The 144,179-nt window shown below is 28.5% G+C and overlaps 5 protein-coding genes across 9 annotated transcripts in view; 4 read left to right on the plus strand and 1 right to left on the minus strand.

Annotated features, from left to right (window-relative positions):
• The first annotated feature begins 15,902 nt into the window (after positions 1-15,902).
• LOC107439766 (protein max) lies at positions 15,903-27,256 on the plus strand. 2 transcript variants are annotated; one of them, XM_016052466.5, is made up of 4 exons: positions 15,903-16,117; positions 16,384-16,497; positions 21,964-22,087; positions 24,151-27,256. In XM_016052466.5, exons 1-4 carry the CDS (start codon positions 16,079-16,081, stop codon positions 24,330-24,332), a joined length of 459 nt encoding a protein of 152 aa, XP_015907952.3. In that variant the 5' UTR covers positions 15,903-16,078; the 3' UTR covers positions 24,333-27,256. The 2 variants fall into 2 exon arrangements, with proteins under 2 accessions (XP_015907952.3, XP_015907960.3); XM_016052474.5 differs by having other exon boundaries at positions 15,925-16,117; positions 16,384-16,491; positions 24,151-24,660.
• Positions 27,257-30,850: 3,594 nt separating this feature from the next.
• metro (membrane palmitoylated protein 7-like protein metro) lies at positions 30,851-56,539 on the minus strand. 3 transcript variants are annotated; one of them, XM_087163947.1, is made up of 15 exons: positions 56,409-56,539; positions 56,075-56,166; positions 54,614-54,732; positions 49,190-49,267; positions 47,161-47,238; positions 44,788-44,919; positions 44,145-44,226; positions 43,021-43,106; positions 41,514-41,782; positions 39,968-40,101; positions 37,851-37,937; positions 36,982-37,062; positions 35,675-35,877; positions 34,150-34,290; positions 30,851-31,228 (listed from the first exon to the last, which is right to left on the minus strand). In XM_087163947.1, exons 2-15 carry the CDS (start codon positions 56,115-56,117, stop codon positions 31,046-31,048), a joined length of 1,716 nt encoding a protein of 571 aa, XP_087020073.1. In that variant the 5' UTR covers positions 56,118-56,166; positions 56,409-56,539; the 3' UTR covers positions 30,851-31,045. The 3 variants fall into 3 exon arrangements, with proteins under 3 accessions (XP_087020073.1, XP_087020071.1, XP_087020072.1); XM_087163945.1 differs by having other exon boundaries at positions 49,181-49,267; XM_087163946.1 differs by lacking the exon at positions 56,409-56,539 and adding an exon at positions 56,268-56,291 and having other exon boundaries at positions 49,181-49,267.
• A 165-nt stretch (positions 56,540-56,704) lies between these two features.
• On the plus strand, positions 56,705-78,642 carry Frmd5 (FERM domain containing). The gene is made up of 14 exons (XM_043050806.3): positions 56,705-56,960; positions 59,993-60,097; positions 60,318-60,360; positions 60,753-60,831; positions 60,962-61,059; positions 64,619-64,742; positions 64,960-65,047; positions 68,051-68,139; positions 69,515-69,578; positions 71,081-71,095; positions 71,205-71,293; positions 73,800-73,877; positions 75,316-75,476; positions 77,870-78,642. Exons 1-14 carry the CDS (start codon positions 56,865-56,867, stop codon positions 78,496-78,498), a joined length of 1,758 nt encoding a protein of 585 aa, XP_042906740.1. The 5' UTR covers positions 56,705-56,864; the 3' UTR covers positions 78,499-78,642.
• A 34,985-nt stretch (positions 78,643-113,627) lies between these two features.
• LOC107445823 (protein brain tumor) lies at positions 113,628-127,571 on the plus strand. Its single transcript, XM_016060311.5, has 2 exons — positions 113,628-113,867; positions 124,713-127,571. Exon 2 carries the CDS (start codon positions 124,729-124,731, stop codon positions 127,033-127,035), a length of 2,307 nt encoding a protein of 768 aa, XP_015915797.3. The 5' UTR covers positions 113,628-113,867; positions 124,713-124,728; the 3' UTR covers positions 127,036-127,571.
• Positions 127,572-138,479: 10,908 nt separating this feature from the next.
• The window catches only part of LOC107445821 (alpha-ketoglutarate dehydrogenase component 4), a 7,765-nt gene continuing 2,065 nt past the window's right edge, over positions 138,480-144,179 (plus strand). The window contains exons 1-3 of one of the 2 annotated variants that reach the window (XM_016060309.5): positions 138,480-138,620; positions 141,862-141,904; positions 142,184-142,326. In XM_016060309.5, coding sequence (XP_015915795.2) covers positions 138,594-138,620; positions 141,862-141,904; positions 142,184-142,326 — 213 coding nt within the window. In that variant the 5' untranslated portion in view covers positions 138,480-138,593. Of the gene's footprint in view, positions 138,621-141,861; positions 141,923-142,183; positions 142,327-144,179 lie in introns of both variants that reach the window. The other variant, XM_016060308.5, reaches the window with a different exon arrangement.

Genomic DNA, 144,179 nt, shown 5'->3' on the forward strand with positions numbered 1-144,179 from the left:
GTATTTCTCAGAATACTGAAAAAACATTAACTATAATAGGGTTGTACTTTTGAAACCAAATTCACGTGATACTGTTACGGACTGGTTCCTTTCTGTCCTGCCAGTATAGTTTTCGAGACTAGCTGTCATTCGCGAGGTCTTTACGCGATGATTCTGGAATCCTGAACGTTCTGTCGTCTTGAGACAATTCGAGAATTTTGGAGATGCGGTGAAAAATTATATAATAGGGGGAACGGAGTACAGTAGAGTTAGTTAGTCAGACTAATAGTTATCTCTGCCGCTTGTCGCTAAATCTGTTTTGTTTTGTCTTAACAAAAAGTTCATTCAATCGCCGTACCCGTCGTCGCCACTATTTCGACTAGTGAAAAAATCAGTAACAATACCATTGGAGATATTCTCGTTGAAGTTATTCATTCCAGCTCGAAACTTTGAGATCCTAGCTTAGCGGATATTTCTGTGCCAATATATATATATATATATATATATATATATATATATATATATATATATATATATATATATATATATATATATATATATATATATATTTGCTGTTCTTGGATCTTTAGGATGTCAAAACGAAAAAATTTAACAATTTTTAAATATTTTGAGAAAAAATCACGACCTGAAATTAGTGAGGTGACAGCATCTAGTACCAATGTAAGTTTTTCTGTTGTACAGAAATGTGATACTTCCGTTGAAGAAAACGTTTCTAGCATAACAAAATCTAATGAATGTGAAAAGTGGTCCTCAAAGTGTTACTTCCCACCCATTTGACATTGGACTTTTTTCAGAAGATAGTACATTATGTTCTTAAACTTAAAAAATCAAATCAAAATTTAACTAAACAATGTTGTCTAAATAAAAAGTCAAAATTGTCTAGCTGTCTAAATTAGGGAAATAATAGTGCTTTATTACAGACTCGAATTTCTTTTAGTAGTTTCAGAAAATTATGAACACCCCCCTTGAAAAAATTCTGCTTACGCCACTGGCCCCAAGCTACAACTTATTTAGCTTATACGGAAATCCGGCCTTGAAAGAGAAGGTGAGAAAACTAGCATAAGTGCGAGATACAGTTAGAGGTGTTTTTTATTATGTCAATTTCATCTTGTATGCCAAATTTTATCACTTCATTTATGTATAGTTAAATGAATGTCTGTCCTTTTTAGATTCCTAAACCATCCGATCGAGAGCGATGAAATTTGGCTTACTGATAGTTCGAAGTACGGAGAAGATCTTCCGAAACGCGTTTTTATTAAAATTACTCATTTAAAATCAACCGTAGGGGAAATGAAAAAAAAAAATTAGTTATGAATTGAAAGGCTAAATTAATGGGAAAGTGGTACTATACTAATTCGTGTAAAGAAACGTAAAAATCGCCGTACTATTATTGACTGAAGTCAAACACACGCTTGATTAATTAGCATATTAAAAAAAAAGCTGTGTACTAAAAATCGAAAATAATGAAGTGAATGTACTTGTTCATATGGAGGAACGGTAAAAAATCGCCATACTACCAATTATGCTTAATTAATGGTGGCAATATGTATTAAATATAAAAGAATGAATGAATAAAAATAACCTATGTACTGAAAAGCAAAGTTAATGGAGAAAAAATACTTATTCCTTTTGGGGAACCGTAGAAAATCGCCATACGCTTAATTAATTTTGGTAATATGTACAGTGAGCAAAAAAAGAAAAAAATATCACCCTGAATAACTTTTGTTCTAATGATCTCATTTTCTCTTGCTAAGTGTCAATCTCAACTGTTTCTAAGGGTGACCTTAAATATGCTAATTATGTAGTTCTAACTATTAATTAAGTTACGAAATCGGACACAAAAACGTACTTTCTCTGAATAAACATATATATTACATATTTGGATTCTTAACCTTCAAAATAGTGCGTTTTGTTCATTCATTCAAAGTGCGTTTTTGTGTCTGATGTCGCAACTTAAATGATAGTTAGCATTAATTAATTAACATATTTAAAGTCACCCCCTGAAACCATTAAAATTGACACTTAGTACGTGAAAATCCGATCATTAGGAACGAAAGTTATTCCGGATCATATCTTTATTTATTTATTTTTTGCTCACGGTATAGTGCGCAAAAAAAAAAAGATATCACCCTGAATAACTTTCGTTCTAATGATTAGATTTTCACGTACTATGTGCCAATAGTAATTGTTTCTAGGGTGACCCTAAATATGCTAATTATTTATTGCTACTTATTAATTAAGTTACAAAATCAGACCTATTCATCATATCAGACCTAATAATACTAAATCTAGAAGCTTCAAACTACACCAAGGAGTCCCTCAGGGGTCAGTGTTAAGTCCTACCCTGTTCTCACTCTTTTTGAAAGGAATCGAGAGCATCATACCTAAAGACTGCGACATTGGCATTTTTGCAGACGATATTGTCCTCTGGAATTCAGGCCCTGACCTACAACAAATTGAGGACACTATTAACAGAGTACTCACTAACATCAGTGCTTTTGCCACCAGTCACAAAATGTGCTTTAACCCTTCAAAGTCCACATTGGGGTTTTTCACTACCAACAGGAAACTCTATAATTATCAACCTCGTGTCATGTTGGACCATCAACCACTTGCAGTTGAAAAACACCCGAAATATCTAGGATTTGTATTAGATCCAGAGATCCTAAGTAATAAACACATCGACCATCTTGTACTAAAGGCAAGGAAACGTCTTAATATACTTAAGTATATATCAGGAAGAGACTGGGGTGCTGATGCCTCGACCCTTAGGAGCACCTACATCACTCTTTTACGGCCTATTCTAGAATATGGATTCTCTATCTACAGTTGTGCTTCCCATACAAATTTGCTAAAACTAGAGAGAATCCAACTCAGCGCTGCGCGGATCATCACTGGCCTCTGAAATTCCTGTCCTGGTGATATTGTACTGTTTGAGGCAGACCTGCAACCTTTGAGCCTCCGAAGAAGGGCATGCATGGTAAAATATTACAGCAAACTCTATAGTTTTGGATCTCAAAACAGGACTTCGGATTTACTAACGAAGTGGCAACATAGTCAAAGGCTCAAGCGAAACAGCCCTTTCAGCCAAGTATTTTCGTCCAACATAACTTTTGGAAACGTGGAACAGCACTTCCTCAAGCTGAGCATAGACCCTGCGGAAGGTCTTTCGGAGGTGTCTTCCCTTATGAAAATTTAAGGTATATTTAAGGTTGATTTGAGGTATTTTTGAGGTATTAAGGTTGTTTTGAGGTATATTTAAAGTTGCAGAGAAAACAGCAATAAAAATTATACCTCGTAAAGGTTGTAATTAAGGTGTACGAGATTGATTTATATATACTTCAGCTTGTTTTGAGGTTGTTTAAAATTCACTTCAAATCAACCAGACTGATAAGGAGATTTTTAAGGTATACCAGGTTTATTTTCTTACACTAGTAACAAAAGAGGTATTTTTGAGGTATAAAAGTTTTTACCTTATTTCAACTAACGATAAAAAGGTATTTATTCAGGTATATGAAGTCATTTTATTTATACCTAAGCTTATTTTGAGGTTGTTTTAAATTCACTTCAAATCATCCAGACTGATAAGATGATTTTTAAGGTATACGAGGTTGTTTCTCTTACACTTGTAACAAAAGAGGTATATATGAGGTATAAAAAAATCAACCTTTTTTCTACTAACGATATTGAGGTATTTATGAGGTATAAAAAAATATACCTTATTTCAACTAAAGAGAGTGAGGTATTTATTGAGGTGTTGAAGTCATTTTATTTATACCTAAGCTTGTTTTAAGGTTGCTTAAAGTACACTTCATATTAACTAACTCACTTCCCAGAGTTCCATGCGAGCCGGCAAATGGCGTGTGTGTTGACAATCGAAAGTCTATTCGAAATTCGGTAAGTGTGCTTGACATTTATTAATTTAATTTTATCACTTTTAATCAAATATGCTTCAATTTTGAAACTTAAATTTTATAATTTTTGTTTTAACCACGCGTCTTGATCTTAAATAATTTAAGTTGGAGGATATTCTTAGAGGCTATCTTTGTAGGCTTAGCAATAAGAGAGAATAACTGAAATATTTTTCGTCGCTGTTTAGGGTAACGTTACTGGTGAATCGTTACAGCAGGTTATGCACAGTATATTTTATTGTTTGTAATTTATTCAAATAGAATTATTCTTTTTATTTTGCTTAAATGTATATGTTTTAACGTAGCAGTATGCACGCTGATTAATTGAGAAAAATGTTCATAATTTCTCTTATAAATAAGTCATTGAAAAGTGAAAGATTTTTAAAATAGCAATTTTGCTCTGAAATTCTACTATAGCTGTATGCTTATCGTTTGGATATTTGTTGCAAAGTTTATATCTATATATATGTATATATATATATATATATATATATATATATGTATATATATATATATATATATATATATATATATATATATATATATATATATATATATATATATATATATATATATATATATATATATATATATATATATATATATATATATATATATATATATATATATATATATATATATATATATATATATATATATATATATATATATATATATATATATATATATATATATATATTTACAGAGCTTATCCACAGTTCCCTGATATTACTGAGATGGCCTAGGCTGAGCACATGTGCGGCGGCGCAGAAGAAGAGACAAGCAAGCTACTGCTCAGCCTTCCCCTAGGATATAGTTCTGAATTTATACCTAAAAGAAAAAGTAATCTCTCCTAATAAACTACAGAATTTATGTAATTGTTGATAACAATAGTTTGCTTGATATTTGATAATTAAAAACTAGTAACTGTACTAGCTCACTTCTTCATGTTAGATCACAAAAATGCTATTTTCACTACATGTTATTTTCTCGCATTTTACCCACGTTAATTATTTACTAAGCAGATTGTTATTGCTTATTAGAATATTGAGCAGAATTAAATTAAATCTGATTTCAAGTTTATATGACAATTTGTTTAAAGGTTATGAGCATTTTCATGCAGCTGTTTATGGTTCACTACTTCAAAAATGTGCGAATTTCGGAAAGCTTAAATTTTTTAGAAATAAGTCAGTACAGTATGCAATTTTGATCCTGAATTGAACAAAATCAATTGCAAATAAAAACATTTATGGTTGAAAGTAATATGCATTGTTTTGAATTTCATCCTATGGGATGTGTATTTATATTTAAACAAGTGTTTGTAACAACTAACTATTAGTTTTATTCTGCTCGGTATTATAAGTTATATAGGAGATATTATACTCAACTTATTTTAAAAGTATTATTTCAAATCATTCTCTCTTAGACATTTTCCTCACATAAAATTACTCACAACTTTAAAATAAATGCTCCTTATCAGCTTGTAATTTGTTCTATTCGATTGAGTGTAAAAAAAGAATAAAAATTGGTACATAGCTTTAAAATTTTAATTTATTAAACGATAGTAGATTCTTGATTACATTGATTAAAAATTATTAAAATAACTATTTTTTAAGGAACTCTGATGTGATTGACAATAACATAAGTCCTTTTCAGAATCAGCGTCAAAAACTAAAAAAAAAAAGCTGCTAGTTTCATGAAGTCTGACAAAAAGTTGAAAAATATAGACCAGGTTTATTGAGTTTAAAGATTTTTAAAAAAGAAAGGGAAGGAAATCTAATTATTAAACTTACAAGTACCATAATGTTGCAGATGTATAGAAAAATAAAAAGTGTTAAAATTGCATAATAAGATTGGAATTATACAGGGTGTTTATAAAGTCCCGGACCCATTTTGATGTTTAATAACTCATAAAATAATAAAGATAGATTAAAATTAATAACATTAATGGTTAGATAGACTCAAAAAGTTTCATGACCCTTGTCAATGAACTTCCACGTGTGCCCCCTTCGTCGCACGGAGAATATCAAGTCGATAGTCAATTTCACGAGAGGTAGCTTTCTTTTTTACAGAAAAGACAATCTCATCAGTCGTATATTTAGACATGTTGGAAAACTTCGTATTTCCACAACTAGAAGAGCTTCAGCCACATGTCTTTTTGCAACAAGATGGTGCACCACCTCATTGGGGTATCATCGTTCGTAGTTCTTTGAATGACCATTTTACAGGAAGATGGATTGGGCGAGGAGGTCCAATTCCTTGGCCACCCAGATCACCTGATATAACGCCGCTGGACTTTTTTCTTTGGGGATTTATAAAGGGCAATGTTTACAGGAGGATCATGTCGAACATTGATGGCCTAAAAGCCAGAATTACAACCGCAATACCCTCTGTGGATGCCGACATGCTTGCCGCTACCTGGCGTGAAATTGACTATCGACTTGATATTCTCCGTGCGACGAAGGGGGCACACGTGGAAGTTCATTGACAAGGTTCATGAAAGTTTTTGAGTCTATCTAACCATTTATGTTATTAATTTTAATTATTTTATGAGTTATTAACCATCAAAATGGGTCCGAGACTTTATAAACACCCTGTATATTTGAATTTCTGTAAATGTTGTTAATGGTAATACTGCCTTCAGTGTATTTTATTTTGTGGCTGTGATACTTGTCATGCTTTTTAGCTACGAGGATTGAATAGAAATGGCAGAAGATATTTATCTGAAAAGGAAAATTAATTTCATCCAGTTAATTTAAATGATAAAAAAAATACTTTCTAATATTTTAAGACCTGCCACTATTATTGTAAATATGACTTTCTTACTAATTTATATTTTTTTTCCTTTTAGGTTCCAATAATTACAAGTTTCAACATGTAGACGGAAACAGTATTTAAAATAATTTTGTTGGTTTGTAAAAAAGTGAAATTTTAGTTTTAAATAAAAGTACTTTGAATTTCAGCTGACTAATTATTTAAATTTGTAGTTTTATAGCTTTAAAAATTCAAGCACCTTAGACAACTATCTTCTAAAAATACGAGTATGAGTTCCCATAAATAATTTTTACTGACTGTAGAATTTGGATAAGTGTTATTTTAAGATGATTTAAATCAATCTATTAAAATTATAGAAGAATTATGCATTTGAAACTTTCTTTTATAGCTTAACAAAAGAAGCAATTACTGCCGAAGGTTTAATATTAAAAAATTCAGATTGATAAATAATCTCTACTAGTGAAAAAAATGTAATGTACATTATTCTTCATATAATATATATAATATATTTATATATATATTATATTTTTTATATAGTGAGTTTAAAAATTAATAAACTAGGTGGTCCGTATAACACCTCACCTTCGTAAGTGCTAAAAAAAACATCTTTGGTTGATAAATTAATACTTCTAAAAATACAAAAATATATACTTAAGGTTACGAAATAATAACTTAAGGTAGAACATGGAACACATGGCGCTAATTAAAAATGACCTTTCCAATTGTTGAAAATACACTTCAGGTTGATTTATAACAACCAGAAATGTAAAATGGCCCACCTTAGGTTGAAAAATATATACCTCTACAAGCATAAAATTATATACCTGAGGTTGAAGAATAATTACCTGAGGTAGAAGAAAATACATTTGAGGTTGATTTATAACAACCAGAAGTGTAAAACGATACACCACAGGTTGATAAATATATACCTCTACAAGCATAAAATTATATACCTGAGGTTGAAAAACAATTACCTGATGTCGAACAAAATACACCTGAGGAAGATTTATAATAACCTGAAGTGTAAAATGACACACCTTAGGTTGCTGAATAAATACTTCCACAAGTGTAAAAAAATATACTTCAGGCTGAAACATATATACCTCTGGAGGTATATTTAAGGTATATTTGAGGTTGATTTTGAGGTATTCATTTGCACCCTTTTCAAGCTTTACGACGTATTTAAACAACAACTTCCTTTATACCTTTAAAATATACCTCGTTTATACCTCATTTATACCTCGATTTTTTCATAAGGGTTTCCACACCGATCTCCCGGTGGCTGTCAACAAGCAAAATGATCACCCTGCAGTTCTTAGACAAGCAGCACTTGAGAGAATCTACACTATCCCAACGGAGGTTGTTCAAATATATGCGGATGGAAGCAAGGACGAAGACAATCACACAGGGAGTGGGATCTTCATCAAAACTCAGATGAGCGAAATCAAGATCCAGAAAAGGAACCCCGACCACTGTTCCGTTTTAAGGAGCGAGCTTATCGCCTAACTCTACTACGTCATCATCGCCTATAGTAACCCGTTGTGGGGCTTGATTCCTCTCTAGGAGGTATTGGCTTATCGCCATCGATAATGGACTTGCCTCAATACTATCTCTTTCAATTCCGAAAGAGATTTGGATCCTTACCGACAGTACAAGCGCGGCTCAGCACTTGGCTAGCTGGCACAGAGTGAGGGACAATACTAGCACGAACATCCTTTGTAAATTTTTACACCTCTCCAAATATTGTCGAATTCATGTACAATGGATACCCTCACACGTAGATATATCAGGCAATGAAACGGCAGATAGTCTTGCCAAGGCAGGTGCAGCTGAGGCCATCACTGCGCCTCCAGTGTCTCTTACATCCTCAGTCTTCTCCATTGCTAAAGCCAAAAATCAATCAGCATGGCTCACTCCACCCAGTCACAATTGGTACCAGGGTACCAGACCGGGTAGCTGTTTGACAGCTGACAAAGACCGTCAGTCTCAAACCGCCATCACACGTCTCCTCTGTGGACACCTGAAATCACTGAGGTACTCTGGAGGAGAAAAGTGCTTTGCCCACTGTGCCAAGTGCTCTTCGGCCCAGGCATCCCCTGAACATCTACTGGACTGCCTCGGTCTTTTAAAACAAGACCTAATTGAAAGACCCTTACTTGTTTTAGACTTTTTGAAGGTGAACAATCTCATGGACCTTGTCTAGCTAGGCTAGAAATGGGGATTTGAAAGAAGAAAGAAGAAGACAAAATCAGACACAAAAGCGTACTTTCTTTGAATAAACATATTTTTTTTATATATATATTTGAATTCTTGATCTTCAAAATTAGCCGCAATCTGGAAATAGTGGCCCTTATAATTTTTTCAGGAGAGCGGATGAAAGTTTGAACTCCTTAATGTTAATTTCAGTTTTTGCATTTTTAGTCAGATTTTTAAAACTAATTAAGCAATTTAAAAATTTTAAAAAAAGTGCTCCTACTCATGAAACCCATTTACTCAAAGATAATTTCATGAAAACAATAATTATTTGTTATTATTTTATTTAATTTTGTGTGAAAAAATTTTAAATTACGGTGCATAAATTTTTTATACCATATAACTAAATTGTATTATAGCAAAATCTTAAGTTTAAACTGTTTTTATTTAGTAGAAGCTAAAAAAAATTTAAATTAATTATTTTTTAAAAATAATGTGGCGACAATATATAAATATTTAAATGTGGTTAACATCCAAGGAACTTGACTTAAGCTCGCGTAGCGTAAAATTTCATTCATATATGTTTCGCTGATAGCTGATTGTTAATCTTTATTTATTTATTTCTTATTTTTAAATACGATGTTACTTTTTAAGTCGTCCGAAAATTTATTCTTAATTTAGCATAGAAATTTGAATAAAACAAAACACTAAATTCAACGAACGTATTTCACAGGACTATTTAAGTATTTATTTTTTATTTTTCAAAATTTCGTTCTTTACGCTACCAAATAGATTATTTATTTTCAATAATATAATAATTTATTTTCTTAGTATTTTGATTTACGTTTTTCTTTAAATTAAACTCTCGTTATTAAACTATTGCCAAGTTTAAAAATAATAAAAGAATAAGAAAGTTAATAAAAGAAAGTTTAGAATTATTGATAATTAAACTTGTCAAGAAATTTAAAAAAATTTGCTTAGAATACTATGACTATTTGCTTAGAATACTGTTTTTTTTTCTTTCCCAAAAAATGAAGATAAGTTATTGATTGTTTTTTTTTATTGTTTCTTATTTATTGGTGTAGTGAGAAGAAAATGCATATACATACAATGCAAAGAATACAACTTGTTGCGTTGTTTTACAAATGGACTAAAAATGAAAATACCATTTTATTTTGACGTTCAGTAGTTATTCTTTCCCCCTCCGCTTTAAAAAATTTGCCCTTTTGAAAAAGATAGTGCTGAAGAAATCTGCTTAAAAAGTTGTAAATATTTCTCAACTTAAGTACAGTTCTCAAAAAATTGTTATATCAGAAAAATGCTCGATATGCCTTATTTTGTTAAAATAGCAAGCACTAAAAATAGAAAATTATGAAAAATCTTCCAAAATCGTGCTGTTTTTGGAATCATCCTTTTAAAAAACTGTCCTTTTTTCATAAATTTTGTAAAAATTAATTTTATTTTCTCTCATTTGTTGAATTCAATTTTAGTTCTTAAAAAAACATATTTTTATACATATGATTTGACTAATTAAGATTTAACAATAACTTACATGCCAAATGAGTCCATCTTGGTAAGCGAGATTGTATCGTAAATTGAATCATATAATATCGTGTAACAATTTTTAAGGGTTGGCGAGTGTCAAAGAGTTATTAATGGGTCGGAAGCAGAGCCGGATTACAGTGGTGGCCAAAAGTGTGGACACATTTTGAAAGTTTAATGTTTTTCAACTTTGTGTTCTTGTAGAATATATTAATTTTCACTTAAATACAAACGTTTATATATCAAATTGAAGGTAATTTAATGTAGAATTTAATAATAAATACCGTATTACAATATCTGTATTACAAAAATGGTTATGCAACAAATAGTCAGATCTATCTTAGAATTGCATTTTTTTAAAGTGATGCTTACACAATCAATACTTAGTAGGATAACCCTTATTTTTTAAGACAGCTTCACAGCGTCTTTTCATCGAGTGAACGAGTGTTTGGAGTTCATCTTTTGTAATCACATGGTGCCAAGAATCAATTATAGCTTCAATAAGTTGTCTTTTATTGGATGGACGTTTTTTTCGTACATGAATTTTCAAACATCGCCACAAATTTTCAATTGGATTGAGATCAGGGCTGTTTCCTGGCCATGGTAATATATCTATGCCCTTATTTTGAAAGCTTGCCTTGCATACTTTTGCTGTGTGGCATGGAGCTGAATCCTGCTGAAAAATAAATAGTGCGTTGTTGGAGAAGAGATCCCTGATGGAAGGTATCAATTTTGGTTTCAGGGCAGTTTCGATGTATTTTTTGGCATTCAGGATCCCATCAATCACTTGAATTCGGCCCACACCATCTGCAGACGTACATGCCAAAATCATGACATTTGTTGGATTTTTTGTATTTGCTTCAATGCAATCAAGATGAAGCGCTTGGCTTACTCTACGTCTCACGTATTTTCTACCATCACTTCCAAAGAGCGATATTTTACTCTCATCATTCCAGATTACTTGATTTCATTGATTTTCTGACCATTTAATGTGTTCTTTTTCCGACTTAACTCGTTTTTCGCGTTGCTTTTGATTTAAATATGGTTTTTTCCTGGGAATTCTAGCTTGTAGTCCAAATCCTGATAACCTTCTTCTTATTGTTTTTGAACTTACTGCAATACCAGCTGCATTCATTTCACATCTAATGGCATCTGATGACATTTTTCTATCTTGAAGGCATAGCCATTTAATTTTTCTATCGGTAGTAGCACTTGTGAATATTTTTCGGCCTGATTTGACATCCTGAATGCCAAAGAATACATCGAAACTGTCCTGAAACCAAAATTGATACCTTCCATCAGGGATCTCTTCCCCAACAACGCACCATTTATTTTTCAGCAGGATTCAGCTCCATGCCACACAGCAAAAGTATGCAAAGCATGCTTTCAAAATAAAGGCATAGATATATTACCATGGCCAGGAAACAGCCCTGATCTCAATCCAATTGAAAATTTGTGGCGACGTTTGAAAATTCTTGTACGAAAAAAACGTCCATCCAATAAAAGACAACTAAGTGAAGCTATAATTGATTCTTGGCACCATGTGATTACGAAAGATGAACTCCAAACACTCGTTCACTCGATGAAAAGACGCTGTGAAGCAGTCTTAAAAAATAAGGGTTATCCTACCAAGTATTGATGTGTAAGTATCACTTTAAAAAAATACAAATCTAAGATAGATCTTACTATTAATTGCATAACTTTTTTTGTAATACAGATATTGTAATACTGTATTTATTATCAAATTCTACATTAAATTACCTTCAATTTGATATATAAACGTTTATATTTAAGTGAAAATTAATATATTCTACAAGCACACAAAGTTGAAAAACATGAAACTTTCAAAAAGTGTCCACACTTTTGGCCACCACTGTATAGTACCTTTCGTAGGCCCTAAGCATAGCCGTTTTTGGGCCCTCCCCTTCTTCCCCCACTTCACCCCTCTTTTCAATGATATGCTAAAATTTTCTTGCATATTTTTTTTAAACATTTTTATTAATATGGATTTTAATTCACAAATTTGTTTATCGAACTTTATCTGCAATACCGACATACTGCCGATATTGCAGTTGATATCGATAATACCATTATCATTAGTTCGATCGATAACTATGTAAACACTTCACGTCAACAATACTACAACAAACCAGCAAAGAAAACAGTGAAATTGATAGTGAGATTAATTACAAGAAATATTTACGCCATTTTAGATGTATTAATTTCAGAAATGACTAAAAGGCGTAAAGCTTACAGTGATTTGTACGATAATTTCGGTTTTCTTGTTCACAAAAATTTGTCAGAATCTGAGATTAAAGTAAAAGCGCAAAATTTGGTAAAAATTTACTCATCCGATTTAGAGGAAAAATTTGTAAATGAATTTTTACTATTTTCAAATTTGTATGAACATAAATCTTTACAATAAATGTTGAAGGCTCAACTTAAAGATAAACTTGTGAATACTTTTCCTAACGTTCGCATTGCATTAAGAATATGTTTGTCGATTCTTGGATCAAATGCAGAAGGAGAAAGATCCTTCTCCAGATTAAAATTAATAAAAAATTATTTGCGTTCAACAATGAATCAAGATCGTTTGGCATCGCTCGCACTTATGTCTATTGAATACGACATTTTGCGTAGTTTGGAATTCGACAGCATAATACAAGATTTCGTTGAATCCAAGAATCGCAAAAAAGTAATATATTAGATCATAAGATTCTGCAAAATAATTTATTACCGAAAAATATTATATTTTTATTTGTATCTTCATAATTTTGTGCAAAATACACTTGTTGTTTTTAAAGTTAAATTATTTTTGTCAATAAATTTTTTTTCCCCCAAGTTTTTCGTAGGCCCCTGAATTTCGTAGGCACGTGCCTAGTGTGCCTATAGGTTAATCCGGCCCTGGTCGGAACCCATTAATAATCATGATTTAACTTAGAAAATGGAGCGTTCTCTTATGATATTATTAACAATTCGTTTGAAGAAATTTGATTGTGAAAAAAAAAAGGCTGGGTTGTTAATTTAAATATCCAACGTGTGTAATTGGAAACACTCGAAGAGCACTCCATTAAGCTACAGTGATACACTAAGAATATTAATTTGCGGAACTTTACCTTTTAGCTGGTCCGTTAAATTATACGGTAAATGGAAACTAAATTATTATTATTTTTTTTGATTGTGTAGTTGGGAAGATACTTACCAAGAGAAAAAAAAAGGCTTCGAATTATTTTGAAAATGTTTCATGTGTTGAATGAAATATTTAATATTAAGAATTATTTTCTTGGTGTATGTATGTGGTTAAAATTAATAAAATAAGATAAATAATGATTTTAAAAAAGAGCCTTTAAAAATTATGACAATAGTTATCAGAAAAACATAATTCTTTATTCTTGAATTTAGTTATTTTATTTAGAATTTAAAGGCTTGATGAAAAATACATATGAAATTTTTGTAAGTGCACATCCTTTTCATAATTTATTCAGCATATTGTTATTGAAATATATATATTAAATTCTACTACTTTTTTTTCATTCGTATTTAAACTAAAGAAGTTCATATAAATAACCTAAATATCAAATAAATTTTTGATTGGATATAAATATTGTTATTACTGGTTAAAAATATCACATCTCTCGGAACCTCTGTCCGTCTTTTGGGGAACACTGGCGGAACACCTTTTGGGAAGCGTTGATCTAGATATATGTGATATTGAATCCTCTGGGCCTTGTACCTGATTTTAAAAAGAAAGGAGGTAATTGCGAAAATATAAAACAAAGAATAATTAAAGCAAGAATAAGTTTTAATTGGCAACATAAATTTTGAAAGGGACCAAATGAAATAAATACAAAAATAGCAGTTTACAAAGCTATTATCTAAGCAGTGATACTATATAATGCTGAAACATGAAACCAGAGCGAAGTTTAAAAACAACAAAAATTAGAAATCTTTCAACACAAATGCTGAAGATTTTTTTTTGAACTTCCAGGACTTGAGTGGTAGTAGGGCTTTATTTGCGACGCATTAGAGTTGCACAAAGGGCTATTGGCGACGATCTAGGAAACACATCCGAGGACATGCCATCTCATTTCTGATCCTCCGTAGATCGGATTGTTACCTACAGTTTTACGAGGACCGATACTGCGCACCCTCGGTCTCTTCGCAGGCTGATCAAAGTGGTCACCCATCCGCTAACTGACCGTTGCCAGTGACGCTTAATTTTAAAGATCTATGGGGAACCGAGTCTTTACAGTGAAATGAAAATGTTTTGGAAAAGAAAAATGCTTAAATTAAAGCATTGAGGAAAAGGTATCAAAACTGAGATGAAGCTGACTTGATCGTGTTCACAGAACTTTCAAAGAAAAATTCGCATCTGGTTTGCTTACAGAGACAGGGCTCCAGATGAAAAAGAAGCAAGAGAGAACTTTAGATTTATCTTAAATATAATACTATTATAATTTATTGTGATGAGTTGTATAATTACAAATAAGTTTATGAATGATGTTTCTCTCTTAGTAATTTTCTTAACAGTCTCCTTTTTATCTATTTATTTTTTTTTAACATTAAAATTTACGAATATATACCCGGTTTTTCTCTAATTTGCATAATTATTTTCGAATATCTGAAAAATTTGTAAAATAGAATTTTAATTTGTTTATCTACATAAAAGTAACACAGTATTAAAAACTTTCGTAAAATGATTTTTTTTGTATATACTCCAAATTTAAACTAAAATTTAAAAAAATAATAATAATAATAATTACGTTTTACGCACAAATCAAATTATTCTGCGAAAAAAATTGCATATTGATTTGAGTAGCACTCTCTGTAATGAGAATATATGATTTGTAAAAATGGAATTTTAATTTGTTTATCTGCATATAAGTAATATAGTATTAAAAAAAAGTTTATTAAAATGATTTTCTTATATTTATACTCCAAATTTTAATTGCAATTAGAAAAAACATTCATACACTGAGCAAATCAAATTATGCTACAAAAAAAAAACAGCACATTTAGCAATTTAATTTGAGTAGTATGTTATTAGAATGGAAACTAAATAAAAATAACCTTAAATATTTTTTGAAAGAATAAGATGATTGAGAAAACGAAACTAGAAATCAAAGATGCCTTGAAACTGAATAAATTCGAGAAGTTGAAGCTAGTGGTCTGCCAGAAAAAATGTTTTCAGTTTTTAAAATATATGTTCAATTCTATATTATAAATCAACACTTTTTAAACGGGAAAAACTGAAGTTTCAGTTTTAATTTGTAAAATGCACTCTTGTGCATTTTCCCATATTTATCTCCTTTAAAAGTTCCCAATCTTTTCCTTATTTTCTTGTCAGGGGCGCCTTTTAATGAAATTTGTATTTTTCTAATGAAATTATAAATTATCAATTGAATTTGAGGTGATTTTCGTAAAATTAGTCTATTTACGTGACTTGGTTTGACGGAAGAAGAAGAAGAGTACGATGACAATATACCATGACGCATGACGCACGTGGGGACATACGTGACCGCGTGGCTCTTGTTGTGGTAGACGCCATTATTCACATCCTGTGTATTGGCTATATTGATATGGAATTGTTACTTTCAAAATTACAGTTTGTAAAAAATTTATAGACACTCAGATCGCATTTAAAATTAAATACAATCATGAGCGAAGATGAAAAAGCTGAGGATTACGAGTTTGATGTACGTGATTCATAAAATTAAGGCAGTTTTAAGATATAACGACAATCGTTCAATTTTTATAAATTTAAATATCTTCAGATTTAAAAATTTATTATTTTATTTTTATGTTGACTTAACAGCTTTTAGTTTATATTGTAGTTTGATTCTTTTTTACTTTAACCTAATTTTTTTTCCTTAAATGCACTAAAGAAAATGGTTTGTTTACATTTTGATAGATATAATATGATTTTATTGTTTTCATTCATTTTTTTTTTATTTATTGGTAGGTTGACAAAAGAGCTCATCACAATGCACTGGAAAGAAAACGCCGTGATCATATTAAAGATAGTTTCAGCAGTTTGAGAGAAGCTTTACCATCATTCCAAAACGACAAAGTGCGGGTAAAATAGTTTGGAATTATTAATTGTTTTTCTAGCTACGTTAAGTAAGATCGTAGATTTTTCGCGCAATCTAAATTTAAAATTTCAGTAGCTTAATAATAACTTCCAAGTAATTTGATTCTAAACCTTGACCTGATATTTCAATGTCGCAATGCTCTGGATTCTGCCCAGGTACGCGGGCATTCTAAAATAGGAATTTTTTTGAACATCTTTGTTAATAGTTTGCTGTTATAATATAATATATGTTATACACCGTGTTTGGCAAATCTCGTTACGGAAATATTCTCTCGTGTTTAAAATTAAACTGGTTTCTAAGTGTTGGGATAACACTAAAAAAATTCTAACTTCAATTTGGATATTTTTATAATTGAAATTATATACATATAATTTTGCGTTTTATTCTTAAGTAGTTGTATCTTAAAATTCAAAATCTATCTGATAAATTGAAATTTTTTAACTAGGAAAAAATAGTTTTTAAAATAGAAATATGGTTTATTTACATTAAAGAAGAAGAAAAAAATACCTAAACTTAATATTTTGAATTTGTTATTTTTTTGCTCATTATGATTAATTAAAAATCCAAATTTAAAATATATTGATGCAAATTAATTAGCTAACTTACTAGTACTCAACATTTTTTGGTTTTGTTTATCCAATCTTGATTAAAATCATGTTTTTTCTAGTTTACTTTTTTAATATTTTTTACGAAATGAAATTTTAAAAAATCACCATATTTTTTCTGTTAAGAAAACTCTTTCAAAAAAAAAAAAAAAAAATTCTGCCGCATGTCAAAATTGTAACAACTTTTTATTTATGCACTATTTATTTCTATCATTATAATTAATTTTAAGTAATATGAAAATATGTTAAATATATTAGTGTATGTTTTTTATTTCTAATGGCAGATTATGAACAGTTAACAGCAGAAAGCAATAAAAAGCAAGAACACAGAGTACAACAAAGAATGCTAAAACAGAGTTCATTAAAAAATATGTGTATAAAAATTTATATTTTATGTATAATATGTATGGAAAAAAAACAATTAAAAAATATTTTTATGCATATAAAATATTATATGTATAAAAATATATATAAATTTTTTTTTCAGACGACATGAACTATTAACAATCCAAATTTATTATAAATTAATTCAAAGTCTTTATTTAATTATAATAAGTATTCATCACTTTTCTCAATTGTTTTTTTTTATTAAAAAAAATATTTGTTGAATTCGTATTAATTTAATCTGCTAATGTTATTTGGGTACTTTTTCTATTTTGTCGGCAAAGGTGATGAAGTCCTAAATGCAGAGTGCAACTATATTTACCCGTTTTTTTTATTTTTAAAGTAAATAAAATAGCCGAAATTGCTTGTACGGCGAAATGGAAAAGTACCGTTATTAGATAGGGCTGTTTTCAGATTATTTTAATTATTTAGCTGAAAACTACAATTTTAATTGAATTTTTTCTGAACTTGTAAGTCAGGTTTACTGGTTAATCATTATACAACTTTATTCATCATTAACCTTAAAAATTATCAAAAATGAAGAAAGGATTTTTAAATTAAAGGCAGGGATAAAAATTAAGAAAAGTTTAGTTACTGATCTTTGGACCACTGAATGAAGGATTACTGTTTGCACATGTGTCCAAACTGTGCATTTTCATTAGTTCACTTGTCTCTATTAGATTTTTGTGAGAAAAAAAAGGTTAATAAAATGAATTTAATTTATAAATTCATTTTAATATAAATTACATTACAGAGACTATTTAATATGTACAATTATAGTGAATTAGGTTATTTTGTGCCAATAGCCAAAAATAAGAAACTGGAAAATAAAAAACCAAAACTTCTCTTCCTGATATTCCTGCATTTTTATTTATTTATTTATATATATATATATTTCTTACAAAGCATTATGACTCCTATATAATATAATGAAGGCTCGATATAACTAGTATATGGAATACTAGTATTTGGAAATTAAGCTACACACTTCGAAATAATGCACCTTTTGTTACTGCCTATATCTCATCATGACAGCTCACTATTGAATTTAATATTGAGGTTAACAGCTATTGCACTTTAATTTTTTCTTTGCATCTTGTAAAAATTTATATTTTAGTTGCTAGATAGCTTGAATTTTAGTGAAGTTTAGTGTGTGGGAGAGAATATTGTACTTGGAGGGACCTTCACATTTTAGCACCAAATATGTGTATTTGCGTATACAAACCCTCTACAATGATAATATTATTTGTGAATATAATGGACTCTTATTGTAGTTTGTTATTGAACAAAATTATAATAAGTCAATTTATATTCAGATATTTTTGTCGGTTGTTTTTTATTTTTTTATTACCTAATTTTGTATTGTACTTGTAGCTATTATTTTAGCTCATAAAATAATGAAATCATGTTTAAATAAGTATGTTTTTTGACTAAATATATAAAATAATCGATGGTTGGATACATTATATTTTTTCCTATGATCAGTTTTTATTTCTTCTATCGATAGTTCTGATTTTCCTGATTAGAAAAAAAAATTTGTCCTGATTTTTACCTTATTGTCCTGTTATTCCTAATTTTGTGTGTGTTCAGAATGTCTCATTTTAATACCATTTATGTCTTTTTTTTAAAAAAAAAATTTTGAAAATTGAAAATTCAAAGCTTTAGATCCAAAATCTTTTTATATTAACTAAAAATGGTAGTAGAAATCACAAAATTCAATAGTTTCAATTTAGTAGGGACCATCAACTAATAATATGGATACTCCCCCCAGGTTACGTGCTTTTTTTTAGAGAATTCAATCGTTCTATTAAAAAGAATGATAAATTTTTTTATTATCAAATTTTTTATGGTAGTGAATTCAAGAGTTATTTGTTCCCTTTAGCATTTTTTAGCAAATGCGGTAATATATCTTGTAGTATGAAGTTTCATAGTTTCACGATTATAGAATCATTTGATTTTAAAAATAATAGATTTCAATTAACAATACTGTACTCAAGTCATAGAATTTTTATATAATAAATTAAGAGATTATTGACTAAAATTATTTCTGTACTAAAATATTAAATGGAATATAAAAATGATTTATTGCGTTTTCATTTCTATGGTAATGAACCCTTACTTTAAAACTGTTTAATTAAGGAACAGTTGAATTCGATTGCTAATTTTAATTTCACGAAGAAATATTAAATTATAAGGAAATATTAATGGCAATAGTATAAGGAAATATTAAATAATTGATACTAGATTGTTTTTAATATAACAAAGAAATATTAAATGATAAGCAAATATTAATGACAATAGTATTAGCAAATATTAAATAATTGATACTAGATTGCTTTTAATATTTATGTTCTGATGAATAAATTTACCCAATTTTTGGAATTTTGAAGAAAAATTTAATCAATTAAGTACACATGCAAGGTGAAATATATTTTTTTTCAAATTTAATTTTAATAATTGAATGGCAAAATAAAATTTATCAGTATTTTAAGTACTCTCAGTAGAGTTTTTAAAGTTCCAATTGCTCTTTTTTTTAAAAAATATATATAAAGTTAATTATTGTAATTATATTATAAAGTTAATTATTATACCTCCAAAAGTCTGCTTGCTTGAGCGTTCTGGTTATTCGGGATTTTTTTCGGCATTTGTGTGCAGTTGCAAGTTACAATTAGTGTTATGGTATACAATGATTTAATATAGTGTATTAGTTTATATAAATGATATTATTAATAAATGTATGTTTTGAAATATTGAAATCTAACACATTTATTAGTTCACTAAGATTTTATGATAAAAAAATATGCCTTATATTCTTTTAAAAAAAAAAAATTTACAATTAAAATTTTGGAGATAGCTAACATCGTATCACTTGTCCAGTGTTTAGTTACTTGTTCTTAGATGTGTGTATATATATTTATATATACTTTGTTCACATATTATCCGATAATTCCTATTATTAGCTATAATATAGAAATATTATGCATTCCACTCTACTCAGTTTATAAGTTTCAGTTTTTGTGTGATTATTCTTTTTTTGCTATCTTCTATAACTGTTATTTTATACAATAAAGTGAAGAATTTTCGCTTGCGATAATCGCTCATATTTTGATTATTCATTTACTAAAGTTCTTATTCAGACATCTACTCTTCCAATGTCTAGAACTTGAAGAAGAAAAAGTGAAATCTCTCAACAACTAGTCGCCGCATGTCCACATTATTTCTTTCTTGCAAGTGTTGGCAATTTTTATGAACTGCTTAAATTAAAATCTAACTGATGCATCAAGAAATACTGCCCATAGTGTATGTAAGAACAAGATTCCGCAGTCCACACATGAAAGATGCACCTTATCCATAATTACGGAATTAAACTGTTCAAAGATTTCTGTATGAATTCTTAAAAATTTTAATAGACAAAGACTCCTGTGATTCTTGCTGACCACCTTGGAAAATGCAGCTGAACTGTCAGATCTATGATTGATTATTGTATGAATGTTTTGAAATTGCTAACAACTATGATGTGATGATTTATGTACAAAAATAGTCTTAGTAATTATCAGTTAAAATTATTGTAGACAAGAGATACACATTGATAATGCAAAATTTATGTTAGCCTTTGTTCAAAAATATTTGTTTTGAAGTTTTCCTTTGTGCTAGTTCTATGGAAGACGTTTGGTATCATAAACATATGGTCATTATTCGGGGGTTGCCGTTGTTAAAGGCAGTCATTAACTGAGATTTTACTGTATAAATTTTGCGTCATACAGCTAGAAATTCTTGGTTGTCAATTCTTCAGATTCTCATTCTTTTGATGTAGATTTTATAAATTTGTTATGAAATAGTTTATATAAAAAGAATGCATCATTAAATAATATATTAATTTGTGTAGAAATTTATAAAAAGTACATGGTATCATTATTTTATAAATATTATTAAAGTAGCAAAACTGTTAAAAGTTTTTCATATTGAATGACAAACTTTAATAATTAATACATATAATTAGCTACAAAACAAATTTATAAATTTTTTGAATATTTCAAAACCAGGAAAATGTTTAGATTAAATTTAAAGGAGTTGGAAGTAGTTTTTAAATTTCTAATATATAAAATTCATTATAGCTTCAAATCTTTTAAGCAAACTGAATTCCAATTCTACTAAGTGGCTTGCACAGAGTTTTGCTGGAGGTCTTCCGCATAGGAAAAATGTAATTTAAGAGTAAAATATTAATGTAAAATATTACTTAGTTTTTGGAAATTTTGACAATCTTTACATGATCAGTAGCATCATTTTCGGATACTGAACGTAATTGTGTTTTGTATTAATTTTCTTTATATTTTACCCTTGTTTAAATTTCTTTACAAAATCCACTTTCCTTTATTCAACACAAGCCAAGTTTATAACATTCCAGAGTTTGTATTTTTATTAGATGCTTCTTTTACTCATTTGACCTATATTTTTTTTCAGGCTTCAAGAGCACAAATTTTAAAGAAAGCTGCTGATTATATACAAAATATGCGAAGAAAAAATATATCCCACCAAAATGATATTGATGATTTAAAAAGGCAAAATAAAAACCTGGAAGATCAAAGTAAATATTCATGATTATTAATAGTAAATTCCATTGCTGAGTTTTGTTGATATTGAGTAACATTGTTTGGGGTACACTCAAAAATTGTGACCCAAACAAAATTAAATATAAAAAGTGTAACTAAAAAAAAAAAAAAAAATATGAAATTATTTTTATTGTACCTTTTAATTTAATTTAAATGGTACAGTTTTCTTATTAAACAGTATCAATAAATTACCTTTCTACTGAAAAACACTGCATAACATTAATCTTAAAAAAAGTATCTTGTTTGACGTTTTGTATTGTAAATAAATGTTAGTAGAATGGCTAATATGATAACTAGATTTTAACTTTTGTTATTTATTTGTTGAATCCGGGCAAGGATTAGTTATGCTACAATATTTTTGAAAATCTATGCTTCTAATATCCATGCTATTTTCTTTCTTTTAATTTGTGTTAAATTTTAAATTAGAAGCAAGTTTCAAAAATTAGCATGCCGTAACAATATTGGGTACTTACATACTAACGCCACCGCAGCAGAAGTTGCGCTAATCCGCCAATTAAGAGCAATCCTGTTGTTCGTACGCAGTTATCTTTTGGGTTCCTTGTTGTTTGCTGATTTTTGACGCAATTTTTTAGTGCTATGAAAATGCGTCTTTGGGATTTGCCAAAAACAGAGCAAGATGCAATTTTATTTTTTCAGGAGCGAAATATTTTTCCACAAAAACGAAAAGGTACCAATTCCAATGACATGAAACTTTATTTTGGTAAACGTATGTTATGGAAATGTAATTTAAGACAGTGTGATCAGTCAGTGGGACTTAGAAAAGACAACTGGTTTGAGGGAAACAGAATTCTATTTTGTTCAGCTTTGAGATTCATATACTGCTGGTGCGAGGAGTTGACGTCGATTAAATTTTTTGAAAAGCAAATTGATTTATCGGATAAAACTGCTATAGATTGGGCCAATTGCACGCGAGAATTATGTGTCATGGAGAATAAACTGAACAAGAAGGTAGGTGGACCAGATTGCATTGGGGAAATTGATGAAAGTTTGTTTACTAAACGTAAAAATAAATGTGGTCGAGTATTGCACGAACAATTGGTGTTTGGTGGTATATGTAGAGAAACAAAAGATTCGTTTGTTGTCCTAATAGAACTGGCACTACCCTTCTTGATAAAATTATTGAAAACGTAGCAGATGGTAGCACAATTTATTCTGATAGTTGGAAAGGTTACCAAACAAAGAGAATAAAAGGATTCCTACAATACAATTTTATTGGTCCTGATACAGGAGTTCATACACAAACAGTTGAGAAAATTTGGGGCAAAGCTAAATGGAGGAACAAGAGACATAGGGGGACAGCGAGGCATCATTTGGAATCTTATTTATCAGAGTTCATATCGCGACAGCATCAGGTGAAAGAAAATCGAGACTGTTTTGAATCTAAGTTAAACTCTATATTGGCCCATTTTCCACCGAAATCCAATTGACTACTTTGATTTTAAATAAAGTGTTTTGATTTTAAATAAAATGTTTTATTTTATGATTTGTCGCAAAAGTTTTAGATGTAGATTGGCGACACTTAAAAACCGCCAAATATGTAGCTGCGGTGACGTTAATATATAAGTACCCAATATTGTGTCATGTTAAAGAATTGAAATTGAATTTTTTGAAAATTGTATTATTGTAAAAGCCCTTTTTGGGAGATTTGTATTTAACTGATGAAGGGTCTTTAATTTGACTTTCATGTCATTCTTGATTGATCCCTAATGACTAGGGTATTTTATTTAAATAATAAGCTAATAAATTTAATTAATCAAATATTTAACAATAACGAGAACAATAGAATCTAGAAAGAGAAGAAAAAAATTTCTATCTTTATCTGTAGCTTATTTTTTTCTTCAAAAGTGCATTTTGAAAATTTTGTTGCTTGTAGATTCATTTTATTATGCATCATTTAGCAATGTTTTCATTTTTCAACGTGTGTCATTTTTGATAATTTATTTCTACTAGTCCTGAAGTTTTTAATCTTAGAATTTATTACTGTAGTAATAATGTTTTTTTCTTTTGTATTTTAAAGTACGAATGTTGGAGAAGGCCAAAGCAACTGGTAATTATTCTAATGTCAATATCTTAGAAGTGCCCATTATTAATAGTACTAAAGCATCATTGTCCTCATATGAAGCAGACTCAGATTCCGAAGCAAGCTCAGATACCACAGAATCCACTGACGGTCACCGCAAAAGGCTCAAGACTGCTTGATGATGACTAAACTAATCTTTCCCAGTAAAAGAATTATGTGAAGGTATTTTCAAATTCTAAAGGAGAAAAAAAGAAGAGGAAAAAAAAACGTCCGTGTGTTTAGTCACTAAAGTGTGTTCTGTAATGAAATGTTCGGGTCTCTTTAAAGGATCTCATGTTATGTGATAGTAGTGTTCTTTTATTTTTTTCAATCCACAAAGATAAGTTTAATAGAAAGAAGACTTTTCAAGAAATGTATTAATGTATAGACTAGACTTTTAACTCAAGGTGCTCACACAGTTAACTTTAAAATTTTATTTCTTCTTCCATTAGCTTAGCAACAGTAAAAGTAAGAGTGCATTTGCATAAAGTTAAAAAAAAATAATTTTGATAAACGCAATTCTGCATCATATTTTCCGAAAACTTAAGCTCAAATCCAGGTATTAAACATCTTGTTTTACAATAATACTTTATTAATATCTTAGGAGTAAAACATAAGATAAACTGTCTTGGAAAATTTTTCCAATAGTGAAAAGATGGCGAATGTTAGCTGCAATAGCGCAGTAGTTATGACATTGATCTGTTATAGTGAAGAACTGTCTTTTGTCCCATTTGGCAGTTTGAAGTCAACCTAGCTTACCTGGAATGTAAAGCCCACGGTGCTGCCTTCATTGCCACCATCACACTGTTAGTCTCCAATTTGTCAGTCTTAACCTCCATAACCCCTTGACTCATAACTAGTAATGCAAGTTTTTTTTGTGGTATGAATATCCTTATTGTATATGCCCATTTTAACTGTTGCATTGTTATTAATGGAAGAGAATAATTTTTTTCTAATGATCCCATTTGTATACATACTTAAAGTAAAGCAATATTCTGTCGGTTGTTTGATAACTATGATTTCTAGTTATATTTTAAAAGTTTGTTGTGAAAGTTTTACTTGGTAAATGAAGTCATCCTTTCTATAAGAGCCATTTATAATGATTATTGAATACAATTGCTGCTGTATTGTCTACTCATATTAATGTTACACACAATTTGCTTTAGTACATATATATATACTATATATATATTTTTTATGTTGTATAACAAGACTCAAATGTCTAAAATGATTTTTAAGGATATTTCAGCAGTATTTATGGATTACATAAAATTAGAAAGATTGTTAGCAAACATCAAGTACTGATAATGGACAAGTTTGAAGCTAATATTTATCATTGTTAAAGTTTTTTTAAGACTGTATTTTGAAAAAGAACTATCTAATGTGCAATTTTATGGATCGTTCAACGTGTTAAAAGTCATAACTTATAGTACCTGAATTTCTGTTGAATTAAGCTTTACAGATTGTTTATTATAGATCAAATGCTCTGATTAATGTATATTCAATGGTATTAAAATCTAGTCAAATATTAAATTTTAACATTTAAGTAATGAATTGCATTTGTTTCTGCTAAAATTATCAGTTGTTTGTTTTAACTTTATCTTCTTAATTATATTAACATGCCAATTAATTTCTTGTGATTGCTTGTTATGAAACAAACTTGCTAAACATTTGTGCTTTCATTTTGTATTATTGCTAATGAACAAATTTATACCAAAATAGTTGAAGTTTTTTTTTTTTTTAATTTAATTTTTTTAACTGATTAAGTTAATAATAGACTACATATTTAAAATTAAAAAGTCTTGATGTTATGAATTTTTTAATTCGATGCTATGGCTTCTGTGGTAATACTGTAGCTTCAGCAAGCTTAAAAACTCTTATGAGCCAGGATAAGTATTTAGTATTTCAATGGTACTTTTAGTTTGTTATTTAAACGTCATGTTTTCTTGAACTAGTTGTTTTGAATTAAATACATTATGTAGTAAAAAAAAGCCAGTTGCCCCCCTTTTATGAATAAGGTGTTTCAACACGATCTGAACATTTTGATGTGATATTACTTATTTATTAAAAAGTGATACTTGAACTATAAATGTCTGACTTGTAACCTTCGAGGGCTGTTTTAAACGATGACAGTCTCCATAACAAATGGCAACTAAAGAATTTTTGAAATTAATGGACCTTTCCTATACAAATACAATGTCCAACTTTTATTATTTTTAGGCTTTTCGTATTTCCCAATTCATTTTTTGAACTTATTTCTCTTTATTTATTGCTTATAAAAATTGAATATTAAGCTAAAACAATGTAATTACTTAATTTATATGAGACCTGAAACAAGTGTATAATGTCAGAAGAAATATGTTTCTCCCTCTTTATCTATAATACTATGAGCTTGCTTTCAAATATATGTTGTGGAACTAAGATAACTTAGTCGTTAAACCCTGAATTATAGGTGCATTGATAATCTGCTTTTTCCATTGTGTTATTTATCTTGTATATCATAAACAGGAGTTTCTGGAGTGTTACAAATTTGAATATACTTTTTTCAGGTTTTGTTTCAATGGGACTAGTTTCAGATCTCATATAAATGGTGTGTAATGCTCTCAAAATAATTATATCAACTTTTATTCCTTTGAGATAGTTTCTACTGTGTAACAACTATACAACATGAAAGTTGTGTAAATTCTACTTATAATAGAATCACAAATTAGTTAAACTCTTTATTGCAAAATAAGTTATCTGCCAACCCTTATTCATGTTTGTGCATTAAATACCTGCTTCTTTTACTTCTAGGATTTTTCCTAGTCCTCTATATGTGAACGCACACATTAAATGTTCTGTGTATTCGTCTGAAATATATGTCACATAGCTTTTAGCGCTTTAAATGTCTTGTGTATTTAAATTCTAGTACATTTCTTGAACAAGTACTATGTAGCTTTTTAATGTTAAACATTAATGTATTTTAAATTCTGATTTTTTATTAATGATGCATTCCAACTGCAAAGTAGATGTTTTAACTATTTAAATTTTGAACTTAAGCTCTAAAAAGCTGTTTACAACTTATTAGGTTTGCTTTTTCAGTGTGGTCGCTCCTTTTGGCAAAAGAAAAAAAAAATGGAATTCACAGGTCATTTGAGAATAACATTTAAAATTTCTTGGAGAAGTTATTAAAATTTTACAAGCAATTAGCAGTATTGTACCAATTATATCATAGAAATTCACTGTGAATATGTTTAAATTTTTAGGCATTAAAACTGTTTTATTTTATAAGAGTAGAACTATCATTTTTCATATTGTTAATGCTATTTAATTAAATAAATTAGTTTGAATTAGAAAATAAATTTAATTAATATTAGTAATTTTGATTTTTTATCAAACAAATCTTTTTTATTAATTTCTGAAAGTAAAACTTAAAAATTTTATTTTTCAAAATCAATTCATATCTTTCTCGAGTTTGTAAAAAAATTAATCGTAAATTTGCTAAATAGAAGTTAAATACAATGTATATAAATTTTTTATGTACAGTATTCAAACTATGATTATATTTGTGTAAAGTCAAGTCACTAAAATTTGTAAAATTTTACTTTGTCTGGAGAGTGACCACCCAGTGTTGGGAATTACCTGTAACTCGCTTTGTAAATAGAATTTTGTGTGGAATATTGCTACAGGTTCCTGTTAGATCTGAACTATTGTAAACAGGTCTAAATTTGGATATAAAATTAATTATTGCAACTGGAATGACACTTTATAATGCCCTTTTAAAATGTGTTAACATTAACATATTACACTTGAAGATCTTATTGCGTTGCGCTTAATGCATTTTATATCTCAAAATTCTAAATCTGCATTTAAAAAGATAATGGTTAAAACTTTTAGAATTTGTGCTGTTTATGTTTATGGAACCTACTGTAATAAGCAAAAAAAATTTAAGGACCACAACTTTTTTTAAATTTATTTTCTTATTCTTCAATTTCTTATTTTCAACATATTTTATTTATTGATAATTATTTAGTTATTTTTTTTTTCTAAAGTAAAATCTATTACAAAATTAAAAGTGTGCATATTGACTCAGAAAATATGCTTCTCAATGTTAAGACCATAATTTTTTAAAAATAGTAGTATTGTTTAATAGAAACCCATTTTTTCAGTTGTGTTTATTAAAAGTCTTGCTCTTGCACTGAGAACTCTCTAGCTTTTTATAGTTGGAATGAATACAATTATTTTCCAAAAAAGTTTACGGTGGTCTTTTAAAGTATTCTAAAAACTTTTTTTAATGTAAACTATGAAAATATAATTTCAAGTATTTTATTACATATCCTATGTCCAGTATTTGTATCACACTCGCAATGAGTGAGTGGTATACATTCCAAGCTTTATTTTTTTTATAAAAATAGACTCAAAATATTTTTATGCAATCACATTTTGTTTGTTGTGTAAGTTGAATAATTTTATTTTAGGTTTTGAATAGAAAGGAAATATAACTTAGTGAGTGTGATATATTTATACTGGACAACCTATTTATAGTGTAATTTTCTTTCATGTTCTTAACCTTACACTGTCTGAATGAATTTCTTTTTACTACCTGAATCTTAAGTTATTTAGTTTATTATCTTTCAACAAAGTAATTTTAAGTCTTGTGCACAAGTAGAGAAATTATTCCAAATTGAAGATTTATTTTTTGCTGCAAAAATAAAATGAATACTGATGGCTATATGCATCACTATGCAGTTGAGGGTTAAAGCAAGTCATATGTATTGATGTCATATTCTAAGTAAAATTAATTTAACCTCAATTGAAATGTTGTCAAGATTGTAGGAAGTAGATGTGTATTATAATAGTATCTTTTTTTTTTTAATCAAATTTTGTTTAAATGATCAAAAGCTGACAATAAATATTTCCTTCCATCCAACTAATTCCCGGTGAAAATAAAATGTCCCTTTCCACCTCTGTGTCTAGAATATACCTTTTTACTTAATGGATATATGGAGCTTCTGTATAGATCGATTTTGGAGCCAATTACTCTTGTATGTCACTTGTGTCCCTGTGAAAATTATTTATTCCATGTTAGATGATAGTATGTGTTGTATGACTGTTATTTAATTTATAAATTTTGATGTGGATTAATCACCGATTGTAAATAATTTCATGTGAAATAAAAAAGGCCAAGTACAAATGTGTTAGCTATTTTAGTGTATTCTTATTTTATACTTTCCTTAATTACGAACTAGAATTTATCTATTGCAGTTTGTGGCTGTGGAACCCTAACCGATTGACATAATGATATACATTAGCAATTATGAACATTTTAAAAATGAAAGATCATTAATTATTTTTAAAATATGTAATGATTTAAATTTTATTCATTACTTTGAACTAAGAATGAAATTTATATTGTTTTATCAATGTTAATCTTAAAATTTGGTTTTATGTTGACAGTTGAATTCACAGTTCTGGAGCGGCATCTAGTCAAGTTCTTTTGATTTAATGTATCCATGCATAAACTGAAAAAATGAATGAGCTGAAATACGGTTTCTGTTAAAATAAAATGTAAATGAAAAAGGATGGAAATAAACATAAGAATGGTAAAATACTGAGAAATATATTTCTTAAATGAGAAATACTAATGCAATTTTCATAATTCCATATCCTTTTCATTATTTATTCATTATATCGTTATTAAAAAAACACTGTTTTGTATTTTCATGAAAATATTAAATCGTGGATTATTAATTGGATACAAATTTATTCACAGGTTCCGGAAATCATTAATAGTTAAATAGTCCCAATTCTTGGAACCCCTGTGACCCTTCCACAGAACCCTAGGGTTCCGTGAACACCATTTGATAATTGCTGATTCATTGGATATATTTGTGGAACTCTCCCCCCCCATTTTAAGCAAATAATTTTCTTGTATGATCCCTTTTCATTTGAATAAGTACATAAGCAGTAAATTTATTTTCCAAATAAATCTTTAATTTTTTTAAAAATATAATTAAGGAGTTTTCTTATCTTTTTACATTAAGGCGGCCTTTGACAGGGATAAAGGTTTTTTTTAATAGATCATCAATAAATTTATTTATTTCACATTTTATTTTATTGATAGCTCTGCAACAATGAAAAAAGCTTACTGAATGTTAGCCCCTTTGCATAAGAATAAACTTAGTTATAACACTAGAAAGACTAAAATACCTATATTGCCCAAAAGCAGTAAAAATGACTGCATTCTGAAAGAATAACTAATGTATAAAGAAATTTGTTTAAAATTAATTTTTGATATTTTCAGTTATATAACAAGTTATTAGTAAATATCAACAATAAAAATAATTATTCTAATAGAAATTAAAATGCAGTCAAAATGACTTCCTTGGGCAATCTAGTGTTAAAATCACAGCATTAGGTCTAGTTTTCAAACTTATCTAAATTATGGCACTGGTAAGAGAATCAGATTGTTAAAAATTGGTATATTCAAGATTGGTATCACTCAAGGCAAGATGTTTATGTTGTACAATGTCACACGATTCATTTATATATTAAAAAAGCGATGCAGTTGTGGATTATAGTGCGGCTTCAATACTCGTGAATCATGATGGTACTGAAATTTCCTTAAAAAACAGTATTTGTAAAATCCTGTTTCCGTTTAAATAAATAAGAAACAATATTTCAATAACTTAAGTAATAATTTATTCTATATATATGTACAATCTATGTATAAATATATTTATAAACGTTATAAGTATAAAAACTCTGATCACATAAAATTGCATCATTTTAATGATGCCACAATGGAAAATATGGACACTTTAAAAATAAAATTCTAGTTTCACTATTTTTTTTTCTGCACTGATTCTACTCTTTAGCTGGATGCAACCCAACTGGCAGGAACCCATTGAGGCACTCTTTCGACTATTTTCACTATATGTAATAATTCTTGAAATGCTCGTAATAGGTCATCATTTACAATCACAGCATCAAACATGTGTCCGTATAAAAATTCTAATTTGTGTCCGCCATATACTATTTCATGAAATTCACCATCCTGAAAAACAATGTTAGTACAATTATATATTTATCAGGGGTCTCTCCAGACATTTTATGAAAGGTCCGTTTTTGTAAAATTGTGAAAAAATTACTCGTAATTTGTGAATATAAAATAGACATTAAGTCACATTCTTTCAACCAGTGTCCGATTTTGTGAATTTGTGCAAATAGGGTCCGTTTTGCAAAAAAAAAAAAAAACTCAAGGAGTTTTTAAATTTTAAAGACATACAAAATTATGCTCAACACTGTAAAATTATAATTAAAAAAATTAAATTTTCAAAAATAAACAGCAATTTCAGCTACTAAATTAGCGATGCAACATACAAATATTTGGTATTTAGTCTATACTGCTGAAAGCAGAATATTCATTTCTGACGAATAAAGGAAGAAGCGTCTGCCGAAGACAAAATTTTGTTTGATTACATCTGTCTTTCTCCCCCCCCCCCTTCCTGGGAAGGGTTTTTTCGATTAACAAAATAATGAAGATAAACAAATTTGTGAAGGGTTCGATTAAAAGATAAATTATTTTGTGAAGGGTCCGTTTTTATGAAAAGATATTTCCGTTTTTATGAAAGATAAGGTCCGTTAACGGACCCAAATTTCTTCTAAACAGACCCCTGTTTATTTAGTGATACTGATTTATTAGGATTGAAGATTTTTTTTAAATATCTTGTGTAATTAAGTTTTCAAAAAAATCAATACCTGTGCAGATGAAATATTTTTCAGAATCTAAAAAAGCATTGAAATTTATACATGGAGATTCATACAATAGCATTTTCTATGTAAAAAGTATTGTTTGTTTTGAAATTTGTTTTTCATTACTTAAATAGAAACCAATAAAAATTCAAAGTAGATGATAACAATTTTAAAATTGATTGTGATTCAATGTGATTTCTGCACATATTTTTCACCTTTAGTAACAAGTAATCCATCAAGGTATTAAAAAATATCTGAAAATGAACAGGTAATCTAAAATTTGTTATTAATAAATTCACCTAGACACTCAAAACTAAGCACTGCATCTGTCAAGTAGGCTGAAGCTAAAACTTTGAAAAAGGATTCAAGAAATTGAAATGAGTTATATAAGAGGGTAATTTAAAAATTGTTGAAGATTAAATGCAGTTATTACAGAATATTGCATGTTTGATAAATTTTTATGGTGTTAAGTAATAGCCTTTTCAAAAGTCAAAGTGTTCTTTTTTATTCTTAGGGAGAATTTTAAAAATTAAATTTAGCTCTGGATTATAATAATTAATATGATTTTTTTTAAAGGCCTTTGGTCAAAATAGTTAAAACATATAGATCTTTTTTGCTATCAAGGGTGATTGTATAAAGGAGGGTGTATCTCCAGGTTTTTCCTATTATCCTTCCCGGTCTAAAAACTAGGAGTAAGGCTTAAGACAATCTGGTATCGTGATTTTTTTCCACATACTTCCGCAAATTAAAACTTCTAATCTGACAAAATTTCTGAAGAGTTCCACAACATAAAACTTTCGCTAAATCCCGTTAAAGAGACACTTTCATAAACGTAATTTCTTTAGGATTTTTGACATTTTTCCATTAGCACGTAAATCTTAGTTTAAAAATTTATATTAAACACGTATATTATATAAATTGATATAGAGTTCTTGCCATAAAATTTTCAGGGTTTCTCACTTAGTGTTACAATCACCCGTTATTTTCTTAGAAGCTTTTGTTAGTTTTCTAAAACATAGTAAACTGTTTTTATATTAATTCTTCAGATGAATGAATGATAGTTTTGGTCAACAAGAGATCAAACTAAGAAGAATTTTTGATTAACTTAATCAGTGTATTATGTGTGTACCAAGGAATTTCAAGTTTTTCGTATCATTCTTCTGGGTCTAAGAACTAGAAGCAGAGCATGTGATTTTTCCGCAAAAATCGCGAGTATTGCAACGTATCTCAAGACCAATGGTTAGCGACTTCTGCGAATCAACAACTTATAATCCGATAAAGTTTGAAACTTTTGCTATGTCCTGTTAGCAACATTTAGATACACATGATTCTTCCGCCCAATTAGATAAATTTCGTAAGGTGGATTTTCGCCATTTTGAATATTTGGAACTGCGTCAGAATCTGCTAATATAAATATCGAAATATTTTAATATCAAATATCGATTTTTGTATTTACCGGATTAAAAAGTTACGCGTTACTATTCGTATTCACTCTACTAAAAAGTCGTACATCGTGTTTATTATTCTCGCAAGTTTAAAATCCAATGTGGCGATTTGTATTCATGGGTTTTAGAAATCCAATATTACGATAATTTAATATCAAATATCGATTTTTGTATTTACCAGATTAAAAAGTTACACGTTACTATTCGTATTCACTCTACTAAAAAGTCGTACATCGCGTTTATTATTCACGCAAGTTTAAAATCCAATCTGGCGATTTGTATTTACGCGTTTTAGAAATCCAATATTACGATTCATATTCATGCAGTTGTAATATCAAACATTGATTTTCATATTTGCACGTGATTTAAAAACTAAGCATTACGATTCGTATTAAAGCGATCTTAAAATTATGCAGCGTCATTCGTATTTACGCGATTTAAAAATTAAATATCGGAATTTATATTCTCCTGTTTTTGAAGTCCAATATATCAATTCATATTCACGCGATTTTAAAATCCATTATTGCGATTCTTGTAAGAAGTAAGTTTTTTCTTGAATTAAAGCTTATTTTAATATCGATATTTTGCACATAAAAATTCCAGGGTTTCATTTTGTGTCACAATCACCTGTGATTAAGCTTTTTAAGCAATTATAGATTTGTTTTCTTTGAGCACAAAATTGGAATAAGAACAATTCAAGCTAATAATTTTGCAAAAAAAAATAGTATTTAAAATCATACAATTAAAACTTGATAATGAAATGAACAACCATACATACTGTAAAACCTCTAGAGCAATACTGATCAAAAGTTGATCTAGCATTAGCCCTAATTCTTGTTTCTTTTAATATTTCCAGAGGAGGTGGCTTGATGAAGATGAGGTAGGGTTTTATTTCAGGTGTTCTTAATACTTTCAATGCCTGCAGAGTGAAAAAAATGAAGCTGCTGTTAGTATTTTTCTTATAAATTATTAGGTAATTAAGAAAAGTTTTTCAATTTCAGACAACTAAGATATAACATAAACAAGGGGTGTCACACATATGTTTTGTAAACTTTGTTCAATTGATACATATCATTTTGCAATAGAAATGGCCTACATATGACATTTAACAGAAATATTTTTCTTTGACAAAACCTGCCACTGTTTCGGCATAAGTGTATAAATTGTCATGGGAGTAAGAGGGGCATAAATTTCTGTCCGGATTTTGAACTTGCTTAAAAAAGATCGTTTGGAATTTATATAACACTCAAAACTGTATTAACTGAAGCGCTTGAATTTTAAAATAAATACTAAATGATCCAATAGCGAGAAATACAGGGCTAAGTAAGAAAATATTGTATGATGCATAAATAAATAACCAGTAATAGTAACTGAGAAAACTTTCTAAATAAAGTTTGAAATTAAAATTTTTCATTTTTCGAAGCTTAAACATTGATGAATGCCCAGAAGAAATCTAAAAATGCTTTAAATGTTTTAAAAATGCTTTAGTTTTAAATATTTGAAAGAAAGGAAAACTGAAAATACAAATAAAAATAAGGTGGTAAAAAAAGAAAATAAACAATATGTACAAAAATTTTAAATGATCTGTAAAAATAATTTTTTCCATTCATGTATGAGTTATCTTTTATGAAATAGTTAATTACATTCTCATAAAAAACAAAATTAACTTCTAGCACTTAACAGTTATGTGGATTATTATCTTTAACTAACAATTTTATGACTGAATTATCATTTCAAATAATAACTCTGTTGATTTGAATACCATATCATCTATTACACTAGTTTTTAACATTAATTATGTCCTCAAAAAACTCACTTATCTGAGACTAAATTTGAAATCTATCCATTCTTTATAAGTTTCTGATTGTAAATTTTCATGTTATAATATTGTTTCAATAAATGTACATTGCAAAAACTTTTAGATATGTATTAAACAACTAGTTTTTTCCCTTAACACTAGATTGCCCAAGGAAGTCCTTTTGACTGCTTTTTAATTTAAATTAGAAAAACAATGATGTATATAATGACACAATTTCTTAGAACTTTGTGACCTTTTGTACAACGTATAATTTTTTTATTGTTAATATTTACTAATAACTTGCTATGTAACTGTAAATAATATTAAAAAAATACAAGTAGTATACCGGGCTTGAAAACAGAATCATGCATTTGAGTTATCCGGCAAATGAGCGGATCCGAAAACATTACTATTGCATACTATTATGAAATTTTTATTAATTTTATAAAAATATTATTAATACAAATTAAATTATTATTAAACCAATCTTAAAATCGATGCTTACCTGGGGATGAGGAGTCATGACACACACATATCCAGCATTAATAATTGACTTGACAGTTTCCAAACTGGTGCCATACAAATTACCTTTATACTGCCCATATTCAACAAACCAACCCATTTTAATTTCTTCTTGCATGCTTTCCCTAGAACTGAAGAAATATTCTTTGCCATCGATCTCCCATGGAAATTTTGGACGACTAGTATCTATAATAAGAAAATAATGTTTACAAATTTAGTACATTTTATGAAAACTGGCACTAAATTAACACAGAAATACTTTCTTAAAATATATTTTATGATATAGGAATGGTATGCAATAAGAAATTTAATAAATGATAAAATGTTAAATATGTTTACTGATAATTAAAATATTTTTAATTACAATAAGTGCCACATTTTAATTCTTACAGTTGTTGTATTTAAAATTATGCAACAAAAAAAACATGCTTTTATTAACAGAATTTTTTGCATATTTTTAAAAGTTTCGATTTTTGCAACTGTACTAAAAATCTGCTTTTAGACTCATTGCACATTCACCGCAAGGTCATTAAAAAGTTTGCAAGATCGCTAGGATGATTAATGATACAAAAAATTTATTTATGATCTAAACCAATTCAAAATAAAAAAACTTTTAAAGTCTCATAAAAATAATGAAATGCACTTGAAATGTTTAAAATATGTGAATGTACTTATTATTATAACAAATATATGATTGTCACATAAATTTAGTAACACATACAAAGATAAAACAAGAGATAATGTTCCCAGTAGATAAACAAATGATAAAAAATAAGAAAATTTTTAATAAGGATCGAATACTTTCCATGCACTGAGGCGATCCATGAATCCATGATCTTTCATATTTTTTTTTCTCCAAATTTTTCCATTCGATCCATTGGCAACATTTCTGTTTGTTTTATCTTATCAAATTTTATCATATTTGATCAGATTAATGGAGTATTTGGGATTATGCACGAATATTTTATATTTTTAACTATATTAAATATAATAAAATTGCAATGAGGTTAGATTCGCAGAAAAAAAGATTTATATCCATTGACTATCTTCATAGTGTATACAAAGTAGAAGCTCAAGTCACACAAAGAAGGTTAACTATAGAAACAATTTTGAATATAATAAATAAAATACTTTTTGAATAGAATAATTTGGTCAACTCATGTGTATTAAATATGTATTAAACAAGTTTCATATCATAAAAAGATAACTACAGTTTTGTAAGATACCTAAAGATTTTTTTTATTTTCAAAAATCATAATCTAAGTAAAATAGTAAGACAAGCTTTCTTACGCGGTATAGTTTGTCTAAAATGATCAGGATCAGACGCAATTAATCTTCTCTTGAGTTCATTTCTTCCTACTCCAGGTGGACCTTAAAAGTAAAAGGAATTCATTGAAATCTGCCAGATGCAATAACTTTCTAGAAGATATCAAGCATTTAAAATTCACATTGTCCAACATGCTCGGGCAAGTGAAAATTCCGATCATGCATAAACTTTTTACCCTTACATACATGAGTACCTACATATTCAACCAGAATGGTAAAATTCCCCTCCTCACACTTCTACAAACACTTTTTTTTACACTTTCTCATGTAGAAAAGCAGTATAGAAAGGAGAAAATTCTCAGAAATTTACCAAGACAAAAAAACACCAAAGGGTTAAGTATAGTGCGGCTTTCAGGAGAACTCCTCCAGACACCCGCTGATTGTCATGGCGGGTACTATGGTTACGAGGAAAAGTCACTTTGAATAGGGGGGGAATAGTTTTGTCTTAATCTTGGCATAGGTCGACGTGAGTAAACCAATCGACACATTCTTTCCTCCATTTCACCCTCATTAGAGATGTGCTCTCACTTGTTACCATAGTAGTAGACAGCCCCAGACTTTTAGTCTGGAGGAGTTCTCCTCAAAGTCGCACTATACCGGTCTTCTTCTAAGATGATTTTTCAGTGTATTTAATTAATCAACAAATATTTTAAGTATTTTATCTTCATCAAACAAAATTTTTTTGTTATTATTACTCTAAAATCATCGAAAGCATGTCTAAGAGTTAATGTTTACTGAGTCCTAATGAGCAGTTAAATATTATAAAATTTATAAAGATAATAAAAATTGGAAAAAGTTAAAAATTATCACTCATATTAAAAAATAATACAAACCTATTAAAATTATGGGACGGTGTAAACCTGGCCTAGGGTTTAATCGAGCCACTTCTTCATAAGTAGCAATTTCTTCTCTATCAAAATCTAAACAATAAACAATTTATATATATATATAGATAGATAGATAGATACTAATATTAATAATAATTGACATTGATAAATAAAATATAAATAACACAACTTTTATTGCTGTTGTTACTAGAATCATATTAAAGTCAGAGACGCCACTGTATAAAAAATATTGTTGTATGAAGCAATAATACGTTTATAATTGAGTCAATAAATAAACTTTATTAATAGAAAGTGTGCGATACGTATGTTGCTCTCTTTTGACTTGACGATGTCTGCATGTAGCAAGCATTCCTAAAATAAGGAAGTAAAATCTTGAAACACGGAGATCACAGAACGAACTACGATTTTTAAGTGACAACTGTTATGTAGTCTTAAAAATTTATTGTAGTCAACTAAATTAACAGAAAGTAAAAATATGTACACTTAAATGCACTCAAATAATGCAATGTACAAGGTCAAAAACAAGTAAGAGACAAATTTATTCCAGAATTACAGTGAACATCCCAATTCAAAGCAAAGATGATATTTAATGAAAAAAATACAATAAAATATGTGTGACTTACAAATAAAGAGCTTGGGACAATATAGTGATAAGTCATACTTTTCTCAAAGGCTATATTTTTATACCAAACCATTCTTTAGCACGGTTTTCAGATAGATATTTTGCAAATTTCGAGTATTCGTATTAGATGACTTCATAATACACAAAAAAAATTTTGTGCCTACATATAAATTGCCATAATTCCTTTCTTACTGAAAAAGTTTTCTTTTCGAATTTTAAGACATGGCTTCAAATTGAAACCTTTCAAAATTAGTCATCATTCAAACTGTAACTGTAAAAGCAAAAACTAAAAAAAAAGAAAGAAAGAAAGAATGAAAGGAAAGAAAGTCTATGCTTGGCAAAAATAGATCAAGATGAATTTGCTTTCTTCTTGCATTTCAAAACTTTAAGGCATGCCTTAAAAAACTTGTTCTACTAAGGTTCTATGTTAAAATTATATTGGCAAAAATGCAGACAATTTAATTATAAATGTATGCACAATCAACTTTTTCTCACACCTGAACACTGTTTAAACTTAAAACAGTTTTTTTTTAAACAACATAAATATAAAAAGATATTTAAATTTAAAGTAGATTTTGCCATTTTATTTAAAAAATTTTTTTTAAACAAGACTTGGAAATAAATGGAATTTTCAATTAAAGTTTACATTATTACATTAAAAGGATTAGCGTGATGTGATAAATTAGCAATACAACATTCATTTTCTTTACTTTGTTCTTACAAAATTAATTTAAAATTTGGAATTTTTTAATATGAAATTTTTTTTATTTTTTAAAAATCATTAAAGTTAGCTAAACACATAACTTAGTATAGCATTTTATTATTATTCATAATTTTTATGTTAAAATTGTTAGTTTGCAAAAAAATTTTTTTAGCATTTATTGACACCTCACCTGTCAATACCTGTAATACCTCAATATCTATAAAAATAGTAAAGCGGTAAATAATCATAGAGGAAAATACGTACTTATAGTAATTATTATTTACAGATAAACACTTATAATAATTAAGAACATTGAACACAGCTTTATTGAGCGAGATTATATTATTTTGGTTGAATTAGTAAATTTATTTAGAAGGAAAATATTAATTAATGGATAATGCATTTATTAATACAAACTGCTCTAACTTTTAATTACTAAATACTATCTGCTTCCGAGTTTGTAGTTTATTCAAAACTTATATGTAACAAAAGCAATAAGCATAACTAAGGATTTAAAATTTTTTTAGATAGTCTGCAATTTTTCTTCGTTTTTATTAGCAACTATTTTACTCCAAATTATTTAATATCACTATATATTATTGATGATAAATAAAAGTTAGCTTCAAGCAAGAAAATAAACGTTGATAAAAATATAGAATTATTCATATCTTATCAGTGTAATATGAAATTGGTTTGACAAATATAGAGTATATTATTATTAGAACATAAATTAGTTAATTAAAGTAAATGAAATCAAAAATAAGTAAAAGCATTTACCATCATTTTCAGTAGCATCATACATTATTTTTTTTATTTTTCTTGGTCGATGGTCCTTACGAACAGGTATTTTGCAGCCAGCCACAAAGTCATCTTGAATTAAAGATGACAAATCTCTCATTTCTGCAAATCGCCTACACATAAAGAAAATAATAAGAATTTAACACTGGTTCAAAACTGTCACCATATCTGTTCTACCATTAAACTTTTTAAATTTATTTTTATTTCAAGGGAAAAAAATTGCTGTGTATATTCTTAGGATAATATTTAAAAAGGAGTGTTAACTTTTAATGAATTCCCCTTCCCAATTGTGCAAAAAAAAAAAAAAAAAAAAAAATATGCATACATTCTAAATAATTTCAACTTGTATTTGATAATATTTAAAACTAGTTGTAGTTAAAATTTTAAATAAAATTTTATTTACTTATTAAATTAGCAATATTTAAAGTTCACCAAGTTCAAACTGATTTTTTTTTTTTTTTTTTGAATTAAGGTAATATTTTTGCTATTTAATCTAGCTGCTGGGCTGCCTGACAAGCATTTTTTGTTCAAAATATACATTGGGAAGTCTGTGCATAGAAAATAAATTAATTAAAAACTTACAAGATGGCAAAAAAAGCATGGAGAATTAATACAAATAAGATTTCTCTTACACTGACAAGCATATATTTAAAATTATATTAATTCGACAGGATTAATCAACAATTCATGTTGCTTTAGTTTTAATTTCTCATTTTTGAAATATAAGTTTCACAAACAATAATGTTAAAAACATCAGTTAACAGAAGCCTCTTAATCCTCAATTTTACCCAACTGAAGTTTTTCTTTATAAAATCTTGCTTTTGATTTCCAGAGTTCAGGAAAACAATTAAAGATTTATAATAAAATTAAGCAACAATTTAATTATGTTTAAAAACACAAAAAAAGTGTGTTAAAACACATAAACTAGCATCTGTTAACAAAATATTTTGTTAAACTAAAAAGAAAATCAGTGACTTTCAATTATTACATGATGATATAATCTAACAATTATATTATATAACACATATATTATATAACAAATTATTTTAAACAGATAAATCAAAGCAAAAGTTATAAGTTAAACATTTATTTAAAAAGCTTTAATTTCATTTGTTTTCTAATTCTTTGATTGAATGAATCCATCTACTAACATCTATCTTAAACTGTTCAACGGTTTACAACAGATAAATATTGATTATTTTACAGTTTATGGATACTTTTATTTCTCTTACATAATGTAAAAGCATTAAAATATTTAGTTAAAAATCAGGTACAGAAATTTTTTTTTAACATTTTGCAACTTCTTAAATTTTACATAAATTTTTAGAAACTAAATATTAATTCTTAAAAAGTTAATGGTTTAATTATATTTAAATTTTAAAGAAAAATGTATAAATATACAGATAAAAAAGAGCCAATTTAAAATATTTTTATTCAGTTTCAACATAAAAACTGCATTTATCATAGAGTTTATGGTTTCGTCTATAATTTAATCATAAAGAAAAATGCATTGTAACTAATTAACCTTTCTTGAAGTTGTCGACTAGGAATTAAACCGGCTCGAGAGTTCTTCTCTCCGTGCTTTCTAGCTTGCCACCAGTTGAGATCTTCTTGGTTCACTATGTGTAAGACATCTCCTTTGTAAAAAGGAAGACCAGCTTCTTTACAAGGTATAAGGCTGTCAGCGAAAGGATCGTAACAAAAGTGAGCTCGTACTCGAAGACGACTTTCTCGCGATGGAACACACTCTTCTTTAGGAACAATTTTAAAAGTTATAGGTCCTTCTCTGCATTGCTGGAAGGTTAGTAGAATATTTTTAATATAGGTAGAACATAAATTTAATTAATAATTATCATTAATTTTTTTTCTTATTCATAAAATGTATTTTATGAACTGGTATTATCATAAATTGTATTTTATGATTCTCGGTCTTATTCATAAAATATATTTTATGCTTCTCGCGATGGAACACACTCTTCTTTAGGAACAATTTTAAAAGTTATAGGTCCTTTTCTGCATTGCTGGAAGGTTAGTAGAATATTTTTAATATAGATAGAACGTAAATTTAATTAATAATTATCATTAATTTTTTTTTCTTATTCATAAAATGTATTTTATGAACTGGTATTATCATAAATTGTATTTTATGATTCTCGGTTTTATTCATAAAATGTATTTTATGATTCTCGCGATGGAACACACTCTTCTTTAGGAACAATTTTAAAAGTTATAGGTCCTTCTCTGCATTGCTGGAAGGTTAGTAGAATATTTTTAATTTAAGTAGAACATAAATTTAATTAATAATTATCGTAAATTTTTTTCTTCTTATTCATAAAATGTATTTTATGTATTGATAATAATTTTTGAAACGGTTTGCGATTAACCAAACAATGAATGGCTACATTGCAAAGTTTAAAGCATCATGTTCAGAAAGAATTTATACAAAAAGCTTTGAGTACTCAAATTTACTAGCATTAAAGTTGAGTACTATTCAGTATTTTTTAAACTTTTTATAATTCTAGTGCATTTATTCAGATACTAAGCAAAATGTTAAAAGGAATTCTCCACTTTATCAAAGGAACTCATGAACTTTAGGTAGTTTGAGATTGATATTTACTGAATTTGATGTATCTGAGTAAAAAATTTGCTTAGTGACAGGTACTGGTAATCAATTAAAACTAGATTTATTTACTTGTTGCGGCATAATATTTATTAAATATATATGACTCATAATTCATATGTACCAGACTGTAAAACAAAATTTAGGCAAGTAAGTAGTGAGGATATAAACAAAGTTAAAATAACCTATACTTAAAATCTTCTCAAAAGCTTTAAAATTTAATAAGAAGGTATTATTAGTAATATTTCAAGCATTAATAATATTTCATATTAATGTTATATATTATAAAATTATATAATATATAACATTATATATAATATTATTATTACATAGGATAGAAAAGTTCTTATTAATTCCTCAAAGAAAATCAGTTGTAAGATAAATGCTATTATTTAAATTATTAATTTCTTACCAAAATAGTTACCACATCATATGGTGATTTTCCTTTAATATTTATCCCATTTACTTCATGAATTTCATCTCCAGCATGGATAAGACCTAAAATTAATGGGTTTAGAGAATTCATAACAGTTTGTAAATTTTGAGTGATTATGAATGAAGTTTTCAGAATTACCTATACTTAAAACAACATCTGCTTTTCAAGAAATTTTTTTTTTTAATATTTTTAAATTAGTAGTAGAAATTTGAATGAAATAAGTATAGGTTTTTATACTTTTTTTTTAATGCAAATTATATTTTTTCACTATTTATTTGCTTCTATTACATATATCATTAAATACATTGTGATTGAAGAACTTTTTGATTTTTATAAAGTATTTACTAAGATTTATTTTTATTCTGCTAAACAATCACGCAATTAAGATTAAGAAAAATCTCTCGTTGAATCCAAGTTATGCTCATAATAACAGGATTTTATATACACACTTTTTAGCATTAGACCAACCATTTATAATAAACTTTCTGGTTAAATCCAGAATCTGGATAAATCAAGACTCGAAATGAATGCAACAATATTTCATTATATAAATGTAAAATATATCTTCTAACATTTTTAAAGGTAGCTATAAGTATCTTCTTCATATATGATATCAAACAGGATGACAGATAATGAGTATGTCAGGCAATCAGAAGTCTACTGTATATAAAGGATGTAAAGCAATATAATAATAAGCCGAATTTTCAAATTATTCTGTTCTGTAGAGCATTACTGATGATCATGACTTCCATGTGGCAAAAATTAATCTGATTATAGTGTAGTTATAAAATGGGAATTCTGGAAGCCTGTAAAGCACCTACCTTAAAACAATACTAAGTTGGCTGTAAAAGTATCACAGTTGGATGTAATGTATGATGGGTAATTTTAACTTAATTAAGTTCCCCGTACGATTTTCAAAATACTTTGCTTAGCATTTAAACGTTTTTTGTACATTTAATTTTCTTTATTTATTGAAGAAAGTAAAAAATTCTCATGAATTTACAAACCAGCTATGAAAGAATAAATCTTAACAGATAGAATTTTCTTAAAACAGGAAGAAAAATAAATAAGTCAGTGTTAAAATTTGGAAAACATGTTACCACTTCGATCAGCTGCTCCACCATGTAAAACTCTAGCTATAACTATTGAGCCAGTTGTTTCATCATACCTAATAGTGGCTCCCTAGAAATGTAAAAAGTGCAACAATTAATATAAAAAACTGTACATTGTTTTCTGCAAGAAGACTCTTAAAACTTCTTAAACATTGCTAAATAAAAATAGTTAATAGGATAATGAATAACATAACTTGTAAAGCTGATTTTATTCTCTTATGAATTCTAATGCAATTAATATTCTTATAGGAACAAAATCATATTGTTTGTAAAATCATATAGTAGAACATAAGCTCATAACTAAACCCATGTAAGATAATTGAACAAATGAAAGAAACTATTGTGAGAGTTTCTTTGACTGAATATGAAAAAAGCAAAATCTACAGCAAATATAAAGTGTCTTACAAAACACTTACCTTAGAAATTTTTTAAATAACTTGTATTTATGTGCAGTATATTTAATACTTTGAATAAATATGTAGATGGGTATTTTGAATGAATAAATGAAACTTATTTATTTGCATAAAAATTTTACTAACAGATAAAAATAAGACTTATACCATATAAAACTATATAATTATTAAGCTTACATTGTTAGAGCATACTTTTTGTTACGTTAATGAATACTTACTAAAGGTTCATTACTCTTCACCAATTGTACAATTTTTACAGTTTCTTCATCATCATCTCCTTCTTGAATTATCTCAGGTAGGGCAGGATCAAAATCTTTTTTTGCTACTAAGTCGTGTGTAGCTAATAGTGCCTGCAAAAATATAAAATAACTTTTCATAAATTATTTTTTAGAATAATATTTTAAAGTTTATAGGTTAAATATTAAAGAATCAAATAATAAGGTCAAATAAAATTATTACAGATATACAAGGGCCCCCATCAGGGGAGAAGATGGGCGCACGATGCGCCCACTTAAAGCTTGGGGGGAGAACTTGTACACTAAATAAAATGAATAGTTTGGGGGAGAATTAAGACCAGAGAAATTTTTTTTTTTTAAGTACATAAATAAAAGAAGCAACTGGCCATTTTCAGGGCTTTTTGGGGAGGATGAATGTGCCCAAGAGCTCAGGGGGGGATGGGGGCCACTGCAGATATAACAAAAACTTTGTAATGATAAGTAAAAGATATAACAAAAAATATATATACAGTCAAACCCCGCTATAGTGAACACGGTTTATAGTGAACTCCCGGATATAGTGAACGAAATGTTCGGTCCCGTGCCTTGCTATACACGTATAGTGTTATTTTTTGTGGATATAGTAAACCAAAAAAGTAAGGATACAATGAACTCTTTTCTGTCTTCGATTGATTTTTTTCTTAATTTTTTTTGTAATAATTTTGAAATTTCTTCTTCAAAATAAATACATATACCAATGTTCAAAACCATCTATAGAGGGGAATGTAGCGATAAGCATTTTTTCTTGTTTGCTTCTTTTATTTCACTTTCCAATCCCTAAACAAACCAAGCAGATGTTTCCAACCCAGGCAGATGATGCACCTGTAAGGTGTCAGTGGGATCAATATGCATTTTCTGTCAGAGGGAATGAGTAATTATTCATTATTGGTCAAAGGGTTGGACACTAATATGTTATGATAAGGCCCTCATTTCAACTCCTTTCTGCTCTCAGTTCAGTTAAAAAAAGTCTGCAAACAAGTGTCTCAAATTTAACTATGACGACCAGTAAACGTAAAATGCTTTCCATTGGTGATAAAGTGGGCATAATGAGAAAAATTGAAAATGGATGCAATCAAGTTGATATTTGAAGGGAATATAAACTATCCAAATCTGCAGTATGTAACAAATCGAAAAATAGGCAATTACATATTTCTGCTCATGAAAAAAATTTCGATGCCAGAAAAAGAGTTGAAAAAAGTAGATCACAAGGATATTGAAGAAGCATTACTGAAGTGGTTCACCATTCGAAGGAAGCGCAATCTTCCAGTATCTGGACAAATATCGATGAATTTGCCAAGCAATTTTACGAGGCAAATTTTATGTGATCAAATGGCAGATTAGACAGGTTTTAAAAGTGGTATAGCAGAAATTCAAGAAAAATTATCTGAGAGTCAGGAAGTGTTTCCATATCTGATGTTAAGGATTGCTCGTCAGCTAAGAAATAATAATTTTTTTTTGCAGGCAAGACAAGGAGCAATGAAAAATAACACATTTGTTACTACTACAGAATATTTTTCAGTCATTTATTTGAGTAATGTGTAATAAAAGGGAGGAGTTTGGGAACCATTAGTTAAATTGCATACGTAACGGTTATAGTGAACCAAAATTTCGGTCCCTTGAAGGTTCACTATAGGGTTTTACTGTATTTATATTTAATTATTTTTCTAATGACATTCGAAACATAATATTTTTTAACAAAAGAGAGCCTAACTTGCCATGTTAAAGAGAATATAGCTTAGCAATGAAAAATAATTATGTAGAACAATTTCAGTCAACTCTCAATGTCATAGAGAGTATAGCTCAGTAATAAAAAACAATTTAAAAAATAATTTAACATTTTTCTAAGATTTCTTTCTTTTTAGTTTATTAACCTTTTGCTTACGGCTGGTACAACATGTGGACCACATGTGATGGTACAACATGGAACACCGTAAGAAAAGAGCTAATCAAAAAGAAAGAAATCATAGAAAAATGATAGATGTAACAATTTTTTTTTAAATTTATAAAATAATGAAAAAATTAGAGAATAATAAAATCTATTACAAAAGTAAGAAAATACAGACAAAAATTTTGAACATTGATAGATATTGTCAACAATGGTTGAAATTTTTCTAAGTAAAATAAAAAAACATTCTTTTAAAAACATATTAAAAATATTAATTGAATAATGTAAAAAATACAAAATAAATCTAATATGATAAAAAAAAAATATTTAATAGAATATTCATAGTTACAAATACATACTATGAAAAAACATAAATTTTCAATGTGTATTCACAAGTAGATTACCTAAAAGAAACATACAAAGAATTATACCTGAAAATGAGGTTTTTGAAGTAAAAAGCTCAGTTCTCTAGCTTCGGAACTTAAACTAGATTCTAATGATATCACAATCTGCAATAAAAAAATAATATCTTAAAATACATAAAAATATTATAATAATTTTATGATACTGTCAGGCACAATTTAAAAAAAACATAAACTCAATAAGGTTTTGATATTTTATGTTCGATTTGATGATTTTATTAATTTTTTACTGTAATTGTTCATATTATTTTGAAATTTTCTCTTTCTTAAACCTGCATACTTTCTGAAACAGAGAACTAAAATATTCTTTTACATAAATCTAATAAATTCTGACCTGACATACGCAGCAGATGCATAGCATTGATTTTACAATGGGAGAAGGATTTTGAGATTTCAAAAAGTAAATCTTCAAGAGAGAGTTTTTCTAAGAGAAAATGATTTAATGCTGAATTAAATGAAACAAATAAATGAAATAAGCTAATGTACTAAGCTAATTGATGAGCTAATTAAATGAAACATATAAGCTAATTAAATGAAACATATAAATGAAATAAGCTAATGTACTAAAATACATAATATTGATAAGTGGTCATCTGAACCAAGTCTACAAAGATTTCAGTTACAAAAATATTTTTATGCAAAAAGTCGGTTGATGAATAATAGAACTGAGCTAAGAGTATATATATACAGTGGAACCCTGATTTTACGTTTCGTTTGTTATCCCGCTTCTTGCATCATTTTCTGCTGATCCGTGAAAATTGCCTATGCCGATATTGTTAAGAAATCCCGGATTTTGCGTTGCCCCTTTTATGAAAATCCCGCTTGATGTGTTTTTCTACCAACAGATCAAATTAATTTTTTCTATTCTACAACTCTCACACAAACTTTACTTCTACTTTTTTGAACAAGAAAAACTTGCTTTTATGGAGCAATTCTTGCATTCTTTCTGTTCCATTTATCAATAGGGGGGTGGGTAACAAGCATAAAAACTACAAAGCATAAAAACTCTAAAACAATTTTTACTTGCAAATGTAAATCAAGAAGCAAATTTGCAAAAAAATGTTAGTATTGAACGAGTTGTAGATGAAATTGTAGCTAAAAACAAAGAGGAAGTGAAGATTACTAATCTTTTCCATTAATTAAACTGGTAGGTGTTAATTTTTAAAAATATGCATAGATTTTTCTTAATCCCGATTTTACGTTATTCCGCTTCGAGCGTTTTTTGTCGCTAGTCCGACCGAAAACGTAAAATCGGGGTTTCACTGTATATGGATTGAGATAAAAAAAATTATAAAATATTTTTTAAAAAAAGAAGGGACAATTTCTGGTTGGAATTTAAAGGTTCTCTCTGGGCTGTTGAGTGAATCTATTATCTTTTCCTCATAAGTCTGTCATTGTTTTCTAAAATGTGTTTTTCAATGCTTTTTGTTATAAAATAGTTTTAACATTAACTAATTTAAAAAAAAAAAAAAAAAGTAACTATAGCTTTTACTTTTACCCAAGATAGCCGTTATTGTTCTTTTCTCCAAAAGGTGAAAAAATTTTGTAGATATAAAAAAATTTTTGAAAAAAAAAAAATTAAGGCACAATTTAATAGTTTTAAAATTTTAGAAAATTGTATTTAAATTTATAGAACTGATTTAAATCCGTAATTTTTAAATATGAGATTTATTCACAAAAGATACTTGGTCAAGATTCTCAAACACTATCATACAAAATCGAATAAAAAGCCAGTATTATGAAAAATGTTATCTAATTTAAAAGGAAAGCACAAATTTAACCAGTTATTTTTAAAGTGTTGTAGAAGTACGTTATAAGTTTGATGAATATTTTAGAAAATATTCTATTATATGGAAATCAACTTGCTTTTTTTCTCCAAAAAATTAAACATAATAAAAAATACACGTTTAAATCAACTCTGGTACTACTAATGATGTAAATTTGCCTCAAAACAAACTTGAATTATTTAAAATAAATTTACAAAGTAATTTTTTTAACTAATTTAAAAGAAAATTCTAATATGCTTAACTGTTTCTACCTCTTCAGAGAGACTAGAAGTTTGGAAGACAGCTGGACGTATCTGATGACCGTTATAAGTAGAAACTCTGTTGTGAACCTAAAACAATTTTTAAAAAATTATAAATTGTATAGACAATTAATTTGACTCTATTATCAAAAACTTAATTTTTCATAATACAATAGAAAAATATAAACAGTATTTATACTAAATCTCATAAGGAATATAAACAGCTAATATGTTTAAATTAACAAAAACAAACAAGAAAAAATGTTCATTCCCATCAAAGTTGCCTTAAAGCAGTTTATTTTGTTATTAATTTCCACTTAACTTTGATGGTTAGGTTATTTTTAAGTCCCGAACAAGAGCATTTAGTTGTGAATTTTAAAGTATAAATTTTTTTTTTTTTCACTGAAAAAGTTAAAATAATGTTTTCATCTTCAGGTAGATCAAAATATAAGTATTAAAAAATCGTCCAAAATAATGCCTGAGTAATATGTAATACATTTCATGCAGATTAAAAATTACCACATTAAAAATTTGATGACATCTTTTTTTCTTTCTTCCTAAAAAGTATTTTTAAACTTACTGATTGTTCTGCTTTAAAAAAAAAAAAAAAAAACTTTAATTTTAAAATGAGATTTTTTCTGCAAACAGATTGAAAAAATTTATACAAAGAAAACATTTTTATTAAATTTGTACACATGGAAACCAACAGAAAGTTAACATGAAAATTCTTTGACAGATAAAAATTTGTAAATGAATAACATTTAATAAAATTTAAATCCCTGTATTAAAAAAAAAGGTTTTGGAATCATAATACTAATTCAACAATTTTATCTTCTAGCAATGGAATGCAGAGGTATTTGGATACACAAAGCAAACTTTTCAATTAAATTCTCTCTAAAACAGACATGTCATCACTGCAGGAGAAAAAAGCTATAAATTAATATGTTACATTTCTTTTTATGTAATGCAAATAAAAATTACTCTTAATAAAAATATATATACTATATAAAATAGTCTTCACCCTTTATTTTCTAAAATGCAGAATGTATTTCAATGATCTAAAACATCATTGATAAACTTGTTTGGAAATCATATTTAATTCCTACCATAGAATATTTTAATTTAGTCAATATATATCAGCTAAAAAATTTAATTTCTTAATAAAATTAATGGTAATAGATCAAAGATGCCAACAGCTCCGGACATGCCAAAATAAATTTTAAAAAAACAGTAAATACCTACAAATTAAAATTTGCAAATAAATTACTAATTTTGCTTACTTTTTAGAAGGTTTAGCATTACTTAACAATAACAAAGTGGCGAATTATATATGCCTTCGAATTATTTACAAATAGTGGCGGATAGAAACCTAATAAATTGTATTTATTAAACCAAGAATCACAATTAATAAACTACCACTAGAAAATATTTATTCGCTGTCCGGAGCAAGTTGGCATCTCCGATAGATTTATGATTTTGGTACAGTCCGCAAAAAAAAAAAGATATCACCCTGAATAACTTTCGTTCTAATGATCCGATTTTCACGAACTAAGTGTCAATCTTAATGGTTCCTGGGGGTGACCTCAAATATGCTAATTAATTAGTGCTAACTATTAATTAAGTTACGAAATCAGACACAAAAACGTACTTTCTCTGAATAAACATATTTTTTTTTACATATTTGGAATCTAGACACTTGAATTAGGGGGGGTAGACAAAATTTTAAAACAATTGGGTCGTAAATTGGGTTGCAATAAAGGTTTATATATTTGGCGATAGTCCAGAAAACCGCCAAAAAAAGTCGCCTGCGCAAATAAATATTTTAAGATAACCCTTGACTGATTCAAAAGAGAAACGCTTAATTTTACTAGGTTGCTAGGCAACCAATTTCTGACTGTAAAAAAATTGAAATAATGTTTTGTGATTGCTCTGAGAGGTTTAATTAATAGTTAATAGAAAACACCTCGAAGTTTCTAGGCAATAGACAATTTTTAAGTTCATTTATGTCCAAAAAGCAAAAAAAATAAATAAATAAATAAAATAAAAAATTATTTTAATCTCTTTTGAAAAGAAAATTTGAATCGATTTATAAGTTTTCAGAATTTAAATACATGAACTTTTTATCTGATATTATTTAGATTATGCTATTTTTGCTATGTTTATTCGAGGATTTCATACTAAAATCAAATTAACATAACTTATAATAGCTATATACAAAATTTTAGGGATAATGAATTTTTACAGCTTTAATCGAGTCTTCTAGGCATGAAAGTTTGAAGGAAAAAAAAGTGCATGAAAAATAAAATGTAGATTGTATAGTAATTCTAATGCACATTCACAAGGTTTTCTGTAATTTACGATTTCTTTTTTCTATAACTCAATGAATTGCTGAATGTTTAGTGGCATTTTAAAAACATTGAAATATGTTATGTTTAAGAATAAGATATAGAAATAATATGTTGCATATTGTATGATTCATTGTTTAAAAAATTGCTTCATTTTGCTAGATATTTACGTTACATGGTTTTCTTTGGATAAAGATGATTAGCAAATAGCATCCACATGTTTCGATACATTCTGAAACTTACGTTCGCAAATTCACCATAAAATGTCGCACAGCATATTCTTCAATTACGATAAGCTACATTTACCACCAAATACTGCTACTATGATTATTTTTGTTATATATATATATATATATATATATATATATATATATATATATATAACATAAAAAGCTTTTATTAATCTTTTTATGTTAGTTTCTTTGCTATGAAACAACTCCTACTTTATTCCTAATTAATTATTCTATTCCAAATTCTTTCTCACACTTTTAAAAGCCACATCCTGTTCTTAAATCTATTTTTGGCTCAACTATGCATTTAATTAAGAGCAGGACATATCTCCCTATGCTCTGTGTGGGAAACGCTAGATTTCTTTCATAAACCAATAGTAATCCTTATCACTTCCCTTTTCCCCTCAAATATGACTGCTACCCTTTCATATATATATATATATATATATATATATATATATATATATATATATATATATATATATATATATATATATATATATATATATATAACGTTGTTGCCGAGTGGAAGGATTAAAACAGGTCATAGGTCGGGAAGGAGGGTACAAAATTTATTTATTAATTATTAGACAAGAGCAGTCATGAGAATGAGTGAAAGTGCACATGAAAAGTTGCGCTCCTTGGTTATATGTTAGGGAAAATCTTGCAAAGTAAAATCCGTAATATGTCTTTATTTAGGAAAAGAGGGAACTCTTAGTAGTTGCTATTGGTTTATGAAATAGATCGAACGTTTCCCACACAAGAGAAAAAGGGAAAAATGTCCTGCTCTTAATTAAATGCATACTTGAGCCAAAAATAGATTTAAGAACAGGATGTGGTTTTTAAAAGTGTGAGAAAGTATTTCGTTTAGAATAATTAATTAGGATGAAGTTTTATAGCAAAGAAACTAACATAAAAAGATTAATTGAAGCTTTTTATGTTACATATATATATATATATATATATATATATATATATATATATCTGATATGATACTCTCTTTTTAAACAGAGCTTGTAAGGCCCTTAAGATACTGAAATGGGGGCACGAAAACTTAAAAGATTTTTTTTTTCCTAATGCCCGCCTGTGTTAACATCAGTCAATTCAGGCATCTACAGGGCGACAGATATCTGTGTGGCCTAAGGATTCCTAACGAGCATCAAACATTCTCAAAATTAAGTGTTCATTCACTGGAAAATTTAGTGTTTATTCAATTTAAGAACTGTTCCTTCACTTGGTTATCTTACTACTTATTATTTAAACCACCAAAAGCTTAAAACAATATTATGTAAGTTATCTAAATTTTTTTTACATAATTTGCATTTAATAACAAATATGTCGACATGCATTTAATAACAAATACGTCATTTAGCTAAAATTACAAATTTTGAAATTTTTATGATTTTTTTTTAAAGACAAGCTAAGCTTAAGTATTCCTTCACTGGTTAGTTTACCCTATAAGATTTTGAGAAATTTGCGATGTTGTGAGAGATGCTTAAAAATGTTGACTGCGTATTTTTATTAATATTTATAAAATATATATTCAAGAAATTGATGAATATTTTATTCCAAATTTATTCATTCGTATGTATATTATTGAAATTTTATCAGTTATTGAGAAAATAAAAAATAAAAAAAATTACATTAAAGAAGCACAATCTGTTGTATAATCATATTCTATCAGAAGCATGCTTTTATAAAACTCCACATTCTCTGAATAAAATGTATTTTATTCAATAAAATGTTTTATTCAAATTTCTTTACTAAATTGCAAATAGAATTTTAGACGACTAAAGAAGAAACATCGTATTTTATAGCTTAAAAAAATAAAAATGAAAAGATAAGCAAACGATTATTAGCGAAAAAAATATGAATGAAATTTTATGCTAAGCGCGCGAAGTCAAGTTCCTCGCAAGTTTATCACATTTTAATATTAATCGCTCCATTTAATCATTTCTTCATTGTCGCCAAATTATTTTTTTAAAAATAATTAATTTTAATTTTTCTCAGCTTCTAATAAATAAAAACAGTTGAAACTTTAGATTTTTCAATTGAAAAATATGTAGATTAATATGGTATAAAAAAATTCAAACCTTATAATTCAAAAATTTTTCATCCTTAATTTAATTAAATAATAAAAAATAATTAACAATTATTAAAAATTATTTTTTTCGTGAAATTATCTTTGGGTAAATGAGTTTTATGACTGGGTGAAATTTTCTTCGAATTGCTTTATTAGTTTTTAAAATATGACTAAAAACGTAAAAAGTGAAATTAACATTAAGGGGTACGAACTTTGAATCGCTCTCCTGACCAAACTATGGGGACCATATTTCCCAGATTGCGGCTATCCCCTATATTTTGAAGGTTAAGAATCCAAATATGTAAGAAAAAATATATGTTTATTCAGAGAAAGTACGTTTTTGTGTCTGATTTCGTAACTTAATTAATAGTTAGCACTAATTAATTAGCATATTTGAGGTCACCCCCAGGAACCATTAAGATTAACACTTAGTTCGTGAAAATCCGATCATTAGAACGAAAATTATTCAGGGTGATATCTTTTTTTTTTTGCCGACTGTACATTTAGCCGGATGCCTATGTTTGTTGTCCCCTTTTCTATAGGTCACTGTTCTCTAGAATGATAAATTATAAAGATTTTAGCAATTAAATTTGCTCTAACTTCCTTGTATGACCTTTCATTGGTTAGATTACAACATTTAAAATCTAAAAAAATAATATAATTTATGTACCAATGCTGAGGGTTCCATATTTTCTTTTTAAGTAATTAATTGAATCCATAAGATACAAAATAATATATTGTAATAATATATAATATCTTTTACACATAATAAACTTACTAGAACAAGAGCTTGTAGTGAGTGACTTTGTAGTAAATGACGCAAAAATATGACATCTGCTTCTCTGCCATCAACTTTCTCACAAATTTTGTCTAAAGAAACCAGCAACCTCTCGATATCTAAGTAACAGAACAGTTATATTAGTTTAAATTAGATATTACCCCTAATAGACAATTCTTACAATAATTTCAAAAAACTTAGTCCTCTAATTTTTTGACAGCTAATTTGTTTCTTGCCATTTTCTCTAACTGTAGGAATTTGAGGATTAACACAATTCTTACAATAATTTCAAAAAACTATTAGGCCTCTAGTTTTTTGACCAGCTAATTTGTTTCTAGCCATTTCATTCAATGGTAGGGATTAGAGGATTAACACAATTTTTACAATAATTTAAAAAAACTATTAGTCCACTAATTTTTTGACCAGCTAATTTGTTTCTTGCCATTTTCTCTAGTGGTAGGGATTTGAAGATTAACAAAATTCTTACAATAATTTCAAAAAACTATTAGACCTCTAGTTTTTTTACCAGCTAATTTGTTTCTTCCCATTTCATTCAATGGTAGGGATTACAGGATTAACACTTTAAATATTTGACCATCTCTTTACTATGCAACAATTATAATAAAAATAACAAAATTTGTTTATCTTTTAGATATATCGTTTTAGAAATTCTTAACATGTTTCACATAAAACTGATTAAAAAACATCAGTCTGTACCAAAATTATTCTACATTCTTAAGGATATGTATCTAAATAAGGGATGATTCCCTCTGTATTAGTGTTCACGCCAAAACTACGTCTGTGAGATACGAAAAAAAGAATCACAGAAGGGGACCATCTCAAAGGGCATAATGCATAGCAACCCATGGGCAAACCTCTTTCAATATTTTTTCAATTTTTGTAAATTTAAAATCTTTTTAGCAGTATGGCGATTGCGGTTGAGGTGATATTTCCATATTGTGATCTGATGTGCCAACTACAATCGCCAAGGTGCCAATAGATTTTAAACTTAAAAATTTTTTTTCATAAAAAAAAACTACATATAAATGTTTGCCCAGGGGTGGCTACGAGTTATACCTTTCGAGTTGATCACTTTCTGTGATTTTTTCTTCTTTTTTTAGTTTATTGCGTGTCACTGCTCGGAAGTTAACAAGATTTAGTGATTCTTCTGCCACAGATCACGAGACAGACGGAAAACTCACGTAGGTGGCGTGAATAGGTATCAATGAAGAAATATCTCCGCAAATATATGCATATGAATTAATAGTGAGTACAAGAACTAGCTAGAGGCTCATCTAAGAATGAAAAAAAAAATAATAATAATTACATTTATTGCTGCATTTTTTGCAAAAATGTTCACTATCCAGAATATTTCATTCACATAGAATGAATATTACGAAATTCTTTCAAAATCCGCACCAAAAAGCAGTTTTAAACACACAAGAATTCATTATACATCACCTTTATCATAGATATGGATGTTGCTTTCAGTTCCAATAACCATTTCAAATAGTTTAGATAATCATCATCCCATCTTTAAGAAAATGTTGAACCTATGGAAAGAAATATCAATGAATATGACTTAAATAAAAGTTATTAATGACAATAACATTTATAATGAGACTAAACAATTTTTATAAACGAACATTACTACCGGCTCAGTAAAGTTTTTGCATTATTTTTACATTAATTATTGATCTATAATGAAATCAAGTAGTTTTTTCTTAAGAAAACTATTTTAAATAAGGTATACTTTCAATAATTTGAAATTATATATGTCTAATAAAACTCTTACGTTAAATTTTGACATGAAGGAGATTAAGAAAAAGATCTTTGGCTTCGGCGCAAACACAACAAAACAGACGCTTCGTTTCTATGAGATTATGAAACCAGAAGTAAAATTTAATTCAATTTTTTTTAAAAAATCAAATATATATAAGCTTATAATAGTTTATAAATCATAATAAATAATAAATTAAAAGAAAATAACTCTGTTTTCTACTTAGGAACTTTGCTGAATTGATTTTTTTCTAAATATTTTTTATTATCAAGCACAGATCTTTTACTACTCAACGCGGAAACTGTCAATTTAATTCTGCCATGTTGATTGTTTGGGTTTTGACAGTTTAATTTCGGCCACCTGTGAAAATTTCTTATTTTACTAATGATTCATTCTTTAATTAAATGAAATTGATATATATCTTGCTTCTTTTGTACCATTCCACGTTATTTGATCTCTTCTATCATAAAAATGTTTAAATTTGGCAGTAAAAAAGATATAAACATTGATTATAAATGTACTATAAGATTATTGGATGATACAGAAGTTTTGCAGTGTGATTTTCAGGTAATTTTATTCTCTAATTTCGATAATATACAATTTTTAAAAATTGTATTCAAATTCTGAGTGTGCAATGTTTTTTTTTTAATCAATTTTAACAAATGGGGAGTTGCTAGAATATCTATTAAATGGATACCGAACTAATGAGTTAGTTGTTTATAATATCATAAGAGATTTATGAATTTAAAAATTATTTTTTCCATCTAGTCTCTATTTAAAAGCTCTGCATTAAGGATTCTAATGCGTAATTTTTATTAACTCTATATTTCTTAATGCAGTTAAAATGTCTTATTTAGAGCAGTTTTTTTGCTCATTACAACCGAGTACTTGTAAAAAAATTGACTCGAAATAAAATCATAATAGTTCATTCATACTTGCTTATATAAATAACCAAAGCGCTAACTTAAATTGTTTTAAATTTTGTAAAGTATAAAAGATGTTAGTTCATTTGTTTTATTGTTTCTTTGTTGTGTTATTGTGCTTCGAATAAGACTCATGACTTGAAAATCACCATAGAAATTATATTATAAAATCACCGGTTAAAAGGAAATCTTTTGACCGGAAAAACACCAAAAATGTGATTCATGGAGATTTCCGTTTCGTGATTTGTGGCAGAAGAATTGCCAAATCTTGGCAACTTCCGGGCAATGACCTGCGATGAACTAAAAATTTTTTAAAAAAACATCACAGGAAGGGACCAACTCAAAAGGTATGACTTGTAGCCCCCCCCCCGCCCCCAGTAAACATTTACATGTTTGTTTTTTAAATTTGGCAGTTGTAGTTGATGTGACAGATTAGGATACAGAAATATCCCCTGTAATTCTATAATATATCCAATAATGTAAAATGCAAATGAAATTCCATGTTATGTATTCCCTTGTTAAAACTGGGGTTTATTCGTTAAAAGCGATCTATTCTCCAATAGACATTAGACCTTTCTTCTATCAAGCAAATTCCACTGTCGAGGAAGTGGAGACTGTGTAGGAAAATTCTAAATATGTTTTTAATCCTCTTTATTTAATTTTTGCAAATAAACTGATGATAGATATTTTACAATGCATATAAAATACAAGGCTGCTAGTTTGCTGTATAGCTTTTATAAGCTAGTTTGACTGAATAGTTTTTTTTGTTTTGTTAGAGGGTTGAATTCAGTGCACCTTGAATTTATAAATTTTGTACTATTTTGCTGAAATCAGTGTTGTGTTTATGATGTTTGAAAGCAAAATTACAATTTTGCTTGCTAATTTCCATCAATACTAAATGTTTTAATGTGTTTAGGGAAAGATTTCCATATCGGTATCTGCATCAAAACAAACGCAAGATGAAAATTGGCAAAATTAAGAAGGACATCCATTTATAAATTTTTACCTTTTTTTTTGTTGCAAATCCTAGAATTTATTATCATTTATAGCTTAAATGTGATGTTTCATTAAAACTTAGGTTATATGTATGATTAAGTAAGAATAGTTTTATAAAGTGGCATAAAATAGATTTACTTTGAAATGTTTCTTCAAGGATTTATGCAACAATCAGAAAGGGAAAACCACAGAAAAACACAAACAACCAATATAGCATTCATTTTTTAAACTGTAGATAATCCTTCATCCTTAAAGTCATGTTAATAAAATATATATATATATATAGGGTATGTAAATGGGTGGTTGAATGAAAAGTTTTCCGCCAAAAAAAAACGATATTATAAAACGATAAATACATACAAAATCAGCAAAGTTAATGAGGATAGTAATCTCCATTCAAATCAACAATGGTCTGCTAGCGTTTTGGTAATTTTTCAATCCTTTCTGTGCAGAACTGTGGCTTGCACGAGTCCAGAAAGCAGTCGACCTCATTTATGACCTCATCATTTGAATGGAAGATTGTGCCATCAAGATGCAGGAGCAGATGTAAAAACAGACAGCGATTCAAAGGCGCCATGTCTGGGCTGTATGGTGGATGTTGCATCCAATCCAACTCCAGCGTGTGGAGCGTCCAGCCGGTCATCGCACTACCATGTGGCTGGGCGTTATCTTGATGAAAGAGAATCACATTCCTTCTGAACTCGTATTTGTTTTTCGCAAATGGCGTCGCTAACTTTAGTTAGCATATTGCTGTATATTGTACTGTTGATAGCCTGCCAGCTTTTCAGGTAATCCTTATAGATAATTCCACGACAATCCCTCCAGATACAGAGAATTGCCTTGTTAGTTAGCGTTCGTCTTGCAACTGAACCTGCTGATTCCTCGGGTGCTGACCACTCTCTTTTACGGCTTGTATTGTACACCGATTTTTCATCACAGGTCACAATTCTGTCCAGAATGTTCTATTTTCTTTGATCTCTGACCAGAGCCATACAGGCCGCTTTTCTTTTGTTTTTGTCTTCAGTAGTCAATTCATGAGGCACCCAGTGGTTAAACCTAAACGTTAGATTTATGTATTGAGAGCATTAACTATTGTTTTTTAGGCAAATGTCAAGCTCTAACACAGTAGTTCAATGATTTGCTTTTACTGGACACAATCAACCTCAGTAGGGCGGAGAGAGCGTGGTTCATCTTCAATATCGAAATCTCCAGCTTTTAACTTTCGAAACCTAACTTTTACTGTATCATAAGAAACAGTATTGAAACCTAGAATTTCACAAAATTTTTGGTGGCATTCAGTCGCATTTGGTTTATTTCGGAAATCATAGTTCATAATCGTTCTGAACTGTTGACGTGATAGTTCCATTTTAAACACTTTTTTTAGTGCACAAGATAATAAAGTTTTGACAAACAAATTACCGAGTTGTGTAGTTCCAACTTTCAGCTTTAGAATGCTAAACCCTGTTTGGTGAAAGGTTAACACTACCACGGGAATGGCTGATGTTGGCACGGAGGTATCTCCCTTTGGCGGAAAACTTTTTACTCAACCTGATATATATATATATAATTCAAATATATATATAGTTCAAATATAAAATGAGTTTAATCCTACACTTCATTGTTTTATATTAGCTTTTTAGGTTTGGTAAGCATTATATATTTTATTTATTTTTATCATAGAGTGAACAAAAAGGACAGTTTCTTTTGGACTATTCATGCAATGCCTTGAATTTGTTAGAAAAAGATTATTTTGGATTGAGATATGTTGATGCACAAAAGCAACGGGTAAAAAAATTCTTTTGATTACTTTGTTTCGATCTTTTTTATCTTGCTGATACCTTACACAAATTTTGCTTGATTATAATTTGAATTTGATATTTATATTTTGAATCCTAAATTACATGCAATATATTTTTATTTAAGAGAATAGTTTTATTTTTGCAGTGAGATAATAAACTATTTATTTAATGTGTTACGTTAATTTTTTTTTGAATTTGTATTTTAGCAATGGTTGGATTTGACAAAATCTATCATCAAGCAAGTCAAAGGTATGGATGACAAGTTCTATGATTGCTTAAATCCTTATAAACAAATGTGTAGTATAGATTTTTATATTTTAATAACATAATTTTTTATCTTTTTTATTTTAAACGTAGAATATATATTAAACATGGTATGAGTTGTGTTATTAAAAACAACAAAAAAAAAAAAAATTTAAATTACAGTTATTCTCTCTTTAAATATATAAGTTTGAATTTAGGAATTTTGTTTTATGTTGATTGTTTATTAATTTAATGTAAAATGTGATTTTTAAAGGGAAAAAAATTCTTCATTATTAAGAAATAGAAGCTAATAAATACCCATGCTATATTATAAGTTATAAAATAATTGTTATTTTGTATTTTTATAGATTTATATTCATATTATTCTTTAATTTTAGGCATGAACCCTATCATATTTTGCTTCAGGGTTAAGTTTTATCCTCAAGAGCCATATCGCCTGAAAGAAGAATTGACCAGGTATTTTACTTATTATTTGCCAATATTTTAGTCATTTATATATTATCTTTGTTTCAGAATTTGTTTATTAATGTTGTTTGTTTTTTAAAGAAAATTTCCTATTTTAATGTTGCTGTGTTTATTTCTCTAGGTATCAAATATTTTTGCAACTTAGAAGAGATCTCCTTCATGGCCGTTTATATTGCTCACAGAGTGATGCTGCAATGCTTGCTGCTTATATTATACAATGTATGTATGCAATTTCATCACATTTTGACATACAGTAGAGAACCAAATATCCAGAATGCTTGCTATCCTGTATGTCTGAATTTCTCGATTTCCTGTATCTCTAGAAAACGTCGCTTATCAGTGTTTTACTGAACCCAAATTACAATCAAAAAGAGTCACACATTTTAAAAAAAAGAAAAGAGTTCGCCTAAGCTTTAAAAAAAAATATATTTAAAAAAAAACTGAAACATTTCCAAGTTTAGACAAGAAAAACAAGTTTAAAAAATCAGGTGAATTTCATCTACTGTTGCCTATGTAGTTGCCAGCAGATCTTTATAATGCAGCCTTGTTTCGTCAACATTGAAAATTTGGTCTAAGGGTAAGTTCTGAGTTCGAACTAGATTCAGCACATAATTTTCTGTGACTTCTGTATCGTCTGAGGCTTTTTCACTTCACAACTTTGTCAATCGAGTTTCTTTGTTTATATCAGGCAAACCATCCTATGCTGTACTCGCAGTTTTTTCATAACCCAAGCTCATTGTGAAAATGTTTTGCTTGAGCCAGTATTATCTATCTTGTTAATAGGTAGTTTTCTGATCTTCTTTGTTTAATCCACTCCATTAAAACATTGTCGACAATCTCATTTTTAGCCTGATGCAAAGTCTTAAGATTTTTCATGGCATCTTCAGGCTCACAATTTGATTTTTTGATTATTTTTTTTTTGAAGATCGTAAATTGTTTGAGTCCCTATGTTATATATTTTAATTAGAGCTTTTGCAAAAGAACCTTCATCCAACTTCTTTAAAATTTTGACATTTGTTTTTATAGGTAAACTCACTTGTTTTCTTTTTTTAGACACTAAATTAGAATTTGCTGAGGAATTTTTTTTTGTAAAGATCAAAAAGTACACAACATGTGCTAGTGAACTCTATAGTTGGGATAAATTCTTAACATGCTAAAAAAGATTTTAATTTTTCACCTAATACGTTTTAACTAATCCTAGCACAAGTAAATGATGGATGGTCTACTAATATCTGAGGTTTAAAAGATGAGAGAGAAGGGAGTGAAACTGAAGTGAAATGAATGAAACTGCATGTAAAATATGTGCTGTAGGTCAAGATCATGATGTGAAACTATTCTTTCAAACAGTAACTGGGTGCGTAGCGTTTTTAAAAAGTGATTAAAGGTGCTTATTCTCAATTTTTGTTTTTTAAAAGCCCTCAAAGGTGCTTCTTCCATTGGATGTTTTTAAAAAATGCTTAATTTTCTCTTTTCCAAAATGAGATTTTTCCTTTACCTTGTTGATTTTTGCTACGAATTATGCAAAAATACACAGTTCACATTGATCTATTCAACGTTTTCACAATTAATTCAACCCCAATCTATTTCGGCGTATTGTCAGTCCGTAGCGTATGAAAACACCATTCATTTTACATTATTCAAAATTTCATAATTTTTAACAATTTTTAAAAACAAAGCTAATTTTTATTAATTTTTTCTTTTTTTGAGGTAGTACGGTTAAAACCAGATAAAACCGTAAGTTGTTAAAAACTTTACAGCTCTGAATAAGTATGATATTTTTTTAAAGTTCTTAAAAATATTTTTTGAGTGCTTGAAAAGTCCTTAAAAGATGCTTATTTTTTGTTGAAAAATACACACCGAGTTAAGACGAGTTATCTGTGTAAAATTTTCCCCAGTTTTCTAGATAGTCGATAAATGGTTCTGTACTGTATTTGAATATTATAATAAGTGTTTAACTTAGCATGAGGCATGTAGGAATATTACTGAATTAAAATTTTAGAAATTAGCCACGAAATTTAACCTTAAAATAAATATAGAAAAAAATATAGGGTGGCCTCTTAAGATAAGACAATACTACTCTGAAGTTAATACCTATAAATTTGAAATAGTACAAAACTTCAGTTACCTAGGTTCTATGATGAGCTTTGATATTAACATGAAAATTGAAATTAAAAAACAAATACTATCAATAAACAGGTATTTAAATGACTTTAGATCATTTCTTAGATCAACATACATAAGAAATACAAAACTACTGTTTAAAACTATTCGACGTCCAGTCTTGACCTATGCATCTGAAACTTGAACTTTGTGAAAGAAGTATCTGTTTGCCAAACTCTAACTATTTTCTACCCACTTGCTTTTCTTGGGGGAAAAAAGCAAGTGACTAGGAAATAGAAACATCTAACTATTTTTGGCAGAGTTGAAGAAGATGATTTTTGCAGAAAAAGTACAAATATGGAGCTTTACAAAATTTGAAGGACATTGATGCAATAAAATTAAACAGAATGTGGTTTGCAAAGCAAATTTGCCGATTAAATGCAACTAGATTAATACACAAGATTTTCCAACACGAGTAGTAGAGTTTGAGGATGTTTTAAACTTCGATGGGTGAACTTCATCAACATGGATTTTAAAACAAAGTAATAAACTTGCAAGTCTTGGGCAATGTAGAGAACAAAATGAAGAGATATTCTTGAGAAAGCCAGAACCCACCCAAGGTTGTCATGCCAATGATGATAAATAATGACTAAATTCCTTACTACATTAAGTATCTGAGTCTAGTTTTCTCTTCCAAGTGCATTTTATAACAGAATTTGGTGAAGTTTTGCACATGACTATGAAGACAAGTTGGAGCTTTGTTTTTGAGGAACAAGCGGGTATTCTTAAAATTAAACCTGTTCAAGCCAAAAATCGCTAGAAATTGTCTGTGTCCGAGCCCATCCAATAACTTTAAAGAAAAAGTTTATGAGTGTGAAATTTAACTGTTTATTTGTGACTGCTATTTAAATTTAATACAACTGGAGGCTGAATTCCAGAACTTGCAAATAAGAGGACCACATAAAAAACAAGCAAACCTGAGATGAAAATGCTTAGTATGAGTTTTCACGTAAGACGAACGAAACAGTTTCACTGTCACATTATCTTGGAAGACAATTGCATTGCTTAATAAGAACAAAAGCTAACTTCTACCTTTCTAGCAGAAAATAAATATTGCACCGAATGAAAGCAAATTCTTCATCGTGATCTTTGCAGCACACTTACTTTTTGAAACAAGTTGATAGCTTTTCTAGAACAAATTACCAATGACGTTTTACAAATTATATTATCAGAAAAATGGACCTTTAACAAAATGTTTTGTTTTAAAAATTTATTCTTTACATGCTTTATCTCAAAAATGGATCCTTCACAAAATTCTTTCTTTGTAAAACAAAGTCATTAGGAACATTTATTCATTATTTTAAAACTAACACTCTTTAACAGACATGTTTTATTTATTTTTTATCACAAACAATGCTTTATTTTTCATGCATTCACAAAAACAGGACCCTATTTTCCAAAATTTTAAAAAAGAAAATTATTATTTTTATTTTTACTATTTTATAACTAAACAATACCATTTACAAAAAGCCTGGTATAATACCTGCTGAGTAAATTGTTCTGGTATAATGAGCTGTCTGTTCTCACTTCACTTGATCAACGCAAGGTGATTTGATTGATACACCAAAAGTTTTCAAGAAGTTTACTATCACTTATTTTTTTTTTTTTTACATTGCAGCTGAACTGGGAGATTTTGATTCTGATGAGCATCCGCCTACTTATGTATCTGAATTTAAATTGTTATTGAAACAGACTCAGCGCTTAGAAGAAAAAATAGCAGAAATTCACCAAGGACAGTTAAGGTGTTTATACAAAAAATATTATTTATTATTTTTTAATTGTTAATTAAATTGAATTTATTAATTATTAATATATTATTAATTATTAATATATTATTAATTATTAATATATTATTAATTATTAATATACTATTAAAGATTTATTTATTAAATTAATAAAATATTATTTATTATAAATTCAATGACGTATGGAAAATAACTTCATGACATATTTCAACAGGGGACAAGTACCTGCAGTAGCGGAAATGAATTTTTTGCGTAAAGCTTGCTTGTTAGATACGTATGGAGTTGATCCTCACCCAGTGAAAGTAAGAAAAAAATTTATTGGTATATACCTAGTTTTGTTCTTGAACTTATGTTCGATTAAATTGTTCTTTAAAAATCAAATGTAATTGGTTAATTGATAACACTTTATATTACAACTTTTGTTATGCATTGTAGCTCATGAAATATGGAAATTCCTACTTACACAAGTTCAAATTCATGGTATGATCACTGAATTAATGTAAACTAATCACAGAGGAGTTGCTATTTACTCTAAATTTGGTATATATAAACTTACCTAAATGTCAATTAGAGTAGGGCCGCACATGTATTTAGACATGTTAATGACAAATGTAATAATGTTTATTTAAACATTATCGTTCCATTTTTTTTATTAATAAACTTAGTAATATCAATAACTTAGTAGTGTTCCATTATTAGAATTCATTCAAAAATAAAAAAACTTATACTTTTTTTTTTTACAAAAAAAAATTGCTATTTTTATCATATGAACAATAGATTTATCAAAATAAATAAACATTGAAGAAAAGAAATATTTTTTTTTATCATATCATGCAATATGAAAACTCATTTTAGTATTAAATTCTAATAAATTAAAAAAAAACTGCAATGCCCACAGAATGAAAGTAGGAAAAAGTTTAGTCGTAATTAAGTAATATAAATTCAAATTAAATATTTTAATTGAAGAAAATTTATAGGTTTTAAACAAAAGCCTAAAATAAAAACAAAACTGTGATAGTTCAAAATAAAATTCAATGCTTATTTTGTAATGTACTTTATTATTTTATTTTATTAATTATTAGATTTTTTATATCGTTAAAATTTTCCTTTTTTTATCGAAAAAGATCACTTAAGCAACAAAAAATTGAAAGCTAAAATACTAACAGTGAGCAGTTTAAAAATTCACGTTTTCCGCCATTTTATGAATTTCTCAAGTTGCAATAACATTGCATTTAAATTAGGGAGGGATGTAACGAGTATTTGGCCCTTCTGTGAAAAATTCACTTGGTTGAATGATCAGTCAAATATTTGGCAAAATATTTTTTAGAAATGCATTTTTCTAAGTTTTTTTTATTTTTGAATTTTTATAGATATTACTTTTTTTTTTAAAAAAAATTATAATCAGACAAGTCAATTTTGTCATTTTTTCGATACTTTGAGAATTGAGAAGGATCCATTTTTTGCAGTTTTTATTATAACCCAGCATTTTAACAGAACGTCTCATACTATTAATTTATTAACACTCTTTCCCTGTACTGTAATATAGATAACCAGTAACATAGAAAAGTGTGATTTTCAGCATTAAAGTTTTGTTTCAGGAACTAAGAAAAATTTGTTTTTTCTGTTTTTCTTTTTTCAGGCATTTTTATTATGACCCAGCATTTTTTTAAAGATAAAGTTACAAATAAAAAAAAATTTTATAGCAATTTTTTTTCTTCTAAAATTATGGCAATGAGAAAAATTTAAATTGAGATTTTCAGCATAAGATTTTCACTTAAAAAATTAAGAACATTTTTTCTATCTTTTTATTTTCTTTAAATAAAAAAAAAAAACTTTTTTTAGACGTTTTCATTATAACGCAGTAATTTTTAATAGCTTTTCTGTTGACTTAATTCTTTTTTCTTGACTTTTTCTGGTAATTGAAAAATTGAGATGTTCAGCTTTAAAAAAAATTTTCAAAAATTAAGATTGATTTTTATGTTCTCTGTTTCGCTTTTCGACATTTTCAAAAACGTTCTTGATTGGCCTTATTTTTTAGAGTTAAAAAACGTTTTTCCAGGAAATATTATTCTGAGCATTGAAATTTTAGTTTCAGTGTTGCTATACTGCTAAAAGATTTTGCTATTTGGCCCCAAGTGAACGGCGTTCAATAGATTTTTTCTTCTTCTTTTTGCCGAATATTTGGTTTTTGATCAAATCACAATTCATTACCACATTCGACCAAATCATATTCGTTGCGGAAATAAAAAAGAAGGAAAAATAACTAGGATTTACGATAAAACTGTACGGTAATACCGTATCAAAAAGTGATTATTTAATTGCGTGATTAACAATCACGTGTCGTAATAACATCATAGTTAAATAACGGGATCGTCAAAATCACGAGGAAAAGTATAGAAATAATTAGGAAAAAATATATTTATGCTGAACTCAGCACAAATAAACCTCGTCAAATGCATGATTTAAAATTTGCATGTCGTAACAGAATAATTGAAATTTTTTATAATACGTAGGAACGCATAACAATAACTGCCGAGAAAAATTTTTGAAGAAAAAGAAAGAATTGCAAAAAAAAATATAGAAAATCACTTAGATTTAAGATGAAATCGTCACAAATAAAGTGCCCAAAAAGTGATTACTTAAATTTGCGATCTGAAACTCGCGTCGTTATAAAAATTCGGAATTTTCAGAATCACGTAGAAAAGCGGAAATAACTGTTTAAAAAAAATCATTTATATTTACGATAAATTCGGCTTCAAGAAAGCGCGTTAAACGTACATTTACTAAAGAATCTGTTAAAATTGATTGTGTCAAAACGTGATGACTTTAAAGTGCGATTAAAAATTGCCATTTTTTAAAATTTTTTTTATTGTGTTTAGAAACTCTCGCGGGCCGCACTTCAGTAGTCGAAGGGCCGCATTTGGCCCGCGGGCCGCAGGTTGTGCACCCCTAAATTAGAGCATTCTTTCATTAAACTCTTATAGCTACTAAATACTTTTAACTACTTAAAAGTAACTCTAGTAACTATAAATTAGGTAAACACAAACAAAAACAATTGAGAAATATCTTATGCCTTCTAAACTATGTAGAATTCTGCATTGCAATTTTGTTAGGGTTATAACTGTAGTTATAATGCATGAAGACAATTATTATATAATTTGTTTTTGAAATTTATTCTTCTGTGACATTTTTTTCAATAATTTATATAAAATATTTATTGCATAGATTTTAAAATGCATTAGACATTGTATTTTTTAGTAATAAGAAATGATATGATTGCTTGATTAAATTTTTATTTTTTATAGGATCATAAAGCAACGCAGCTATACCTTGGAATAAACTATGCTGGCATTTTAACATTTCAAGGAAGTCGAAAAACACATCATTTTAAATGGTATTTTATGCAATCTTTAAATATTTTGCTGAGATATATATCAATTTGGGTTGATAATCTATAAAAACTTATAGAATTATAATTTTAATGTGAAATTTTTTCTTAACAATTGTTTATAATTACAACCATTCCGTATCATTTTTTTTTCTATAGGCAGCACCCTGCATGTCTACAAACAAATATGTTTCAATTTTTTATAAAGAATTCTAATATATAATTTACTTGTTAAATATATTACATTTTTATTAAGTGCAAAATATCACCAGCTGTTACCTATTTTGTGTATTCAAATATCATAAAACAATTGGGAGTTCATTGTGAAACATTACATGATTTCTATTCTGTTTGAAAATTTATTTTAGTAACAATACTAAAAGTCAATATGAGGTATAAGATGCGTCTCCTTCTATTATAACTTTGATTTTAAAAATCTAAATTGTGTCCCATAATAATTTGATTTTCTGAAGGAAATCCTAACTAAATTATGTGATAAAAAAAGAAAAATATAAGAAAAATAAATATATATATATTTTTTTTAACATCTAACTATAACTCAAGTTGGATGCTTAATTATAATTTAAAGATTGATTCTAGGCTTTTTTTTTCTTCATTAGAATAAAATAATTTACTGTAAATAAGTTTAAAAAAATACCCACTTATTTTTATTTTAAAATTTCAGTGTACAATTATTTGTTACTTTCACAGCTCAAGGGATGTGTAGAGCAAAACAAAACATTAAAATGAGAATAAATAAACAGTTTCTATCAATGCAAAATTATTTATACTGTGTTAAAAAACAGTTTTCTCATTACAATTCCAGCTAGAATAAAGTTACCGCTCCTTTGTTTCAATCAATCTGTTAATGGTAATGTAAGTTGTGATAATTTTCTTTTAATTTAAAAAAAATTGTCTATTAAATCAGTTAGGGGTTGGGGACTCTATTAGTTAAATATGATTCTAAAAAAAATTGTCCAGTTTTCTTAATTCTTCAATTTGATGAAGATTATTTTCAAACTCTTAACTCTTATAGTGCATTTTTTTAAATATTGGCTTTCTATGAAATTAATATTTCTCAATATATTATGTATACTTCAAGCATTTAATTTTTTATATTTCTTCCATCACAAACTTCTTACATGAATTTTATAATTTTAAAAATTTTATATTGTTTCTTTACAAAAAAATATATATTGAAGGAATTTCTGTATGATAGTTGATTTTATTTCAGACATTCGTACAATCTTTTTATTTTTTCATAGTTTGTTTAGAATATTTTGTTTGTGTTTCATTAGCTTTCAATGTATATCCTCTTGTTTTTATCAGTGTTTAAAAAATTGCAAAAAGTTAAAAAAAATTTATTTTTTAAACATTCCAGGCCTGATATACAAAAGATAAATTATGAAGGGAAAATGTTTATTGTTCATCTTCTCTTTAATGAGGTATGTTATATTTAGCTTAAATTTTTTTCTTTTATATATAATCTATAAACCTGGAAAGAAAAGTGTAGATTTCTACAACCATTTTTGTCTTAAAAGGTGTGCTTACTTATTTTAATTATTCCTTATCTCCTCAAATAGCATGCATTTGAACTACCATATTTATTTTAATTGATTATTTTACATGATCTGTTTCTTTAAATATTTACTTTCACAAGATTTAAATTGAAAACAATGATTCCATTCTGTATATGTTATATTCTTTACACTATACACAAATTGGTTTCTTTTTTTAAAATGTTGAAGACTAATGTAGTTTATATTAATAGATTTTTTTGAGAAAAAATATAAAATTGGAAAATTTTGAGAAAAAATATGTCTCAAAATATTTTTTTGAGGAATCCAAGAAAGTAAAGGCATGTTATGCTGTCCATTTTTTGTAGATAAGAAGAAAAGTGAAATCTTAAATTACCCGCCATTTAGAATATAGAGCTTTTATTTGGTTACTTTTGTCGTATTTAACAGGGGTGGTTGTATTCCATGATTTTCGTATCTACCTTCCAGGTCTAGAAACTAGGAGCATGAAATGTGATTTTTCTACGAAATTCGCGTAATCTCAAGACCATTGATTCATCGTGTATCATTCTGCGAATCAAAACTTATAATCCAACAAAATTTTCGCCCCAATCTGAAATTTAAATTTTGAAATTTTCGCTAAATCTCGATAATGAGACATTTTCATGTGTGTGATTTTTTTTGGTTTGTTAGATTTTTGTTAATTGTAATATTTGAAACTACGCAGACATCCACTAATATCGTGATTCATATTCTCACAATTTTAATATCAAACATTAATTTTTATATTTACCTAAGTTATAAATTAAAAATTGTGAATCGTATTTAAAAATCCAATATCGGAATTTGTATTTACATGTTTTTAAAGTCAATATCGTGGTTCGTTTTCACACAAATTTTAAGTCCAATGTTGCGATTTTTGTATTTATAAGTGATTTAAAAGTCACACATTGCGATTCGTATTCCCACAATCTAAAAATCATGAATCTCGATTCCTATTTACGTGATATGAAATCCAATATTGTAATTCACGCAAGAGCTAAGTTTTTTCTTAAATTAGTTGCTGTGAAAGTGTAATATTTTTAATTGATAGGTAATTTAATTGTAAATCATAGTTCCAAAAATTATATTAAGCATGCACAGTGTATAAACTGATGTCTTGTCATAGAATTTTGCATACTAAATTTTCAGGGTTTTTCATACGATCTCCCCTGATTTAAATTGCATCTTGCTTGTTATCATCATAATTGTATTGTACTATGTTTAAAATTTTGTCTAAAATAGACAAATGAATCATAACTACGTTTTGTGAAAGGTTGTATTTATTCTAAAAATTATCTGGTTTAAATATCAGTGACTAGTTTTTAGGACTACTATTTGAGTTCTTTTTTTGTTATTTCTAATTTTTTTCTTCCCCTTTTTGGTTACAGGATGCTAGGACAAAGGTAAGCAAACCTTTTACTTTTTACTATTATTTTCCTTTCTTATTGTAAGTTAATTCTGTAGAGTGATATCTAAATATAATCTTTATCTTTTATTTTTCGTATAATTTAGAAGAAACATCTTGTTGGATTCAAATGTCCATCCCAAGGTGCATGCCATTACCTTTGGAAGTGTGCTGTTGAACAAAGATATTTTTTTACGTAAGTATTGGCGCATTAGGAAAGTTTGCTGTACAGTAAACTCTCGATAATTTATCATAAAAAATATGTAGTGGGACAATCGATAGTGAGTAATTTTTAACAAAATCTCAATGCAATTTTTAAAGCACTTCTCCTAGTTTGTAATTATATTTTTAAAGCATTTTGCTAATACAAAAAAAAAGTAATCTCCTAAACCAGCGGTCGGCAAACTTATTAGCCAAAGAGCCAAATATGAACATTACAACAATTTTTAAAAAAGTTAGGAGCCAAATCTGCTTGTTTAGTAAACTTTTATTACATTAAATAAGTAGTACACTAAATAAAACTAAATTTCATACTTAATAAATATTTATTAATGCGAACAATGTGCTTGCATCTCCTTGGAAAGTTTGAGTAAGTCAGGTTTGTATGTTGTTTTTAATTTTAAGCCAATTTGTACCCCCACTACTTTAGAAAAAGTATGCGCGCATGCTTGTGGTACCTTTGTATCACACCGGAGTACGCCGAAAACATACGAACAATTTAAGCCGGTAGCTTGTACATGGTTTGCGTTTACATTTACGAAAATTAATAAAATTAAACTCGATGTTCATTACGTATTTTTACAACAATATAAAATTCTAATTACCTATCTATCTTTTAACTTAAACAAAAAATTATACATGTTCTCGATTTATAGAAGAATTTTAATTTATCAAAATAAGATGTAATTTTTTTCTTACTAAGTTTTTTTTAATGGAAATATTATTGCGCCTTCCGTGGATATTTGTGCCAGAGCCGCACTTAAGGAGCCAAAGAGCCACATGCAGCTACGGAGCCGCACTTTGCCGACCACTGTCCTAAACTAAGAAAAGAACTGCATGATATATAATTTGGTATAACAGGGTGCGGAGTGCTTTTAAAAAGTGCTTAAAGGTGCTTATTTTTTTTTTTTTAAAAAAAAACACTTAAAGGTGCTTTTTTCATTGGGTGTTTGTGAAAAGTGCTGAATTTTCCCTTTTCCAAAATGAGATGTTTTTTCTTTGCCATGTTGATTTTCACCACATATTATGCAAAAAGATATTGTTTACATTGTAAGAACAGTTTTAAATTTTGGTCTTATTCATACGAAACTGAAAAATAAACTTATAGTAGAGAGGTTTCAAAACTACTTTTTTGTAATCACTTGCTTTGGGGAAAAGAGGAATTAAAATGGAAGTAAATGAAAACTGATTTTACGTATAAAGAATAAGATGATTGTTAAATGTTTTTTTATAAGATAATTATTTTTGTATTTTTATTTTCAATAATTAAACAAATTAAGGAACTGGATAAATTGCAATTTGACACATTTTTATTCATAATTGTTTACTATTTCCTACACCAAAATTCATGTTTTTGACAGTAATTTTCGAAACAAAGAGATTTATGTTAAAATAATTCAAGAACATAATTGGTGGAATGCTTGTAATTTTACATATATGTTAATTTGAAATTACTTAGTATTCATAATAGCTAATAATTATCCTTCGACCAAAATTTTGGGTTTTTGACAATTTTCAAAAACTATGTCAAAAGTTGTTTTCGACATGACTGTTAAAACCGTATAAAATCATCAATTGTCAAAATTTTCCAGCCTTGCCTAGTTATGATATTTTTTGAAGTGCTTAAAAATATTTTCTCAGTGCTTAAAAGGTGCTTATATTTTTTTTTAAAAATTTGGCCATGTGCACTGTATAATTTGAAGTATGATGACTCGAATATTACTGTAACTTTATTTTTCGTAATGTCCCTACCCTATTATTTCTAGTTTTATGTCAATAGTTCTCGATTAATCAGATTTTTGATATCTTAAACACCATTTTTATTCTTTTTTAAGTTGACTAAATTTTTTATAGCTGAAAATAGATAAAAAAATATTTGAATAAATCAAAACCAATTGCAACATAGGTAAGAACTGTTTGCTCCTTTTCTCGCTTTTAAAAATTCTGTAGAAGAATTGTTTAGCGCTAAAGATGAAAGCAGAAGTTGAAACTCTCAATATAGAAGATAAAATCAGTCTTATTAATAATGTGGATAAGAATTCAACTGTGAAGAAGAAAAATACTCTTTTGAAAAAATTCTTATATTTGAAGGTTTAGAATTTAAACCAGTAGTTAGTCAAACTTCTGATAAATCAAAACGTTCAAGCAGTCCTAACAGATTCAAATTATCACAAATTGAATTTATGAAGTATATGGTATAATTTCTGTGGGAAGGCAAAAAAATATTGTTTTAGCCAAATCTTGAACTAGTAAGACAGTATATTGATAGTATTTTAAATTGTAAAATTTTGCATGCATGAGGTTGTGGAAAATCTGTATATTTTCAAAAGTTGACTTTAGTTTTTAATTTTGATATCTTCAGTCGTGCTTTTACTTTAGATTAATAGCATGTGAAATATGTTATCAAAAGTTTACTGTAGTTTCTAATATAATATCTACGACTGTCAGTTGTACCTTCTCATTAATGGACTTTAAATTTATAGCATGGAATCCTCAAATGATGTTCCACAAGTTACAACCAGTGGAGGACTTTTTTCCAGAGGATGTAAATTTAGATACAGGTACTTTTTTCACAAGCTTGTAAAAAAGAAAAAAAGTTTTATTTTTAAAATTTTTGATGTTATGAGACTATTATGAAGGATTATTATTTGTTTTGCATTAAAAAAATATTCATATTTTTCTTATCATATTGGGATGAATCAAATTTAACCAAATTAATTTTAAACAAAATAAGACATTTGAGACCACATAACTAAAAAATAATTTGTCATAGAAAACTTCACAATGTTTAACCTTTTAGATAAGGTTCCTAGTATGCTAACATCTGTTATTTTGGTACTCCATTTGTACCATCCAATCAGAAAGTTCAAATGTCAGGAAAAATATGTAGGTATTTAGCATCTGTATATTGTATTATATTATTCTTCAATATCAGGCTTGAATAGGACTCGGTGCTGTACGAAATTTTGTGTCATAATATATCCTTTGTGAGATATTGTATCCTGATAAAACATATGTTCGAATATTGTCTTTTTTAATCATAACTGCACAATCAGAAATTTCTAATCTAAAATAAATTAAAGAATTAAAGGACAAAAGAAAATGTTAACTATATAACATCAATAAATATTTTATGTCGATAAATATTGCATGTTCTTTTATAAAATCAATAATATTACGTAATTTTTTTAATTAAAATAATAGGGATGGAATGACTTGAGATCAAATTCTAAAAGTGAAAACAAGTGTAAGCTTTGTTTTGATTTTTAATTAAAGACAAATTAAGATTCAATGGTTTAAAAATAACTGTAAAATTCTACCAAAATATTTTTACCTGATATAAATATTTTAAAATTTTATTGTAGGAAATGTTTAAGAAAATAAAAGAGGCTAATAAAAAAACAAAAGTAATTATGCACTTGAGTAAAACAAATTTTAAATTATTTGGGGAGAAAATGTACTTTTTAAACAGTGCAATCCCATTTTTTTTATTCATTGAAAATAATGCAGTTGTATTGACTGAAGGCTGAATTATATACACAATAAAAATAAATTTCAGATCTATTTTATTTATTACTTTTTTCAAATAAAATCAACTTAAGATTTAATAGTTTAAAAAAAATTCTGAATTTCTAACACGATATTTAATTAACCTGTATTAACTTCCCACCATAAGTACTTTTGGAGCAAATGAGGTTTTTCCATTGGCAAGTGCTTTGAGCACTTAAAACATATGAATTTAGAACAATATTAATTCCACAAACTTTAGAGGACAATGGAAAGTAGATCAAGAGGTGAAAGAATAGCCAAAATTTTGTTATGACTGAGCTATCACGATTAAATATACAAAACTAAGTTTATCTCTTGTGTATCTCTCTTATCCATGGGAATGCTGAATGGTTTATGAGAAAATAATTTGTTCTAGTGGTATTAATTTTCTTAGTTAATGCTTGTAAATTATAGAGTGTTCTATTTATTCTGTTTCTTGTTTATTTTTAGTGGAAGAGTTGAAAAAGAAATAGCTGAAGATACCAAACAGATTTTAAGAGAACAGCCTCAATTCCAGCGTTCTTTAACTAGACCTTCATCTTTCAGAAAATTCATTGATGGATACTCAAATTCACCTTCTTCATCACCCCAAAAAGATCATCTTATGAATGGTATGTCACTTTTTTCTCTAAGAATAATTTTTGCGTTATTATGTTTATTTGCTGAAAAAAATACTATTTTTATTTGTCCCTTCTCTTGCTAAAAAGAATTTAGTTACATTACATTGTAACCTTGCCGTGATGTATTGAAAATGAAATTTTGCTTATTTTCATATTGTGAACCAAAAATTGCAAGAATCTTATGATCTATTTAAGACATTTTTGTTTGGACCTACTGCTTTAGGAGGGAAAAAAAATGTTTATTGTCACACTCTGAAAATGTCTTATCAATATCAAATTTTGCTCTGAGAAAATGTCTGTTCAACATTGTTTTTTGTATAGAACATGTGTATTTTATGTATGCAACAATGTTTTCGGGAACAATTTTTAATAACTAAATCTAATTTTCTTTTAAAATCAATCAATCAATAATAAAATCAAGATCAACTCTTTTTTATTTATTTGTCTAACACTTCCCAGATAAGCTAGTACCCACCTATCTAGATGGGTTTCAAGAAGCCATTGAAAATCGAACATGATTCCCTCACAGTTACAGCTAAGTGCCTTTAACCACTGAGCCATTGCAAATCTTCATAATTGGTAAAAATCCTTTGCCGGCTTCTTGTGGCCTGCACCTTGTCTACCTAAAATGTCTCTAAAATATTTTTTTAGGGTAATTCAACCGATTCTCTTTTACCAAAATGCAAACAGCACCAATTTTCAGCTGAACTATGTTTCGGTTGTCTTCTAGGAAGAATTTTATTCATCTCATCAAAATACTTTCTAAATGATTCAGAGATCTGATCTAGCACTATCAGACTTGGTTAGACATTAAAAATAGCAACACATGTTTTAAAATTTGCACCATTAGATGCTAATTATATGAAACGTTTCTTTGTTCGCTCCACAGCTGAGCTGAAAGCCCTTGTAACTAAAATAGACTAAAATTATGTAATTTTTATATTGTTTATAATTTCTTTTAAAATTTTATTTTCGATATATATTGAGACCTTATAAGTCTTAGTTATCTAGATTGTAGTGATAAGTTTGCAGGAATTGAAGAAAGAAAAAAATGAAAACTTTGAAATTAACCTTTAATGCCATTTGGGTGTCATCAGTTCTGATTTCATACTGCTTAAAGTATGTAGCCTGCCTGTTGAGGACTAATGCACACTCCCAAGAAATTCGAAACACTAATTCAAAAGTGTTTTATCTTTTATCTCTCTATATTGATGTTTTTGAAGGTCTGTCATCAAGGTAAATAAAAGGTATAGTTTAAGTGTCTTACACTTACACTACACAACAATCATTTCATTTATTCTTTATATTAAAAGGAAATTTTGTAATGAATTTTGTCCTTAGAAAACTTACCAAAATCTTTAATCTGTATTTTATGTTATTGCAATGTATCTAGTTATGTATGCTTTTTTCTATTGATATTTCCAAATAGTTGCCATCATTTCCCTTTTTTTATCTGAAACATAAATATTTTGGTGCAATTGAATGATAAGCCATATTTTCAAAATGTTTAAGAAAGCATTTTTATTGAAAAATACCATGATTTACATACCTATTTTATGTAAAGTAGCTATTTCAGGGTTGCCACAGGTGACTAAAATGCAACTATTTTTAGCATGACGTGACTATGGCAACTTTTTTTACCTGAAAAGGCTAAAAAAGCAACTATTTTCAGGAAAAGGGGACTGTTGGGAGAATTTTCTGTACTCCTAGCTATTTCTTTTTTTTTATAGCTGCATAAATTTGGTGGAAAATCTACACCCCACAAGGTAGTTTCTGAACACACTAAACTTTTTTTTCTTCTTAAAAATAAAAAAATGTGAAAATTATGAATTGCAAATTTGAATCTTCACTTTTTAATTCGATCAATCTGCACAGATTCCTTGTAAGTCTATTTCATTTCTCGATCGCCTTTTCAGTGATTATTGCTACGAAATTCCGCATGATTTTTTAAAAAAAACATTTTTTAATATGATATTACAATGTGTAAATTTCGAATTTGAGTGATCACTTTTCAAAAATATATATAAACATTAACGTTTATATAAAAATTATCGTATTTGCCACCAACTTGACTGAATGGATCATGGTATATGACAATTAAGTCATTAAAAAAACTTAGTCATATTTTTGATGAATTTTTGTTCTTATTTTGGCAACTATTTTCCTAGTTTTTGACTACTATTTTCATGCTTTAGACTACTAAAAGCAACTATTTTGTTCATTTTTTTGTGTGGCAACCTTGTATTTGGAAACAATAATAATAATCAGTTTGTTATATTAACATCACCTTTGAAAAATATGTGCCTTATCATTATGTTGACCACGCCAGTCTTAGAATTGTAGGTATTAGCAATTGTTTTAACAATTTTTTTTCCATTGCACAGACTACAATAACATGCTGTATTCAAATCACACCACAAGTATTACACATGCCTCTCTCAATGATCAAGAAAACTTGCAGATGAATCATAATTTGAATTCACCACCTCAATCTAATAATCCAACTGATGGCTTGGATGTCCTCGAAGAAGAATGTGATTCTTACAGCCCAACAGATACCATACTGTCAGAATCACCATCGTTCAGCAGCAATCAGGTGTCATGCAATAATTCTTTAACGTGTCAGAATTCTGAAGAAGGACTCAGAGACGACTCTGACACCACGGAGGACATAGCAGATGCTGCTGATATCATGCATAGTTCTTACCAAGCTCCAGTGTTCAGACAAACTGAAGAAACTGTCCCCCTTGATGTCAAAATACCAAAAAGGAAAACTCCCATGGCACAATCTACTGCTCTTCCATTACATGTCAATGTCATGCGTGTCATCGTTTTATCTTGTTTGTTTGTTTTGCTTTTACTCTCGTGCCTTTTAATTGTCGTCATGGAATCAGACTCTTCTCTTTTCAGTGATATTCGTAAGCTCCCAGAGATGATTATTTTGCGGAGGGAGTATTACGAACCTGCGAAAGACTATATTGCGGAACACATGAATTTTTTGACCAAAAGATAAAGCTTTTCAAGTGTATTTGTATTGTCTGTCTTATTCATCATGAAAAAAGAACAAAATTAAAGTCTTTCCAGTTTATACAAAGCAACTTTGCGTAATGTTATTGTCTTGTTAATGGCTTTTTTTTTTTCTCTTTGGAAACTCTTTATGCCATTTTTTAAAATAAAATTTTGCTTTATAGTATTTTAAATTCAATTCATTGAAGAAAAAATTCTTTATTCTAATGAATAGTTGTAATGAATTTTTATTTTATTATTATTATATATATATATATATATATATATATATATAGTGAGTGAGACAGTTTTCAATGAACTTTCTTAGCTTCTACTGCTTTTTAAAGTTAAAATTATTAACTTATTTAAATATGAAATATCTACTTATCTTTTTATATGAGGGCTTAAAAAGTAGAGCTACTTATTAGTTTTATTTATGAAAGAAAAGAATAATGCACATTATAATATGCTTACACTTTTGTTTTCTATGAACTACTTATAAAATATTATAATGTAAATTATAATTATTTTCACTTTACAAACTTCTGAATCTAAAAAGAATTATATTAGTATACTATATTACTTAATATATTTTTTATTTTCAACTATTGACTTATTTTCTTTATTTTGCTTCCAAAATCACTTTTGTTGATAAATCAAACGTGATTTTTTACTTTTTATGCTTTTCTTTTAATTGAAAAAATTGTGAGTTTATATAGCTTTCTTCGGACCAATTAATCAAAATTTTATCTTTTTTAAGGTATAAGTTTATGTGGTGTGTTGGTTTTATATTTCTCTAGTCTACTAATTATTATGATTTTTGTTTCATGTTTCATTCCATGACAGTATAAAAATATTCTTTTTACTTAAATATTACATATTGATATTTTGTATAGATCTATACCATTCCATTTAATTATTTACTTTTACTTTAGAACATTTTATTTGAAAAATATCATTGTTCTAACTTGGCAACATGTTCTAACTCTCCAAATTCTCTAAAATAGTTTCAATTTTTTCTAGTAGAACAACTTAAGAGGGACCAGTTTGTTTTTGTTTGGAGTTCTAGAGGGTGGCCCAAAAATTCACTCAAGATTGGAGGTTTTTTTTATTGTATATGTGTTATAAAATTTTGCCAATAAAACATTAACAGGACAGCTGGCCGATCTTGGTTATTAAAAATGAAGCACTTCATGAAAGAACGATGGGATTTCATTTTTCAGCAACTATTAATGATCATTCTTTAATATTTTTTTTTAATAGGCCTCTTAAATCATTCCATTTGATAAATTTTTTTTCATTTGATTTTTTTTAAGCCTAATGTTTGTGCCAACAAGTTGCTAACTACTTTTACTTTGTAGGACTAAATCAGCGAAATTAAACCACATTTATGTAAAATGGTCATTTTAGAACTTCAATGAAAAATGAGTTTGTTTCTGCAAATCCATGGAGGCAATTTACCTCTTACGCTATTCTATACATAACCATATAATTCATGCTTGATGCATAAATAAGAGAAAAAATTATAACTTTTCTTATAAAATTGTGTTTACAATCAAAATTACTTCTTGTTTGAATTTTTGGGTTGGTAGAACTATCAGAGGGATTAAGTAACTTTATTTTTAGTGTAATATTTTCTTCATAAAGATAACAAAAAATATTTCTGGAAGGACTTTGAAAAGTATTATTTTCCAACTTGTTTGATTAAAAAAATATTACTTATTGTATAAAATAATTCTTGTAAATTACTTGTCTATAACTAACAGAAGTTAATTAACATTTCTTGTAATTAATCTTTTCTCTGGATACAGTTATAACCCTCATCCCCGTGTGGTTGCACTACTGATTGTTATTGTAGTCCAAAAAATACTTTTTCATGATTTAATGTGTATTATCTTGTTTATTTAACTCATTAATTTATTTTATTAACTTTAAAATAATTGGAAATTTAGTCGTTATTTTAAGTATGCAACATTGTTTGCATATATATATATATATATATATATATATATATATATATCATAATGAATATATATCAATGATTTTTTCCTTTCTTAATCCTCCAAATATAGAGCCCCTGGCCAAAATTGTACCCCCTGTACCTGATCTTTCCCTAACTCTACTTTCTCATTGCATAACATGAAAAAGAAATTTTTTATTTAAGCTACCTGTTGAAAGTTTGGAAAAACCTATGACTATTGCTCAGATGGTTAATTCATGTATGGTTACTTATTGATGCTTTTGTAAATGGTTACATTTCTAAAACTATGCCTGTTATTCCATTTTTTTACTGAATAATGTGAAAGAATTTTGTTTATTCTCCTGTGGTTTGAAAAATTAAATTCTATGTGTAGAATTGTCAGGAGAGAAATATTATGCACAGCTTTAGAATTCTGTATTACCATAGTAGGATAATATCAACAAATATATTTTTTAATATTTTTATATATATTATCTTGTTCAAAGCATTTAGTGTTTCAACATTGCAATTTTTCTTCTTGTTCAATCTTCTATGCTTTTATGCTTCATTTTTAATAACATATCATTGTTACATAAAATGTAGACTTACATGCTATTGATGTTGGTTTTGTATTTATGCAATTAATTAATGTGATTGTAATTTCTTATTAATGTGATTGTATATTTATATTTTATTATATTAACCGTACAATTTTATTGGTGAATATTCTATATATTTTATTAATTTATTTTAATTTAAATTGCTTGTTTTGCATTTAACTTGTTATATAAAATTGGCATGGTACAAAATGTATGAATATTAATGTATTTGTTTCTGCTTATTTACTTGTTAACTGTATAAGAATTACATATATATGTAGTACATTGTAGTTGTTTTGAACAACAACAGATATTTTCTCATATTTTTATTTAAATTCTCATATTTTTATTATTCTGTATAATACATATTTCAAAGGTTTATGCACCCAGTAATATCTCTAACTAAATTTTAATCCATTAAAATAATATATGTGTTTTTTTTTGTAGCTTATTTTATTTCATTTAAGAGGTGATGTACTTACTAAAAGAAATTTTCTAAAAAATACTTTCTAATTTAAATTTTGAATTTATTCTATTTGTTTTCGAATCTAACCGGAAGTTTAAAAATTATAGTTTTTTAAAAATCCAGTATGAAATGCTTGCAAAAATCATATTTAAGGAATTACTTTTTTAAATTTTTAATAAATTAATGTGTTGGTGGTTGTTTCATATTCCACTTGATCCAGTCCTTAGCTAGATTTACTCCAGAAGACCATTTATTCTCAGAAAGTTTTAAATAATGATTTAATAATTATTCGAAGCATTTTAAAATAAGTTTCTAATTTTTTAACTCATGTGTCCTGAACTAATCAAGCTGTGTTCAATAGATTCCTGATAACTCTAACTCAACTTACAAATTAGACATATTAAAAAAACTCTTCCTCAAACGAGAAATTCATACATAAATGGAAAATACAATAACGCATGGTGCGTAGCATTTTTAAAAAGTGCTTAATGGTGTTTATTTTCGTTTTTACCATGTCGATTTTCTCCATGTATAATGCAAAAGCGTGGTTTTCACATTGTTTTGTTCAATGTTTTCACAATTCATTCAACTACAATCCATTTCGGGGTATCGTCGGCCCATAGCGTATGAAAGTGCCAATCATTTAACATGTTTGTTGAAATACTTGCGGGTTCGCATGTGCTGTTAGTGATCTGGGTTCGCTCCTGCACTCTCATGTACAACTCTGCTGCATTTTGCAAGATATTCTCGGTTTCATACTTCATTTTACACCCTCTGAAATCGAACCGAAAAATCTCTTGATCTTTTTATGGTGGCTAATATAATCAGGAAAAGAGTTCTTTGTCAGAAACTAGTTATTTTATCATGATTATATAAAATCTTTTTTTCATATTATTTAAAGTTGGTACAATCTATCACTTATCTTTGAAATATGTAACTTATGCTTGATTGTAATTATTTTTTAACCTCTTAAACAAAATCTTATTTTTGATTTTTTAAATACAAATATAATGTACAAAAATTGTATAAGCTTGAGTACATAACAATATTTTAAGCTTTAAAAAGTTTAAATCTTTCTCTAGTTTGATAATTAGTAATTATAGTTTTTAATTATAATCTTTTTTTGTAAAATTTTAAGATTTTAAAGAATTTAGTTAGCTTCAATCTGACATTAGTTTCTTGAAATTATTTTATATAAAATCAATCAGTATTTATTAATTCCTTGTCTTTATAGAATTTTTATTGTGTATGTGCCAATTTAAAATTTTTGTAAGACATTTTATCTTTATCCTTTAGTAAGACTTTCAATCTTAAGTTGATAAAATACAAACTTTTCATCATTACCATTGGCACAACTCACCCTGGGTGGGCCTTAGCCTTCTCCAGAAGATTTCTCCTTGAAGTTCTCTTTGTAGCTTCAATTCAATAAGCTAATTGTTCTAAAACTCTGCGTTAAAGGAGCTGTCAAAGTTGTCCTCTAGCTTTACTACCAATTGGTTTATGTTTGTTATATGTTCGGCTAGTTGAATCCAAACAACTTGGCTCTGCAAATCTAATTTAACTTTATACAAAGTTTTTCTGATTGTCAGTATGTATTTACAAATGTTATGCTACAATATATCATGATTGTATAATCTTGCAATGTAATCAAATGTTTGACCATATCAATTTATTTTTTTTTAAATTTCAATATTGTATATTTTTCAAAATTATGAAAATTGTGAAGGGAATACTATGAAAAATAAGTAATTCTAGAATCTACAATATTACCTGGTGTTTAACTCAATTTTTTCACCCACAATTCAACAAAAATTTACTGGATACAAGAATAGTGAAATAGGCATTAATACCTTAATCTTATTTTCTTTGCGCATTATTTTCAATATATTTTAAGAATTATTTTTTTTTTTAACTATTTTCTTATTACCTATAACTTATTTGAAATAAATAAAATGTGTGTTTTTAACATTATATTAAATTTTTGCTCAGTAGAAGATAATTAGCTAATTTTTTTACAGAAAACATAAATGTATTGAAAATCTTATAGTTAAAGTAACTTAAAATTATTGAATGGTTAAGGTTATTGTTTGGTTGTTATTGTAAATAATTGTGCTATAAAAAATTATTACTCTTTACTTTTTACCTATTTTTCTAATATTGAAACAGAAATGATTATTTGCATGCAAATATGTCTCTTAATTATTTATTTATTTAAAAAAAGAGAAAAAAAAGTCTTTCTTTGTTAGTTTTTAAAATTTTTATTTTTCTCATAACGAAGGAATATATCTGGAAAAGTGTTGTTTACTAAAAAAAAGTAGCTTAAAGCAGTTAAAGTGTTTGGTTTGTTAATAAACTCCCTATTTTGATGATATAGCTCTTTCTCTTCTTTCTCCTGCTTACCATGTGATATTGTGTACTACTTATTATTCCAGTCTTTTTTTTTATCACCATATAACAATTATAAATCAAACCAATGGAGTATTTTCTCTGACTTCTGTAGTTTTTTAGAAAAGCGTTTAAGAAAAATATCAGATATTTGTATATTTTGTAACTTTTGCAGAAATTCAGTGTTTAAAATGAAGGAGGAAAAAATACTTAACGCTTTTTTCATTATTGTATTAAAACTTCTTTAATATTGCTTGTCCATTTTGTTAATTTGTTTTTTGTTTAATGCAAATGTTGAAATTGTTTCAAACTTGAATGTTTGAAATTTTTTGAGTATTATAATGAGAGAAAAATCTGTTTTTCTCTTCTCCTCTGAATATTGATCCCAGTGATTGTTTTTCTTTTCTTTAGATTTTTAGTACTATGTTTTATTTTATGTTAGAAGATCTATATGTTTTGAAAATTATTTTTATACCTTGTTTTTAAATATATTATTTGTTGCTTGCATTATATTTTCTGACATTATGCTTAAAAGCTGTGTTGATTTGCATAAACAGTTTGATTGTTTAGAAGTTATTCATGTGATATAAATGTTTATTTAGATTATAAAAATATCCCATATTTTTAACCAAGATATCTTTTTAGTTCTAAAGAAATCAAATTTGAAGCGGTTTTTAACTTAAAACAAATCATTTAAATTAAATGAAATCGAATGTTGAAAATCTAATTTATATAATTTCATACTGCTATATATAAGTTTTAAGAAATTAGATAAATGTTTAATTTGATATATTTAGGAAATTCCATGCTATGTAAAGAAATAGGTACTTTAGATTTTGTTGTTACAAATCAAAATTTGTTTTAAAAAACTTCACTTCACTCTTATTTCACTTCACTCTTATTTCATATTTTCATTTTTTAATTGTTTTCCTGATCAAAATCTTATTTAAAGAGTACCTTTCACCTGCTAACACACAGCTTTGAGTATATATGGGCTATATATATTATTTAAATATTTGTGCTTTATCATACTTATTATTGGAAATATTTTCATTTTTTTTATTTATTTTTTTAATAAATGTCAAATTTTAATTTATTTTGATACAAACATGCATTGGGTAGAATACATTATGGTTTTAGTTCATGTCAATAAAACGTTCAAACCTTTTTTAGTTGTGATGGAAAATATATATATATTACAATATATGTATATATATATGCATGTATATATATATGTATACATACATATATATATATATATATATATATATATATATATATATATATATATATATATATATATATATATATATATATATATATACATATATACATACACATATATATATACATACATATATATATACATATATATATATACATATATATACATACATATATATATATATACATATATATACATACATATATATACATACATATATATATATATACATATATATATATACATATATATGTATACATACATGTATATATTTGTATATATATTATAGTTTTACCTTCACTATTTCACATTTGCGGATATTTAAGCTTTCTGGGGATTCTGCAATAGATGCTGAACATGGAAGTTATTTCAATACAGGAAGTGATTTTCGAAAAATGATGCTAAATCCACATACTCGAAAATGCAACTAATTTTAAATATTATATAACTTAGTTATTCTGAAAATGATTTTTTTATTTTGACTAAGTAGTTCTGTATTCTGTATGAAGCTTTTAAATTTGTATTTACTTTATATTTAAAATAATACAGCCAAGAACATGCAGGTCCACATTCGTGGACCTTGGTACATAAAGCAAAATTTATGATTGCGTAGTAAAGTGAGATCTCATAGTATTGTAAGTATTCAATATTATACTTATTTAGTAATATTTTGATGTGTATTTTAATTAATTGCTTTATATTAAGGTACGTACATATATTTAATAACTTTAACTTTTTGTGTTTTTCCCAAAATTATGAATAATTAAATTTAAATTCTTTACAATAATTATTTATTTTGCGTCATTTGCATAATTAAAATAGTTTTGAAACTGATTTTTCATACAGTAATGCAGTGGTATTGCATTTAGTATTGCATCGCATTGTAAAAAAAACTTCGTATTTTTTAAAAGATAAAATTTCTAAATAATTATTAAATTTATTCATAATTGCATTTAAATAAACCATAATATAACATAATGCATGTTTGTTCCTACTTTAGGTGCGATTTAACGATTTAAATATTTATAATTTTTTACTTAATTAGGACCTGTCCATGTATGTGTTAAGTCCACGTATTTGGACCCAAAACTATTAACCCCTCTGGAAGTATAATTCGTATTTTGTTTATCTTTTATGACTTATGACAGTAAAATAGAATTTGGAGCTGTAAAATATTTTTTTGCTATATTCCTTTATACATCAATAGTGAAGAAGTTAATGTTATTGTATAATTTCATATGCCTATATTTTAGTAATTTATGAGAATTATCTTGTACTTGTATTATGTCCCCTTGTGACTAAAATTGTTTTCTATATCATTACTTTTGAAACCATTACTTTTGAACTCTAACAACTCTTTACTTTTGAAACCATTGAAGTTTAATTTACATGCACCTAAGTCTTTCAAAATTTCCCTCATAATAATTTTTAAATAAATTATTAAACTAAATTTTCTATTTTAAAGTATTCATAATTTTAAAAGTCTATGTATGAATAACGTAGTTTTTGTATTTTAAGTTATCAAAGTACTATTGTGTGAAGTTATATTGATTATGAATTTATTGACTAAAATTAATAATTTATATTAAAAAATCAATTTAAACGAAATTTTTACTTGTTTTTATATTTGAAAGCTTTTTGTGATTTTTTTTACTAAGGATGTTTTTGGGTATATATAAAGGCGGCTAAATTGGATGTTTGTTCTGTTTTAATTAATTTTGTTAGCTCATTCCTCTGTAACACTATATGAAGACTGTGTATAAATAATTCAAATAATTTTTATAAATGTTTTTTTTTTTTCCTTTAACTATTAAATATATTATAGTGATTAATTTTTCCCTGTGAAAATTCATTTTAAATCATTAAAATGTGTATGTATGATATTATATTATTACATTATTAAAGTTTAACATCATTCTATAATTTTTTGGATTATTTAGTTTTTTCCCTTTTTTATTACCTTTTTTCTCATAAAACCGTAAAAAAAAAAAATGAAAATGACATTTTCAATTATGCACAAGTAATTATTGAAAATAATTTTAATAAGCTTTAAATATCATTGGTACAGTAAAGCTAGCTCAAAACTCTTATAAGTCCAGAACTTGAAGGAAAAAAAGTTTTAATCAATGACAAGAGCTGCTATGGCTCAATGATTAAAGAACTGAACTGTCCCTGTGAGGAACTGGGGTTTGATCCCCAATGGCGACATGATGTCCCGAGAAACTGTAGATCCATGACCCTCTGGTTCACAATGGGCTGTTGAAAGAATGCTCTACCCAATGACAATCTATTGACCACGGGCTGGTAGGGCACTGGGCCCATGTCCAAGAGGTCGTCGGTTTGAACCCCACCGGCAGAAGACTCCCCATGTATATAGTAGTAAATGGTTAAATCTGTCGAGTCACAAAGTCCTCCCTGGTCCCATAACAAATCACAACTCTGGGGGTACTGTACCAGGAGTTCAGTTTTCTTCTTGATTTGATTCAAAATTTCAAGGCTACGGAGTTGAACATTAGTGGTCGTAAACCCAAAATTGGGTCGACTGTTCAACGACTGTTATAAAATATTTTAAAAAAACGCCGACCAGTCTGTGTAGGGGGCAGGGAACTGTCCTTGCATCAGAAAGGTTCTGGGTTCGAATCCCGGGCAAGGCATGGATGTTTCTTTCTCTCTATCTGTGTTCTATGTCCTTTCTCCTTTGTGTGTGAATGTGACCCGCCCTATAAACGGGTTGTGGTAGTGTGACGTGGGCGACGCTGTTCCACCGCCGTGGCTTCGCCACAGGTGCCCACTGGGTAACGAAAAGAGAATTAGCAGTTCTGGCACTTTCTGTGGCCAATGGACAGTAGCTCCAAGTGCCTGCCATTAAAAAAAAAAAAAAAATTTAAAAAAACTATTGACTACTCCTTCTCTTAATAATTAGTAAGCTCAAATAATTAGTCACTGCTATCTAGACTGATGGAGCATTTCTTACTTTTAAACTAAAACAAATCAGACCAAGTCTGAGTCGTATAGGATAAATACTAGAAGAAAAGTATTATAACTGAATTTTTTTTTCTTTCCGGAAGCATTAAGTATCTTGTTTATCTATATGGCATCTTGAGGAATCTATTAAATACAGCGGATGTCTTAAATCTGTTTTTTATTTGAAAAATAAGAAACAATTTGGAATTGCAGTGCAAAATGCCTAAAATTATTAAAATCTATAATATGATAAGATTCCAAGCAAAAAATATCAAATAATAAAATACATCCATTTTAAAAACGTTTTTTTTTTAAATATTTTTAATAATTATAAAAAAAAAATTATAATATTGTGTACTTGCAACTCGAGATGAAGTAAATCTGCGAACTATGTGGTTTAAATCATATTTAACCCGTTGAATGCTACTCAAATTTTACATGGCTTTGCCCATCTGACCAAAATGATTTTCTCAGTATGCGTTGCATTAATTTCTTCAAACCATTTTATTAACGATAATAATATTTAAAAAAATTAAAAGCGTTAAAAATTTACTCGAATTATGTGTTTCCAATAATCTTGGCTTCGCTGGTCACCGGCGACCCCCTTGGCGCTAGGGACAAGCTCAGTGTCGGTCACGGTGACCCCCAAGGCATTCAACGTGTTAATTCACTTGTAAGCGCCGTCGCGCGTGTGTTTCGAAGCTGATGGGCCTCTGAATCGAAAAATGCCAAGATCTACCTAAGGCTTCTGTAATCCATGGGCTCTAGATCTACCTACGTCGATTTATGACGTCACTTGCCATTATCCAATAACCAAGTTTAAAAAAAAGTTTCACCATCTTCAACTGCATAATTTTAAATTATGAATTCTTATATTGAGCTAAATCAGTTAGTTTCTAAAGTTTGATTAAAAAAAAAATCTTTCCTTGTTTTACGTCTGTTAATGTTGAAATTTCTATTGCTTGCACCATTTAAGAAAAAATTATTATCCAGCTTCAGTAGAGATCTGAGGACTCAAGTTATTCGAAATTTTAAAGAACGATGCTTGTATTATCATCAGGCACAGAGATTCGGATAATATTTTATCACTCTAGCTAATCTGAAAGAGATCGCGGTTTTTAATGACCATAAATTCTTTATAACTATCAATTTTGCTTGTAGCGGAAAGCAAATGATAGATATAGCTGTTGGAGGCACCAGGAGTTGGCACTTGGCTCCGCCTTCATCACGTGGTATGCGACGATACTATTTCGCTATTTTTGGGAGAAGGTTGTGAGCAATCCTGAACAAAGTTGCTATTTGATGATCGTATGGCAAAAATATTTATTTCGCAAACTTTATCTGCATTTTTTTAACATTAAATATTTCATAAATTTGATGATATTACTCTCTTTTGAGAGAAAAGTTTGTCCTTTTTGAGAGATTTTGCTAGGAAAGCAGCAGTTTTTAAATTTAAAATATATTTAATAAACTAGAGAAACGAAAGATATAATAGCCGATGATAAAGCGAAATGACTGAAGAGGAATTCACTGCTTGTCTTTAGCACGCATTAATGGTTGTCTCAATTTCAAGCACGGAGACGTTTCTCTTCTTACTCACGCACTGAAATGAACTCTGCGTCCGAGGAGGTGGAGCCAAGTATCAACACCTGGTGAACGTACTATACTTGCGTTGTCCCCAGACACGACGCTCCAGACATAAAATGGTCGAAATCTCGATTACAAGAATCCTCTCTCTACTCCCAGAGACGAAAAAAAGATTAATAATGAAAAAATAAAAAACAATAATGTACATGATGTTATACAGGAGTTATCGAATATATTATTCGTAAATGTTCAAAAATTTTCATTATTTATGTACCTTTTTGAACTATAATACATGATTCGATGCGTAAAAAATAATGTAAAAAAGGAAATATTTTCGTTTTCATTTATTATATATTTATTCATTTATTACGTATAATTACCCAGAAAAAATAAGTTTTTTTTAATGATAATCGTACCGTTTCCTAAATTAATTTTCTAAACTGTAATGAATGATATATTTTTATATAAATATTATCAAAACATTAAAAATTTTCTTTTTCTTATTTCAAACTAGCTGACTAATAACGACAATAAGTAAATCTATATTAATCAACTCTTCGAAATAATGCACAAAACTGATAACATATATCGACGCAATCAATAAAGATAACGTATTTCCAAGTATGTATTTATTTATTATTATTTGTTGCCCTTCCGGTGACTTGGAGTTATTTTTCTAGGCAAGAAATATTCCTAGAAGTTCAACTTAACAAAATGAAAATTAACTTTATTCAGTATTATTTGGTATGAGGCTATTATTCGCAAACAATTCAATCATGTAATTTTCTTTGCTACTTATCATTTTCGAGGGTCAGTCAAAAAATGTAAACGACGCAGAATCTATGTTGTATAGCATATTTGTTACTCATTAATAACAGCACCATTTACCACTAAATCAGTAACCACCTATTACCAAAATTAACAGTCATTGACATCAATAATACTTTGAAGATTTCTTACGGTCTCTCAGAACCTTTTCTTAATTTTGCACTTATTCTAGTACAAGACTTTTTCTTTCTTTTTTTTTATTCCAATTACCGTTTATTTTTTTATTATGTTGCTTCATAAAAACGCGCTTCAAAAGTATAATTATAAAGCAGAGTTTCTTTCGTCACTGGTATGGGAGGTCGCCGCGACCTCATAAAGATTTTCGCTATTCAAACTTTGTGTGGCCATTCGGCATGTTTCGGAAATTTTATTTCTCCCTCCCCCACCTCCTCTCTTTATTTACACATATATACAGAGGGTCCGGTAAATGTTGCAATAAATTTCTAGGGGAAGTATGGCACATCATTAGGATTAAGAATTACCTAGGAAACCAAGACCGGAAATGTTATCGTATGCCGCTATTATGAACTGTGCCTTTGTACAGCATTTATCTAAATTATCTTAATTTTTTTGTTTTCTATTAATTATAGTTAAAAACTGCTTTCAAACAGATACAGTATTAGCTGTTTTATTGTAATTTAATGAAGTGTCGACAAGCTCACCTTATCATTAAATTACGATAAAACAGCATTTCTGAGCCTTTTTAATGGAACTCTCTCAACAATAATTGATAGTAATATTTAGGGCAGGGATACCTGGTTGGTAAGGCACTGGACCCATGTCCAAGGGGTCGTGGGATCGATCCCCGCCGGCTGAAGATTCCCCTTGTAGTAAATGGTGACTGATGCACTTTAAATCTGTCGAGTCACAAAGTCCTCCATTAACAAATCATACATCTGGGGGTACTGATCTAGGAGTTCCTTGTCTTCTGGATTGGTTCAAAATTACAAGGTTACGAAGTTAACATTAGTAGTCGTAAACCCGAAAGTAGGTCGGCTGTTCAACGACGGTTATAAGAAAAAATAGTTACATTTGAGCCGTAGTGGCTCGGGGGGTAGTGCGTTCGCCTTCCAATGAGGTGAACCGGGTTCGAATCCCAGCGATTCCGCACCCGGCTCGCACCGACCGCAGTGCTGGCGTAAAATAACCTTAGTTTTAGATGGATCATGGGAGACGGTTCATGAATCAGTTAGCCGTCAGCCTAACATTGGGAGGTTTTCCTTTCTGCAACAGAAATGCGGATGCGTTACATCAAAAAAGTTCTCAACGAAGGTAAATTTCCCCCAATACTTGAACCAGGGCTTTCTTTGTCTTCTGGATTGGGTTCAAAATTACAAGGCTGTGGAGGTGAACATTAGTAGTCGTGAACCCTAAATTGGGTCGGCTGTTTAGCGATTGTTAAAAAATAAAATATTATATTAGCATGGTAGCCGTGATGTCTCAGGGTTCGTCTTCCAATGAAATGAACCGGGTTCGAATCCCAGCGATGGTTGGTCGATACGAATTCCGCATCCGACTTGCACCGAGCACAGTGCTGACGTAAAATATCCCCGGCCTTAGACGGATCATGAGTTAGAGTCCCTTTGCCGTCAGTCTAACCGTGGGAGGTTTCCGTGGTGTTCCTCTCCGTGTAACCCAATTGTGGGTTATTTCCATTAAAAAGTCCTTCACAAAGGCAAATTTCCCCCAATACTTGATCCAGGAGTTCCCTTGTCTTCTGGATTGTATTTAAAATTACAAAGCTACGGAGTTGAATATTACTAGCCGTAAACTCAAAATTTGGGTCGGCTGCTCGACGACGGTTATAAAATAAAATAAAATAACTGTAACATAAAATTAACATGAAATTTAATTATTTTAGAACAATAAAAGCGCACATTCAAAAGCACACGAACAACATGTCCATAATAGGAAAGCCCCCCTAGCAGCTTAAGATGACATATCCGATCATGGTTTCCTAGGTAATTCTTAGTCCTTATGATGTGCCCTACTTTCCCTAGAACCTTGTCGCAACATTTACGGGACACCCTGTATGTGACGAAGACAGTCGAGTGAGCTGGTCAGACAGGCACAGGATTTTAAAAGAGCTAATCAAATTTTATTTAACCGTTATTGTGCTTCCGTATTAAAATTAGTGAAAATCTTGCAAACAAGTCCCGATAAACTCTTAAGTCACATGCAGAAAAGGAAACGTTAGTAATTACAATTGGTCCATTAAATAGGTCTAGGGAATAATATGGTTCTCACACTTAGTAAAGGGAAAAACTTAAAATGTTAATTCTTGCATACTTGAATCCACCAAAAATAGAAGAAAAAGATAAGATAAAAATGATAAAGTGTGAGAAAGCGATTAATTTTGAATAATAAATTCAGAAGAATTATAAAGAAATAATATAAAATGATTATTTTAAGCTTTTTATGATACATCCCCAAAGATTTAATTTCCGTCTAAAAAATTTACAAAAATGTAAATATAATTTACTTGCAATGCTTTCCCTTTGTTAGAAACATAATTAAGATGAAGACTAAAACTTGTAGTATTAACATACAAGCAATATATGAATGTAATTTGAATTGTAAAAAGCACACTTTTGTAAAAACAATAAAAATTTAACACAATAATGTTACTATTTTAACACACAATTTGAGGCAGGTAAATTTTTGTAGATCTACTTTTCAATTACATGAATTTTTCAAAAACAATTTTAATAGTTTTTTCTGACTCCCTTTCATTTGTTTATATATATTACATTTCCTAATGAGTATTTCTCCAGTCAATACCGTCTTCCATCTTTACAACTTTCAATTCTTTCACTTAAAATTACAAATTTCTATACGCACTTTAAAAATGCAAATATTGAAAAACAAGAAATATGAAAATAGCAGTTGACATATTTTGTTATAAGAAAAGGAAATTCAATCTGCAGTTAGAAATCAATGCTGTTTACTTCGTTTAAAAAAATGACACAGTGGTCGTTATTCAGAAGTTTAAGACTTCAGTATTTTTAGAAGCACTTTTGCTGGATAAGGGGCTGTATTCCTCAAAAAGAGGAAAATAGTCCCAGATCTCAGCAATGTTGCGCTGTAAGATCCTAGTTTCAAACAAATTTATCTATTTATATTGTTGACCACAAACATCGCCCCCATATCTTTTTGTCAGATAAGGGTAAACGCTGAATTCTTAAGACATTCTGAAGAGTCGGATCTTCCAGAGTAAGGGAACATGTTAGTCCGAACCATGCTTTAACAGGTCATATTAGGTATTATTTTTAAATTTAATTTAATTTCACATGTAACAATGAAAAAGCATTAAATATAATCTTTACATTAAATGTAAAATAAATTTTAAATTAACTCTATTTACAGTACAGAACCCGTTATCCGGAAACCAAAAAACCGGAACGAAATTCAATAAATTTTCTCGCCATTATTTAAAAAAAAAATTTTTTTCCTCATAAAATTTTAGGATTTTTCTTTCTTTTTTGAAAGATGTTTACCTTACCATCATTTTGGAAATAATCAAAGTGTATTACTACATCGTTTTTTCTTCTTTTTAAGAATATTTCCAATTTTTTTTTTTTTTTAGTTGGGTTTAACAATAAAAAAACAGCTTTTTGTAGCGATTCAGAAAACCGGAAAAATCATTTATCCGGAATTGCGATGGTCCCGATCGTTCCGGATAATCGGTTCCCTACCGTATTATTAAACTATATCCCCATAAAGCATATAACCTAACAGCAACTTTGTGTCGGAATTTTCTTTCTATTGTCACGAAAATGTTTGCACTAAAAACCTTTTTTCAATAAAGCAAAAATATTGCAGTTTCAAACCTTTCATCCTAAGAGGATTAAAAATTAGTAATAAACCTTTTTTTAAAAAAGTATTGTCACTTATATAAAATGGTCACTTAGGAGGTTCATAATGACGTCATAGCTAACGTCACACGATAGGATCTAATTGCTTTGTCCATCAAAATGTCATGACAAGGTGGATTTCAGCTGAGCATACAACACGTTGCGAAACGAAACCTTATAATTACCTAGATTTAAGATTATATTCACCTTGAGACCAGCTTTATTCAAGTATTTTTTCATGCTTAAAAACCCTAAGACAACCTCGATTTTCAGGTTTTTATATAGAAGGTTGTTTTCCAAGGTTTTAGATAAGGGTAATGTGCGTAGAATAGAGCAGATTGTCACAGATCTCGCTTTAAATTAGAAGGTTTACACGTAAACCGCATAAAAAACCTTTTTAGGTTTACATTAAAAGGTTTTTGCAGAGTGAAAATAAACCTTATTTTGCTATCTGGGATTAATATTTAAATCAGTACATTAATTTATTACTCTTTAGATGATTTTAGTTAGTCAGGTGGGGAGCCCATCTATCTGAAGCTGGGTGGGCTTCAAGCCGCCACTGAGGATCGAACCCCAGTGCTTCACAATGATCACTGAACCCTCTCGGCTTGTCCGTTGGGTGGTATCTTCGCAATTTTGATACATGAACTATTTCTGTATTTTCTTTATTAAGGGTGTTCTTTTTATTTATTTTGTAATTAACATCAGAAATTTTTTCAAGAAATATGCATGGTCCTTGTTTGCAAAGAAGTTCAGAACAATTTAATTAATTTGGAGATATCTAAATTAATATTACTATAGATTGCCTATCTCTAGTGGACCAGATTTCCAGATTTTTATATTTCACGTTATTTATTGTTTTCCTTCATATTTGTCATGTCAATAGCAAGATTTTGTAAAATTTCCTAATATTGGGTAGTTTTTTTTTTTGCTATCTTGGATTTGCGAAATTCGGTCAACATGACTTGGACAATGTAGCGCTCCATTATTAATATCAATCTCAAGAATTTTTGAAAATTCAATATTATCTCAGTTTTGCTATTTAAATCTTTATTTTAAGTTCATTTTTTATTTTATTTTTCTTTAAGTTTATTTTGTTTTCATTTTTGGCATTCTTATTTTTCTTTATCTATATGTCCAAATTTTTTTTCTTTATCATTTTCACAAATATTTTCATTATAATTCTGTTTATCGTAGTTTGATTTTGACTAAATCTTTATTTTCTTTCTTTTATTTTTACTTTCTTTATTTTTATTTATAACTAATTATATTTATCAGTACTGCTATTGCAATCTTTAACCTAGATTTCAGAAAAAATGTATAAAGACAAGTTGCTTTTATAATCAGAAAAAATTATCAATTTTCTCGATTTTGCATTACAACTTAATTCACACAATCAATCACCAGCTGAAATTCCAATATAAGCTTTCAAACTCAAAATTATATAAGGTAAATCAGTATTTATGATTTAAAATTCAACTGACTTAGCTATTTTTACAATTTTTAAATTAAAAGTGCAAGTTTGGTTAAACTGCAATTTACCTTTTAGTTGTTTTACATTTATTTTATTTTTTCTTTTCGGACCTTTAATTTTTCAAAAATTTTAGTTGGGATAATATTTCGAGTACTATGTGTGTCAACATTTAAAGTTTTATTAGTTACAATCGGATATTAGTCATTTTTAATGTTTCTATTTTTATCCGGATATTATTAATTTTCAATTTTGTGGTTCGTCACAGTCTTGTTTATCTTTATGCTGGGTCCGCAGTGAAGTAATTTGTCTTGTTTATACAATCCCCCCTCCCCCCAATGATAAGCATTGGCATTTCTTAGCTTATCGCAGTATTTACATAGGTAGTCTGGGCAAAATGTCTAGTTTGTTGCTTATTTCTTTTAAATCTGTCACTTTCTTTATGAAATCTAGGATATGTGATTGTTTTTTAAAATTTCGACTTGGTCGGGGAAAATGTTGGTTTTGTCACGGATTATTATAATAATTTGAGCTAACTGAATTATTAATAAACTAGAAACCTCCGCCCCCTGCTCGCTAACGCTCGCCAACCCCCGAGAATTGCTACGCAATCCTATGAGGTTCACGCCGTGAACCATGGCTCGCTGCGCTCGCTCGCCAATGAACACAATGTTCTAGCACAAAGACATAATATATTGTCATCAAAGACATAGTATTTTATCATCAAAGACATAGTATTGTACTTATGTAGAAGATTTCTACCAATGTTCTTATTGGCTTTTAAAAAAGTATATTAGCTATTTGAATTGTACATGGTGAAAAAATCAAAACATTAGCTAAATAAGAAGCATATTAGCAAAATAAATTATCAAATATTGCTTCACTAATATTCTGCATTTTAAAGCGTGAAAATTCAATGCATAAATAAACGCGAAATATAAAAAAAATTCAATGCATTCAATACAAACATTTAAACGTTTTTTAGACGTTTAGGTAGCTCCCAGTAGAAAAATATCAATTCAACAGCGGCCTTTTAAAGCATTCTCACTTCAATTAATTAATTAATTCCTAATTGAGTTTAAATTAAATATTGTCATGTTTTTAGTGCATGAATCTGAATTGAACAACCTGATAATGCTCACTCTGGTTATTGTTATCTGGTTGCTCACTACGTGCTCTTGCGCGCCGAATCCAATCAATTAAAAATGAAAACTGTTGCCATCGCGAGAAAAGAAATATCATTGGTTTTATTGATACATACATACATACGTACGTATTAGCGTTTTATATAATATAGATGGCCGCCTTGGTGGCCAGCCTTGAAATTGCTTATTTTGTTGTCTATATCCACTAAATTTTGATTCTGGCACTTTTTGTTTATTTTCCTTTTGAAGGAAGACAGTGGGGACATCATGAATAATTTTTGAAACTATTGTAAGTCAATCAATTCTGTTTTGGATTCTTTTAGAACCAAGAGTGTTTTAATTTGCGGGAGCAATCCCATTGGCAAACCCTCAATTATATGTTCAACTTCGTACATATAGTGTGTTGATATATATATCAGTCGGACCTCTATTTAACGAAGTTGCTAAATCCCGACAATAAGATTGTTATATGGAAAATTCGTTAAATAGAAAATCACCTTTTGAAATACTTAAACGACACAAAACAGGTTTTAAATTCATGAACACTAGAACTAATTAAAATAGTAATTGATGCACCTTTATCTAGTAAACTAGTATCTACTATTTATTTTCTTATAAATCTTAAGCATAAAAGAAATCTGCATGAAAAGCAAGAATGGAGCAAAACATTATCCAGTGTTACAATATCATGCTACATACATTTTCAACTAAAAAAAAGCTAAATTTATGTATAATATTATAGCTACATTTATTATATAAGTAATTTTAAACATACATTACCACATGCGTTCATAAGTTTAATTGCTACTGATAAAATCCGTTAATTTTTTCTGAGTTTTTCGTTTGGAATGCAAACAAAAAGGGAAAGGGATTTCACTGCTTTCTCTCAAAGTTAACTGGCTTCAAAAATCAATTCAAGGTCATTTCCCCCATAAAATGCATTAACAAGTTTGAAATGTTCTGAAATATTTTGGGAAATAGGGAAAGTAGATCTCAAAGAAAAGTTCGTTAAATGGAAAATACACTTCGCTATTTGGAAGTTATTCTACGAAGAAATTTCTAAAATGTTTTTGGTTCCTCGAAAAATTCGCAAAGTAGAGAAATTCGCAAAATGGAAGTTCGTTAAATAGAAGTCCGATTGTACATACATAGTAACCTATAGGGCCGCATTGTGGACCCCCTATTAGGCCTATAATTATTTCCTCCAGTGGGGTACACTAGTACCCGGTAATATAATACCTGGTCCAATTTGAATATTATGGCTCAATATTAAGGGGAAATAAAGGGCCATGTTGTAATACAGAATATTGACTTCGAATTTTCTCATTTTAAAGCTTTCAACACACTATTATATGTATACATACATAGTAATTATACGTTACGTGGGGTTCTCGTTACCACGATAACCTCCCAAGGTTAGCCTGATGGCAAGGGGACTCTAACCCAGGATCCGTCTACCATTGAGGATATTTCACGTCAGCACTGTGGTCGGTGCAAGCCGGATGCTGAATTCGTATCGACTGGGATTCGAACCCGGTTCGCCGCACTGGAAGGCGAACGCTCTATCCCCTGAACCATCGCAGCTCAACAATGGAGTATTATTCCAACTTTTCAATCAGCATAAGATTATTAATATTCATGACACTATAGTATATGTGTACACAGAAGAGATGAATCTGTTGGTAGCGCTTCACGGCAAATGACGAGTTAACAACAATATCCAGCATCCACACCATATATTATGTCAAGTCAAGGCGTGTGATTGTATTGTTGTGGCAGTTGTGTTAATTATATAACATTTATGCTTCTTAAGAGCTCCTATAGATGCTTTTTCATTTTAAGTAAGAATAATAACAAGTGCAATTTTAGGAATTTCATTCGGCAAAATGGGAATTCCCCCCACCTAAAAATTTAGGCTCTTGGCACTCCTGGAACCTATATTTACTAAAGTTAGGTAAAAGAACTCAATTATAAACAAAACAGACAGGTGATTTCAGATAACTTTAGAGAGACACAACCCTTACAAGCCGTTCAATTTTCTTGCATATTACACGAATAAGTTGAATTGCAATAGTATACTCTTTATTATTTCTATTCAATTTTCTTTATGTATTTCTCCTTGATAATAAATTAAACAAATAATTAAATATTGAAGATTGTGCATTAAACTTCTTTTTAGATTAAATAGAGTTGTGAACCAGCAGCACCCACATCTGATGTTATATTAGGGGGACCAGAAAGTAATGTCGTTTCGGTGCATTTGATATTTGTTGTCAAGATTTTATTTTTAATCAATAATGTATTCTCCCTCGTTAGCAACAACCTTTCAATGCCGGATCGAAAATGAATCGAAATATATCGAAAAAAAATTAACTGGTTTTTAAGACTAATGAATATTTAATAAGCTGAAACGACGTTACTTTCCGGTCCCCCTAATACTTTAAATATTTAAGGGAAAAAATAATTATTTAAAGTTTAATTTATATCAATGCCCGATGCGAAAAATTCAATTTTCAAAAAAAGTACCTCCCGATCTAATTGATTGAATTTTAAGATAGATGGGTAAAAATTGCCCCTTGCACATGCTGTTCAAATTTTAAGACAGTAGAATTATAGAAGTTCTAGAATTATAAGAGAAATATATAGTTCTATATCTAGAATTATATAATTCTAGAATTATAAGAGAGAGACACTCAGACAAACTCTTCTTTTTATTATTTAGATAGTAGATTTATCTTATTTTCACGGAAGTTGAAAGCATGACGGTTAATTTTATTTTCTGATTGCCCTGCATAAAACCTGATATTTCTGGGGTCGATAACACTTTAACATTCACAGCTTTGTCCGAACTGTATTGTTTTCAGATGAGTGATTCTAAATTTTCTTCCAGTGACGAAACCCTATCATTAATTTACAAAATTCAATTATCTTTTAAATTATTTCGTTTTTCTTCTTCCCAAGCAGCTCTACTCTTCAATTCAAAGCAAACCCGAGTATTTTGTAAAAAAGAATGATTTTTGCGTGGGTCTTTAAACGGCATTCAAGTGCTACGTGTTTTTCACCTGAAAAGCTTCGAAATGGAAAAAGATAAATATCTGTCGGAAATATTCAACAAAGTTTTGCTTCAGAAAGATTAATTCGTTCTATTGTATCAAATAAAAATAATTATTAACCAGCAATGAGTTATTATTCTAACTCTTGATTGCTAAATATCTGCTCTCAAGTTTTAAAATTGAGCCAAAGCCGGATATTCCATTAGCCAACCACCTAGGTATACCAGAAAAAAAGGGTATAACTTTTAATTGCTTTTTGTACATTTCTTTTCAAAGAATCAAGTAAATTCATCAACCATACTTTTCTTGTGTGAAATTCTTTTCACTTTTTCTTAAAAATGCAAGTCCCATTGCGTTGTTTGTTTTCGGGTTAAAGTGAATGGGCTTTGCATTTATCTGGACTTATGTTATATCAAAAATGACTACCCGGAACAAAATAATTAAATGCATTTTTCAAAAGAAAACATAAAATCATTTTTATTATAATAATAAAAAAATAACTATAGCAATAATTTTTATTATAAAAATAAAAGAAAAAAATTTATGATTTTTATTAATCATTTTTATTTTACGAGTTCTGTGAGCTTACAACTTGTACGCAGTTAAAAGTATGGTTAAAAATATGTAAAAAAAAAATGCGGAAAATACTAAAGATTTTCTCCATATTTTGAGCTTATTTAATGAGTTCTATCTACTTGAACTCTCTTCTTCTCTTTTCATTAATCTTTATTATTTTCCATATTTTCTCCATATTTTGAACGTATTTAATGAGTTCTATATACTTGAAGCTTATGAGTAGTAAATAAAACTTATTAATTTTCTACGTTTTTCTCTTTTTTCTTTCTAACTGTATAAACAAACTGTATAAGAAACTAATAAAAACTAAATTAATTAAAGAAACTAAACTAAGTTTTCTTAGAAATACTATTAATTTTAAGCTTTTAATTTAAGGATTTGATAAATAGTTTTTCTAAAGATTTAAGACATTTTTTTAATTACAACATTGAAATAAATGAAGATATTGAACATATCACGTTTAAGAAAATATGAACAAAAATGTCTTTCTTTTTCCTTTTTTTTCTTCACGGACATGACATGATTATTCCAAAAGATGAACTCGATAGACGCAACATTTGATCCCCTTTTCAAACTATTACCATCACTAGACAGCGGATAATATGCAATTGCATACGTGCATATGCAATTGCACATTTTAGCACTTTTTGCCATTTGTGCATATAAATGCATAAAAAGGTATATTTGCTCTTATAAATGCATATTTTCAGCATTTTATGGCTTTTTCCAAGGCACCTTTGCGCATAAAATTGTATAACGACATGTATCCTGATTTGCCCTTACCTCCACAGCCTGTGATAACTAGGTGGGATACAGGGATTGAAGCTGCACGTTTTTACGCTAATAATTTTGATGCAATAAAGTCAGTTGTAGATGCAATTGACACTTCCTGTGCTTCTTCAGTTTATGTCACAAAAGAATTACTACAGGATATCTCTTTGCAGAAGGACTAGGCCATAATTGACACTCACTTTTCTTTCTTAAGTGGAGCAATAACAAAGCTCGAAACACGAGGTCTTCCCCTGGCTGAGGCCATATCCGAAATTTAAAAAATTCAACAGTGCATCCAAGGGCGCCAGCAGCGGGGTGCAAGGGGGTGCACTTGCACCCCCCTGGCTTTTTTTTTTAAACAATTGAAAAGATACAGAAAAATTTTGTTATAAAAATTTTTCATTAAACATATTTTTATGGAAAAACAAATAATTAAGTAATTATTGATACATAACAATTAAAAAATTGCTTAATCAAACAAGAATTGTAATCGTCTTGTTTGCTGTCCAAATCTGTTTATAACTTTTTCAATGAATTCTGAGTCATCTTTGATTCTTTTCTTATGCACACTGAGCATTCACAAACTTGGCAGATATCTATGCTATATTTTTAAATTTCATTTAATAATCATTTAATAAAATGTAAATAATATTATATTTTCTATTAGTTATTAAGTTTAACAAAGGTGTATAACACAAACTGACTTCTCGCAACTGTAAAACTTCATCAACACAATAAATAACAATGTTAAGCGGGCACAAATACGTTAGTATACGAAACTACTGTTTGTAGTTATTTGTGTTTCAAAGTCAGTAGCTATGCCAGCGCGATCGCCTCTGGGCAAAATTTGCAAGTACAAGAAATTAGTACCTTTTTTTTAAATATCTTGCTAACAATGAAGAAATGTATCTTGAAAAAATGAACAGATGAAAGTATATGTAATAACAAAACAAAATGTAATAGCAGAATATTTTAATTTTTTTTCGGGGGGAGGGGTGGGTAGTTTGTTAGAGGGTTGCACCCCCTTTTATATTATTCTGCCGGCGCCCTTGAGTGCATCAATGCTCTTCCAAACTCAGTTGGGAAGAAAGTAAAAGAAAAATGGTGTTTCGTTCAAAGCAAAAATTCGGGATTCTTAATGGAAACGGAACTGAACTTCCAGAGAAAGTAAAACCAATGAGTACGAAATTGTACAAGTTTTGTCGAATAACATCGGTTGACGTGGAGAGGTCATTTTCTGCTTTCAAAATGATCTTTGATGAACGACGGCATCCATTCACCCTTGAAAATTTGGAAAAACACTTAGTTGTGTATTGCAACAAAAATTATTCAGTTTAATAAAATCTTTCCGGAAAATGCGATGATTTTTCTTCTCTCATTTATCATACTTCAGTTTTAGGCTTTTTCTTCAGAAATGTGTAGATTCAAGTAAGAAATATTTTGATTTTCTTCCTTTTAACAAAAAAATGTTTTAGCTGTGTTTGTTGAAAAAAGTAAGTAGTAGTATTTAAATAAGTTGAACTTTTCATTTCTATTTTAAATGCATATTTCTAGTTTTAAGAGCATATATTCAAGCTTTTTAGTGCATATTTGCATGCATATTTTGTCCGTTTTTTAGTGCATATAATCCGCTGTCTAACCATCACTATTGTATTTTAAAGAAAGAACTAGAGTGCATCCAAATAACAGAAAGGAGAATAGGGTACACTTTGTGATACGTAGATTAAGGCAAAAAACAACGAGAATAAAATACAAATGAAGTCATCATCATCATCATGAATGGCTCGACAGCCCAGGATGGGCCTTGGCCTTCTCAAGAAGCTTTCTACAGGCTAAAGTACAGAAATAAAGAACAGAAATGAAAATGCGAATTGCAGCTATGTAGGGTGATGGAAGACCGTTTAATATTCTATTTCTGGGGGCATCTTTCACGTTCTTCAAGTCGAAATTTAAAGGTACATCAGTTTGTCCAATATACACAAGACCCCAGCTATAGGGTTGACAAATAGCCCAGCAATAGAGTCTTCCTCTCTCCTTGACAGATGGTAGCACTACATTACTTAGCATTGTTCCACGGTTAACCTTGATTCGACAAGCAAATTACCTCGGTCCACAGCGCCAAGACACGGAATGCAGTGGTTCACTGACGAGCACGAGGCCTCTCAGTCTCATCATGAAACGTTCGCGACTGACAACTAGTCAGACTTCTTGTTTACTGGATGGGTCTGGTCTGGAAAATGTTACTGTGCATCTGTGGCCAATATTGGCCCTTTTCCCACTCATCTTGTATTAGGTAGGCATCTGTGAAAAACTGATTACATGGTTGGAACGCAAATGGCAAAATATAAAGTAAAAGGAGAAAATGGCACATTGCCATGGTCATAACTGAAGTATAACATGAAAGTACAATAAGAATTAGATACAAGATTACAATTAGAAAAACAATTAGAAATTATTTACAAAAATATTAAGAAATGAGACAGCAAATTGATCATAAGCACAAGTTAAATGAAATCGAAATATTTACAAAATAATAAATTACAAACGAGCCAATCAATAACAAGTAAATTGTGATAGTGAAATTAAAGAATTAAATTGCGTTAGGTTGTGTATCTCTGCTAAAGTAGGGACCCGGTCGTCCTGGTAATTACCACTCGTGCCTGGTTGTTCCCTATACTGAATCACTGGATTCCTATACTGAATCAGCGGCGGCCACTATGTAAAGAGCTTCGTAACTCATCCTGGATTAGGAGGAGCACCTTTTTCTATTGTAGACTACGACCACAGAGGTCTTTTTTTTCGATTCCTGCCGACAGCCAACAAACATCTTTCTCACAGTCAACCCTCCACATTTTCCATGATTCCATATTTTGAAAAATTCTAAGAATTTTGTTAATGATCAAATAACCGTCAGGCTAACCTTGGGAAGATTTCCTCGCCGTGTTACTCAAATGCGGGTTAGTTCCATCAAAAAGTCCTCCACGAAAGCAAATTTCTCATGATACTTGATCCAGTTCCGCAGTGGACTGATCGTTAAGACACGGTTCCCAGCAGATCACCGAAGTCAAGCATCACTGGCTACGGTCAGTGTGCGGGTGGGTGACCACTTGGATCAGCCTGCGTAGGGACCGAGGGTGTTCGGTATTGGTCCTCATTAAACTGTTCTATCATGAAGTGCTCGACTTCGCGTGCCGATCGTCGGACTACCGAAGCAGGGTTGCCATCCCCTCTGCAAGGGATCAAAATTGTGATGGCATGCCTTCGGATCATCCTCTGGGAGGTTTCCCAGACCGTCGCCAATAGCTCACTGTGCAGCTCTAGTGCGACGTAAATAAAGTACCTACCTACCAATAAAAATTCTGACAATTTGTTTAATTAACCACAATTATATTTTAAAGTTTTAAAAATAGAATATAGCAACAAAAATGAGCTCACACAACAAAAGTAGCTCTGGGGTAAAAAAGAACTATTACAAAACCGAATGATTACCCAATATTTTTAAAATTAAAACTGACGGAAATTGATTTTCTTTAAAATGATCATGCTTTGCTAGCATTAATACAGTAAAATCATGGTGATATAATAAATTCCTCAAAGATCACAGTGTAAATTACCACGATTTGTTATGACAATTATAAATAAAATAGCTACGATCAAATTATATATTTTGGTTAGTTTATTTACTGTTCAATAAAAAAAAACAATGCTCTTAACATAATTGAGTTTTACACAAACAAGCATTACATAATAACAAATAATAAAGAAAAATATACACATAATTTCATAAAAAACTCTAGACTAAATAGTGACAATAATACATTAATAGAGACTTTAATGAGAAATAAATTAGAGGAAATTGACGCTTTATTTTATGAATATCTAGAAGTAATTAATTTACAAACAGTGAAAAAAAAGGCAAAAAGGAAAGAAATAGACCGTAATACATTTTGGTCTATTTAATAGAATCAAATTCTGAAAATCACACTTCACATAACAATTGAACAAATTAGAGATAAAGCGAAAAAATTTGAATTATAAATTTTTGGACGTTCAGAGAGCAAGAAAAAAGAAATAAACGGACCATCCTGATAACTTTTGATCTAATGATCAGATCTTCACGTTCTAGGACTCATTCTTAATGGTTCAAGGGAGTGATTTCAAATATGCTAATTAAAAAGTGCAGGGCAATATTTTAAGTGACAAAATCTGACATTGAAACGTACTTTCTCTGAACAAACACGCCATTTCATAGACGGATTCGGATTTCTGAACCCCCAAAATTAAAGGGTAACAGCAATCTGAGAAAACTGGAAAGCTTTTCAAGTGAATCGAAAAATTTATGCGCACAATTATAAATTTCGTTTATAATTGTGTAAATTGTCTAAAAATAACTTTTAGTAAATGTAATTTTACTTAATAAAAGTCAGGAAAAAATTTGAATTGTAAAGTAAAAATTTTTTAAAGAAGGTGATTTGAAATTGAAAAATACAAAATTTGAGCGAAATTGATCGAACATTTTCTGAAAAATCTAGTATTAAATATACGACTTATTTGAAATTCGATTTTTCAGGAATCTGAACTCCGTATTCGAACTAAATGAATTTAGATCAACCTGCTTAACAAGTTTCTTAAAAAAAAAAACTTTTTAAACAAATAAATTTTAATAGTTTTAAAAGTTAAGGAAAAAGAGAAATATAAATCATTAGAGCATTTGGGAAAAGAGGGATTTTTGTATGCTTATAAAAATATATTATACGAATTTGTATGCTTCATAATCAAACAAGCTTTAATTTTTTTATATATAAGATGCTAATTGTTTTTTATGTTCTTAAAATCTAGATAATTATTTAATTGTCACTTAAATTACTCACTACTTTTTTTGAGAAACTAAACTGTTGTAATGGTTGGTTATAAACTGTATATTATGGCCTTAATATTACTTTGTTACCATTTTACTTTGATTATAAGAAGAAAAGATAATATATTAATCAAAGACACTTAATGAACCTTTTTAAAATCAGTACAACAATTTTTTCTAAGTAATATGATATATAGTGATACAATTGTAATGTAAGTGATATATATTGTAAATGAGTTATAAAATTTAATAAATAGTAATTATTTAATCTAATTTCTTTTTTTTAAAAAAAAAAGACAATGCCAATCTGAAATAAACGAAAAGATATAGGAGAAATATTACAAAATTTCTTGCTGGAGTGTCCGAGATACTATGGAAGCGTGTTCCATAACTCGAAAATAGTTTGATGAATATTAAATAAATGTAATTTAAAAATTCAAAGCAAACATGTCTTTATAAATCTAGAAATTCTTTTTTATTTCCAGTTTGTATATAGAATTATTATTGAAACTTATTACTTAAAGCATTGAAATATAATAAAAATTATGAATGAATAATACTTCTGTGACTTAAGAGTATTAAAGAAACAAAATTAAAAAAAAACGATGTCAACAACTGACAATATGTTCATTAATTTAATCATTCAAAGGAAAGAAGGAAAAAAAATCGAACTTTTACAAGTGATTAAATTGAAAACCAATCTATTAGAAATGGAAAGAAAAACATTTCTCGGTAGTTGACATTATTTCCAGAACGTAATGAATGCTACGCAATATACACAAAATTATTTACTTATCGCAATCAGTTTTCAGGGAACTTAAATTATGTTCCCAATTACATTTGAAATTTTAAAATTGTTTTTTTTTTTTTTTTTTTTGCAATACATATTAATTTTAATAATAATGCATTAATAAGTATTTAATTATACTCTATTAAATTTTTTTGTTTCCAAAAAAAAACAAAGTGCATATTAAATGTTTTGTCATAAAACAGTAATAATAAAAACTTTTTTTTATTTATTTTTTTTTAAATTTTTTTTTTCAATGGCAGGCCAATTTAAAAGAACAAAATGGATAAAACAACAAGAAAAACAAGGCAAAAAGAGATAAATAAAATTGAATGCATAGTGACATGCTTAGCCCATACGGGCCCTAGCTTCCCAGTAGCGTCCACACACAGTAGTGGAGATGAGCGCAGGACAGACGGAAATATGGGGCAAGTCCATGTCCTCCCCAAGGCGACAGAGCTTGCATTTAGGAGAGTCAAAAATGTTTATGCTAAAAAGGTGTTTGGCCAGACAGTCATGGCCCGTTACAAGTCTAAAGAGAGCGACTGCCGTAAACCTGGGCTGATTTGGGATAGTTAAAATATGGTTGAACCAGGTTTTGTGTATATTGCTTGTGCGGAAATTCTTTGAGAGCATGTTCCGGAATTGGTTTCGGACCAGCAATTTAAATGAGTGCAGAGAGATGGAGCAACGAGATGCTTGGGCAATAGTTGTTCCTTTCTTGGCCAAGAAATCAGCTTTTTCATTACCCCAAATCCCGCAATGTCCCGGGATCCATTGGAGGACGATTTGCTTGCCTTTCAGTGTCAGGTCTTTCAGACAATCAATGCATTTCTGAATGGAGATGGATTGGGGAATCGGTGGAGAGTTAATATCAAGAAGTGCTGCTTTAGAGTCAGATAAGATGACGGCGCTAGAAAATTGGTCAGTACGACACTGTAGTTGTTTTAGGGCAATTAGAATAGCCTCGACTTCACCGTCGTAGGCAGATGCATAGCAGCCAACAGAAGCGTAGGCAGAACATCCCGGAGGTAAAAACTAAAAAATATTATAAATTCTAGTTAATAACTTTATAAGAGTGGAAAGCAAATGTCCTTCTCGATCTACATATACAGAAATGCCAATTTGCCCTGTTTAATGGGAAATTTTTTTCTAGTGGTAGCAAAATTTATCTTTGAATGTTTGATTCTTATGGTTTATGTAAAGTTTATATAAAATTATTTTTCCTGCCACTACGTATATATAATTCGAAATTCTGTGTGAAACACAATTTCATTCCAGATATCTCGTGGTAAGCATTTTATCTAAAATTTTGCAAGGTTTGGTTTTTAACTCTGTACTACTTAATAAAATATTTCGGAAAAATCTTAGCAGTTGGCATCCCTGCATATCGACGCCATTTCTAGAAAATGTAGCGAACGCAGATAATGCTAATTAATTATTTAAGCATAATGCATTTATTTGAATATTTTGGAAATGATTACTTACAATCAAAAAAGAAAATCCTTGTAGTACACGTTGTTCACTAAAACTGTTGAATAGAAGCCCAAAAGCTGTAATTACACTTAAGTCTGACTTTATTTTTCAAAATAATGGGGTGTATTCATTGTTAAATCGTTTCATAGATTCAAATTAGTTGTCGAATGAGGCAAAGGCACCTCCTATTTCACAATTTTGTAGAGGCGATTGAAAATCTTTTAGGAAGGATTTAAGCTAATTTATAATAGGGGTTCTATTTTAAATCTTTTCAACAGATTCCGAAAACGTTTTTCAAAGACATTTTAATGAGATAAGAGAGAGAGACCTGATGAAATTGAAGATTTACAAGTATTTTAGGACAGAATAATTAGTCTAAGCTAAATTGGGACACCCCATGGTTTTCCCATTTCTCTGTCCTCTGGTCATCACCGAAGATCTATATCTCTGCCTGAAGGGGTTTAATTTCCTACCCGGATAATTCCCCTTTCGAACAACTACAATCGACTACAATCTTGCGACTACAATCTTGCAATGTGATATAAGAAGAGGAACAAATTGTTCATCTTGTCTCTTTGCTTATGGCTGTGGAAAAATAAATAAATAAAGATTTATTTAGGTATCATGGATTCTCTGCATTATGGTCTATCCCTTAAATATTGAATGCTTTTGTTTCAATTCTGGCCTAACTTAAAAAAAAAATTAATTAAAAAATTAAATAAAACTCACAAGTAAAAAAAAAATTGTTGATGCTGATCGATTTTGCGTTTTTTTGAAATAATGCTCCGATGGGATTCGTCATCTTTGCCTTTCCCAAGATAAGCCACTGACTGAGTTCAAAATTTTACAGCTACATAGTTGAACACTGCTAGTCGCAAACCCAAAAATGTGTCGGTTTTTCCACAACGGTTATAAAGTAAAATAATTATTAGAAAATATAAAATTAATTTAAAATTAGGACAATTTAGTTAAATAAAAGTACTTATTTAAAAACATACATATAGAAACGGTTCATACCAGCGCCCCTAGCTACGTTCGATGATATTTCCAGTCATGAGCTCCTATGCAATTCTTAAATCTCATGATGTGTCCTAGAAACTCCTAGAGTCTCCACTAGAATCTCCCCTGTGTCCTAGAATCTCCCCTGGAAAGTTTGTCGGTGAGGTAGTGATCTACCATATTACTAGCCGCTTGCTGCAACCAACTGGTAAACCCTTTCCAACTCACCACTTCGTGCTTCTACAACACATTTGCATTATCCTTTGCCTGCATGAATTCAACGCTTAACGTTGGTACCTGCTGCCTTCGACAATATTGCTTCTAATCTTGAGCATTAATATTTTACAGGCAATTGGGCAAATCGGCAGCCAGTTGACCCGCCTGTACAAACTCGCCTCCTTGTCGTCCTCCGTGATCGTCCACGATCACGAACTCAATTCTTCGCAGTTTAATAACAGAAAAGCTGGAATCAGCTTTACTGTGCCAAACACTTGGTAGTAATTAAAAGGAGATAATTATTTGCCATTATTGACAATTAGGCTTTTTTTTTAAAAAATTCCAATGGCACATGAACAAGGTACAGGACAAATACAGAATAAAAACAAATACAGGACAAAGACAGAGGAGGAACAAAATCATAAGAGAAAAACATCAAAAAGTTCAAGAGATAGCCGAAGGCTTTCTCCCCAAGAGTCTTCTAGCTTCCCCATACCTAGATTTATCAGTGTCTTCAGGGAGAGCTACACAGGTACTCATGTGATGTTTGTCCATGGGCCCATTCTTGTCACACAAGGGACAGGCAGCCTCATTAAGAATACCAATGCGGTTCAGATGAGCGGCAAGATAGTCGTGTCCAGTAAACAGGCCAAAAGAAGCCACTGCCTCCGGTCTTAGTTTATAAGGTATATTCAAAAAGAAATCTTTTCCGTATTTAGTTTCAATTTTATACATAAGTTCATCTTGGTACGTCGACTGCATAAATTGCTTAATATAAAGTTTAGAATTGTGGAAAGATGTTTCTCGTTTGGTACAGTGAAGCATGGCACCCCTTTTGTCAAAAAAATACGCTTGGTCATTACCAAATAAATTGCAGTGGCCAGGAATCCACTGACTGCAAAACAATACGTTTGTGCCGAGATCTCAATGTAATCAACAGTTCTTGACATTGGGAAATCTCGTTTGATTGTGGAGTCCGAATAAAGCTGATGGACTGGATTGCAGCCTGTGACTATGACCAAAACAAAAAAAGTTTACAGAGATTTATTGCCATTATGGAAGTTCTGTTAATATTAAAATTTATTTCGTATTATATATTCTTTAAACTAACCATTTAATGTCTGATTTTTTATTATTTTATAATGTTCATCTAATGACGTATTTATCTACGGAAAAAAACTATTTAATAATTTATTTCAGGAGCTAAATTAATAATGCAAGAGCTAAATTAATAATGCAATTAATATTGCAAGTACAATGCAAAAAAGAAAACAACCGCCAGCCTAAAAAACTCATGAGGATATGATTTGAATAATATAAAATTAATTTCGAATATTACTAATTGTGTTTTGGTTCAATAACAAACTACACTAAAAGTCAATTATAACCGTAATTCAAAATAACAAACAAAATTGTCGTTATAACCAACTTGTCTTATAACCAATACTCACAATTAGAGCTATAATGTAAATGTTTTTACTTAGTACGGCATTCTCGTCCCCACCCTGAACTTCCACTAGCATCAAAACTCAAACAAATTAGTAACTAACTAAAAGTAGCCAAAATATAAGTTTTGGTAAAATACAAGAAAAAAAGAAGTGCAATCGTTTTTACTTCACAGATTATACTAAATATTGATTTCAATGGTGAACTTTCAAGATGGGAAATAGGCGACAACAAAAAGCGCATTCTTTTGAATTCTGCAGCTGGATTTCCAAAATGTTTTCTTCAAAAAATAAAGCAATTTTACCGGTGGTAGCCAACAACATGTGTGCTTCATTAAGATTGCTTTAGGATTTAAAGGAGAAAACAAAGTGAAATGATGCTCTTTTTTCACTTTTATAAATTGATACCAGAAATGAATAAAATAAGAATGTTTTATATTTATTTCAATTACGTGTAATATTTCTCATTTAAGCAGCAGAAAAATTTATTTCCCTTAAAAAAAAAAAACTGTCAAAATAAGCGAAAGACTATAGTAATTCTTAACTCGTTATAAGCATATAATTTTTGTGCTTTAAAGTTTTCTACCTGAAATATACGCTTTTATTCAAGACATTCACAGAAATAGCAAAACAATAAGATTTTTTTCTGAAGATGGTAAAAACCATAGTTCTTTTTAAAATACAGTAAAAACTTTAGAGAAAATATCTTTGTATATCGACAGTGAAAGAAGGCTTTTCCAAGGCTGTAAAAGCCTCACATGGTAAATACCATTCCAACCTTGATTGCACATTACTGATCAAATTTAACCACCCTCTTCAAAATTATAATTTTCTTTAATTAAAATTTTCTTTCATTCCCCTCTTAATTACTTTTTTCTGCTTTTCTATTACATTCAGCAATTTTCCAGAGTTTTCCAAATTCTTAATTATATATATATATTTAATTTCTATTTCAGGTGACATAAGTTTTTATTTAAAAAAATCCAATTTTAGCTATGTATATGGGTGTGTAAAAGATTTTTAAAAGTTTTTTTTTTGGATTCATGTACCCAAAGAAATGTGGAATTATTTGGACGACGATGCGCCATGTCATCGCGAACAATTAGGGCACGTGCCCTAATATTTCGCGAATGGCTTGAAGAACATTATGGACAATTCCAGTGAATGATTTGGCCACCTAGATCACCCAACGTGAACCCCATAGAACATTTATGGGATATAATCGAGAGGTAAGTTCGTAAACAAAATCCTACACCCGCAACACTTTCGCGTTTATGGACATCTATTGATGTTGGGAAGGGGGTCTGAAATTGTCTTTCGGGTCACACAGGGTCCTTTCTTCAAGCTTGTGTTGTCCCGCAGTGGACTGATCGATAAGACACGGTTTCCATCAGATCACCGAAGTCAAGCATCACTGGATGCGGCCGTGTGCGGGTGGGTGACCACTTGAATTAGTCTGCCTAGGGACCGAGGGTGGAAGGTATTGGTCCTCGTTAAACTGTTCTACCGTAAAGTGCTCGACTTCGCGTGCAGGTCGTCGGGCTACCGAAGCGGGAGTGCCATTCCTTCTGCAGAGGATAAAAATTGTGATGGTCTGTCTTCGGATCATCCTTAGGATGTTTCCCAGACCGTCGCCAATAGCCCATTGTGCAGCTCTAGTGCGACGTAAATGAACTACGACTGCAACAACATCAAGCTTGTGTTAGTAAACAACAATTTTCCAGAGCACCCTATAATGCAATCCGTTTCAAATTCTTTGTGAGTAAAACGATTTTGTTTCTATGCATAAAAAATAATTGTGTTTGTCTAAAATAAAAGCATTCGTACATTTTGTTTTTCATAAAAAATTTTTTAATCTTTATACTTTTTTAAAAATGATATTAGTTTCTGCCTTTCCGTAGTCTTATGTGATATATTTAATTTGTTTTCCTTATCACCATCACACGTTCTACCCCATTCTTGGTTGAGGACAAGGTAAAAAAAATATCATTTTTAATAAAACTTCCTTTCTTTTCTTTATACTGTTTTTTAATTAATTTATTTTTATTTTATTCTAAAGAAATATTTCCAAAAATATCATTGTATTTTTAAGAATATGAAACTATAGAGGTTTTTTTTAGTATCATTTGTAGCTCCTTAATTAATTATTTAGTTTTTTTGAAATATATTTGAAATTAAGTTCTCCATTCTGCCTCGCTTTTTCTTAAATAATTTTATGCCTACATGAAATTTTTTTTATAGAAAATTTAACAACTGTTTGCTTAAATAAGATTTAAAGAATAATCAAATAAATAAAAACGAAGCAGTCTAAAATATGAATCAATTTAAACTAATCAAACACAGATAAAGTATTGTAAACCTGACTACTGACTAACTACTAAAACCTTTCTCATAGTTGCACAAAATATCCACTAGATGGCTACTCAATCTCTAAAGGTTCAGAAACAAGAATGAACACCTCCACTTCATTTATGACATAAAATGGCAACAATACACATCCGCAAAAACCAGTTTTTCTGTTTATCCAATCATTTTTCTTCCGGTCTTAAGCTTGGTTAGCTTCTCTGCCATACTGTATTCACAAAGAACAATGATCCCGACTGATTGGTTTTTCTTTTATTTGGGCATTTGATGACAACAATCGAGAGCGCATTCCACTTCTGCGATTTTATCAAGTTATGAAGTTTTAGAAATTGATTTTATTATAAGAGGTAATATTATGATATGCGTCTTAAGAATTGACTGTTTGAATTTTCTTTGTCTTTTTCAAATTATCTTTACAGATGCGATAGATAGATGAGGCTGAATATTGCTTACTGTATCATTTTATTATTTGTATTTTCGTGATTAATTTCCGATTTTTATTTTCGGGTTTTTTAGATAAACATATGTTCTTAAATGCTGTGTTTAATCGAGTTATAATTATTATTACACGTGCAGTAACTGTCATTTTTGCTTGAGCGGGCATTCTATTACGCCATAAAAATCAGATTAGAGTTTAATGACACCCCGCCTAATAAGACATTGCTTCCTAACTTTAGTTTAAAAGCAATTTTTATTTCTCCAATTTTGTTTTTATTTACCATACATATCGTATAAATATCTTGATTTTTTTTTTTTTTTTAAGTATTTCGAATAATCTAGTGTTTTTTCATTTTAGTATAATGCCTTGAATATTCTTAGCTGACCTTTTTCATTCAGTCATTAAAAACATTTTTTTATATGTATATTTTTGTATTAAAGATGTATATTAAAAAATGATGCAACTATTGATAGCGCAACAACAGAAAGTGATTTCAGTAATGCGTTTTAGTTGATAAAGTATGGCTAATAGTATGAAAGTGGTAATAAATATTTTGGTACTTTTATGATTATTTTTTTTCACATTCTTATTAGCTATTTCTTTTATCTTGTTTGATAAACATGCATGGTTTTGATAACAGAATCTACAATGCACTATCAATGTTTTTTTAAAAATAATATATGTAAGACAAGGATACCATGTGATATGGCTTCAAGTCACTTTGATTCATTTAATAAGTAAATTACATTGATATTAGTCGAAAACAAGGTGTAAATAAATAAATGATACCTAATCATTATTTATTTAAAACAATATATATAATGTAGTATATTACAAATATTATTTAGATAAAAGAAATGAAACCTTTTATATTAGGAAATAATGTGTCTGTTAGATAAATTCATGTACTTTAAAAAAATATCTTACTGACCTTTTACATTCAGTGATTAAGAACATTTCATATTTCATTTTATGTTAGAGTATTTTATGCATTAAAGATGTATATTAAAAAAGGACAAGATTGTTGATAGCGCAACAAAAGAAAGTGATTTCAGTAATGATGTGTTTTATTTGATTAGGTATGGCTAATAGTAAGAAAGTGGTAATAAATATTTTGCTGGTTTTATAATTTCTTTTTACATCCTTATAAGCTACTTCTTACTATTCTGGTTTATCTTGTTTGATAAACATGCATGGTTTTGGTAACAGAATGTACAATACACTATCAGTGTTTGTTTTATAATAATTTGAGACAAGGATACCTGATGATATGGTTCCAAGTCACTTTGATTAATTTAACACAGGGTTGAAGTTTTGGATGTCCTAAACTGGTTTTGGACAGGACAAGTGGGTTTTACTGTCCTAAGTTGTCCTGAACTGACTAAAAATGTCTTAAAGTGTCCTGAAACTTGAACACTGGTAAAAGGTAAAAATTCTATATGTGCTTTTTACGAAATTTGCTTAAACTTATTAAATAAAAGAAGATAATATAACAAGAAAAGATTTATAACTTTCGACGCTCCACAATTCATTGAACAACAAAAGTGAATACCTTGTCCTTTAAATATGAATGTATATGCTTTTAATACTGTTCAATTATGTTTTCGGGTAAGGATAAATAATGCAATATTAAAAATAATAAACTTTTTTAATAAAACAAAAAATTGTCTTCATTTTGTTTCTTGATCAAAAATTAACAATTTTTCACTAAATTATGATATAATTTGAGTTAAAGGGTTTTGGACGAAGGGGTTTTGAACAAAACGGATTAAACCCTGGTTGAAAACGTGGATTATTCCATTCTGTCCTAAAATTTGCCAACTCTGATTAGGGAGACCCGGGGTAATTCACGATCACTCCGTTTCTGGGGTAAATAATGATCACTTAAGTTTTATTTTTTAAAAAATATTTTTTTTAAAATTTGAGACCTGGACAAGAATGCTTGTACACTTTACTAAAGTATAACTATATTTACTTAATAATAGTTTTTTCTTTAATCTAACAAAATAAGTATCTTTTAAACTGCTTTCTGTATTTTCCATTTCAAAGATAGGTTTCAAAATGTGCACATTTCTGCAAAGATCTCCCCCTTCTCTTAATAATAAATATTTTGTGCTACTTTCTTTTTCTTTTATATAAAAATAGTATAAGCTTTCGTTTAATTGTTTCACATTTACTGTAAACATTATAATTGATTATAGGAAACTATATCAAATGTTGCCCCCTACAGATGGGAGAATAATTGATCACTGGGTAATTCCTGATCATTGTCATTTCTTATAAATAGTATAAAAAATAGCTAATAAATAGGTAATTGTCTTTTCTTAAAACCGAAATCAAATATCAGTTCATATTTATTAAGTGGAACAACTATAAAATATATTTTAACTGTTATCACAAAATTTGTGTTTAACAGTATACAAGACATGTGTTCTGATTTGCACCATTACTAGTTTGTCTTACCTTGCTTCTATCTTAATTTTATGTGTACACATTGTTAGAATAATTTTTAGGTTTATAAATTAGCCTAATAAATAGGGTGAGAAATTATAAGCCTAAAAAGGATACTAAGCTTCTAGAAAGCAAAATTAGTGAATTTCTTTTAATGATTGAAAATTAAAATTTCAGCGTCAGAGCTGTTGACATACCTTATTAAAAAATCCAGCAAATGTAACCCATGTGGGAACTCTTTCTTATATTCCAGCAGAACATGAGAATGAGTAGGCTGCTTGCCTAAAATGCATGGCACGATGCAAAAATAAATCTTTTTTATTAGCTGCTTAAACATTTCCTTTTTTTTATTTGTTTGATCTTGATGTCTTATTTGTTAATTGCCATTGTATAATAATTTTTAAACAGCCCCTTTACCATAAAAACTGGTGATCAGGAATTACCCCAGAAATGATCAAGAGAAGGGGTAATTCCTGATCACGAAAAATTTAAAATCTTTTAAATTCTAATTAGATTTTCAAAAAAAAGAAGGCAGCATAGCACTCATCTCATATAGCCTCAAACTTCCAGTAAATATTAAAATTCTATCTTGAATAGGTTTTTCACAAAATGGATGTTTGCATTTTTTGATCAGGAATTACCCCAGGTCACCCTAACAAGTATGTTACATTGATATTAGTAGAGAACAAAGTGTAAATAAATCAGGGTTGGCAAGGTTTAGGACAGAATGGATTAATCCACGGTTTAAACCGTCCTGTCCAAAACCCTTTTATCAAATTATGTCACAATTTTATCTGAACAATATCTAAGAGGTAAAATAAACATAGAACTAATAACATATTGATAATTAAATATACTAGAGAATATTTGTTTTTAAAAGTATAATGTTTTATTAATATTGTTTGACTCTTCAATTTAAACAAAGGAAGATTAATCAGTAATCAAGTTCAATTGGTCCTCTCATTCAATAGTACATAACTACAGTTTGGCCTTGCCATACAGGTTAAAATATTAGGGACTAAGTGCTTGGTTCGTAATAAACAGGTTTATTTATCTATAGTACTATTCAAGAATACTTTTATTTCATTCATGTTCAATTCTTTTAGCATAGTGGTGATACATCACCAGTGTCAGTAACTGAAACTGATGTTATGCCCTTCAAAACTGTTAATACATTTTCAGTTATTTTGTATTTTCAATTTAAACTAATATATTTATATTTAAAAACAATTTTTTTTAAAAATAGATGTATTTTTTATCATCCTGTAATGCAGAAATTATAACCAGGGTTGGCAAGTTTTTGACACATGACGGTTTTTACCGGTTTATACCAGGGTTTTTACCGTCATGTCAAAAACCCATAGTTTTGAGAAAACTGTATTTTAATTTCAGTTTAACTGCTTATGATTTAAAATTAATTCAGTTTTGGGCAATAAAATTAGAAAAAAAAGTTGCTAAAAGATATTTAAGAACAGATTTTTGCATTTTCCCAACATTATTATATCAAATCATACTATTTGAAGTAAACTATTAGGATACTAAACAAAATTTTCAACATTTCCAAGCATCATTTTGTTTGGCATATTACATTTCTGAGGAATGTCAAGTCATTCCTGACTTAGAGTTTGTTAGAAGTTACAAGTTTTGTTTAGCTTATTTCTAATATTTAAAAAATGCCAAATTTCAAATTCTTCTCTTTAGTTCTTGAATTTATTAATAGTTCCAAGTTTTTTTGTTTGTTTGTTTGTTTATTTCTAACAATTAAGAAGTGCAAAATTTTTAATCCTCTGCAAATCAAGCTATAATGATAAAAGTTAAGTATCACTATTTTCAATAAGTATATTACAATATTTCTGTATGAATGTATATCCTTCTATAAAAATCAGGGTTCGCCAAGTGGGCCCACTTTGAAAAAAACCGCCCGGGTTTTATTGGGCGGGCCCACCTTGAAAAAACGCACTTGAAACAATAAGTGGGTTTTTTCAAAAAAACATTTTTTTTTTTACTAAAACTTATTGTTTTGCATTTACTTTTATATAATTTATTGTGCAGCATAAATTTGTCAAATAGAGTTGCATGATTTATATGATTAAGTTTTTAATATTAGTAAAGTAAAAGAAACTCGAATCTTCATATAATTTTATAGTAGGTACCTGCTATTGAAAACTTCAAGTGGGTTTTTTTAAAAAAGTAATATTTTAATGATATTAAATGAAATAAAAATTTAAATAATATACTCTGAAAAGATCAATTTTTCAAATATTGTTACATGCTTTATATATTAATAAACAGGTTATTATTATTAATTCATATGTTTAAAAAAATTGAAAAGAAACAATTTTTTTTTTTTTACCAAGTGATACATTAACAAATTTAAACAGTTTTATTTTCTGGCTTTAAAAAAAAAAAATGCTAAAACTTTAATATTATTTAACTAAAAATGAAATCATTTTCCTAGGGTTAATTACTTGAAAACAAATGGGACAAGTAACTGATACTCTTTATAATTATACGTAGTTTTAATTTCACTTTCTATTAACCTTATTATAAAAACATGTAAGACCATTAAATATTTATTTCAGTTTTTTATTTAACTCAAGTCAGATGAAATTTTAGTTTTTACTGATTATAAATATTTACTGATTATAATTTTATAATAGGTAATATCCATATGTTTAATAAATATAGTAAATTAATGTGTGTAAAAACAAAAAGATTAATAAACTTGTTCCTTTTATATTACTGCATTTATATTTTATAATTCCTAATTTAAAAAATTATGAAACGTAATGTACTTAACAATAAAGAAGATTCAAATATGTAGTGATAATGCGTTATTTAAACTTAATATAAAATACATATAACCAGGGTTCCCCAAGTGGGCCCACTTTGAAAAAACCCACTTGGTGTTTTTTTTCACAAATTGTTTTTTTTTTTTAATTTGGTTCAAAAAGAAGTATCCCCTAATACTATCATTGGACACATCGTTGAAGTTAACAAATATTTTAGAAATGTGTCAAGCACATGGATGGGCAAATGAAAAAAAACTGCTTGATGACCAAATGATACTAGGTGGAATTCATATTGTGAGCACGTAAAAACTTTTGCCAATAATTACCATAAATATGAAGAGATTGTTCTTGAACATCAAAATGAATCTAATAATGATATGTTGGGCTTTACCATAATAATTAATAATGGGCTTTACCAATAAACTATCAATTGGGAAAAACAGATCAATTGTTTCTTAAGCTTTAAAAAAGCTTCAATCAGAAAACATTTCAATTTCAGAAGCTGTTGAAATATGAATTAACTTACTATCGTGTGATGAATTAGAACCCCATAAACATTTTGTAAAAAGATTCAATCAGGCTGTTCAGCCACATCATTTATTAGCATATGCATCCTGGATCTCGAAACAAAGGGACAATTTTTAAATGATGAACAAGACCAAGTAGCAGAAAACTGTCTTTCTAAGCATCATCCAGAATTTCTGCCACGTGTTATGGCATTCAAAATTTCCGATCCTGAATACTTTCCAAAATCAATGATGCTTGACACTGTTATTCAACAGTTTTCATCAAAAAATAGTGGAAAATTATGGCAAAAAAAAAAATAATAAGTAAATAAAATTCATTGCTTCCACAAAGTTTCTGTCAATTCTTTTTTATTTGCACTCAGCACCAGCATCCTCTGTCTCTATCGAAAGACGCTTTTCAACTTTCGGTTTGGTACAGAGTAAACTTAGAAATAGATTAGGAATAGATAAAGCTACAAAACTCGTAAAAGTGTATCACCATCTAAGAGAGAAATGTAGACACTTTGAATCTGTTGTATGATAATAATAATAAGGGAAAAAACGGATCTTTTTTTTAAGTTAACTCTTAACATCTGCTGACAATTTTTAACTATTTGGAGAAAGTTTATCACAATTAAAAAACAGTTAAAAATTAAAATATTACTTTTAAGATTTTTTAAATATTATTAAGATTTCATTTGAATACAATTTATTTTGTTTCTTTTAATCATGTTTAAAAATATTGAAAGCAAACAAAAAAAATTTCTATTAAGTGATACATTAAACAACAATTAACAAATTTAAAGTTTTATTTTCTGATTTTAAAAATAAGCTATAACTTTTTATATATGCTTTTTAGTGTATGTATTTTAAGATTAATTTGTCTTTTGAAACTATAAAGTTAAAATGTATCTAAAAATGCATATATTTATCTAAATATTTGAAAAAAGGGGCAAGTAACTGATACTCTTTATAATTATATGTAATTTTAATTTCGCTTTCTATTAATCGTATTATAAAAACATGGAAGACCATTAAATATTTATTCCAGTTTAATTTTAATACAGGTAAAAGTCAGATGAAATTTTAGTGTTTACTTATACAACTCTATTGAAGGAAAAAAATATTTTCACAGTGAAATTTATGAGCAATAAATGAAAAAACCCAATTTTCCCCGGGTTTTTTCAAATAAAACCCAATTTTCCCCGGGTTTTTTCTATGAAACCCAGGCGGGTTGGGTTTTTTCAAACCCTGATAAGAATACATGTATATATTTGCAAAATCAATAGCTATTGTTTACAACATTCATTTATAAAGGCAATTTAGCGAAAATAATATATTGTCCGCTATATGCCATAAATTAAAGAAAACAGTAGGTTTTTGACAGTTTTTACCGGTAAAAACACGGTTTTTACCACTGTCATGTCAAAAACCCAACCCTGATTATAACATTTTTTTTAAAAAATTTTATAATTTCTGCATAATCTCTCTTCTCTTAAAATTAAAGGTTCATTTTTGAGCAAATTTAGTATTTTTTTTTTTTTAAATTCTTATTTTTTAATATTGCCATATTTATCCTTTTGCAAAAATATTATTTATCAGTATTAAAGGCATGTTTATATTTAAAGGATTAGGTATTCACTTTTGTTGTTCAATGAATTGTGGAGCTTCAAAAATTATAAACCTTTTCCTATTATATTATATTATTTTCTTTTAATAAGTTATAGTAAATTGTATAAAAAATATGAAATATTTATTGATACATGTAATTATTACGTGTACAATGGTTACACCTATAGAATTTTTTTTTACCTTTTACCACAGTTCAAGGTTTTGGACATTTTAGGACAGTTTTACCCAGTTTAAGACAGTAAAACCCACTTGTCCTGTCCAAAACCAGTTTAGGACGTCCAAAACCCCAACCCTGAAATAAATAAATGATAATCATAATTATTTATTTGAAATAATATTTATAATGTAATTTATTACAAATATTATTTATTTGAAGGAAATCAAACCTTTTATATTAGGAAGTAAATTTGTTAGGGATTTTAATAGATATTGTTCTAACCTTATAATCTATTAATTAATTAATGATTGATTCTGATATGTTCGAAATAAATCTGCTGTATTTTACTTTATGTCAACAAAGTAAAGTAGTAAACTAATATTTTACAATTCGAGCAATTAATAATAGGTTTTGAAAATTACCTGTACTAAATGCTACCAATGTTTCAAACAAAAATATTTGTGAAATTTTTTTTTTATTTTTTTTTTTTTTTTTTCCTTCCAATTTTAACACATTCAGAAATTTTGAGCTCTTTGATTAGTATTATGGGCTGGATCCCATAAACTGCAAAGGTTTAGGAAATTATTTAATTTACAGATATCACACAATCATTGAATATCTACTTTATTTCTTATTTTTAAGCAAAGTGACTTCATTTATCAGATAAACATGTCTTAATAATTTTTCCTCTGTGCAACTTCATCTTTTAAAATTCTACATCGCCTAGGTTTTTTTTTTCTTCCTCAGCCTCTGAACTTCTTGAAAGAGATAAGTTTTTGATCCAGAAAAATAGTCAGATTAATTGATTACGTCTGTGTATTGTATAACAATTATTTAAGAAATGAGTAATTTCTCTATTATAAGATGCTGCTTAAGACTCATCAGAGTTAATTAAGAAAAAGAATTGGAATTCAAAAAATAATTTTAAATTCAGTAAAAAATATTTTATGAAATCTTGAATTAACTTAAAGTACTTTTAATGTTAAGAAATGTTTGAGGTTATTCTGAAAGCATCTTTATTTACTTAAATGTAAAACTATGTAATTAAATCATCTGTAGTAAAGTAGACAAAGTAAACCGATTGTCATTTTGGAATTTCTGAATGTCTTTTGATTTGTTAATTTGATGACAAATTGATTTGTTTGTTAATACTGATGGAAAGTGAGGTTAGTCGGCATCGCAACATATTCCTCTTATTCTTCCTTGTATTTGACTTAATCAAATTTAATTTTTATTTTAGTATAGTATTAATAAATATTTCAGTAATTACTACAAGGTCACAAACAAATTCATAAAATAGTATCTTGTGATTTTAATGAGTATCACTTCTGCATTATTACATATTTTCATTTACTTAATTACCGAACATAAGGATATTTTGGAGAGAAATTAGAATAGATAAGGAAATTATTAATTTAATAGAAAAATAGAAGATTTGTGCAGTTTCATAGCAAAAAATTTAATTGCTTAAAACTGAATATTATAGTTAAAATTGAAGAAAAAAAAAGTTGAATTATAAATCAATATTAAAAGTATCTTGCTTACTTTCATGTAGTTTCCTTGTTCATTAATATTGAATGTATTTACAATTGACAATTTTATAAATATTCTATGCTTAACAAACTTTTTCTTACCACCTAAAAGAAGAATATAAGGGCATGTCTATCTTCTATCTTACAAAAGGAAATAAAAATATTTCACTATTAATGTGCACAGTAGAAAAAAAAGTGATTAAATAATTTTTGTTAAATCAAATTGCTTTTTTGTCAGTGGAAGCATTCTGTTTTGAAAGTGAAAAAATTATTATAGTTCTAAAATGATTTTCATAAGAATAATAAAAAATTTTACACCATATAGGAATACAGTTTTGTGTGGTTGTCTAAATAGGAAGACTGTATGTACAGTTAAAAACGAAATAATAGTAATTTTTCGTTTTGCTATGGACTAAGCAATTGCATTGCTATTTACCAAAAATATATTTATTGATTTATATATATATTATACTCATAGTATCTCGAAAACTTGTTATGTAAAAAAAAAAAGACTTACCCCTTAAATTTACATTTTCGCCTAATATTAATTTAAATTCCTATGTCAAGGAGTTTTTTGTCAAAATCTTATTATGTTTAATACTTTTTGAAGTAAATAATGAATTTTTTCCAAAAAACCACTGCAAACCACCTCTCAACCTTGCTGTGTCCCATGAAAGAATGCCTACATATTAAAACATTTCATGAAATGCTGTGAGAACATGGAAAGCAATGACTAGACAGCTATTTTTTGGATTAAAAATAAATTATTGATGAACAATTTCAGAAACAATATAGTCAAGCCATGATTGTACTTTTTTTTAATAAACTCTATTAATGTAAGTTAATTATAAATGAATTCTTTTATATTTAATGCCTAATTACATTTGTGTTGCTTTTAAAAATAAAATTATCATTGCTGCATTTAGTCCTATTGTCAAATATCTTTATTAATACTTAATCTGATCGTCAATGACTCTACATTTTAGAATACTATTTGAGATTTTTTTTTCTTTTCTTTTTTTATAATTATTTTTCAGAATAAATCTGGTTCTGAACTTATCTCGAATTTTTTTTATCGTTTCCCTTCAACTTTGAGATTGATAATATATACTGTATTAGATTTTGAACTGTTTCAATCAAGTAACTCAATTTAAAAAATGTAATGAAGTATAAATTTCAATAAAAGTAGTTTTTCTACATTAATTAAAATTTTAAAAGTAAGTGTATATTTAAATAATCTAACATTAAATTTGGAAAATTACATTATTTATATCCATTTTTTGAAGTTGAAGTATTCAACCTTTTATGTTCCATAAACTAATCAATTGGCTTATTTTTATTTATTTATTTTATTTTATATTAAGGCTTGGTATTGTTTCACAATGTGAACTTTATATGAATATATAACAGAATCTGTTGTCTTGAGAGAGAGGGTGTTAAATTATTCTTACTTTTTTATTTTAATTTTGAAAATTACTCTTAAGCATTTTAATGTTTTTTTGTACTGGAGAAAAGAAACACTCCCATAAAGAAAAAAAAAATCTTTCAAGAATTTTGCTAGAAATATGAATGTTGTTTAAAATTAAAATTATGTAAAAGCTTTATTGTAATGTTTTTTTTTTCCTTCTTAAAATTTTAAAGCAAAACTTGTGTCTAAAATTAAGCTTTATCTTTTCATTCCAGATTTCATCTTTTACTTATGAAAATGAGTTTGAAATTAAACATGATTTCACCCCCATCATCATTGCCAGATACTTCATTATTTGGCTCTCCTGTCTTAGATTCTTTGGATGATCAAATGCCATATGAGCCTCCTAGTACAAAATGTAGCATTTGCCGTGAGACTTTCAAAGATCCAAAAGTTTTGATCTGCCTTCATACCTTCTGTCAACAATGTCTAGAAAGAGTTCAAGACAGTCCTGAAAACATTACTTGTCCTAAATGTAAAAGAGATTGTGCTTTGCCTATTCAAGGAGTTGCAGGTCTTCACACCGATTACGCTGTCTCTAATTTAGTTGGTGGATCTTCCACAAATTCGAATTCACCGCTACCTTGCACTGGCTGTAAAAATAAGGAATCTAATGCCGTTGCAAGATGCGTTGATTGTAATAATTTTTTATGCTCTAATTGTGTCACAGCCCATCGATACATGCATTGTTTTGAAGGTCATGAAGTCAGATTCCTAAACCCGCATGGTTGTGATGACATGATCAGCGAGAAGATGGTTTATTGTCCCCGTCATGAGAATGAAATGTTAAGATTTTTTTGTAAAACTTGCAATGAGCTCATTTGTCAAGAATGTGCACTAATTGATCACTTGAAAGGCTCTCACGATTTTGATAATATATCGGATATTGGTCCAAAGCAAATCCAACTTATATCGGAGCTTACAGAGAAATGTAGAGAAAAGGCTCAAGAATACAGATATATAGGCAAGATGGTCAACACTTTTGAATCTCGTTTAGATATGCAGCTTCAAAAAGCTAAAGGTGAGGTTACTGAAGCTTATAACTTTTATTGTAATATGTTGACTGAGCGTAAAACTGAAATCTTGAAGCAACTTGAAGATATTTATAACACAAAGAAGGTGGGATTGCATTTGCTTTCTAATAGCACTCAAGAAATTGTCGAAAATATCGATAAAGTTATTTCGTTTGTCGACAGAATTACTAAGTACTCGAGTATGACAGAAATTTTGACCTTCAAAGGGCTTATTGATTCAAAATTGCAGTATTCTGTAGGGTTGATGCCTGATCCTGTTCATGAAGTCAATCTCGAATTCATATCCAACTTCCAAGCTATTGAGGCAGCTGTACGAAATACTTTTGGTTATATCAAGCATGACTCAATTGATTCATCACCAAGAAATCATTTGCCTCAGCCTATTGCAAGACCAAATAGTACTGTCAACTCTGTTAATATTGATTGCTCCTATCAAAACGGGCATATTTTTGATCCAATCCCTGCAAAAAAGTTTGGTTCCACTACTAGTTTAGGTCCTTTTACTCATAGCCTGAGTGATATCACACCTTATGAAAAATGGTCTAGTGGCTCTACAGATATCTTACAAAATGGAACCCATGATTTTTCTTTAACGGTCAATGGCCCGACTATGGATTTGGCAAACAAGTACATTTCTCCTGGAATGTATCCTGTGAAGTCTCAAATAAAACGGCAAAAGATGATTTATCACTGCAAATTTGGGGAATTTGGTGTTATGGAAGGACAATTCACAGAGCCAAGTGGAGTGGCAGTTAATGCACAGAATGATATTATTGTTGCCGATACCAACAATCACCGAATTCAAATTTTCGATAAGGAAGGCAGATTCAAATTTCAATTTGGGGAATGTGGAAAGCGTGATGGTCAACTGCTATATCCAAATAGAGTTGCTGTAGTAAAGAATTCTGGGGATATTATTGTTACAGAGAGAAGTCCCACACACCAAATTCAGATTTATAATCAGTATGGTCAATTCGTTAGAAAATTTGGCGCAAATATTCTTCAACATCCTAGAGGCGTAACTGTTGACGCCAAAGGGCTTATCATTGTTGCTGAGTGTAAAGTTATGAGAGTTATAATATTTGATCAGGAAGGAAATGTCATGCATAAATTTGGATGTTCCAAGCACTTGGAGTTTCCTAATGGTGTTGTGGTAAATGACAAGCAAGAGATATTTATTAGCGACAATAGAGCTCATTGCGTTAAAGTATTTGATTATGAAGGTCATTTTCTTAGACAGATTGGGGGTGAAGGTTTAACGAATTATCCTATTGGCGTCTGCATTAATACCCATGGAGAAATACTCGTGGCTGACAATCACAACAATTTTAACATAACAGTATTTACTCAAGATGGTCAGCTGGTTAGCGCTTCAGAGAGTAAAGTCAAACATGCTCAATGTTTTGATGTAGCCCTCATGGATGATGGCTCTGTTATTCTTGCTAGTAAAGATTATCGTCTTTACATCTATCGCTACATGCAAATTCCGAGTATCGGTATTTAAAGGATTCTCATTACGCAAGTTGTTGTATTTGATGTTATTCAACCATTTTACTAAAGGTCCCATTAAAATAAATTTTTCGACTGCAATAATCGTTTTCGTAAATTGGCGATAAGATACTGCTATTCAGGAGTTTGATTATAGTGAGTTTTCTAACTGCATTGTTTCAAAGGATGTAATTCTGTAATCATGCAGTTAATTTTAAAGCAGCTTGCATAGAAGAGGGAGATGTAACTTAAAAATTTTTATCTGTTTTCAATTCCTTTATAATTTCAATAACAAGGAAATTTTTAACTAGTAATAAAAATAGTTAATCATCAAGTTGAAATATACCATAGCTTTCTAGATGTGCACTGTTTTGTAAAAAGCATTGTTATGCTAAAAAACACAGTAAAATGTTAAGTTATTTTGAAATGTCCTATAACTGGCCCTAGTCAAAATAGTCATCAACTTCTTCCATTGTTTGCTATTGCCTATTTTTATGCTATGTTAAGATATAGCAACTGTTTATTTGTTTAAACAAGACATAAAATTTTCAGAAGAAAAAAAAAACGAAAAAAAAAGCCAAAGATAAGCTATGTAACATTTTTCCTGTGATATCTTTAAAGATTGGGGCCACTTGTTAAAAACAATTGTTGAACTCTTTGCCAGTCTGAATTTCATGCCTTAAACAAATAGAAAAAAAAATGCTTGAATTACAGCATCTACCTTTGCCTTTGTGATTCGTATCACACTAAGACTGTTCTCTTCCAATCTGTGCAAGCATTTTTCTCCCTTCTCCCCATCCTTTTTAGGATTTTACAAAGTGTGTTTAACATGGGTGCCAATTTCCCTATTAGTTTTTAAATTTTGTGTTTTCAAAGTTTTCTTTGTATCAGGATTACAAGTTTTTATAACCGTGGCCTATGAAAATCTGCATATAGCTTGTCACTGCATGAAGTTGCGAGTATTTTCTTATTTTAATGTTCATGATTGGGTTTTAAATTAAAACATTTTATAAGTATTTTTTGAAAATTTTTATTCAGCGGTAACTGCATTTTAAGGAATATATAATTTATTTCCTGTTTTTTTCTTAATAAATTTTAAAACATATACAGTAGAGAACGGATTTTATCCAGAACAAGCGGGACCATCGCTATTCTGATAGCTGATTTTTCTGGTTTTCTGAATCGTTACAAAAAACAGTTTTTTTTTATTGTCTAACTCAACTGAAAAAATATATATATATATAACAGGGTGCGTAACGTTTGTAAAAAGTACTTAAAGGTGCTTTTTTGGGGATTTCGTTTTTAAAAGCTTTTAAAGGTGCTTTTTTCAGCTGGCGTTTTTAAAAAGTGCTTTTTTCTTTCGAATTATTTTTTTTCTCCCTTCAATGATATCTGGTAGATCCCATGCATTTCACGAAAAATGGGGAGTTTGCTACGTAATCATTCAGCCGGGCTTCATGTCGTACCCACGTTATGACTTGCGCATGCGCGCACACTTGAAACCGAAACCCGAGTGCTCCAAGCTCCAATTCGGATATAGAATATCAGATCCTTATGAAATGTTTTTCTTTTTAATTTATTTTAATTTTTTTCTTGTTTATTTTATTTTACTTCTTACACTTTTTTTGACGTAGGGGGTAAGGGTACTTTTGCTCTGAGTTCAGGGTCAAGTTGAATTCACTCCGTGATGTGGGAAAGTACTAATTGTTTCGATTTACACCCGTTTCTTTCTTTTTTTTTTTTTTTTAACGCTAAAACTGTTTATAAAAAGTTTTTGTTTTTCAATAATATCATTGATTGAATATGAATTTTTTGAGTGCTTGAAAATTTTTGTAAAGTGCTTGAAAAGTTTTTAAAAAGTGCTTATTTTTGATTCAAAGATTTGGCTACGCACCCTGTATAATTAGAATAATTTTAAAAAACTTTTACTTCGTTTGGCGGTGTAGGGAACTGATGATTATTTCTAAAATGATGGTAAACATCTTTTAAAAAAGAGAGGATTTTGAAATCTTTAAAGGATAAAAAAAAAATTTTTAAATGGCAGGAAAATGTATCTAATTTCGTGCCGGCTTTTCAGTATTCTGGTTTCCGGATAAGAGATTCTGTACTGTAATATGAAATTATCACCCTTTTAAATTGGTTTTTAGCAAATATATGTTTCTCTTTTTTTTTCTAGTAAAGATGATTTTTTATTTTTCTGCTTTGTTTTTAGTGCAATCATTTTAAAGCTTTTAATTACCCTTTCCTAATAGTATAATTTTGCTTAGCTGTTTTTTCTCCTTTTAACAAAGAGTTTTCCTAGTTTCTGGCTTTACAAAGTGCCATGGCATGAATATTTTTAGTCACATCCAGTTTTATTCTTTCCTGCATAGTAGTGAATTATCAGTATTATTGTTAAGTGAAATTTTTTCTTTTACATATAGTTTTCTTCAGACTTTTTCCCTTTTTAATTTGTTGGTAAGTTAACAGTGTTGTCTAGTGAACTATAAGTGTGAAGCTTTTAAAAGCAAAATTTTATTTACTGTTGAGTTTCAATGGAAATATTTTTAAAAAAAGAGGAGAAATATTGTTTGTTCTCAATTTATACTTTAAAAAAAATTCAAAAGAAATTTTAGGAAAAGTTTTATTGAGTGTCTGTATGAACTAAGGAAAATGATAGGCTCTAGTAATATTTTCATAGGCTGCAGAACAACTTAAGCCACTGTATTCACTGTTCAAGATCTGATTATGTTGCTTTTAAACTATATAAAAGGTTTCTCAAACAAACTTTGATATTTCTCTCCTAATATTAAGCATTTGCCTTTTGACTATATTTATATATTTTTTTAGAATATGAGTTTTAATTTATTTTTAAATGAGCTGGTTCTCTGACTAATCTGTTAAAAATATCATGATAGTTAATAATAACTTGATTGTCATCGTATTAATAATTATAAATATGTGACAAATTTGTACTTATTTATCGTGAAGTAATTGTCTTTTATCCCACATTATACAATCATTTGTTATGGAAGTTCGAGTTTATCCATGCTATCCTTAGCACAGAAATAAAAAATTTTGTATTTTTACATCAATGTATATAATAATGTTGAAACCTTGGCTTGTATGCCAAATTGTTCAACTATTTCACTTACCAAAGAAGATTTTGTTGTAAACTCCTTTTTTTTTATGGTAACTATTCATTAATTTTGTTTGCAATGTTTTGACTTGTGTTAAGTTTTAAACTAGTTTTTAGTATTTATCAAGATACTTAATATAGTTCACTTAATTTTATTTTCTTTTTTTTTTCTTTTGGTTGTGTTTTGGCAGCTTATTAAATGTTTATTTTTTAACAATTAAAATCAGTTATTAAATTATCTGAAAGAGCTCTACCTCATTAAGAATTGCAATATAATTTTATGTTGCTCATTCCACTCCTTTTATGTTTTTATCAATTTTTTTTTTGCCTTTAAATTGCAATCATTCCCTGTTTATAATTGCGAAATAAAGATGATTTCTCTTTTGTGGTGTTTTGAGGGATGTCAACTTTTTACATATTTTCCATCATTTTAATTCTGACAACTAAATCGCGAAAAAAAAAAAAATTTTACATGATCTTTTTCTTTAACCCATTTTAGGCCAAACGTTTTATAAAATCATTCTTTTCTTTTTCTTTAACCCATTTTAGGCTAAGCATAGAAATTTCATAAAATGTGGCATTTTCATTGTTAAATTACACTCATTAAGAGAAAAGTTGCCTGCTTGAAAAATGTTTTATTTAAACATGAGCAATATTTTAATTTTGAGAAATGGTGCCTTTATGTCAGAATCATTTAATTTTAACACCAGTTTTTATGACATTTGATTTACTTATTTACAGAACTTGAATTTTAATCTATCATAAAAACATATGATTAATCTCAAATGGAATAATTATAAATTTTCAAAAAAGTCAACTTCGCCAATAACCAGTTTCAAGTTAAAAAAACAAGCATAATTTGAAAATTTTTCAGCAGAAAGTGTTTAATCTGATTGAATAACTAGTATTTTATAGATATTTTCAGAAATCTTGAAAATAGCAGAAAAGTAAAATTAGAGGGGGGGGGATATCAATGCTAATAGAAATATATTTATTAAGATAGTGCTTTTACACACCTTTGGCCGAAAGTGGGTTAAGTTTGTGAATACTCATTATTTTCAGTTATTTGTCAGAATTTAGAACTAAAACCTTGTGCATGCACAATCAGCATTTAAATTTGAAGTTATGTTTGAAACTTAAAAATAAGATTATTAATTTTTATATATTTGAATGTATTGTGACTTTTTTTTTTTATTTGTTAAAGAGAATGTAACTTATGTACTATTATAAATATTTTATTTTGATGTTATATTAATGTGAACAAAATATTTCTCTTAGTAGGAATTTTTTTTTCTTGCTATATTTCAGTTGGCATCCCTGGTGTTCTTCAGATTTCTTAAAACCCAAATGTAAGACAATCAGTTTTTTGTTGTTTTTTTTCTTTTTTAATATTATCAGTTTTTTTAATTTAATATTTTTGCTTTTAAAGATCTTATACACAAAAAGCAAATAAGCAATGCTTTGCTAATTAATAGCATTCCAATTCTCTATTTTTTAAGAAAAAAGTTAGTCGTACAGTATTTGATAGGCGATGTATTGAATTGTCTATCCGTGTAATTTTATGTTTAAATATTTAATTTATTTTTAAATTTATATCTATTAAAATTATATTTTCTAAAAGAACTTGGAACTTCTTAAGCTTACCTTAAAAAAGATTAATTATAGATAACTCAATATCTTAAAATAGCAACATTTGTTTTAATACTAATGATATAATTTAATATATTAATAATATATTTAGTTAATGTACTTAATTTTTAAAGGTATATTTTCTCAGGTTAATCAGTTTGATTTCTTAATCTATAATACTCAGTAACTTCCACTATGGAATATCACTCTTATTCTATCATGTTTCAATGAAGAAAAAAACATTTGATTGTTGGAATTAAATTTGGAAAGAGAAAAAAAATCATGCTTGCTATAATAAGTTTTCTATGTATTAAAATTTTCTTTCATTATTTCATCATAAAAATTTTTATATACAAGATAATTCCTTTAATTCTATTATTTGAAAGAATATGTCTTTGTAAGATTTACAATTTAATCATTTTAGTATTCTTAACAATAATTTTAAGATTGTTCTTTCATAAACTGGGTTGAAATAATTTGATGAACATTTAAATTCTTGGTTTTGCTTTATTGTAAATGATCTCAAGTTTATTGTGCTCTTGTTATTAATTGTTATTTATTGCTATATATTTGCTTATTTTTTCTGGTTTGATTATTTATTGTAAAATTTTAGAACACTTTTTTAGGTTATATTGTTATATTTGTTAAGTTATTGTGTGAATGTCTTAATGTTACATATTTTTAGGATTTCCTAAGAATATGGTATTAATAGTTGCTACCTTGATAGTTATCTCTGTGGTACCATCTGGTAGTGTAGCTTAACTGGTTTTTCTTACAAATTTTTAAACATTAATTTTAATTTGTAGTTATTGTTCACAGAAGTGGATCAAGTTAACAGTACTTTTTATGCCATCATTACTCTATTTTCGGATAAAAGTAATTTTTGTAAAACTGTTTTACATATTGTATGTTATGATGAAAAATAATTGATGTTGCATTGAAATTCCAGACTTATGGTCTTTTGAATAGCCTTTTTAAAGTGTTGTTGTTGCAGTGTTGATTCACACTTGCATTGAAGTATTTTTTCCTCCCAATAGGAACTCATAGCAGTGATGTTCTATTGGCACTGTTAGATCTACTAACAATGGTTTTTGTGCCAAGGAAAAATAAATGTAATTTTTTAAAGTTTCCATTTGAAATTTTATTTTTTGCACAGGGTTGATAAATTTAGTAAATTAAGAAAAATCATTAAAAAAAATTAAATGTTACTTGCACAATGTTAGACTTTTTATACACTATTAAAAGTATTTTTTGTATATATTTTTTAAGTTTTTCTTGATCCGTCATATGCAGTGTGAAACTTTTTTAGCCAGAGTAGTAGGCTCAATTTTTAGTTATTGTTTGTAGTTTACGATGTTCTGTCAATGTTATTAATTATTTCATGTTGAACTAATGTAAAACTTAATATATTGCATTACTCTACATATCGTGAAATGCATATTTGTCTTGTGTGTGTGTACGTGAAATGTACTCTTGGATGTTCAGTCGTTTCAGTCACAATGGCCACCAACATACTCACTATATACTAACTATGCTTCCTCCTTTCATTAGTTTTTACTTTTCAACAGAACAAATATATTTTTCATTGCAAAATTTTGATAATCGTGTTGACTCTGAAAATCTGTTTAATCTCATGTTAACTAGTTTTAAGCTGCAATTGGTTTTGCGGTCCATTACTGGATATCCTATCAGTGTATTTATATCAGACAGTAAATTTTGAAGCTTAAATTGCATGTTATCAAAATAATCATTGTCTTGTGATTCATTGAGTATTTCTGTATAGTGGTAAAAGAGCTTATTGCAGTTTTAAATGTACATTCCATTATTTTAATGAACTTAAAATACTAATGTGCAGTTTTTCTATAGCCTAGTTTCATTTTTATTTCTGCATACCCCACCAATGTGCTTGTTAATGTACGAAATTCTAAAACACAGAAGGTGCTTAGTAATTTATCAATTATTGGTGCTTTGAAAATAGTTTATTACAAAGCTATTTTTCAAGTAACACCCTATATTGGAAATATTCAGTTATAAGCCTAAAATTGTGAAAAAATATTGAGTACCGTGCAAAGTTTTTGCTGTTTGTTGAAAGTTACAAGTTTACATACATTTCATGCCTTACATAATTACTATTTGTAATTACAACTTTCGTAGATTAAAAAACTTACTACTAATTTAAATTAACTCATTTATTATCCATGATGTATTTATTTGCTATGCTAAATAAGGTAGTCAATACTAAATTCAGCATTAGTGTTTTTACAATATTTTAAAATTTGCTTAATATGAAAAGTAACTGCTATAGCTTTTAACTTTAATTTCATCATTATTATTTTCCCACCTAATTCAAATAATGATTCTAAAGTTAGTATATTCATTTATTACTCTTTTGGTAGTAGAAATACTATAGTTTATTTCATTTTCTTATGGCTTCAATTACTCCTATTGTATAAGTCCCTTCTCTTACTACTTATTCAATTTCTTATTCCTATTTTAATTTCTATTTTTCAGTATTAATAAATTTTCAGAAAAAGACTTTCAATATCTTTAGATTAATAAAAACTACTTACCTACAATTACAGAGTTAAAAATTACTGGAAATATAATAATATTCTCCTTTTTTTTCATATTTAAAAGGTAATTCATGTTCAGAATTTAATATTTCTTACGCCAATTTCCTCTCATTGTGTTAAAATTTTATCTTAAGGCATAAATTTGTCCTACAATTATTGCAGAATAATTGGTACATTTTCTAACATAAGGAAATGAAATGTTCCTTAGCTTAAATTTTTATTAAAATCTATATGACCTCTTGTTTTTTGCATTTTGGAAAATGAGATTACTATTATTCCTGTTTATCACAATTTATTATTAGTTTAAAGGAATGATTCTTTGCATAATTTAAATTTCTATTAAAGAAAATTTTGCCTTTTAATTATAAGTTAAGTAATTAGTTTAAGGAATATTTTCCCTTAATCTTTAAAATTATTTAATTTCTTACTGGATTATAAATTATTTCAGGAGGGGTTTTGCACTACAACTAAAATAATACATTGTAGTTAAATTTTCAACCCCTGTTATTTGCTTTTTTATTATATAAATTGTGCCTTTAGCAGCTTTTACTGTGACTTGAGCAGTAATTTTCCAGATTCAAATATGAACAAAATCGCTTGTTTAGTTTCCTTAATGAGCGTTTATTATTATTAATAAAAAATTTTACCTTAACAAATACTTAGGAAAATGCTCCCTAGGCTTTATTGTGCATTTTGAAAATTTGTTTTGTTTTTACTATTTTTGATATATTGTATTCTTGTATTGTATTTGATGTTAGTGTTATTTTGCATTTCTTGCTTGTCTATTAATCATATGATGTATTGAGGGACTGACTGAATTTTCTGTTTTTTAATTCAAGAAAAAAATATTTTAATTTCCCCTCAAGTTATGAGTTTTTTGTTGTTTTTTTGTAAAATTTGGTTAGTTTTATTCTATGAGTTCAGAATTTTAAGATTCATCTAATTAAAGATGGATAAAGGAATCAGATGTTATGAATGTGTATTTAAAACAATGAAGCTGAACTTAAGGTTGTTGTGTTTTATTTAAAGACTTAATAGTTAGAAAGTAAAAAGAACAGACCTTTGTTATTATTAATTACTTTATCAAATGAAGAATTTTAATTATATGTTAATCAAGAGTTCTTTTAAATTGGATGATGAGTTTGCTTACATTCATGCTGTCTACAGAGTGAATTGTATTCCTTCTTGATAATTTTGGATAAAAAAATTGTTCTAAAACTAGTCAATATCTGTTAAAAACTCCTCAGGATTTAATTTATTTCGTTTAGATTTAAGAGTTATTTTAAAAATTTGTGCACATCGTAAAGATCAATTCAAGTGCCATGGTGAGTGTTATGCAACCACATCCTTGTTTGTGACATAAAGTCATTTTTTATTGATTTGTTTAACTTATGTTTTATTGTTTGTAGATTGTACTAAGTATTTTATTGTCTTTCACTACGTTATAATGTATTAAAAGTATTTTTTCTCTTGTTTCTTGCTGAAATGTTGACAGTGTCTCCTGACACTTGATTACTTTTAATATTTTTTTTTACAGTTATAGTGCTATTAATAAAATGTAAAATGATTATATCAGTTTCTGTTTTCTTTATTATTCTGTACCAATTAATTGTGTATATCCATCATAATGGGTGCAAATTGAAAGATTTTCTAAATTGACCCTTAAATTAAAAGCTTTAATGAGTGATTCTGAAATTTCTGTACAAACGAGTCATTGGGTGATTTAGTTATTTTTACATTAAATGTACCTGCATTGTGTATTTTTCTTGAATTGAAACTAAAGAATGGAGTATTGCCAAACAAATCCTTGAATATTGTGGATTAAATTTCTTCAAATCTAAAGAATATTTTTCTGTGAGTTTCCGACATAGTCTTCACCTGATTTAAATGTTTTCTAATAAATTTATTTAAAAGGTCTTTTTTACTAAGTTTGAATTTTCTGCTCAAAATCCACATGATTTATCATCTTTTTTGGAAAAGAGTTATGTGCTTGAGGGAATTTGGAAATGTTAGGATGTAATGCTAATACAGGAAAAATTAATTTTCAATTATTTTTGTTAGATTTTGGCCCATTAAACATTCTTTAAGGGAAACAACTGTTACTATCTGTATTCCGTATATAACTTATTTTGCAAGGACACGATAGCAAATGTGGAGGCAGTGTGCTAGTTAATCCATAGCCTTCTATAGATATTGCATTCTTTAAAAAACTTACATTTTATATTCACTTAATATAGCTAACTTGATTATGGAAGATACATTGGCAGGAATTGTAGTTGTCCTGATTTTCCTGAAAGAAAAAACTTAGTCTTGATTTCTGTGGGTGATCAGAACATGAGTTTTTTACTGTTACAAATGTGAATTTTAAAATGAGATTTGGAATAGCCCATTATGCATTTCTAGTGCAATATAAGGGAATGTACCTACCTTCCTGAAATATTTGGTTTTTTTGTATTGTCTCTTATTTATTTATTTAATAATGCTAGCAAAATTCGATAATTGAGGAACCATCTACTAATTGTTCAAATATATTGCCTTACCTGAAGAATTAATTGTTTCAGTCAATTAATAAAAAAGCATCCGGCGTAATCTGAATTTTCCCAGGTTCTGTATTTATAAATTTAACTCTTGAGCCATGTTATAGGTTAATTTGATAAGGTCTTTGCGAATGTAATGAAAGTTTACTGAAAGGGGGAAAATAGTTTAGTATTTATAACAAAACTGATTCATTTGTTTGGTGAGGAGCTTTTTTAATGTCGCAATTATATTTTTTAATAGAGAGCGACGAGTTCACACAGTTTAGTTTACATCAACGATCATATATGCTGACACAGGGAAAGTAAAATAACGTAAAGGTAGAATTAACAAAATGTAAGTTATTTCTGTGTTTCGGTATGGTACGATGATACTGTATCGGAAATGTTAACTGCACAATTTGTACATTGATCTAATTAACTATTGGTACATATGCAGGATTCGAACTCTGTACAAAGCCTTTGGTGGGGGATAATCTTTGACAGTCCATGAATATCAATAACATCTCATCTGATATCCTGCTTCCATTAGCAAGTTAAGAAATCTTAATCGTCCGAAAAACTTCTTTAAGAAAGCTTAGACTTCTAAGTAGAAACAGGGAATAAAACTGACATATAGAAACTCAATACACGTCTCGTCAGAAAATAATTTCTGCCAAATACAAATTACTACTCATGTATACTCCTTCATTTTGTAATTGCAAATGCAGAATATCATATGATGTATCAAAACTGCGGTAAGGTAATCATGTTTGATGTAAAAGGTTCTGCACCTGTTACATCAAACTGCATGTTAGTTTAATTGTGCATATAAAGATTTTATTGTGCATATAATTTGGTACATAAATTTTTAGAGGACGCTCCAGTGACTCATTAATCAGGTTCTTGGTCACATCTCCGAATGATTGGCGACCGAAAAGGGCTATAGGTTTAGAGCAGAACTCTTTACCTTTGGAAATCACCATTACCTTGTTTAGAGTCATAGGAGAAGGAAGTACGGCAGTTTCTCTTTTGATTTTCAAATAGATTAGAAACTTTTAAGTTAGGAAACTACTTGGAACTGAAAACTGCATTGTTCTAAAAGAAAGAGTCGTGAAAATTTTAAAAAAATAGTTGTGGCAATGAAATACGAAAAATATTAAGAAAAGGGAAAATATCGTATTAAATTCCTATACAACTGAGGAAAGGGAAGGGTCAAGGCATGGAACCGATCTCCTCCCAGCTTAGCATATTCGAGCGTTGCTATCGAAAATATGCTATGTTTTTTGCATGCATCAATAATGCTCCCTTAAATGAAACATTCTGTCTCGAAAATTCACTAATCTTTTCTATCTACGGTAATCGGAGATACATGAAACGTATGCAGTTAGAACGGTCCGCAATGGTTTTTGCATTTTTTTTATGGAAAGTACTCCCAGTTTTTCAATAACTAAATTTCCGTTTGCTTAAAAATGTAAGTAAAAATATATATAATTTAAAAAATATTATACTTCTCTTTTATTTTCCCTAAAACTTGTTCTGTTGGAAAACCGCACGCCCGACAGTGCGGTTTCGTGCGAAAAAGAGACGAATTTTAGATTCTAGCTTACTCATTCTAGTTTATTTATTAAAGATTAGTAGAAAATATTTGGCAGCTATTTCTATGTCCTTTCAATCTCTTTTCGTCTGTTCAAATTTGGCAGTAGGTTGCATATGTAAACAAATTTAATAAGAAATAAGAATGTCTGTCGGTGCACGATCGTGGAAGGTAATATCGCACGTTCATAATTTGTTTATTATTGTGTACTAATAGTTAATATAAGCGTAAAAAATTTGCATAGGAAATATCTTTTATTTCTTATAATGGTGTGTAATCGACAATTTTCCTTCCTAACTAATTTCATAATTTCTTATCGAATTTAATTTGAATGACAGGAAACCGTATTACCTTATAAATTACTTATCCCCGCCTTTCTGAAGTGTAAGGAACGTTTTCTTTATGCAAATTTTTGAAACACATAATAGCAAACTGTATCTTTTTGTTGTTTTGTTTTGAAATTATTGGATTTGGTTCAAATTTCGTATACATTTTTTTTGTAAAAATAAATTTATGTTTAATTCAATTCAATTTTGATTTATTTTAAATATATTCTATAATTTTTAAGCTATGAACATGGCATTTATTATTTGCTTTATATGCATGATTTATTACTAGAAATTCTTTAATAATAAATTCAATAAAAATCTCAAACTATAGGAAATGCCATGCAAGACTATCAACAGCATACAAGTCATGAATCAGTTAGAGTAAAAATCAGCAGTTTTGAGGAAAATTAAGATTTTTTAAAAAAAAATTATCTAGCTATTTGACTTTTCTAAAAGGATCAAATTCTTGTTTCTGACTTTTAAAAATGCAGTCTTAGTTATTTTTTCGTATAGTTACAGCTATGAACATGGCATTTATTATTTGCTTTATATGCATGATTTATTACTAGAAATTCTTTAATAATAAATTCAATAAAAATCTCAAACTATAGGAAATGCCATGCAAGACTATCAACAGCATACAAGTCATGAATCAGTTAGAGTAAAAATCAGCAGTTTTGAGGAAAATTAAGATTTTTTAAAAAAAAATTATCTAGCTATTTGACTTTTCTAAAAGGATCAAATTCTTGTTTCTGACTTTTAAAAATGCAGTCTTAGTTATTTTTTCGTATAGTTACAGACGAGTTGTTTGGCAATTATATACTTTAAATGCATTTTCGGAAAAAATGTTGATTTTAAGAAATTTCTTTATGCTAAGTAATACACATTCCTATATATATATATATATAGAGAGAGAGAGAGAGAGAGTCTAGGTCTAAGCTGCAATATATTATTTTTATCAAGCTTTTTTTTTTTTAAATCAATATTGTCCATATATTTGAAATGTTTAGAAGATTTCTAGATAGATCCAAAAAAAAAAAAAATTTTTTTTTTATAGAGCTATTAGAGTGACATGAAAAATGCGTAGTTTTCAGCTCACATTTACCTTTATTTTCCAAAAAAGTCAGAAGTTAAAGTAGGTTAATTTTTAAAGTAAAGTTTAAAATTTTAGGATCCCTGCTAACTTAAAGTAAAATTTTAATTAAGGATTTTTTTTTCAGAAAAAAAAAAATTCTGATACACCCAGTTGGATACCTTAATTTATCTGAAACTCACTTTCATTCCTAGTGCATTAACAAAAGTATTAAATTGTCAAGCTAGGAGAGAATGAATTTAATTTATAACATGTTCAAAATTTGCCAAAAAGCTTGCCACAATTGTGGCCTTGCCGGTACTGTTTAATTTCCATTGCTATTCTGCTAGCATATGCAGTCTTTTACTTGATCATTTAAACATATTCTTATTATTATCTTCAGTACTTATAGGTGGTTAACAAAGAGCCATCTATAACAAACTTCTGCTTTCTAAAATAGTAATCAACTTAAAAAAACTTTACGATATCTCTCCTGTGATATTCTGTTTTCGAGGCGAAATGTGACTATTCTAGATAGACACGCTTAATAATCTAGAAAGTTTTATTAAGATCAGTGGTCAGAAGTAGCACTCTTATAAGTTGCAAAACTGCTGTAACTGCTACTTTTTTCGAAGTTTGTTGTGTGTTATGCAATTTTTTAAAAAAAAGTAGTTTTGTAGTTTCCCAGCTACTATTTTTAACGTTAATTCAGTAAGGGAACAAGTTTCAAATGAAACTAATTTTTGGAATTAATGAGAGTGCCCTAATGATCAAGTGTTAAGTTAATAAGAATTACATATTACTAATATTTAAAATATCTATTACGAATAATAGCTTATGAAGCATTGATATTATTTCAATGGAAGGAAACATATTTTCTCTGTAATTTTCGACATACTTTATTTCTTGAAGGAAAAAAAAAGACAGCATTTAGCACTTAAAAAATTGAAAATATTTGATAATTTCCAAGCATTTCTTAAGTTAAATATATTTAGCGATATATATTTTTTTATATAAATAAGCAAATATATTTGCTGCTGAGAAAGGTATAAAAAGTTGAAGGTTAAAATAACAAATTCATAAAAATTGGTTCAGAATAACAAACTTGCTTATGTGAACATGAATATACATTTCTTGATAATTCCTCCTGTTTACATAAGCCTATTTTTTTTAAAATTCAAAACCATTTTGAACAAGTGATTAAGTTACACTCTCCACCGAAATTTATCTCCTAAAAGTAGCGACTACATTTCAATGTAGTTTATTGTAAATACATTTTAATGAAGTAGTTATAGTTAACTACATTTGTAATAAAGTAGTTAACCATTAATTAAGATTAGAATTTAAGTTTTCACTCAATATTTTTTATTCATAACATTTTTCTATGTTTTATACAACTCTTGAATATTTTAATGATTATTTCATCTTCAAGTTTTGGTGTGAAAATACTTGGAAGCTTCCTTATTTTTTTTTCACCACTTACACTTTTATTTATATTTGCAAACCATCTTTTATTAGAAATCTGAGTAATTTTCAGTATACCGTGCGTAAGCGGAATGCCACCAAAAAGTGTAGACCTCCGCCTACTTTTTATTTTATTTCTTCTCTCAAACACATAAAACCAAATAAAAGTTTTTTAAAAATAGTTGAATTTGTTTTTTCCAGGCTAACTGAATATGTGTATGTATATAGCAGTTGTATATATAACCTAGATACTACCTCCATGTGATAAACCATCATTTTTTAGAAATATATGTCTGATGATGTATCAAGATTAGAATGTGTTAGACATAGACTTATCAACAGACATCAATATTGTCAGATAGGAACAATTTATCAATATTGTTCCTATCTGAGATTTGTATGTTTAATTAAAGAAATTATGAAGAAAAAAAAAGTGTTATTAAAGTTTTCGAGAAAAGGGTTCAAAATAATAAGTATATGAACAATTGTTTAGAAGTGTTATTTCTTTAAAAATTGTTTTAATTAACATCAATAATATTTTTTACAGGTTATAAAACCACACATTCCTCTAATAAAATTCAATAGAAGAGGTAAAGAAGCTGCTCAAGGTGACATTTTAAAATAAATAGATATTTTACCTTTTCAGATGTTCTAGCTAATTAGTAAAATTTTGCAATAATATTGATATTTAATTTGGTTTTTGCCAAACATTGTTATCACACTCTTTTTTAGGTTTAAAATTGATTTTGTAGTTCATGATTAATTTCATATTATAAGTAAGAATGCACAAGTTTTTTTTTAAATAAATATAATTGTGTTTTTGTATGGCATAGTTGAAATGTAATTACTATTTCCTTAATACTATTTAGGAATTAATAGTAAACAAACTTCTGGAACAATGACTAGCACTCACGATAAAGGAAAAGCAGTTTTTATCTTAGAAGATGATACACATTTGCCTGCAAGATATCATCGGAAGCCTCTTACGCAACAGGAAATAGAATATATAGAAGTGAGAATTTTAATGATTAGGTATTATATACTTAATTTAATGTAAGAACAACCAATGTTACTTTTTGTTGACATGTTGCAAAACTGTCTGAAAAAGATCCAGTGTTTAACAATGTAAGCAAATTTAGAAAAATGTTCAAAAAATTCTTTTCATTGAATCAGTGTCCTGTTATGAACATAAGTTATAGAAATAATTTTAAAGGAATTTTAATATTTTATTTCTTAATATTCTATAACTTTGTCATTAGTTGCTCTTTTATTGAGTTGCAAATAATTTTTTTTTATGCACCTATGCATATTTAGAGATATAATTACTATAAACATGCTAATTAACCAAATTAATCTCGTGAAGTTACTTTTTTTTGGTTAAGTGTTGAATTTTATACCATGAATTTTGTGTAATTATATTGTTGTCCAACCATAGGCATTGAAAAGGCCCAATTTTTTAGGCGGATGAAATTAAATTACATAATCACAATAGTTTTCTAAATTTCGCACAAAAGAGGAAAAAAAATTACTAAATGTGCTAAGTACCTGCAAGATATATTATTTTATCTCTGCCTTGTTTTTAATTTTAAGAAAATTTAATTCACAAAATTTTCTGAGGGGGGGCATACCAACTGTGATCTGCCGCTGACGACACCCGTATATTCAGCTCTACTAATTTTACAGAAGTTCTTTCAAATTATGTATAATTTAAATTTTTATTCTCTTAAATTTTTAATAAAAGAAATAAGTCTTGAGATTTTGGAAAGAAAAAAACAAAAAATTTTCATGAAAGAATTTTTACTCATCATATACAGTAGAACCTCGAATAACTGAGCTTCGGTTAACCGAGGTTTCTGTTAACTGATATTGAAATCCGTTTTTTTTTTTTTTCTTTTCGAATGAGCCTTGAAAAAGACCACATTTTTTAGTTCACTGTCAGGTTCTACTACCCCCGAAAATACTCAACTTTCAGGAAATATTGCATCCTGAGAAGTCAACTGCAATGAAAAATGCTTTGTTTCCAGTAGTCGTCTGACCCTATTGAATACCAGGTGCAATGTGTTATCGCGCTGTACTTTAGTAATGGAATATTTTAAGAAATGTAAAATTAACAAAATAATGTTTATTAAATTTAAAAAATACAATAATTTCTTGAAATTTTTGATTTTTTGAAAATGCATCTTTTAGTTTAATCATAAAAATATTTTGGAAAACTTCTATTTGCTTTTTAAAATTTACTACTAGTAGTTGATTTCCTCTTTGAGTTTGTTGAGCTGTGAAACATTACTTTATATATGTTTATTTTTATCATTTAAAAATGTTCGATTGTTATTTATTTCAAAAGATGTTAAATTTGCGAGCAAGGCGAGTTTTTAAACAGTTTCTATTAACCGAGATTTCCGATATCCGAGTGGTCTGGATTGGCTCAGATAATCAAGGTTCTACTGTAATTCAATTAATTAGAAGTAAATGTGAAGTAGTTTTTTTTTTAAATTCTTAGTTATTTTATTTTTCTGCATTTAGTTTTTCAAAAGTTTAATTCAAAATTGAAATTATTCATTCACCATTCGTGCACATGCACTATCAAGGTGAATTGATTAATCTGAAATATTTCAACTCCATCTTTGTTAACATGTTGAGTTTTAACATCTTTCTTTAGGAAATTTTGTATTTTTGTAGCAGTTGAAAAATAAATGTAACTCACCAATTAATGTGCAAACTTATTTTAAAATTTTGTGAATTGTAATCAAATACAATTATTTCAAGTTTAATTTTGATGTAAGTTAGATAATGTTAAATTGAAAAAGTGAGCAAGTTATTAGAAAGTAAGATTTAATCATTGATAAGTGCACTGCAATCTCTGAT

The sequence above is a fragment of the Parasteatoda tepidariorum genome, chromosome 5, assembly GCF_982258835.1.
Source record: "Parasteatoda tepidariorum strain Cologne lab strain chromosome 5, Ptep-v5.0, whole genome shotgun sequence".
Lineage (NCBI taxonomy): Eukaryota > Metazoa > Arthropoda > Arachnida > Araneae > Theridiidae > Parasteatoda > Parasteatoda tepidariorum.

Bases quoted from the DNA above. Each gene is read 5' to 3' on its own strand.
- LOC107439766 (XM_016052466.5), top strand. From the start codon at position 16,079: ATGAGCGAAGATGAAAAAGCTGAGGATTACGAGTTTGAT. The intron at 16,118-16,383 runs GTACGTGATTCA...ATTTATTGGTAG, and splicing joins CTGAGGATTACGAGTTTGAT to GTTGACAAAAGAGCTCATCA. The intron at 16,498-21,963 runs GTAAAATAGTTT...ATTTTTTTTCAG, and splicing joins TCCAAAACGACAAAGTGCGG to GCTTCAAGAGCACAAATTTT.
- metro (XM_087163945.1), bottom strand. From the start codon at position 56,117: ATGGTTATTGGAACTGAAAGCAACATCCATATCTATGATAAAG. The intron at 44,227-44,787 runs GTAAGTATTCAT...TTACATTTCTAG, and splicing joins TGAAGAGTAATGAACCTTTA to GGAGCCACTATTAGGTATGA. The intron at 34,291-35,674 runs GTAAGCATCGAT...TTCACTCTGCAG, and splicing joins TCATGACTCCTCATCCCCAG to GCATTGAAAGTATTAAGAAC.
- Frmd5 (XM_043050806.3), top strand. From the start codon at position 56,865: ATGTTTAAATTTGGCAGTAAAAAAGATATAAACATTGATTATAAATGT. The intron at 60,361-60,752 runs GTATGGATGACA...CTTTAATTTTAG, and splicing joins TATCATCAAGCAAGTCAAAG to GCATGAACCCTATCATATTT. The intron at 65,048-68,050 runs GTAAGAAAAAAA...TATTTTTTATAG, and splicing joins TTGATCCTCACCCAGTGAAA to GATCATAAAGCAACGCAGCT.
- LOC107445823 (XM_016060311.5), top strand. From the start codon at position 124,729: ATGAAAATGAGTTTGAAATTAAACATGATTTCACCCCCATCATCATTG.